This window comes from Macaca fascicularis, chromosome 10 (genome assembly GCF_037993035.2).
Source record: "Macaca fascicularis isolate 582-1 chromosome 10, T2T-MFA8v1.1".
Taxonomy (NCBI): domain Eukaryota; kingdom Metazoa; phylum Chordata; class Mammalia; order Primates; family Cercopithecidae; genus Macaca; species Macaca fascicularis.
The window spans coordinates 21,966,106-22,096,114 of record NC_088384.1 but is presented as its reverse complement, the minus strand read 5'-3'; the positions used below and the strand labels follow the sequence as shown (position 1 = coordinate 22,096,114).

The 130,009-nt window shown below is 47.0% G+C and overlaps 1 protein-coding gene and 1 pseudogene across 5 annotated transcripts; both read left to right on the top strand.

The window, feature by feature from the left end:
• The first annotated feature begins 20,320 nt into the window (after positions 1-20,320).
• On the top strand, positions 20,321-120,807 carry NF2 (NF2, moesin-ezrin-radixin like (MERLIN) tumor suppressor). 5 transcript variants are annotated; one of them, XM_005567653.4, is made up of 17 exons: positions 20,321-20,817; positions 59,779-59,904; positions 62,414-62,536; positions 65,204-65,287; positions 75,750-75,818; positions 76,686-76,768; positions 79,305-79,380; positions 82,511-82,645; positions 86,349-86,423; positions 88,765-88,878; positions 92,547-92,669; positions 93,977-94,194; positions 95,524-95,629; positions 98,949-99,076; positions 102,172-102,334; positions 104,068-104,112; positions 116,995-120,807. In XM_005567653.4, exons 1-16 carry the CDS (start codon positions 20,704-20,706, stop codon positions 104,101-104,103), a joined length of 1,773 nt encoding a protein of 590 aa, XP_005567710.1. In that variant the 5' UTR covers positions 20,321-20,703; the 3' UTR covers positions 104,104-104,112; positions 116,995-120,807. The 5 variants fall into 5 exon arrangements, with proteins under 5 accessions (XP_005567710.1, XP_045219781.1, XP_005567709.1 ...); XM_045363846.2 differs by having other exon boundaries at positions 104,068-104,127; XM_005567652.4 differs by lacking the exon at positions 104,068-104,112.
• On the top strand, positions 29,211-30,468 carry LOC141407855 (ribulose-phosphate 3-epimerase-like; annotated as a pseudogene).
• Positions 120,808-130,009: the final 9,202 nt, after the last annotated feature.

The window sequence follows — 130,009 nt, the reverse complement described above, 5'->3', positions numbered from 1 at the left end:
CAAATAAACAAACAAAAAGACTGTAAATTAGGCCTATGCCCAGAAATGAACAAGGACAGTTTGGGGGTTAAAAGCAAAATGGAGTCAGTCAGGTCAGATCACTTTCACTGTCATAATTTTCTCACTGTTAAAATTTCTGCAAAGGGGGTTGCATCAGTAAGCCCCCTGAAACTGTATACAACATTATGTGCTCCTGTGTGGTGCATTCTCTGGGGAAGGGCATTCACAGGCCAGGTTTATCATCATCAAAGAAACAAACTTCCTTATAAGTGAAGTCGGGGACAAGACTGTCAGCTGCAGACACTTTATCTCCACCATCTCCTTTCCCCTTTTCATCCCCCTTTGACTTCTCTGCCTGAAAATCCTGGGGCCTCTTTCTGCCCTGTCCAGCTCTTTTCCCCGCCCTCTGAACTAATCCCTTCTCAGTCCATAATCCCCCAGATCACAGACATTGGCAGGGGTGGAGAGCTTGCAGACCCCACAGGGGGCAGGGGTTTTATCCACTTCCAAAGGGGCAGAGACAGCTCCCCAAAAGAATGTCCACCCACTGACTACTGGTTGCCCTGGTGTGCTTGGCATGGGAGAATGGAGGGCAGGCCATGATTGTACCACTGCACTCTAGTCTGGGCAACAGAGCAAGACCCAGTCTCTATTAAAAAAATAATAATTATTATAATTATAAGATTAGGACCAGGTGTGGTGGCTCATGCCTGTAATCACAGCACATTGGGAGGCCAAGGCAGGAGGATCTACGAAAATTCAAAAAATTAACTGAGCATGGTAGCACATGCCTGTAGTCCCAGCTACTCAGGAGGATGAGGCAGGAAAATCACTTGAGGCAGGAGGTCCAGGCTGTAGTGAGTTATGGGTTTTTAAATAAATAAACCAGGCTGGGCGTGGTGGCTCACGCCAGTAAACCCAGCACTTTGGGAGGCCAAGGCGGGTGGATCACCTGAGGTCAGGAGTTAGAGACCAGCCTGGCCAACATGGTGAAACCCCGTCTCTACTAAAAATACAAAAATTAGGCCGGGCGCAATGGCTCATGCCTGTAATCCCAGCACTTTGGGAGGCCGAGGCGGGGGGATCACCTGAGGCCAGGGGTTCGAGACCAGCCTGATCAATATGATGAAACCCCATCTCTACTAAAAATACAAAAATTAGCCGGGTGTGGTGGCATGTGCCTGTAATCCCAGCTACTCGGGAGTCTGAGGCAGGAGAATCACTCGAACCCAGGAGGCAGAGGTTGTAGTGAGCCAAGATCGTGCCATTGCACTCCAGCCTGGGCAACAAAAGCAAAACTCCATCTCAAAAAAAAAACAAATAAATCAAATAAAAAATAAAAATACAAAAATTAGCTGGGCATGGTGGCGCACACCTGTAATCCCAGCTACTCCAGAGACCGAGGCAGGAACATGGCTTAAACCTGGGAGGCAGAGGTTGTAGTGAGCCGAGATTGCGCCACTGCATTCCAGCCTGGGTGACAGAGAGAGACTCTGTCTCAAAAAAACAAACAAACAAGAAAAATCAAAGTCAGTATGATCTTAGCAGAGTTCCCAGTCAAAGCCACCCAGGAGAAACCCAGGTGGGTTGATGGAGGCACAGCAAATGGTGTCATGTGGTGGGAACGGCTCTTCCCTTAGGAACCCAGTGTGGCAGAGTGACTGTGGAATGGTGGAAGCGACCACCTCTGCCAGCCTGACCTTGGACCTGAGCTTCAAAGGTTGAGTAGGAGTCCGCCAGGAGAGAGGGAAGGACCAGGGGAAACTCAGAGGAAGCAACATGTACACAGTATGTGAAGGGGCTGCCAGAGGCCGGGCGCGGTGGCTCACGCCTGTAATCCTAGCACTTTGGGAGGTTGAGGCAGGTGGATCACTTGAGGCCAAGAGTTTGAGACCAGTCTGGCTAACATGGCAAAACCCGATCTCTACTAAAAATACAAAAAATTAGCCAGGCGTGGTAGCACACACCTGTGGTCCCAGTTACTCTGGAGGCTGAAGTATGAGAATTGCTTGAACCTAGGAGGCAGAGGTTGCAGTGAGTGGAGATTGTACCACTGCACTCCAGCCTGGGCAACGGCAAGACTCTGTCTCAAAAAAAAAAAAAAAATGAGAGGGGTGTGGTGAGGGCTCTTCCAGGAAGAAAGCACAGTTGAATATAACAAACAGGTGGCGATTATGTGGTGGCAGCCTTTTATTCAGTACAAGGAATACTTTTCTTCTTTTTTTTTTTTTTTTTTTTTTGAGACAGGGTCTCACTCTGTTGCCCAGGCTGGAGTGCAGTGGCGTGATCTCAGCTCACTGCAACCTCCACTTTCTAGGCTCAAGCAATTCTCCTGCCTCAGCCTCCCGAGTAGCTGGGATTACAGGCTTGCATTACCACACCCACCTAATTTTTGTACTTTTAGTAGAGATGGGGTTTCACCATATTGGCCAGGCCAGTCTTAAACTCCTGACCTCAAATGATCCACCTGCCTCAGCTTCCCAAAGTGCTGGGATTAAAGGCATGAGCCACTGTGCCTAGCTGGAATAATTTTCTAACAATGGAATGGGCTGCCTTGGTGACATGTCATTGAATTGTGTCAACAGAGGCCGAGTAGAGCACGTTGGCTATGTAGTAGAGGGCATTTGGCAGTCAGGCCACAGCAAGCTGGACCCATGGACAGGGAGGAGCCAGCCTTGCTGGTTTAGGGGAAGAGGCTTTCACCAAAGCCTCGGCATTCCTGGCTGCCTCACACTCCCTCCCAGGTGAGGAGAATGAGGGAGGAGTGACCTGCAGCCTCCTCCTGTGGGTCTTAGCATTTCCAAAAAGGGTTTTCCATCTCTCTCCAGTCAAATAGGGCAGGAAAAAAGGTGGTGCTGAGAGCATGCCTCCACCCCTGCCTGGGAGAGATGGGATACGGGCCTCCCTCCCCATCCTGTATGAACCACAGTGTGGCCACTGACTACAAGGGCAACCTCAAGGCCCCCATCCCACCCCAGCTACAGCGACCACATATCCCAGTTTATCCTGGACTTTCTCAGTTTTAGCACTGAAAGTCCTCCATCCCAGAAAACCCCGCAGTTCTGGACAAGCCAGAACCTTTGGTCACCCCAATTATGGCCCTAGTTCTCTCCCCAGGACATATACCCACTCCATCCCAGAATCTTTTCCTTGCTTAACTAAATCTATTTACCCTTCTTGAAAGGGAGCAGGGGTCTCGGCGGGTAGCTCATTCCTGTAATCCCAGCACTTTGGGAGGGCGAGGTGGGTGGATCACCTGAGGTCAGGAGTTCAAGACCAGCCTGGCCAACATGGTGGAACCTCATCTCTACCAAAAATACAAAAATCAGCTGGGCGTGGTGGCGGGTACCTGTGGTCCCAGCTACTCGGGAGGCTGAGGCAGGAGAATCGCTTGAACCTGGGAAGTGGAGGTTGCAGTGAGCTGAGCTCATGCCACTGCACTCCAGCCTGGGCAACAGAGCGAGACTCCATGTCAAAAAAAGAAAAAAGGGGGGGGGGAAGGAAAAAGAAAGGGAAGGAAAAGGAAAAGGAAAAGGAAAGGAAAGAAAAGGAAGAAAGAGAGCAGGGATGGGGTCCAAGCTCGGTGGCTCACACATGTAATCACAGCACACTGGGAGGCCTAGGCAGGATTACTTGAGGCCAGGATTTCTTTTCTTTTCTTTTTTTTTTGAGATGGAGTCTTGCTCTGTCACCCAGGCTGGAGTGCAGAGGCACGATCTCTGCTCTCTGCAAGCTCTGCCTCTGGAGCTCACCCCATTCTCCTGCCTCAGCCTCTTGCATAGCTGGGACTACAGGTGCCTGCCACCATGCCTGGCTAATTTTTTGTATTTTTTTAGTAGAGACGGGGGTTTCACCATGTTAGCCAGGATGGTCTCGATCTCCTGACCTCGTGATCCGCCCGCCTCGACCTCCCAAAGTGCTGGGATTACAGGCGTGAGCCACTGCGCCCATAGGCCAGGATTTCAAGACCAACCTGGGCAACATAGCAAGACCTTTGTCTCTCTATTAAAAATTTTAAAATGAACTGGGCATGGTAGTGTGTGCCTCTAGTCCCAGCTATTCAGAGGCTGAGGTGGGAGGACTGCTTGAGCCCAGGAGTTGGAGGCTGCAGTGAGATATGGTCGTGCCACTGCACTCCAACCTGGACAACAGAACAAGACCTTCACTCTAAAAGAAAAGGGGTGGGCCAGGCACAGTGGCTCATGCCTGTAATTCTAGTACTTTGGGAGGCCAAGGCAGGCGGATCACCTGAGGTCGGGAGTTCGAGACCAGCCTGACCAACGTGGAGAAACCCCGTCTCTACTAAAAATACAAAATTAGCCAGGCGTGGTGGCATGTGCCTATAGTCCCAGCTACTCAAGAGGCTGAGGCAGAAGAATCGCTTGAACCCAGGAAGCGGAGGTTGTGGTGAGCCAAGATCGTGCCATTGCACTCTAGCCTGGGCAACAAGAGCAAAACTCCATCTCAAAAAAAAAAAGGAAAAAGAAAAAAGGGGGTGGAGGTGGAACTGGGCTCTCTTTGTGGCACTCAGTGACATACAATGCTGGTTAACTGAGCACCTGATGGGAACTGTCCTCACCCCACAGACCATTCATTCTGTGTAGCACACCAGTTGCTGCATTCTAGTCAGCAAACCAGTTAGGATAAAATTCCACCAATAGGCTGGGTGCGATAACTCATGCCTGTAATGCCACTTTGGGAGGCCGAGGTGGGCAGATAGCTTTGAGCTCAGGAGTTCGAGACCAACCTGGGCAATAGGACAAAACCCCATCTCTACAAAAAATACAAAAATTAATTGGGTGTGGTGGCGCACACCTGTAGTCCCAGCAATTCAGGAGGCTGAGGTGGGAGGATGGCTTGAACCCAGGAGGCGGGGAGGCGGAGGTTGCAGTAAGCCAATATCGCATCACTGCACTCCAGCCTGGGTGACAGAGCCAGACCCTGTCACAAAAATAAAATAAAATAAAATAAAATAAAAATCCACCAATAAAAAAGTGGCTGTACACAGTAACTCACACCTATAATCCCAGCACTTTGGGAAGCTGAGGCAGGAGGATCACTTAAGGCCAGAGTTCAAGACCAGCCTGGGTAACACAGGAAGACCCCATCTCTACAAAAATAATTTTAAAATATTAGCTGGGCATGGTGTTGTGTGCTTGTAGTCCCAGCTACTCGGGAGGCTGAGGCCAGAGTATCGCCTAAGCCCAAGAAGTCAAGGCTTCAGTGAGCCATGATCATGCCACTGTCCTCTGTCCTAGGACCTCTTTCTCTCTCTCTGAAGTTCCTTTCTGCCCACCACTACGTCTGTGACATCTTTTTCTCCTGAACATGTCTCCCACCCGCCCCTCCTCTCCCTGCAGAGAGCTGACCCCTCATCTCCTGCCCTCCTCCCTTCCCAAAGCTGCCCTCATGGAATCCACCTTCATAACTCTTTGCCAAGGTCTGTTATCCAATATGCGAAGTGAAATGAGAGGAGCCAGGGACAAAGACAGATGGGCAGAGCCAGGCAGAGAGGAATAGGCAGGTTCATAAGTGTAAAATATCGACAAACCTGCCATCATCCATTCCCTGGGACAAATAGATCATCACCAAATGGGCTGCAGACGAGCAAAGAGACAAATTACCCAGCTGTGGCAGTGTCACCTGCTCCTTATTGATGGGCTTTTATGCTCAGACCCAACTGTTCTCTGAGAACTGTATCCTTCAGCTCCTATGGGACCCCAAACAGGAGGGAAAGGGACAAGAAAGCTTTTATGTCTCACCTGGGGCAAGAGCCACAGACCTAAATCTCAGCCTTTCTGGACTATGCATCATATGCAGATATATGAATCATGTGCCTTTGACAGAGTGCCACATAAAAACATTAACATGCGCGGTGGCTCAAGCCTGTAATCCCAGCACTTTGGGAGGCCGAGGCGGGCGGATCATGAGGTCAGGAGATCGAGACCATCCTGGCTAACACGGTGAAACCCCGTCTCTACTAAAAAATACAAAAAAAAAAAACAACTAGCCGGGCGAGGTGGCGGGCACCTGTAGTCTCAGCTGCTCGGGAGGCTGAGGCAGGAGAATGGTGTGAACCTGGGAGGCAGAGCTTGCAGTGAGCTGAGATCCGGCCACTGCACTGCAGCCTGGGCGACAGAGCGAGACTCCGTCTCAAAAACAAACAAACAAACAAACAAACAAAAAAAACATTAACAGGCCAGGCAAGGTGGCTCACACCTGTAATCCCGGCACTTTGGGAGGCCAAGGCAGGAGGATCACTTGAGGTCAGGAGTTCAAGACCAGCCTGACTAACATGGTGAAACTCCATCTCTACTAAAAATACAAAAATTAGCTGGGTGTGGTGGTGCACTCCTGTAATCCCAGCTACTCAGGAGGCTGAGGGAGGAGAATCGCTTGAACCTGGAAGGCAGAGGTTGCAGTGAGCCGAGATTGCGCCACTGTACTCCAGCCTGGGCAACAAAGCGAGACTCCGGCTCAAAAAAAAATGAACAAAAAGTGCTACTCCGCGTATAGATTATAAATAATACAAATACTAGGGGGAAAAATTAACTTGTTAAATATAGAACAATTTCAAAGCTGGTGGAGTGGATTATAAACTGTTCATGCTATTGCCACAAGGTGGCGCCACTTTAGCAAGGAAGTAAATGCCCACATCCTGTCATTACTGAGCAAATTACACGGTTGTTGACTTGCTTGGGACACTAGCAATTGCTTTTTGTGCTATTATTTGGACAGGCACTGTTATTATAAACATCTTAAAAAGGCTATAACAAGACCGGGTGCAGTGGCTCATGCCTGTCATCCCAGCACTTTGGGAGGTCGAGAGAGGCAGATCATGAGATCAGGAGTTTGAGAACGGCCTGGCCAACATGGTGAAACCCTATCTCTACTAAAAATACAAAAATTAGCCGGGTGTGGTGGCATATGCCTGTAATCCTAGCTACTCAGGAGGCTGAGGCAGGATAATTGCTTGAACCCAGGAGACGGAGGTTGCAGTGAGCTGAGATTGTGCCACTGCACTCTAGCCTGGGTGACAGAACAAGACTCTATCTCAGAAAAAACAAAAACAAACAAACAAGAAAAAGGCTATAATAACATCATTCAAGCATTCCTGAAGGAGAGGGGCTAGTGCTGAAAAGCATGTCCTCAAATCAACACCTTTGGAGTGGATACTGGACATGATGAGATACTGTGAAGAAGACCAAACCACCTCCATGACAGGTGGTGCTGTTAATTTAGTAGACTGCCCAGAGGTACAGATAATGCTGCAAAGACACAAAGCAGGATCAAAAGCAAAAATGTGGTCAGATGGTTGTGCAGATTTATGAGTTATGTGAGTACATTTCATCTCCTACTCGTATTCTTGGAACACAAAGTTTTGAATCATGTTAAGTTTACAGCAGGCATCCTTCTTGTAAAATATGACATTTAAACTAGGGAGGTTGGCCAGGCGTGGTGGCTCACGCCTGTAATCCCAGCACTTTGGGAGGCCAGGGCGAGTTTGAAACCAGCCTGGACAACATGGTGAAACCCAGTCTCTACTAAAAATACAAATATTATCCAGGGTTGGTGGCCCATGCCTATAATCCCAGCTGCTCCGGAGGCTGAGGCAGGAGAAGCACTTGAACCCGGGAGGCAGAGGTTGCAGTGAGCCGAGATGGTGCCACTGCACTCCAGCCTGGGCGACAGAGCTAGACTCTGTCTCAAAAAATAATAAATAAACAAACAAACAAATAAATAAATAAATAAATAAATAAATAAATAAATAAATAAAGTATGACATTCCTGGTCCTCCCCAGCATAAATCTGGCCACTTGAGTCCACTCCTGGAAGCAGGGAGCTATGAGTCGAATTGTGTTTCCTCAAAAAAAGATGTTGAAGTCCAGGCCGGGCGCGGTGGCTCAAGCCTGTAATCCCAGCACTTTGGGAGGCCGAGACGGGCGGATCACGAGGTCAGGAGATCGAGACCATCCTGGCTAACATGGTGAAACCCCGTCTCTACTAAAAATACAAAAAACTAGCCGGGCGTGGTGGCGGGTGCCTGTAGTCTCAGCTACTTGGGAGGCTGAGGCGGGAGAATGGCGTGAACCCGGGAGGCGGAGCTTGCAGTGAGCCGAGATCACGCCACTGCACTCCAGCCTGGGAGACACAGCGAGACTCCGTCTCAAAAAAAAAAAAAAAAAAAAAAAAGATGTTGAAGTCCTAACCCCTAGTACCTCAGAATGTGACCTTATTTGGAAATAGGGTCTTGACAGAAGTAATAAAATTAAAATTAGGTCATTAGGGTGAGCTCTAATCCAGCATGACTAATGTCCTTGTGAACAGGGGACATTTAGGCTGGGCACAGTGGCTCTTACCTGTAATCTTAGCCCTGTAGGAGGCCGAGGTGGGCAGATCATTTGAACCCAAGAGTTCAAGACCAGCCTAGGCAACATGGCAAAACTCCATCTCTATAAAAATGCAAAAATTGCCGGGCGCGGTGGCTCATGCCTGTAATCCCAGCACTTCGGGAGGCCAAGGCGGGTGGATCACCTGAGGCTGGGAGTTCGAGACCAGCCTGACCGACGTGGAAAAACCCATCTCTACTAAAAATACAAAATTAGCCGGGCATGGTGGCGCATGCCTGTAATCCCAGCTACTTGGGAGGCTGAAGCGGGAGAATTGCTTGAACCCGGAAGGCGGGTTGCGGTGAGCCGAGATTGCGCCACTGCACTCCAGCCTGAGCAACAAGAGCGAAACTCCGTCTCAAAAAAAAAAAAAAAAAAGAGCATTCAGTAACAATTCAATAAATTTGTGCTTTTAGGATGGATTTGCTATTTGCAATTCCATTTCTTTTTTTCTTTCTTTCTTTTTTTTTTTTTTTTTTGAGATGGAGTCTTGCTCTGTTGCCCAGGCTGGAGTGCAACGGCACAGTCTCGGCTCACTGCAACCTCTGCCTCCCAGGTTCAAGCGATTCTCCTGCCTCAGCCTCCTGGGTAGCTGAGATTACAGGCATGTGCTACCACACCTGGCCTCCATTTCTTTTTTAAAATTATTTTTATTTCTTTGGCTGGGCAAGGTAGCTCATGCCTGTAATCCCAGCACTTTGGGAGCTGGAGGCAGGCAGATCACTTGAGGTCAGGAGTTTGAGACCAGCCTGGCCAACATGGTGAAACCCAGGGTCTATTAAAAATACGAAAATTAGCCAGGCGTGGTGGTGCACACTTGTAGTCCCAGCTACTTGGGAGGCTGAGGCAGGAGAATTACTTGAAACTAGGAGGCAGAGGTTGCAGCGAGCTGAGATCATGCCACTGCACTCCAGCCTGAGTGACAAAAGGAGACGCCATCTCAAAAAATAATAATAATAATAATTGTTTTTTTCGAAACTGGGTCTCACTCCCATTGCCCAGGCTGAAGCGTAGTGGTGTGATCTCAGCTCACTGCAGCCTGGACTTCTTGGGCTCAAGCGATCCTCCCACCTCAGCCTCCAGAGTAGCTGGGACTGCAGGCCCGCACCACCATGTCCAGCTAATTTTTTTGTTGTTGTTGAGACAGAGTTTTGCTCTTATTGCCCAGGCTGAAGTACAATAGTGCGATCTGAGCTCGCTGCAATCTCTGCCTCCCAGGTACAAGTGATTCTCCTGTCTCAGCCTCCTAAATAGCTCAGATTACAGGCATGCGCCACCATGCCTGGCTAATTTTTTTTGTATTTAGTAAAGATGAGGTTTCACCATGTTGGTCAGGCTGGTCTCAAACTCCTGACCTCAGGTAATCCACCTGGCTCAGCTTCCCAAAGTGCTGGGATTACAGGTGTGCGCCACTGCGTCTGGCCTAATTTTTTTATATTTTTAGTAGAAACGGAGTTTTGCCATATTGCCCAGGCTCGTCTCGAACTGCTGGCCTCAAGTAATTCTCCCTCCTTGGCCTCCCAAAGTGCAGGGATTACAGGGGAGCCACTGTGCCTCGCCCCCATTTCTTATTCTCTCCTTTTTTTTTTTTTTTTGAGACAGAGTCTCGCTCTGTTGCCCATGCTGGAGTGCAGTGGCCGGATCTCAGCTCACTGCAAGCTCCGCCTCCCGAGTTTACGCCATTCTCCTGCCTCAGCCTCCCGAGTAGCTGGGACTACAGGCGCCCGCCACCTAGCCCGGCTAGTTTTTTTTGGTATTTTTTAGTAAAGACGGGGTTTCACCGTGTTAGCCAGGATAGTCTCGATCTCCTGACCTCGTGATCCTCCCGTCTCAGCCTCCCAAAGTGGTGGGATTACAGGCTTGAGGCACCGCGCCTGGCCTATTCTCTCCTTTTTAAGTGATGATGAAATGAAGGCCAGGAAGTGGTAAAAATCTTTTTGAGGTAACACAGCACCTTGGACATAGGAGGTGCTCGATAAATTTTTTGTTGTTGTTGTTGTTTTTTAGACGGAGTTTCTCTCTTGTTGCCCAGGCTGGAGTGCAATGGTGCAATCTTGGCTCACCGCAACCTCCGCCTCCCAGGTTCAAGCAATTTTCCCGCCTCAGCCTCCCTAGTGGCATGTGCCACCACGCCCGGCTAATTTTGTACTTTTAGTAGAGACGGAGTTTCTCCATGTTGGTCAGGCTGGTCTCGAACGCCCGACCTCAGGTGATCCACCCGCCTCGGTCTCCCAAAGTGCTAGGATTAGAGGCGTGAGTCACCGCTCCTGGCTAATAAATATTAATTACTGTTTGTGAGGGGCTTTTAAACTTGTCATACCATTTATTATTACAGTATTCCCATTTTTACAAATGGGGTAACTGAAGCTTAGAGAAGTTAAATTGCCCAAGGTCACAGAGAAGTAGAAATTCTACCTCAGGCCTGTCTGCCTCCACCATCAAGTGACATGCTAGAGAAATTCAAATCTCTGCAGTCTGGCCTGAAGAGAACAGAGAACAGGAGGAGTACTACTTATTTCCAAAGGTGTTCTAGGTCCAGATAGGAGTTATTACCTGCAGCCTGCTTTCATTCAGGTTCAGTACTCCAGTGTGGTGCCTTGGCTGAGCCTCTGACCATGCAAGGTCACCTGGGCCAGGTGATGTTTAATGAGTAGGGTTACCTCCCTGAGCCTCAGGCTGCAAGATAGGCAAGAACCTCTTAGTTTGCTTATTGCTATCTCCGGTGGTGCAGCTTACAAAAATGCATCTAGAACATCAGTCCAAACCTAAGCAAATGTAAGACAAAGCGACATTAAGACAGACATTTGAGAACTATATTCTATCGATACTCTTTTTGTTTTTTGTGTTTTTTTTGAGACAGAGTCTCGCTCTGTCACCCAGGCTGGAGTGCAGTGGCACGATATTGGCTCACTGCAACCTCCTCCTTCCGGGTTCAAGAGATTCTCCTGCCTCAGGGTCCTGAGTAGCTGAAATTACAGGTGTCCACCACCACACCCGGCTAATTTTTTGTATTTTCAGTACAGACAGGGTTTCACCGTGTTGGCTAGACTGGTGTCGAACTCCTGACCTCAGGTGATCCACCCGCCTCAGCCTCCCAGAGTGCTGGGATTACAGGCGTGAGCCACCGCGCCCAGCCTATCGATACTCTTTAAAAAAAAGTGTCAAGGCTGGCCGGACGCATTGGCTCACGCCTGTAATCCCAGCATTTTGGGAGGCTGAGGTGGGTGGAATAATTGAGCCCAGGAGTTCAAGACCACATTGAGCAACCTTCTCTACTGAAAATACAAAATTAGTCCCAGCTACTAGGGAGGGCTGAGGCAGGAGGATCCTTGAACCTGGCGAGGTGGAGGTGGCAGTGAGTAGCTGAGACTACATCCATGCACCACCATGCCCAGCTAATTTTTTATATTTTTAGTAGAGATGAGGTTTTGTCATGTTGGCCAGGCTCTTTATGAACTCCTGAGTTCAGGCAATCCACCCATCTTGGCCTCCCAAAGTGTTAGAGTTACAAGCATGAACCACGCACCAGGCCTCAATGTTAATTTCTTGATTTTGATCATTTTATTACGATTAAGTAAAATGTTAACATTAGAGATGCTAAATGAGGGATATAAGGAAACTCTACTATTTTTGCAGGTTTTTAAGTCCAATATTAGGTCAAAATAAAAAGCTGATAGATTACACATATTAAAAAATACTTTGTTGGTGGGGTGCGGTGGCTCACGCCTGTAATCCCACACTTTGGGAGGCTGAGGCAGGTGGATCACTTGAGGTCAGGAGTTTGAGACTAGCCTGGCCAACATGGTGAAACCCTGTCTCTACCAAAAATACAAAAATTAGCCATGCGTGGTGGCGGGCACCTGTAATCCCAGCTACTCTGCAGGCTGAGACAGGAGAATTGCTTGAACCTGTGAGGTGGAGGTTGCAGTGAGCCGAGATTGCGCTACTGCACTCCAGCCTGGGCGACAGAGCAAGACTCCATCTCAAAAAACAAACAAACGAACAAACAAAACAACTGTGTTATATAAGGTCTTGTCCCAATAAGAATAAATAAACAAGAACAAAACCTTTAAATAAGAGATCTATAACTGTATAAAAATAAATAAAGCTAATGCAACAAATAAATAGTAAGTGGGTAGGAAAAAATTCACTGCAAAGTAAGCAAGAGCAGGAAGAATAAAAGAAAGCCAAAAATAAGGCAAGGTCAAGTACAATTGCCAGAGGCAGACATACGATTTGGCTCTGAGCTTCTGAAGAGCAAGAAGAAAACCTGATTACTTGAGTTACAATCTGTGTAAGAGAAAAAAAGTTAAAATTTACATCCATACATGGAGTCCTGTGCATTTCTTAGAAAATTGTATTATAAAATATTTAGTGATGGGTGAGAGAGTCATAATATATTAATGAAAGAAAAATTAACAAATTGGCCAGGTGTGGTGGTTCACACCTGTAATCCCAGCACTTTGGGAGGCGGAGGTGGGTGAATCAGGAGGTCAGGAGTTCAAGATCAACTAGGCCAAGATGGTGAAACCCCATCTCTACTAAAAATACAAAAAAATTAGCCAGGCGTGGTGGCGTGCGCCTGTAATCTCAGCTACTTAGGAGGCTGAGGCAGAGAACTGCTTGAACCCGGGAGGCAGAGGTTGCAGTGAACCAAGATTGCGCCACTGCACTCCAGGCCACAGAGCAAGACTCTGTATCAAATAGAATAAAATAAATCATAAAACAATAAGTAGTATGTGAAAGCAATGGGTCAGTGGATTATGCAAGTTAAAAATTGTTTTTCTTTCTTTTTTTATTTTTGAGACGGAGTCTCGCTCTGTCGCCCAGGCTGGATTGCAGTAGTGCCATCTCAGCTCACTGCAACTTCCGCTTCCTGGGTTCAAGCGATTCTCTTGCCTCAGCCTTCCCAGTAGCTAGAACTATAGGCACACACCACTGCGCTCAGCTAAATTTTGTATTTTTTTTAGGGATGGGGTTTCACCATGTTGGTCAGGCTGGTCTCGAACTCCTGATCTGGTGATCTGCCCGCCTCAGCCTCCCAAAGTACTGGAATTACAGGAGTAAGCCACTGCTTGGTCAGGCGAGGTGAGCTTGGTGACTCACACCTGTAATCCCAGCACTTTGGGATGCCGAGCTGGGAGGATTGCTTGAGGCCAGGAGTTTGAGACCAGCCTGGGCAATATAGCAAGATCCTTGTCTCTACAAAAAAAAAATTTTAAATTAGCATGGCATGGTGGCGCCTTTAGCCCCTGCTACTTGGGAGGCTGAGGTGCGAGGATCTCTTGATCCCAGGAGTTCAAAGCTGCAATTAGATATGATCGTGTCATGGCAGCACTCCAGCTTGGGTGACAGAGTGAGTTCCCATTTCTTTACCAAAAAGTGTTTTTCTTTCTAGCTGTTTCAGTTTTCTATTGCTGTGTAATAAATTGCTACACATTTAGTGGCTTAAAATAACATACAGGCCAAGCGCAGTGGCTCACATCTGTAATCCCAGCACTTTGGGAGGCTGAGGCAGGAGAATGGCTTGAGGCCAGGAGTTTAAGACCAGCCTGGGCGACATCCCAAAACTGTGTCTCTACAAAAAGATAAAAAATTAACATGGTGTGATGGTGCACGCCTGTAGTCCCAGCTACTCGGGAGGCTGAGGCGGAGGGATCACTTGATCCAGTGGAGGTTTAGGCTGAACCGTGCTCTTGCTACTGCACGGCAGCCTGGGCGACAAAGGGAGACCTTGTCTCAAAAACAAACAAAAATCACTGCTCTAGAGCAGAGTTTCTTTATCTTGGCATTATTTACACTTTGGCCTGGATAATTCTTTGTTGTGGGGAGTTGTCCTGTGCATTGTGGAATGTTAAACGTTGGCTTTTACTCTTAGAGGCCAGGAACATCCCCCAGTTGTGACAACCAAAAAAAGTCTCCAGGCATTGCCAAATGTCCCCTGTAAGGCAGGGACCACTACCTGAGAACCACTGATCTGTAAGAGCAAAGTGTAAATCAGGTGAGATATGGATGAAACCACTCCTAGATGAAAATTGCAGCTCTACCAGTCATGGCTGTGGGTAAATTACCTCGTTTCAGCCTTATTCAGTTTTCTCAGATATAAACTGAGGATATTATAGCGACCAAATGTGGTTTCGAAAAAGGTCGAAATAGTCTGGGCGCGGTGGCTCATGTCTGTAATCCCAGCACTTTGGAGGCTGAGGCGGGTGGATCACCTGAGGTCAGGAGTTCCAGACCAGCCTGGGCAACATGGTGAAACCTGTCTCTACTAAAATACAAAAAATTATCTGGGCATGGTGGCGTATCTGTAGTCCCATCTACTCGGGAGGCTGAGGCAGGAGAATTGCTTGGGCCCCAGAGGCAGAGATTGCAGTGAGCCGAGATCGTGCCACTGCGCTACAGCTTGGGCTACAGAGTGAGACTCTGTGTCAAAAAAAAAATAAAGATAAATAAAGCATGCAAAGCACTTTGCAGAGTGCTGTACATGGTAAGCATTTAAAATATGGTAGCTACTAATATTGTCCAGACCATAGTTGAGACCATAAGTATTTCCTTATGACCGTCACTCATTCATTCAACAGGTATTTATTAACTGGGGTCTGTGTGCCCGATCATAATGAGCTCTACCTGAAGTCCCCCTCAGACCCTTATTTGGTGCATATAATTATCATCTGTGTTTATTTATTTATTTATTATTTTTGTTTTGAGACAGATTTTCACTCGTTGCTCAGGCTGTAGTGCAATGACGCAACCTCGGCTCACTGCAACGTCTGCTTCCCAGGTTCAAGCGATTCTCCTGCCTCAGCCTCCCAAGTAGCTGGGATTACAGGCACCCAGCACCACGCCCAGCTAAATTTTTGTATTTTTAGTAGAGACAGGGTTTCACCATGTTGTCCAGGCTGGTCTTGAACTCCTGACCTCAGGTGATCCACCTGCCTCAGCCTCCCAAAGTACTGGGATTACAAGCCTGAGCCACCGCACCTGGCCGAATTCTTTGTGAATGACATTTTTTGGGAAGCTGGGGGTCTCGCTCTGTCACCCAGGCTGGTGTGCAATAGCACCATCATGGTTCACTGTAGACTCCAACTTCTGGTCTGAAATGATCATCCCGCCTCAGCCCTGGTGAGTAGCTGAGACTGCAGGCACACTCCACCACAATGGCTAAACTTTTTTTTTTTTTTTTTTTTTTGAGATGAAGTCTTGCTCTGCCACTTAGGCTGGAGTGCAATGGCACAATCTCAGCTCACTGCAACCCCTGCCTCCAGGGTTCAAGTGATTCTCCTGTCTCAGCCTCTGGAGTAGCTGGGATTACAGGTGTGCGCCACCACGCCTGGTTAATTTTTTTTTTTTTTTTTTTTTTGAGACGGAGTCTCCCTCTGTCTCCAGGCTGGAGTGCAGTGGCGCGATATCGGCTCACTGCAAGCTCCGCCTCCCGGGTTCACGCCATTCTCCTGCCTCAGCCTCCCGAGTAGCTGGGACTACAGGCGCCCACAACCGCGCCCGGCTAATTTTTTGTATTTTTAGTAGAGACGGGGTTTCACCGTGGTCTCGATCTCCTGACCTTGTGATCCGCCCGCCTCGGCCTCCCAAAGTGCTGGGATTACAGGCGTGAGCCACCGCGCCCGGCAATTTTTTTTTTTTTAAATTTTTGTAGAGACGGGGTTTCACCATGTTGGCCAGGCTGGTCTTGAACTCCTGACCTCAAGTGATCCACCCGCCTCCGCCTCCCAAAGTGCTGGAATTACAGGTGTGAGCCACCGCACCTGGTGCACACTGGCTACATTTTTAATTTTTTGTAGAGATGGGGTCTTACTGTGTTGCCCAGGATGGTCTCGAACTCCTGGCCTCATGTGATCCTCCAACCTTGGTCTTCCAAAGTGCTGTGATTACAGGTGTAAGCCACTGTGCCCAGCCTATGAATGTCACTTTTATTATCAGCATAATATTCTATCATATCTACTTTTTTTTTTTTTTTTTTTTTTGAGACGGAGTCTCGCTCTGTCGCCCAGGCTGGAGTGCAGTGGCGCAATCTCGGCTCACTACAAGCTCCGCCTCCCGGGTTCACGCCATTCTCCGGCCTCAGCCTCCCGAGTAGCTGGGACTACAGGCGCCCGCCACTGCGCCCGGCTAATTTTTTCTATTTTTAGTAGAGACGGGGTTTCACCATGGTCTCGATCTCCTGACCTTGTGATCCGCCCGCCTCGGCCTTCCAAAGTGCTGGGATTAGGCGTGAGCCACCGCGCCCGGCCTATCATATCTACTTTTATTCCTGGCCCTGACCTCCCTTCTGGGATTCAAATCCACATGTCTAGCTATATGTCCTCCTGGGAACATTAAATTTGGCAATTAGCTATATGTCCTTCCGGGAACATTAAATTTGGCAATTAGCCCAGTGCCTAGCACCTGGTAGGTAAGTCTTTCCATAAAAATGAGCTATTACCCATCATCGGTGTCACTTTTTAGTCCCTGCTGTCTGATCCACCTCCTTTTGCTACTCCTCACTGGGTTCCCAGTGTCATGTATTTTCTTTTCTTTCTTTCTTTCTTTTTTTTTTTTTTTGAGACGTTGTCTCACATTCTCGCCCAGGCTGGAGTGCAGTGGCGCCATCTCGGCTCACTGCAAGCTCCGCCTTCCGGGTTCACGCCATTCTGCTGCCTCAGCCTCCCGAGTAGCTGGGACTACAGGCGCCTGCCACCTCGCCCAGCTAATTTTGTGTATTTTTAGTAGAGACGGGGTTTCACCGTGTTAGCCAGGATGGTCTCGATCACCTGACCTTGTGATCCGCCCGCCTCCGCCTCCCAAAGTGCTGAGATTACAGGCGTCAGCCACCGCGCCCGGCCAATGTCACGTATTTTCTTTTTTTTCTTTTTTTTTTTTTTGATACGGAGTCTCGCTCTGTCTCCCAGGCTGGAGTGCAGTGGCCGGATCTCAGCTCACTGCAAGCTCCGCCTCCCGGGTTCCCGCCATTCTCCTGCCTCAGCCTCCCGAGTAGCTGGGACTACAGGCGCCCGCCACCTCGCCCGGCTAGTTTTTTGTATTTTTTTAGTAGAGACGGGGTTTCACCGTGTTAGCCAGGATGGTCTCGATCTCCCGACCTCGTGATCCGCCCGTCTCGGCCTCCCAAAGTGCTGGGATTACAGGCTTGAGCCACCGCGCCCGGCCCTGTCACGTATTTTCTATCAGCAGCCGATTTGTTGTCCCTGTGGGGAGCCCAGAAAACCCAGCCCAGTTCTCTACACCTGAAGCGATGATAATGAAGACACTCTCATGCTAAGCCCATAAGGCCCTAAACAATCAGTTTTGGTGGGGAGAATTTGCTAGCAGAAGGCAGGACATAAAGTTCTCACAGCAGCCTCACTGGTTGTGGCAGCAAACCATTCCTGAGGCCTGGCCGGTGCTTCCTGGCACAGCAGGGGTCCGTGCAGAAGAGCTAGATTTATTCCATTAATATACCGTTACAGCAACAATGTCTGCTGAGTACTCTGGAGCTGTAATTCACATTTCCTGAGGCTGTAGTAGGGATAATTTGGAAGCAGGGCAGCACAGTGCTAACCGGCAGGCTCTGGGTGGGACAGACCTGGGTTTGAGTCCTAGTTTTACCTTTCGCTGTCTGCATTATAGCCAGCGAGTGGCTCTATCATATCTCTCGGTATCTTCACCTGTGGAGTCGGGGTGATTTTAACGCTAGCTAACATTTATGGAGAGATTATTGTTCAGTTAAAACTCAGGGCTGGGCACGGTGGCTCACGCCTGTAATCCCAACACTTTAGGAGGCCGAGGCGGGCGGATCACGAGGTCAGGAGATCAAGAGCATCCTGGCTAAGACCATCCCGTCTCTACTAAAAATACAAAAAAAATTAGCCGGGCATGGTGGCGGGCGCCTGTAGTCCCAGCTACTCGGGAGGCTGAGGCAGGAGAATGGCATGAACCTGGGAGGCAGAGCTTGCAGTGAGCCAAGATTGTGCCACTGCACTCTAGCCTGGGCGACAGAGCAAGACTTCGTCTCAAAAAAACAAAAAAAAAAAAACAGAAAAAACAAAAAACAAAACAAAACTCAGAAGACGGGGCGAGGTGGCTCACGCCTGTAATTCCAGCACTTTGGGAGGCCAAGGTGGGCAGATCACCTGAGGTCGAAGTTCGAGACCAGCCTGGCCAACATGGTAAAACCCCGTTCCTACTAAAAATACAAAAATTAGCCGGGCGTGGTGGTGGTGGGGGGCGCCTGTAATCCCAGCTACTGGGGAGGTTGAGGCAGGATAATCGCTTGAACCTGGGAGGCGGAGGTTGCAGTGAGCCGAGACAGCCCCATTGCACTCCAGCCTGGGCAACAATAGCAAAACTGTCTCAAAACGAAAAACAAAAGAAAAAACACAGTAGGCCGGGCGCGGTGGCTCAAGCCTGTAATCCCAGCACTTTGGGAGGCCGAGGCGGGTGGATCACGAGGTCAGGAGATCGAGACTATCCTGGCTAACATGGTGAAACCCCGTCTCTACTAAAAATATAAAAAAAACTAGCCGGGCGTGGTGGCGGGCGCCTGTAGTCTCAGCTACTTGGGAGGCTGAGGCGGGAGAATGGCGTGAACCCGGGAGGCGGAGCTTGCAGTGAGCCGAGATCACGCCACTGCACTCCAGCCTGGGAGACACAGCGAGACTCAGTCTCAAAAAAAAAAAAAAAAAAAAAAAGAAAAAACACAGTAAATTGTCCCTATTTGACTACTAAGAGCTATTTTAAAATAGAATTTATCTAGGTACAGTAAGGTATAATTATCCCCCTACACCCGTTATAACCCTTGATGACACTAAATAAATAATACACGAATATGGTTCAAAAATGGGCATCGTAGAGTATAAAATGAAGAATGCTTTCATTTTCCACCCAAATTCAGCAATTTCATAGGATGCCAGGCTCCATTCTAAAGCCTTGTATGTATTCAGTGCGCTGAAATTCAACAACCTCACGAGGTAGGTATAACCATTAATATTAATTCTAGGCGGGGCGTGGTGGCTCACGCCTGTAATCCCAGCACTTCGGGAGGCCGAGGCGGGCGGATCACCTGAGGTGGGTAGTTCGAGACCAACCTGACGAACATGGAGAAACCCCGTCTCTACTAAAAATACAAAATTAGCCGGGCGTGGTGGCGCATGCCTGTTATCCCAGCTACTCGGGAGGCTGGCGCAGGAAAACCCGGGAGGCGGAGGTTGCAGTGAGCCGAGATCGCGCCATTGCACTCCAGCCTGGGCAACAACAACGAAACTCCGTCCCCCACCACTCCCCCCCAAAACATAATGATTCTAAAGGGAAGCAGAGGGATCTGGCGGAAAAGTGCCAGCAAATCTAACAGGCCTCCACAAGAGTCTTGAAAGTTTGAGAAGCTTAGGGGTCGCTATATGTGATTAACTGTCAAACAAGAATATTCGCCGGGTGTCCGAAACGCGATCCCCTGGGGCGCCACACTCGGAGCCTACTTGAACCCAAAGAGTCCCTCCCTGGGCCAACGAGGGACCCAATTCCCGCGCCCGGCATCCAGCCTCTACGTGGTTTCCTAGGAAAGGATAGCGGAGGTCCGCCGCCTCAACCAGTCTTGTTAGAGTGGCACAAAAGCGTTCGGAGTGACTGCCACTGTAGCCACTCAACGCCGAGCCCAGGCCTGCTTTTTTTGCGGTTAGAGTGAAACTTTCCATTGGTGGAGTCACCCCGAAGGAGGCGGGACGGAGGGGGAAAGTCCTGCCTACCTTGGTCTTCCCAGCCAATCGCAGCATCCAGGTCGCAGAACCCAGGCGGTAGCCTCCGGTTCGGTTGCGCTGTGCGTAGTGGTCTGGGAGACCTGAGGGCGGGGCCGGGAGCAGGCCCCGGACTGCGGGGAGGGTACGCTTCCCGCGGGCGCGCGGAGTGAGGACGGTGACAGCCACGCGCGCGCATACGCGCCCGACTGCAGCGCGGCCCCGCGACCCTAGTCGGCAGCTGAGAGGCGCGCAGAATCTGGGCCGCTGCCGTCTAGGGTTCCCGTCCCGAGGCGTCCCCGGCATCTCCGGCCTGAATCCCGGAGTGCCAGGTCGCGCCTGCACCGACGGTCCCGACTCCCGTGCCCTCCCAGGAGCCGTCAGGGCCCGCCCCTCAACTCCCCTTTCCGCCCGGGCAGGGTCCTCGCGGCCCATGCTGGCCGCTGGGGACCCGCGCAGCCCAGACCGTTCCCGGGCCGGCCAGCCGGCCACCATGGTGGCCCTGAGGCCTGTGCAGCAACTCCAGGGGGGCTAAAGGGCTCAGAGTGCAGGCCTTGGGGCGCGAGGGTCCCAGGCCTGAGCCCCGAGCCATGGCTGGGGCCATCGCTTCCCGCATGAGCTTCAGCTCTCTCAAGAGGAAGCAACCCAAGACGTTCACCGTGCGGATCGTCACCATGGACGCCGAGATGGAGTTCAATTGCGAGGTAACCGGCCGGCAGCCCCGACTGCTGCGGTGACAGTCGAGGTGGAAACTCGAGAGGTTCTCTTTATATCATCTTAATGGGTGTAGCTAGAGACGGGCAGAACCGGAAGGGGCCAACTAGGCCCAAAACCTCATGTTAAAGATGATTGCTGCTTTTTTTCATAGGGCTTTTGGGTTTTAGCATTTCCTGAAGGTTATTTTCATTCATTGTTATTGGAAGAAGCTGGATGCTCCTGTGATAGAAAATTCCGGATTTCAGTGTCAGGCTTAAGTTAGGCTTACGCTTAAACGCTTGAAAGTTCTTTCATTAGGTAATATTGTTATGTACCCAGGTATTAGAAGTTGCGTCTTGTTTATTGGAAAGCCAATACTTGTTTTCCTTTTCTAAAGCCTACATATTCTGGAAAAAAACCCTTTGAAGAACGATATAATATCTCATACTTACTTTCCACATAGTTTCCAACATGATGATTAACAGCTATCAATTGTTCAGTATTTTCAAAGTGCCAGACATTTGCACATTTAATCCTCAGAACAAACCCATTTATCTAGTAAATGGCAAGGTGGGGTTTTGAACTAAGCTCACAGCCAGTACAGTACTGCTTCTCAAGTAATTTAAGTTCTTGCTACTAAAGGTGTGGTTTGTGGACCAGCAGCATTGGCAGCAGTAACCAAGGGTTGGCAAGCTTTTTCTGTACAGGACCACATAGTAAATATTTTCAACTTTGTAGACTAGAGAATCTCTGTTGGAGCTATTCAGCTCTTCAGCTCTGTCATTGTAACACAAAAGCAGCCTTAGATAAGATCAGCTTCCAGCTTGACAGCTTAAGGAACCCATTCCTCTGTAAAACTGGTGAAAATTCTTTTTTGTTTTGTTTCATTTTGAGACAGAGTCTCACTCTGCCACCCAGGCTGGCATGCAGTAGTGTGATCATGGCTCACTGCAACCCCCACCGACCTCTGTGGCTCAATCAGTCCTCCTGCCTTGGCCTCCTGAGTAACTGGGACCACAGGTGTGTGCACCACACCTGGCTAATTTTTTTTTTTTTTTGAGACGTCTCGCTCTGTCACCCAGAGTGCACCGGGCTGGAGTGCAATGGCGCGATCTCGGCTCACTGCCAACTCCACCTCCCAGGTTCAAGCAGTTCTCTTGCTTCAGCCTTCCAGGTAGCTGGGATTACAGGCATGTGCCATCACGTCTGGCTAATTTTTCTATTTTTAGTAGAGACAGGGTTTCAACATATTGGGCAGGCTGATCTCGAACTCCTGACCTCATGACCAGCCCACCTGGGCCTCCCAAAGTGGTGGGAAAGTGGTGCTATTACAGGTGTGAGCCACCGCGCCCAGCCTCACCTAGCTAATTTTTGTAGAGACAAGGATTTTGCCATGTTGCCTAGGCTGATCTTGAACTCCTGACCTAAAGCAATCCGCTGGCCTTGGACTCCCAAAGTGATGGGATTACAGACGGAGCCACCATGTCTGGCCCAAAAATTCTTTTTTTAAAATCAACTATTTAAACCCTCCGGCAATGGTCCTGAGGGCAAACAACAAATGAAACACCTATTCAAGAAAATCTACAAATTCGGTAAGAAAGATGAGAGGATATGGTATTTGAACCAAGATCATTCCCTCCTTACCCACTCCTAGCTTAGTGAGGTAGAGCTTCTACTCCAGACTATTGCAAACTGAAACACGGGGCACCGCTCCCTCAGCTCCCAAATCAAATGCTTTCTTCCCAGGAAAAGCTGGACATCAGCATTTCTTATCATACCCAGAGCTACTTGTTGCTGAGGTTAAAACCTGTGTGAGTGCAATTGAAAGTTGGAGCTCCCTTTTTTTTTTCTTTTGAGACGGAGTTTTGCTCTTGTTGCCCAGGCTGGAGCGCAATGGTACGATCTCGCCTCACCGCAACCTCCGCCTCCCAGGTTCAAGCGATTCTCCCACCTTAGCCTCCCGAGTAGCTGGGATTGTAGGCTTGCCCCACCACGTCTGGCTGATTTTGTGTTTTTAGTAGAGATGGGTTTCTCCATGTTGGTCAGGCTGGTCTTGAACTCCTGACCTCAGGTGATCTGCCTGCCTCGGCCTCCCAAAGTGTTGGGATTACAGGCGTGAGCCACCGTGCTTGGCTAAAGTTGGAGCTCCCTTCTTCCACCTAGTCCCTACTTGTGGAACAGGATTGTACCTTGGGCATGGCATACTGAAACTACTGGCGCCCCAATTGCTCATCCACCAGTTCTAGCAGGCTGAGCCTCAGGTTGTTGCGGTCCCCTGCCTCCTTCCACCAAGTGCTCAGTTTCTAGAGTGCGGGTATCTCTCAGAAGCTTTCCATGCTCCTTCCCCCCAGCTCCAGAGCCTTTCTCCGGGATTTTGCCTGAGGAGAGAAGCAGGCCCTAAAACAGATAGCTCCTAATCTCTTTCCAATGGTAGTGACTTCATTTGCAACACTGTGTAGAAATTCATGCCTAAGGGCAATTTGGAGATGTGAAGGTTTTGGTGAGAGGCAATTGGGAGATCTGCGGATTTTTTTTTTTTTTTTAAGTTAAAAATTTATTGGCCGGGCGCAGTGGCTCAAGCCTGTAATCCCAGCACTTTGGGAGGACGAGACGGGCGGATCACGAGGTCAGGAGATTGAGACCATCCTGGCTGACACGGTGAAACCCCGTCTCTACTAAAAAATACAGAAAACTAGCCGGGCGAGGTGGCGGGCGCCTGTAGTCCCAGCTACTCGGGAGGCTGAGGCAGGAGAATGGCGTGAACCCGGGAGGGGGAGCTTGCAGTGAGCTGAGATCCGGCCACTGCACTCCAGCCTGGGCGGCAGAGCGAGACTCCGTCTCAAAAAAAAAAAAATTTATTGACATTCTGAAAATATAAGGATTGTGAAAAACTATTTAATATTGCTTTTAATTTATCATAGGAGTTACTTCCCAAAAATGTTAATCACAGCTGGATTGAAAGAGTCTTTGGGAAATGTGGCAATGTTGTTTATATAAGTATACCACATTATAAGTCTACTGGAGATCCAAAGGGATTTGCGTTTGTGGAATTTGAAACAAAAGAACAAGCAGCAAAGGCAATTGAGGTAGGTCCAGATCCTGAAGTCAGAACAGGCGAGAGGAAGAGAAGCAGCTCTGAAGATGCAGAGTCCCTTCCTGAATTAGTTCCCAAAGATTCCTGTCCTCCTCCAGAAGGGTAAAAAAAAGAGATCTGCGGATTTAATGGAGATGCAGCCTAGACTGTAGGTCTCCTGGTTTGCTGGAAAGAATTGGGGAATAAGACAGCTGGGAGAAGCCCTTCTAGGATCAGAATAAGGATCAAACATTGACCATAGCATGGTGGCTCACGCCTGTAATCCCAACACTTTGGGAGGCCAAGGCGGGCGGATCATGAGGTCAAGAGATCATGACCATCCTGACCAATATGGTGAAACCCCATCTCTACTAAAAATACAAAAATTAGCTGGACATGGTGGCATGCACCTGCAATCCCAGCTATTTGGGAGGCTGAAGCAAGAGAATCACGTAAACCGGGAGGTGGAAGTTGCAGTGAGCCAAGATCACGCCATTGCACTCCAGCGTGGGTGACAGAGTGAAACTCTGTCCTGTCACAAAACAAAACAAAACATGCGGCACAGACCTCTGAGGTGATGGATGTCCCTCCTGCCCTGGTTGTATCATTATACCTTGTATATTAATGAATCAGAATACTGCAGGTACCCCCAACATATGTACAACTATTATGAATCAATAAAAAACAATTTGAAAAGTAAAGTATGCCGGGCGCGGTGGCTCAAGCCTGTAATCCCAGCACTTTGGGAGGCCGAGACGGGTGGATCACGAGGTCAGGAGATCGAGACCATCCTGGCTAACACGGTGAAACCCCGTCTCTACTAAAAAATACAAAAAACTAGCCGGGCACGGTGGCGGGTGCCTGTAGTCCCAGCTACTCGGGAGGCTGAGGCAGGAGAATGGCGTGAACCCAGGAGGCGGAGCTTGCAGTGAGCTGAGATCCGGCCACTGCACTCCAGCCTGGGCGGCAGAGCGAGACTCCGTCTCAAAAAAAAAAAAAAAAAAAAAGAAAAGTAAAGTATGTGGCGGAGGTGGAAAAAAGTGCTTTCCTCCAAACAGGCACAATTTGATTATATCAGTTTGTAGAGCAAGAGCAAGTTATGCCTCAGTGCATTGTTGAAAATAATAGAACAATATACCCCAATTAGTGGAGCATCATAGCTGGGTGTGGTCAAGGAGAGAAAAGAAGAGAACCCTACCAAAACCACTGTCATCCCAGGGTGACTGTGGGCATACCCAAAGCTGCACCTCCCTGAATAACAATATCATAGGCCTTAACACTCTTTAGGGGAAATGGATTGCACTCAAATAATCCAGCCAGTTACTAAACAAATAACAATTAGCACTGGAGAGGGGGTACCAATCCCCAAAGTTGCTACAGTATATGATCTAAAATGTCGTTTCCAACAAAAAATTAGGAGACATACAAAGAAACAGGAAAATATGACACATACACTGAAAAAAAGCTGGCAACAGAAATTGCCTGTGAGACAAGGGGCCAGAGTTAATGAAAAAGGCTTCAAACTAGCCATTAGTTTCACAGTACTAAAGGAAAATATGATGACAAAGAAGTAAAGGACAGTATGACACTGTTTCATCAATTAAAGAATATCAATAAAGATATAGAAATTATAAAAAAATAAATGAAAATTCTGGAGTTGAAAGTACAATAACAACTGGGCAGGGTGGCTCACGCCTGTAATCCCAGCACTTTGGGAGGCTGAGGCCGGTGGATCACCTGAGGTCAGGAGTTCGAGACCAGCCTGACCAACATGGTGAAACCCCGTCTTTACTAAAAATACAAAAATTAGCTGTGCGTGGTGGCCGGCACCTGTAGTCCCAGCTACTCGGGAGGTTGAGGCAGGAGAATTGCATGAACCTGGGAGGTGGAGGTTGCAGTGAGCCGAGATTGCGCCACTGCACTCCAGCCTGGGTGACAAAGCGAGACTCCATCTCAGAAAAAGAAAAAAAAAAAGGAAGTACAATAACAAATTTTAAAATGCACTAGAGGGACTCAATAATAGATTTGAACTGGGTGAAGAAGAATTAGTGATTTTTTTTTTTTTTCCTTGAGACGGAGTCTCGCTCTATTGCCTAGGCTGGAGTGCAGTGGTGCAATCTCGGCTTACTGCAACCTCTGCCTCCCCGGTTCAAGCAATTCTCCTGCCTCAGCCACTGCACAGTGGCTTTGGGAGCACTTTGGGGGACTGAGGCGGGTGGATCACCTGAGGTCAGGAGTTCAAGACCAGCCTGGCCGACATGCTGAAACCTTGTCTCTACAAAAATACAAAAATTAGTGGGGCATGATGGCGGGTACGTGTAATCCTAGCTACTCCGGAGGTTGAAGCAGGAGAATTGCTTGAATCGGGGAGGCAGAGGTTGCGGTGAGCAGAGATTGTACCACTGTACTCTAGCCTGGGCGACAGAGTGAGACTCTATCTCAAAAAAAAAAAAAAAAAAAGAAAATAGATTGATAGAGATTACGCATGCTGAAGATTAGAAGAAAAGAATGAAGAAAAATGAGCAGAGCCTCAGAAATGTGGGAGATCACTAAACATGCCAACATATGCATAATGGGAATACCAGAAGAGGATAGAAAAGGAAGCAGAAAAAATCTTTGGGAAAAAAAAGGCTGAAACTTCCCAAATTTTTTGAAAAACATTAACCTATACATTTAGAAAGCTTAATGAACTCCAAGTAAGATAAATACAGAGATCCACAAAAAGACATATCATGCTAAAAATGCTGACAGTCAGACAAGAAGAAAATCTTGAAAACAAAAAGAGAAAAAGGATTCATCACTTTCAAGGGAGCCCCAATAATATTAACAGCAGATTTCTCAGTAGAAACCATAAGGGCCATAGGCAGTGGGATAACATCTTCAAAATACTCAAAGAAAAATCCCATCAACTAAGAATCCTGTATTTAGCAAAGCTGGATATAGATGAACTGGACATTTCAAAATGAAGATGATGGCTGGGCGCAGTGGCTCATACCTGTAATCCCAGCACATTGGGAGGTTGAGGTGGGTGGGTCACCTGAGGTCAGGAGTTCAAGACCAGCCTGAACAACATGATGAAACCCTGTCTCTACTAAAAATAGAAAGATTAGCCGGGCGTGGTGTTGCACACCTGTAATCCCAGCTAGTTGGGAGGCTGAGGCAGGAGAATTGCATGAACCCAGGAGTTAGAGGTTGCAGTGAGTCAAGATCGCACCATTGCACTCTAGCCTGGGCAATAGAGTGAGACTCCATCTCAAAAAGAAAAAAATAAATAAAAGTTGAAATTTCTCAGATAAACAAAAGCCAAAAGCTGAGAGGATTTATTGCTTGAAGACCTGCCCTAGAGGAAATACTGAAGTAAATTCTTCAGGCTGAAAGCAAGAGACACCAGACAGTAATTTAAATCCATACAAATAAACAAAGAACACTGGTAAAGGTAATTATGTAATTATAAAAGACAGTATAAATGCGTATTTTTTTCCTCTTAACTGATAAACAATCATATAAAACAGTATGTATATAATATTTTGTTGGGCTTACAAAAAATGTATGTGTAATACATTTGCCAATAACAGCACAAAGGAGCTGGGTGGGAGCAAAGCTCTATGGGCTAAGGAAATGGCTACAGATCTTAAAATAACAACTACAACAACATTTTGACCGTGCTAGGATTACACCTGTAATCCCAGCACTTTGGTGAGCCGAGGCAAGTGAATCACCTGAAGTCAGGAGATCGAGAACAGCCTGACCAACATGGAGAAACCCCGTCTCTACTAAAAATAACAAAATTAGCTAGGCGTGATGACTCATGCCTGTAATCCCAGCTACTCAGGAGGCTGAGGCAGGAGAATCGCTTGAACTGGGGAGGTAGACGTTGCAGTGGGCCAAGATGGTACCATTGCACTCCAGCCTGGGCAACAAGAGTGAAACTCCCATCTCAAAAAACAAAACAGAACAAAAATCTTTTATTGGGTATGTAAGTTTAATAGATGGATATGTAATAGATGTATGTATAACAATAAGGCCATGAAAAAGGGGGGAAAAGGAATGGAGTTATATAGGAATAACTCCTATGTAAATATGACTATATATCACTGGAATTAAGCTAGTATAAACCTGAAGCTGATTCTTTCTTTTTTTTGTGAGACGGAGTCTTGCTCTATTGGCCAGGCTGGAGTCCAGTGCCATGATCTTGGTTCACTGCAACCTCCGCCTTCTGGGTTCAAGTGATTCTCCTGCCTCAGCCTTCTGAATAGCTGGGGTTACAGGCGTGCGCCACCACACCCGGCTAATTTTTGTATTTTTTTAGTAGAGACAGGGTTTCACTATGTTGGCTAGGCTGATCTTGAACTCCTAAACTCAGGTGATCCGCCCGCCTTGGACTCCCAAAGTGCTGGGATTACGGGCATGAGCCACCATGCACAGCCAATCTGAAGCTCATTCTGATATGTTGAGATTACATAGTAAATCCCAGAGCAACCACTAAAAAACAAAAGCCTGAAAAACTAGTGAAATAATTGTTAGCCGGGCACGGTGGCTCAAGCCTGTAATCCCAGCACTTTGGGAGGCTGAGACGGGCGGATCACAAGGTCAGGAGATCGAGACCATCCTGGCTAACACGGTGAAACCCCGTCTCTACTAAAAAATACAAAAAACTAGCCGGGCGAGGTGGCGGGCGCCTGTGGTCCCAGCTACTCCGGAGGCTGAGGCAGGAGAATGGCGTAAACCCGGGAGGCGGAGCTTGCAGTGAGCTGAGATCCGGCCACTGCACTCCAGCCTGGGCGACAGAGCCAGACTCAGTCTCAAAAAAAAAAAAAAAAAAAAAAAAAAAAGAAATAATTGTTAAATAAATTTAAATGTTTCATTAGAAAATATGCATTTAAATTAATAGAAAGTAGTAAAGGAGGAACAGAGAAATAAAAATAATGTGAAATACGTCAGGTGCAGTGGCTCACACCTCTAATCCCAGCACTTTGGGAGGCTGAGGTGGGCAGGTCACCTGAGGTCAGGAGTTTGAGATTAGCCTGGCCAACATGGTGAAACCCTGTCTCTACTAAAAATACAAAAATTAGCCGTGCGTGGTGGCACATGCCTGTAATCCCAGCTACTTGGGAGGCTGAGGCAGGGGGTCACTTGAACCCAGGAGGCAGAGTTTGCAGTGAGCCGAGATCATGCCACTGCACTCCAACCTGGGTGACAGAGCAAGACTCCCTCCCCCCTACCTGAAAAAAAAAAAAAAGATGTGAAACACATACAAAAAAAAAAAAGTAAAATGGCAGTTGAATGCCAAGTAATTAGATAACTTCAATGAAATGAAATGGACAAACTCCTAGAAAGACATAAACCACCAAGATTGACCCAAGAAGAGACACCATCTGAATAAACCTATAACAAGTAAAGATATTAAATTAGTAATTAAGGGGACTTGTGGAGTAACTTGCTCTTGGGAACCAGTGTATGGCATCGGGCTGCAAGATTGGCCCATCCATCCTCAACACTACCTGGCCAATTTAGGGGCCCAGTACCTCTGGATGCTAGACTCTGGGGTCGATTATCTCCACCTGGATGTAATGGACGAACATGTACATGATGGTGTCCAAGCCAGAACAGTGGGTAAAGCCAGTGACTATAAGAGGAGCCAATCAGTACATCTTTCAGCTCGAGGCTACTGAGAACCCAGGGACTTTGATTAAAGACAATTGGGAGAATGGGATGAAGGTTGGCCTTGCCATCAAACCAGGAACCTCAATTCAGTATTTGGCACCGTGGAGTAATCAACTAGATATGGCCTTGGTTATGACAGTGGAACCAGGGTTTGGAGGGCATAAATTCATGGAAGATATGATGCCAAAGGTTCACTGGTTGAAGATCCAGTTCCCATCTTAGGTTATAGAGGTCGCTGGTGGAATAGATCCTGACGCTGTCCATAGGTGTGCAGAGGCAGGAGCTAACATGATTGTGTCTGGCAGTGCTATTGTGAGGAGGCAAGACCCCAGATCTGTGATCAACCTGTTAAGAAATGTTTGCTCAGAAGCTGCTCAGAAACATTCTCTTGATTGATGAAACCATAAGGAGCCCAGTGTTTCTGTTTACGAAATCTCCTTTTTACTGGAAAACAGAAATATCGACTACCAAATCATAATGCAATTGAAGCCATTCTGCTTTTTTGAGCAGTTATTCATTTCGGTGATTATGATTGATTGTACAGAGTATTATAAGAAGTTAGAAATTGGTGTGTATGACTACATTTTCAGTGAAGCACTTTATTAGTGAATGAGATACTGTTTTTATTGAGAGCCTTGATTTTTATAAAGAGTAAAAATATGGCTGCATTAAGGTTACAAACAGAAAAGTGTCTTAATGTCTAAGGAGGGCATATTAGCTACACTACAAAAACAATTTTTTTTCTGTATTTCTGAAAAGAATTTTGTTGTTTCTCAGCTGTTTTCCAAAAGCAAAGGAAGTTTTCATGTTTTTTTCTATTTTGTGTTATGTGTGATTTGTTTATATGCTTGGTAATATGAGTCGAATGGAATTTAAAAATATAAGTTTGGGTACGATAGTGTACCATTAAAAAATAAATAAATAGTTAGAGAGACCTGGGCACAGTGGCTGTTGCCTGTAATCTCAGCACTTTGGGAGGTCAAGGCAGGAGGATCCTTTGAGGCCAGGAGCTTGAGAACAACCTGGGCAACATAGTGAGACCCCAACTCTAAGATATACATAATATATATGAAATCAGCTAGGCATGGTGGTATGAGCCTGGAGTCCCAGCTACTCAGGAGGTTAAGTTGTGAGGATCACTTGATCCTAGGAGGTTGAGGAGATAGTGAGCTATGATTGTGCCACAGTACTTCAGCCAGGATGACAGAGTAAGACCCTGTCTCTTAAAAAAAAGAAAATAGGCTGGGCGCAGTGGCTCATGCCTGTAATCCCAGTACTTTGGGAAGCCGAGGCGGGCAGATCACGAGGTCAGGAATTCAAGACCGGCCTGTCCAATATGGTGAAACCCTGTCTCTACTAAAAATACTAAAATTAGCCAAGCATAGTGGTGTGCACCTGTAGTCCCAGCTATTCAGGAGGCTGAGGCAGGAGAATCACTTGAACCCAGGAGTTGGAGATTGTGGTGAGCTGAGATCGCACCACTGCGCTCCAGCCTGGGTGACAGAGCGAGATTCTATCTCAAAAAAAAAAAAAAAAGAAAAAAGAAAAGAAAAGCAAATCCTAGGCTCTACCTACTAGAGGTCCTGATAGCTTCACCACTGAATTCTACCAAACATTTCAAGAAAAATTACTACAGTTCTTCACATTCTTCACAAATTCTTCAAAAATGAAAAAGAGGAGAAAATACTTATAAACGAATTTTATGAGACTGGTATTACCCTGTTGCCAAAACCAGACAAAGACATTACAAGAAAATAAAACTATAGACAAATATATCTTACAAATGTGGAAGCAAAAATCCTCAACAAAAATACTAGCAAACTGAATCCAGTAACATATAAAAAGAATTATATACCATAAACAACCAGGATTTATTCTAGGAGTGCAAAGTTGGTTTAACATCCAAAAATGAATTAATGTAAATAATGTAATGCATAATATCAATAGAATAAAAAACAAAAATCACATTGTCATCTCAGTAGACACAGAAAAAGCATTTGACAAAATTCAGCCTATTTTTCATGATAAAAACACTAAATAAACTAAGAAGAGAAGAAGAGTTCCTCAACGTGATAAACAGCAGTTATGAAAAACCCACAGCTAACTTCATAATAGTGAAAGACTGAGGCCAGGCACGGTGGGTCACACCTGTAATCCTAGCACTTTGGGAGGCCAAGTTGGGCAGATCACTTGAGGTCAGGAGTTCAAGAACAGCCTGGCCAACATGGTGAAACCCTGTCTCCACTAAAAATACAAAAAAAAAAAAAAAAAAAAATTAGCCAGATGTGGTGGTGCATACCTGTAATCGTAGCTACTCTGGAGGCTTACGTGGGAGGATTGCTTGAACCTGGGAGGCAGAGGTTGCAGTGAGCTGAGATAGCACCACTGCACACTCCAGGCTGGGCAACTGAGCGAGACTCCGTCTCAAAACAAGCAAACAAACAAACAAACAAACACACAAACAAAATAGTGAAATACTGTATGCTTATCCTTAAGATTAGGAATAAGATACCTACTTTCATCACTTCTATTCAGCATTGTGTTAGAGGTTCTAGCCAGGGCAATTAGGCAAGAAAATGCAATAAAAGACATCTATATTGGAAGGGAACAAGTAAGATCATTTCTGTTTGCAGATGACGTGATCTTGCATATAGACCCTGAGGAATCCACTAAAAAAGTATTGGAGCTAATAAATTATTAGCTTAGTAATGTTGTAGGATACAAGGTCATTATGCAAAAGTCAGTTGTAAATGTATCCACTTGGAATGAACAACCTGAAAATGAAATTAAGAAAATTCCATTTGTTATAACCTAAAAAATAAAAATACTTATAACATGAAAAGTATCTTTTTTTTCCATCCTCTGACAGTTGTGTAAAAGAAAGTATAAAACTTATACTCTAAAAGCTGTAAAACATTTTTGGTTTTGTTTTTTAAATTAATTTTATTTTTTTTTGAAACAGTCTCACTCAGTCGTCCAGGCTGGAGTGTAGTGGTATGATCTCAGCTCACTGCAACCTCTGCCTCCCAGGTTAAAGCGATTCTCCTGCCTCAGCCTCCCACGTAGCTGGGACTACAGGTGTGTGCCACCACACTCAGCTAATTTTTTGTTTTTTTTTTTTAGTAGAGACAGGGTTTCACCGTGTTAGCCAGGATGGTCTCAATCTCCTGACTTTGTGATCCGCCTGCCTTGGCCTCCCAAAGTGCTGGGATTACAGGCGTGAGCCACCGCGCCTGCCTTAATTAATTAATTAATTAATTTTTTTGAGATGGAGTGTTGCTCTGTTGCCCAGGCTGGAGCATAGTGGTATGATCTTAGCTCATTGCAGCCTCTGAGTCCTAGGTTCAAGAGATTCTCCTGCCTCAGCCTCCTGAGTAGCTGGGACTACAGGTGTGCACCACCAAGCCTGGCTAATTTTTATATTTTTAGTATAGACGGGGTTTCCCCTTGTTGGCCAGGCCGGTCTCCAACTCCTGACCTCAGGTGATCCACCCACCTCAGCCTCCCAAAGTGCTGGGATTACAGGCATGAGCCAATGCGCCCAGCCTGGCCTTTTAAATGATTTAATTGATTTTTTTTTTCTCGGGCTTGCACTGAAGTGAGAACAAGTGCAGTGGTGCAATCATAGCTCAGTGCAGCCTAGACCTTCCAGGCTCAAGTGATCCTCCTACGTCAGCCTCCCAAGCAGCTTGGACCACAGGCATGCACGATCATCCCTAGCTATTTTTTTTTTTTTAATTTCTTGTAGAGACAGAGTCTCCCTGTGTTACCCACACTGGTCTTGAACCTGACCTCAAGCAATCCTTCCATGTTGGCCCTTCAAAGTGCTGGGATTACAAGTGTGAGCCACCATGCCTGGCCTATAAAACATTTTTAAAAGAAGGAAGATATAAATAAGTAGAAAATAGCTCTTGTTCATGGATAAGACGTAACATTGTCAAGTTGGCAGTACTTTGGAGATTGATCTACACGTTCGACATAATCCCTGTCAGAATCCCAGTTCATTTCATTGTAGAAATTGACAAGTCGCCAAGTGTGGTGGCTCATGCATGTAATCCCAGCACTTTGGGAGGCCGAGACAGGCGGATCACTTGAGACCAGCCTGGCCAACATGAAAAAACCCCGTCTCTACTAAAAGTACAAAATTAGCCAGGTGTGGTGGTGCATGCCTGTAATCCTAACTACTTGGGAGGCTGAGGCAGGAGAATCGCTTGAACCTGGGAGGCGGAGCTTGTGGTGAGCCGAGATTACGCGCCATTGCACTCCAGCTTGGGCAACAAGAGCGAAATTCCGTCTCAAAAAAAAAAAAAAGAAAAGAAAGAAATTGACAAGTCAATTCAGAAATTCATATGGAATCATAAGGGACCCACATTAGCTAAAACTTGAAAAAGAAGCAAGCAGAAAGACTCACACTTTGTGATTTCAAGACATACTATAAAACAACTATAATCAAGACAATGTCACCAGGCACAGTGGCTCATACCTATAATCCCAACACTTTGAGAGGCCAAGACGGGCAGATCACTTGAGGTCAGGAGTTCGAGACCAGCCTGGGCAATATGGCAACATGAGCTGAGATCGCAGCACTGCACTCCGTTCTGGGTAACAGAGCGAGACTCTGTCTCAAAAAAATAAAATAAAATAAAATAAATAATAATTAGCTGGGCGTGGTGGCAGGCACCTGTAATCGCAGCTACTCGGGAGGCTGAGGCAGGAGAGTCACTTGAACCCAGGAGGTTGTAGTGAGCTGAGAAATCTTGTCTCTACCAAAAATACAAAAATTAGCTGGGCATGGGGGTGCACCCTTGTAGTCCAAGCTACTTGGGAGGACTGAGGCACAAGAATCCCTTGAACCCAGGAGGTGGAGATCACAGAGAGTCGAGATCGTGCTACTGCACTCTAGCCTGGGGGACAGAGCGAGACTCCATTTCAAAAAAAAAAAGACAGTGTGGTACTGGTGTAAGGATAAATGTATAGATCAGCGGGATAGAATTGAGAGTCCAGAAATAAACCCAGTAGAATAGAGTTGAGAGTTCATGGTCACCTGATTCTTGACAAGGGTGCCAAGACCATTCAGCGAGGGAGAATTGTCTTGTCTTGTCTTGTCTTTTCTTGCTACATGCCACAGACTGTGAGAAGGAATAGTCCTTTCTTTCTTTCTTTCTTTTTTTGAGATGGAGTCTCACTCTGTCATCTAGGCTGGAGTGCAGTGGTGCAATCTTGGCTCACTGCAACCTCCACCTCCTGGGTTCAAGTGATTTTCCTCCTTCAGCCTCCTGAATACCTGGACTACAGGCATCTGCCACAACGCCCGACTAATTTTTGTATTTTTAGTACAGACAGGGTTTCACTATGTTGGCCAGGCTAGTCTTGAACTCCTGACCTCATGATCCGCCTGCATCAGCCTCCCAAAGTGCTGGGATTACAGGTGTGAGCCACTGCACGTGGCTGGAATAGTCCTTTGAACAAATGGATCTGAGACAACTGGATAGCCACATGCAAAAAAAAATTGAAATTAAACCCTTACTTCACACCATACACAAAAATTAACTCATGGCTGGGCGTGGTGGCTCACGCCTGTAATCCCAGCATTTTGGGAGGCTGAGGCGGGTGGATCATGAGGTCAGGAGTTCAAGACGAACCTGGTCAACATGGTGAAACCCCATCTCTACTAAAAATAAATTAGGCCGGACGTGGTGATTCACGCCTGTAATCCCAGCACTTTGGAAGGCCAAGGCGGGTGGATCACGAGGTCAGGAGATCAAGACCATCCTGGCTAAGACAGTGAAACCCCACCTTTACTAAAAATACAAAAACAAAAATAGCCGGGCATGGTGGCGGGCACCTGTAGTCCTAGCTACTTTGGAGGCTGAGGCGGGAGAATGACATGAATCCAGGAGGTGGAGCTTGCAGTGAGCTGAGATCACAGCACTGCACTCCGGTCTGGGTAACAGAGCGAGACTCCGTCTCAAAAAAATAAAATAAAATAAAATAAATAATAATTAGCTGGGCATGGTGGCAGGCACCTGTAATCACAGCTACTCGGGAGGCTGAGGCAGGAGAATCACTTGAACCCAGGAGGTTGTAGTGAGCTGAGATCATGCCATTGCACTCTAGCCTGGGTGACAGGGCAAGTCTCCGTCCCCCCCCAAAAAAAAAAAACTTAAAATGGATCAAAGGGCCAGGTGAGGTGGCTCACTCTAGTAATCTGAGCACTTTAGGATGCTGAGGTGGATGGATTACTTGAGGCCAGGAGTTCGAGACCAGTCCGGCCAACATGGTGAAACCCTGTCTATATTAGAAATACAAAAATTAGGCTGGGTGTGGTGGCTCATGCCTGTAATCCTAGCACTTTGGGAGGCTGAGGCAGGTGGATTGCTTGAGGCCAGGGGCTCAAGACTACCTTGGCCAATATAGCAAAACCCCATCTCTACTAAAAATACAAAAATTAGCTAGCCGTGGTGGCATGCACTTGTAGTCCCGGCTACTCTGTTGGCTGAGACATGAGAATCACTTGAACTCGGGAGGTGGAGGTTGCAGTGAGCTGAGATTGTGCTACTGCACTCCAGCCTGGGGTGGAGAAAAAAAAAAACAAATGAATATGGAGAAATTTGAACCCTTTTAAACTGCTGGTAAGAACATAAAATGGTGCAGCCAGTTTGAAAAGCAAACTAGTTAGCCAGGCATGGTGGGTCATACCTGTAATTTCTGCACTTTGGGAGACCAAGGTGGGAGGATCACTTGAAGCTGAATTTCGAGAGCAGCCTGGGCAACAAAGTAAGACCCTTTCTTTACAGAAAATTTAAAAATTAGCCAGGTGTGGTGGCTCGCACCTGTAGTCTCAGTTACTTGGGAGGTTGAGGTGGAAGGATCGCTTGAGCCCGGGAGAGGCTGTAGTGAGGCATGACTGCACCACTGCGCTGCCAGCCTGGTAATCAAAGCGAGGCCCTGTCTCAAAAAAAGAAAGGAAGAAAATTAGCTGGGTATGGTAGCGTTCTTCTATAGTCACAGCTACTTGAGAGGCCAAGGTGGTAGGATTCCTTGAGCCCACAATTTTGAGGTTGCGGTTAGCTGTGATTGTGGCACTATACTCCAGGCTGGGTGACAGAGTGAGACCCAGTCTCAAAAAAGATGAAAAGAAAAACATTGTGGGCCGGGCGCGGTGGCTCAAGCCTGTAATCCCAGCACTTTGGGAGGCCGAGACGGGTGGATCACGAGGTCAGGAGATCGAGATCATCCTGGCTAACACGGTGAAACCCTGTCTCTACTAAAAATACAAAAAACTAGCCGGGCGAGGTGGCGGGCGCCTGTAGTCCCAGCTACTCAGGAGGCTGAGGCAGGAGAATGGCGTAAACCTGGGAGGTGGAGCTTGCAGTGAGCTGAGATCCGGCCACTGCACTCCAACCTGGGCGACAGAGTGAGACTCCGTCTCAAAAAAAAAAAAAAAAGAAAAAGAAAAACATTGTGGCAGTTCCTCAAACAATTAAACAGAGTTAACCATATGACCCAGCAATTCAACTTACAGATGTCTTCTCAAGAGAAATGAAAGCATAAGTCTACAAGAAAAACTTATATGTGAATGTTTATAGTAGTAGTATTCATAATAGCCAGGAGGTAGAAACAGTTCAAATGTACATCAGCTGATGAATGGATGAACAAAATGTGGTCTATCCATACTATGGAATTATTTGGCAATAAAATAGAATGAAGTACCAGCACGTGCTGCAACATGGATGGACCTCGAAAACGCTATGCTAAGTGAAAGAAACCAGCCACAAAAGGACACATATGATTCCATTCATATGCAAGTCTAGAATAGGCATATCTACAGAGACAAAGTAAATCAGTAGTTGCTCAGGGCTGGCAAAAGTGGATGGGGTAGAGGGTGTGATAGCTGAAATATATAAGATTTTATTTATGAAGTGATGAAAATATTCTAAAACTGGTGGTGATTGTACACACTGTGAATATACTAAAAACTACTGAATTGTGCAATTTAAATGGGTGAATTTTAGGGTATATGAATTATATATCAAGCTGTTTAAAAAAAAAAACCTTAGGCAAAATGTAAACAATGGGCATGACTGTTGAAAGAAAACTTTATCGACACAGAAATTTGAATTTCACATAATTTTCACAAGAAAATTTAAAAACATTAAAAAATATAACAGGCTGGGCACGGTGGCTCATGCATGTAATCCCAGCACTTTGGGAGGCTGAACTGGATGGATCACAAGGTCAGGAGTTTCAGACCAGCTTGGCCAATATGTAAAACCCCGTCTCTACTGAAAATACAAAAATTAGCCCGGCATGGTGGCATGCACCTGTAATCCCAGCTACTCGGGAGGCTGAGGCAGGAGAATCACTTGAACCCGGAAGGCGGAGGTTGCAGTGAGCCAAGATAACGCCATTGCACTCCAGCCTGGGCAACAAGAGCGAAACTCCATCTCAAAAAAAAAAAAAAAAGTAAAAATCGTTCTTAGCTCTCAGGCCACACAAAAATAGGTGGTGGGTTGGATTTGTCCTGTGGGCCATAGTTTGCTGACCTCTGAGCTAAGTTGCTATTTGATAGATGTTAGATGTTGTGAGAGGTTAAGAGAGACTAGCCTGTAAGGGAAGGGATTTTAGTTTTTGGGGGGGTCTTTTTTGAGACAGAGTCTCGCTCTGTCACCCAGGTTGGAGTGTAATGGTGCGATCTCATCTCACTGCAATCTCCGCCACCCGGGCTCAAGTGATTCTTTTGCCTCAGCCTCCCAAGTGGCTGGGATTACAGGCGCATGCCACCGTGCCCGGCTAAATTTTGTATTTTTAGTAGAGACGGGTTTTCACCACGTTGGCCAGGCTGATCTTGAACTCCTGACTTCAGGTGATCTGCCCGCCTTGGTCTCCCAAAGTGCTGGGATTACAGGTGTGAACCACCATGTCCGTCCAGGAAAGGGATTTTGTATGACATTTTTTCAGCCATAATTTTGCCAGGAAAAGCTCTGCTTTTTCCTTCATTAAGTAGATTCCAGACCCAAAGATGTTGGACAGTATTATCAGCTAGAGCAAGGTTTTTCAACCCTGGCACGATTGACATTTTGGCTGGATAATTCTTTGTTGTGGGGTATGTCTTGTGTGTTCTAGGATGTTTAGCAGGATCTCTGGCCTCTACCTACTAGATGCCAGTAGCATTTCCCCACCCCATCCCAGTTGTTGTGATAACCAAAAATGTCTTCAGACGTTGTCAGGTGTCCCTGGGTTAGGGAGGACACCCTCCAATCTCCTCTTTCTCCCTACCCAACCTCCATGACCACATTGAGAACCACTGATCTATAGAAAAGGATAATAGTAGTGACATTCAGAGAGGCTGGATGGTATGGTACAAAGCTTGCCAAACTTTAATTTTACATAAATGACCTGGGGAATCTTTGACAAATGTAGGTTCTGATTCAGTAGTTCTGGGATGGAACTGAGAATTCTGTATTAATAACAAACTCAGGTGATGATGCCTGTGCCACCAGCCCAAGGACCACACTTTGAGTAGCAGGACACCCTCCAATCTCCTCTTTCTCCCTACCCAACCTCCATGACCACATTGAGAACCACTGATCTATAGAAAAGGATAATAGTAGTGACGTTCAGAGAGGCTGGATGGTATGGTACAAAGCTTGCCAAACTTTAATTTTACATAAATGACCTGGGGAATCTTTGACAAATGTAGGTTCTGATTCAGTAGTTCTGGAATGGAACTGAGAATTCTGTATTAATAACAAACTCAGGTGATGATGCCTGTGCCACCAGCCCAAGGACCACACTTTGAGTAGCAGGACACCCTCCAATCTCCTCTTTCTCCCTACCCAACCTCCATGACCACATTGAGAACCACTGATCTATAGAAAAGGATAATAGTAGTGACGTTCAGAGAGGCTGGATGGTATGGTACAAAGCTTGCCAAACTTTAATTTTACATAAATGACCTGGGGAATCTTTGACAAATGTAGGTTCTGATTCAGTAGTTCTGGAATGGAACTGAGAATTCTGTATTAATAACAAACTCAGGTGATGATGCCTGTGCCACCAGCCCAAGGACCACACTTTGAGTAGCAGAGCATTAGTAGAAAGTGCATGGGCTTCGAAAGAAGACAGACCTGGGCTTGAATTCTAGCTAAACTACTTCTACCTTGGACAAGATATGTAGCTCTCTGGACCTTATTTTCTCATCGGTAAAATGGGACTAATAATGCTGAACCTGCAGAGTTCTTACAAGGATTCATGGAATGCATAGTCACTGGCAGAAAGGAAGATAAGGAAGGGACTATAATTGGCCTAAAGTAGGAGGCTCTGGTTACCATGGGCACTGCCCTGTTGTGATTTATCAAGGCATTACACCTCTCCGAACCTCAGATTTCCAGTGGAAAAACCTGTTTGTAAACCATGTTCACATATTCTGTTGAAAGTAATCATAGTTTGATCTATGATGATAGGACTCAGATAAGTGATTAGTTTTACTCTCCTGCCTGCTTTTTATGTTGTCCATTAACTGAGCAAGGTGCTGATGCAAGGAGATGGCAGATGCATTTTGAAAAACAAGGAGAGAGAGAGAGTACTTGTAGAATTATTGACTTTATTGAAGTCAAATGTAGGTGGCTTTTCAAGAAGGACTCAAGTTCAGAACCGGTGGCAGTTAACATATGAGTCAAGTTACCTTATGCTAATAAGTTCAGACTTTTTTTCTTTTTACTGCAGAGATGGGGGAAAAATCTCCTGCACTACTTGCTGCATTGCACAATTGGCTGGATGCTTTGGAAGATTTTTCCACTTGAAAGATTTGTTATTTGTCATTTTGAGAAAGTGGGTGCTGAGTGTAATTTGCCAGGAGGCTAAACGGCTATGTTATTTCTTATCTAGGCTGGAATTTTACTCTAATAATTCAATCTCTCAGTAAGAAAAACCAAACAGGAAGTTGTGAGAGATCCTAATACTATCTCATATTGAAAACAAAGCCTCCTTCTCCTGTTGTTTGGCATTCTAAATGTTTTCACATACCTAAGTGGAATTATGATTGGATTAAATACCAACATTACAGATCATTCCAGCATACAAGTAGACATAAGTTGTCCATAATGGAAGGAACTTTCAAAGGGGGAAGACAGAACAATTCTGGCATTTTCAGTAAAATCTTAAATCCTAGACTCCCTAGGACCAGGCAAACCATCCCCTTCAAGGATGTAAACTCTGGAGGGCAGTGTAATTGTACAGGGTATTAGTTCTATACTCTATATTAGTGCACCAAGAAACTTTTTTGTGTTTCAGAAGTAAGACTGTTATCTACCTTTTTTTTTTTTTTTGAGACAGAGTTTCACTCTTGTTACCCAGACTGGAGTGCAATGGCACGATCTTGGCTCACCACAACCTCTGCCTCCTGGGTTCAAGTGATTCTCCAGCCTCAGCCTCCCGAGTAGCTGGGATTACAGGCATGCACCACCACGCCCTGCAAATTTTTGTATTTTTAGTAAAGACGGGGTTTCTCCATGTTGGTCAGGCTGGTCTTGAACTCCCCACCTCAGGTGATCCGCCCACCTTGGACTCCCAAAGTGCTGGGATTACAGGCATGAGCCACCATGCCTGGCCTGTTACCTACCTTTTTACTGCTGTGCTCTCCCATGGGTTTTTTTATTTTTTTTGAGATGGAGTCTCGCTCTGTCGCCCAGGCTGGAGTGCAGTGACGTGATCTCAGCTCACTTCAACCTCCGTCTCCCAGGTTCAAGCGATTCTCCTGCCTCAGCCTCCACAGTAGCTGGGATTACAGGCACCCGCCATCATGCCAGGCTAATTTTTGTATTTTTAGTAGAGACGGGGTTTTACCATGTTTGTCAGGCTGGTCTTGAACTCCTGACCTCGTGATCTGCCCGACTCGGCCTCCCAAAGTGCTGGGATTACAGGCATGAGCCATCATGCCCAGCCTCTCCCATGGGTTTTAAGCAGTGCCTGTGGATGGCATGGGTGCCACTACTGAGGTCTAGGACATGGACAGGCAGGGGTGAGTGATGAATGCATGAGTGCTGATGAAAGGGTGTGAAGAAGGAAGGAGGACAGATGCTGGCTAGTGCTGCCCTCCACTAGACCCCATTCTGTCTTTGTGTGGGACAAAGGGCTAGGGACTAGCTGTTACTTTGTGCTGGGTACCATGCTAAATGCTTTAAATACACACTACCTCATTTGATGTAACAGGGACTCATTTATTCATTCAAGAGATATTATAAAATAGGCTGGGCAAGGTGGCTCACACCTGTAATCCCGGTGGGAGGCTGAGGCGGCCAGATTACTTGAGGCCAGGAGTTCGAGACCAGTCTGGGCACATGGTGAAACCCTGTCTCTACTAAAAATATGAAAATTAGCTGGGCGTGGTGGCTTATGCCTGTAGTCCCAGCTACTCCGGAGGCTGAGGCAGGAGAACTGCTTGAACCTGGGAGACAAGGGTTGTAGTGAGCCGAGATTATGCCACTGCACTCCAGCCTGGGCAACAAGAGCGAGACTCTGTCTCAAAAAAAAACAAAAACAAAAACATAGTAATTAGGCGTGGTTGTGCACACCTGTAGTCGTAGCTAATTGGGAGGCTGAGACAGGAGGATCACTTGAGCCCAGGAGTTGGAGGCTGCAGTCAGCTATGTTCGTACCACTGCATGAAGCCTGTAGTGAGACTCTGTCTCTTTTATGTATTTGTTTTTAAAAATAGAGACAGGGTCGGCCAGACGTGGTGGCTCATTCCTGTAATCCCAGCACTTTGGAAGGCTGAGGCGGGTGGATACCTGAGGTCAGGAGTTCAAGACTAGCCTGGCCAACATGGGAAAAACCCATCTCTACTAAAAATAGAAAAATTAGCTGGGGGCAGTGGCATGTGCTTGTAATCCCAGCTACTTGGGAGGCTGAGGCAGGATAATTGCCTGAGGTGGAGGTTGCCCAAGATTGAGCCACTGCACTCCAGCCTGGATGACAGGGAGAGACTCCGTCTCCAAAAAAAAAAGGGTCTTCCTACATTGGTTGGTCTCAAACTCCTGGGCTCAAGGGATCCTCCTGCCTCAGCCTCCCAAAGTGCTAGGATTATAGGTGTGAGCCACCACACCCAGCTCTGTGATTTACTGGGTGCCCACATGGACCAGGAAGGGAACACCTCCTAGCAGTGATCAAGGGCTACTTTGGACCTAGGTTCTGTAATTGGCTTCATCTTTAAGTGGGGAAATGGGGGCTCAGACAGGATACATAGCATGCTTAAAGGCTCAGGGAAGCCACCATCTATACTGAAAGAGGCAGAATAGGACAGGGACAGGTAGGTAGTGAGAGACTAGGGAGAATAGATGGGCACACCCTTTCACTTAATATTGACCAGTAAAGCCTGCAGTTGCTTTTTTGAACCTCACATTGAGGCTCTCATGGAAGTTGAGCAAGTCTTAGCTCAAGCTTCAGTTTCCTTGTTGGGGCTGCTGAGGCAGCATAGCCTAGAGATTACAAGCATAGACTTCAGAGTTTGATTCCTGGCTCTGCCTCTAACCAGCTTTGCAACCTTAAAGCTCTGTAACCCCCTCACATGCCTCTGTTCCCTATCTGTAAAATGGTGATTGTAATTAATTCTTCCCTCATGGTGTTACAAGAATTAAATTTGGGCCGAGCGCGGTGGCTCAAGCCTGTAATCCCAGCACTTTGGGAGGCCGAGACGGGCGGATCACGAGGTCAGGAGATCGAGACCATCCTGGCTGACACAGTGAAACCCCGTCTCTACTAAAAAATACAAAAAAACTAGCCGGGTGAGGTGGCGGGCGCCTGTAGTCCCAGCTACTCGGGAGGCTGAGGCAGGAGAATGGCGTGAACCCGGGAGGCGGAGCTTGCAGTGAGCCAAGATCACGCCACTGCACTCCAGCCTGGGCGGCAGAGCGAGACTCTGTCTCAAAAAAAAAAAAAAAAAAAAAAAAAAGAATTAAATTTGAGTAATTTCTGGTAAAGTACTTAGAATAGTACCTAACACAAGGTAAGTACTATATATAATGGTTGTTACCTAAAAGAAATAATAGCCTGGGCAACACGGCAAAACCCTGTCTCTACAAAAAGTACAAAAATTAGCCGGTTGTGGTGGTGTGCACCTGTGGTCCTAGCGTCTCGGGAGGCTGAGGTGGGAGGATCACATGAACCTGGGAGGGCGAGGCTGCCATGAGCTTCCTGATTGCACCACTACACTCCAGCCTGGGTGACAGAATGAGACCTTGTCTCAAAAAATAAATAAATAAATAAATAAAATAAATTTAAAAAAATAAAAAGGAAATAAGTTCAGTGCCTGTCGTCAGCTTGCTCACCTTCTCAGCCTCTCCTCCACTTCCTCACGTACCCTCTTGCTCTGGGCCTGTTGTCCTGGTCCCTCCTTCACTCTGCCACACCTTTGCATAGGCTGTTCTCTTTGCCTGGAATGCCATTCTCACTTGTTGTCTGGCAGAACTACACTCATTCTCCTTCTAGGCTATGCTCAAGAGTTTCCTCCTCTTTGTGCCCAAGGTCACCACAAAGCTTCTAAGTGATGGGACTGAGATTTGAAGCTAGATCATCTGTCTTTCAGGCCAGCCCTCTTTCCACTATCCTATGCTACCCAAATAGGAAGTGTAAAAGAGGAGTAGGAGAGAAAAGGTTAGAAACCTGGAGAGAACTTAGGTATTTTGGTAAACAGGAAAAAGAAGAGATCCTTTGAAGGACTTCCTCAACTTAACAACTATTTGTCTATGGCATTATTTTATTGCATTTGGTGTATGATACTATCTCAAAAGCATTTTGTAAGCTTGCCAGTGGCTTACATTTTTGCCGGGTGAATGACATGACTAATGATCCCTACTACATTGCCTCAGTGTCTAGTTTGTCATTTTGAATCAAGTGGACATTTTCTGTAAGTGAGTCATTTTCAATTGCCCATGATATAATGAGAATTCCTTACCTTTGGCTTAAAATGAGGCTTATTTTATAAGAGTTAAGCATTGTCCAGTTGCATCTTTAACATAGTCAGAATGCTCCTGCCTGTATTCAGCCTGGTGTCTTCTCATAACATTTGGTATGCCCACCTAGATAGCAATTGGTAACATCTTTATTCTGAGACTCTTTCATGTACAGATTTTGAAAAGTTAGTTATCTGTTCAGACGACACTATTTCTTTAACTTTTAAAATCTGCTTCCCTCTCACTGACAGTTCAGTTTTGGAAGAGCCTGTATTTTTTTTCTTTTTTCTTTTTTTTTGAGATGGAGTCTCGCTCTGTCACCCAGGCTGGAGTGCAGTGGCGTGATCTCTGCTCACTGCAACGTCCACCTCCCGGGTTCAAGCAATTCTCTTGCCTCAGCCTCCCGTAGCTGGGATTATGGGCGTGTGCCACCACACTCGGCTAATTTTTGTATTTTTAGTAGAGACGAAGTTTCACCATGTTGGCCAGGATGGTCTCGATATCCTGACCTTGTGATCCGCCCGCCTCGGCCTCCCAAAGTGCTGGGATTACAGGCGTGAACCACCGTGCCTGGCCTTTTTTTTTTTTTTGAAATGGAGTCTCACCCAGACTGGAGTGCAGTGGTGCTATCACAGCTCACTATAGACTTGACCTGCTGGGCTCAAGTGATCCTCCTGCCTAAGCCTCCCAAGTAGCTGGGACTACAGGCAAGAGGCACCGTGCCCAGCTAGAGATGTGTGTGAATTGGTAGGTTCAAGCTAGATATTGGAGGCTCATGAAGCCCAGGTTAAAGAGGCTTGTATTCATCAGATGCGATGAAGAGCTTTGAAGTGTTTACTAGGAGTGTGATTTAAAATGGTTGGCATGCAAAATGATTTGGAATGTTTGGGGTTTGGGGTGGGGAGAGAGAGGTTGGAAATTGGAAACAATTAGAAGGCAAATGCTTTGGGCAAGGTATCACATTGAAACCTGAACAGCAGTGGGACTCACTAGGGGCTGGGACAAAACTAGGCAGATGTAAGCGTTGAGTGAATCCAGGGATCAGGCTGTTCTGTGACCAAGAATGAGCAGAAGACCTTCTAGGCTCAAGATTCAGGAGGTTCTGAGGTCTAAAGCCTGTCCTCAGTCTCCGAGGTCAGCCAGGCAGAAGGAAATTTGGGTCAAGCCTGGCCAGAGTTGAGCTCAGGAAGTCAGTGCACTTTCTCTTGTCTAGTTCCTGCATGCAATCAGGGTGTTACTTGTGTAAAACGATCAAGATCCCTAAACTGATGTCTGAACACCAGGCTTCTAGACAGAGCTCCACCATGTGACCGTGTGACATCACTTATTTCCCCCAGACCTCAGTTCTTCTGAAAGATGAGGGGAAGAACTCACTTTCAAAGGCCTTCAGCTTTAGCATCTTATTTTTAGGTGATCTGGGCAGAAGAGGCTCACGGTGCTCCTCTCCCTTTCATGTTTTCTTCTTTGGTAGGAAGTCGTCTCAAGACTTGAGTGTATAGGCATGAGAAAATCTGCTAGAGGACAGGAAGAATATTGCTTAAAGCATAAGAGCTAGAGCCCTGATGGAAGGGGTAAATTGGCCTGGGAAAAGCCCTGCTGCTGCTACCTGCTTCCCAAGTGACCTTGAACTTAACTCTTTAAACCTCAGTTGCTGCATCTATAAAATGAGAATAATAGTATCTTTTTTATAGGGTTTTTTGTTTTGTTTGTTTGTTTTGAGATGGATTCTCCCTCTGTCGCCCAGGCTGGAGTACAGTGGCACCATCTCGGCTCACTGCAACCTTTGCCTCCTGGGTTCAAGCAATTCTCATGCCTCAGTCTCCTGAATAGCTGGGGTTATAGGAGCGCACCACCACACCTAGCTGATTTTTGTATTTTTAGTAGAGATGGAGTTTCGCCATCTTAGGCTGGCCTTGAATTCCTAACCTCAAGTGATCCTCCTGCCTTGGCCTCCCTAAGTGCTGGGATTACAGGTGTGAGCAACCGTGCCCGGCCAGGGTTGTTTTGAGACATGAATGAGGTGGACCTTTACAGGCACTTGGTCCAGGGCCTGACCCGTAGTAAGCATTTGAGAAATATTACCTATTTATGTTGTCATGGGCTGGGAGTGTGGGAACAGGAAGTGTCTCATGCCAGAAGCACTGTGAATTTTCTCCTTTAATCATTGACTTCATTTTCTTTGAACCTTATTCAGATTATCCATGCCTTTATAATTGTAGACCCTCTATTAGTCCAAATAAAGTGAACTCACCTTATGCCATATTCTTGTTGAAGGATCTTCTTTTCTTTCTTTCTTTATTTTTTTGAGACAGAATCTCGCTCTGTTGCCAGAGCGAGTGGAGTGCAGTGGCGAGATCTCGGCTCACTGCAACCTCCGCTTCTCGGATTTGAGTGATTCTCCTGCCTCAGCCTTCCGAGTAGCTGGGACTACAGGCATGCGCCACCACGCCCAGCTAATTTTTGTATTTTTAGTAGAGACGGGGTTTCACCATGTTGGCCAGGATGGTCATGATCTCTTGACCTCATGATCCGCCCGCCTTGGCCTCCCAAAGTGTTGGGATTACAGGCGCGAGCCATTGCACCTGACTGCGTCTTCTTTTTTGTAACGTGCTATGTAATACATCTCTATTTAGCTTGATGTCCACGGTGATAGCAGGATTCTTTTCGGATTTCTGCCATAGTTAATTGTTCTGCATTCTTTTGTCCCTAGTGTGTCATTTTGAAATTTTTCTTTTTTCTTTGTTTTTGATGACTTCTCCAATTATTCATGCTAGTTTTGCATTCCTGTCCAAAGAACATTTTTGGTGCTTGTTTATTTTTAATTTCATAAACTAAAGTGCTGGGTTTTAAAAACCCAGAATTGAGTTTTCTCCGAGCTGCTAATCTTTCTAGCCAGCTGGTGATGAGGCTTCTCAATTCTTGTTACAGGATAATGTGTTCTGTCCTCCTGTCTGTGCTTTGTCTAATTTAGATTCTAAATCCACATGTTTTAGGACATTTTTAGCGCATCAAAATTTATTACCAAAGTAGTGCTGACTTAAGGGAAAGAAATTTTGATGAAATCTTTAGTCACTCGTGTTGACTCAAGGCGCTTGTCCTAGTGCAGGAATCTCTGTGGCACCACTAGGTGGTGCCAGACTGCATCATTTCTAAAGACACAGCCTTTTCTCTTCCAACTCTTTCGCTACTGTTCTCTCTTTTGCTTCTTTGCCAAATTTGAACCTAGCTTTGAAAAATTCATATAAACTTTCTCTTAGTGAGTTATGTTGCTTATAGCTTTTCCCTCCACCTTGCCTGTTTTAGCCTTGTTTCTATAGTTTCAATAGTTGGACATTCAGATAAACTTAAAACTGAAGCCCGGAGTAATTACTAAATGTATCTCGACTGATCTGTGGTTTTAAATTCACCAACAGTGCATCTCCCTACTATCTTAATCATATTGATTTTGAGAATAAATCAGTCTCATAAATATGTTAGTGTTCAGCCCACAGTAGTTCTTATCCATCTGCAGACTTTTTTTTTTTTTTTGAGACAGGGTCTTACTCTGTCACCAGGCTGGAGTACAGTGGCTCCCTCTCAGCTCATGGCAACCTCTGCCTCCTGGGTTCAAGTGATTCTCCTGCCTCCACCTCCCGAGTAGCTGGGACTACAGGCGCATGCCACCACGCCCAGCTAATTTTTGTATTTTTAGTAGAGACGGAGTTTCACCATGTTGGCCAGGGTGGTCTCAATCTCTTGACTTCGTGATCCGCCTGCCTCGGCCTCCCAAAGTGCTGGGATTACAGGTGTGAGCCACCACGCCTGGCCCCATCTGCAGATATTTTTACCAGTCCTACCCACTCATGCCTATATCTTCTAATGTTATTAAAGTCAGTTTTATTATCATTGGTGACCATGAAACTTAATCAAAAGGTCAAGCTAGAAACAGAATATTCAAAATTTATTTCCAGGCAAATGTCTGGGTTCTATAGAAGCTGGTTCACGTGAATAGATCATGCTGTAGCTCTGTTGTGCTGGGAGCTTTTTTGAAGGAATGCGTTGTTACATACTAACCACAATTTTTACATTGTCCAGGGCAGGAGTGATCAGTTGGTTGATACTTAGTCAGGAGTTGTGTTTCATAGTCTGGTAGTTGTTACCTGATGTTTAGGCATTTGAAATTTAACCTTGTGCCTTATTTGTGCTGAATTTACTATTGTTTCCTATTTGTAGTGCTCTGCAAAATTATTCTCAGTATATCACACATTTGTAATTATTGCCAATTACTGAATATCAATAACATGCTAGGTGATAAAAACTTCTATTTTTCAGCAGCATTATCATTCCCAATTTTACTACATCAGAGAGTTCATTATTATACAGTCAACTCATGATTATTAGGAGTAAGGAATATAATAGCAGACGCTGAATGAGGGAAAAGAATGTGAAACCACACATAAACTAAAGGTGAAGTCATTTACATCCCTGAAAATGATTTTAAGGTACAGAATGAGATGTTAAAGGATTAAAAGAAAATTATTGTAGCAATGAAAAAGTGCTGCATGGTTTATACAAAGTCATGCCAAGCTCATAGACTCAGAGAGTGGTATTAATCCTGAAAGATCACTTGATGATTATGGAAGCCAAGACCCAAAGAGGTTAAGTGACTTACCCAGCAAAGCCGGTTTGGGTGTTTTATAGCTGTTTGACAGAGCTATGATTGCTCTCATGTTGTGAGCTAAATTCCAAAGATGGAGATTGTTGTGTTTGCTTTTGTGGGGACTGTATTGCTTTTATAGCACCATGGTTGTATTGTTTCTTTTTGCTTTGTCATCTGTCAGTCAACTTTGAAGCGAATCTTCTTTGTTTACAGCATAGTAAAATATGGTGATTGCATGGCTCATAAGAGATTTACAAATGAAGAAACTGAGACCTGGTTGAGCTGCATGGTACACCCAAGTCATAGACTTGTGTGTGGTTGAGGCAGAGAATCTAGGATATAGACCTCCCTGTTGGGTTTCTGCCGCTCCCATAACTGCTCTGCGCTTCAGCGGGAAAGATGCCAGAAACTGCAAGCATAAGGCCTTTTTTCCCCCTAAAAAACTGTAATTCATTTGGTTTTGAAAGACTTATCAGAGTTTAAAAGCTCCATTTTGTGGCTTCCCAAGGTGCTGTGATTTGTATCTTACTAGTCTCCTTTGTTCTGTGGAAAATTTTCTTCTTTGGTTCTTTGAGATTTAGATTTCCTTGCCGAAGTATTTTTAGAGAGAGGAAATCAGTATGTGTCATCAAAGGGGTTAAATATATACCTTAAGGCCTAATTATGCAGTTACATTTTTAATAACGAATGTCATAAATTCTTGCTTCATTGCAGTCAATACTTAGAAGACTGTTCTGCTCAGAAGGCTCATCTAGTTATCATGATTATCATCAACATCATCAGCCAACCATAAGCATCAAGCATTTGTGGAGTATCCACAGATTATGCAGCACTTGCCAGGGTTCTGGGAGACTTAATCTGTGTGTGTGTGTGTGTCTGTGTGTGTGTGTGTGTATGTGTATACCCTTCCCTTCAAGGAGTTTGTGATCTGCAGAATTGGAGGAAAGACAGAAAACTTGGGGAAAGACAAGTACCTCATTTTTCAATACATGTAAAGCCCGTAGTGATTCATGTATGTGGTATTGGGGGGTGTGGACGGCAGGGAGACAAAGGGATGGATCTTAGAAAGGTCTGGTTACAAATAAGTGGAAGCACATAAGTTTGCTGACGTGGGAGGACATAGGCTGGGTTGTAATAAGGTAGAGTAATTGATTGAAGGAGGGAGGAAGCAATTGATGAAGAGTTGAAGGTAATAATTTAAATAGATTTGGCATAATAACAGAGATGATTGGAGAACTGGGAGAAGAAAATTACTTGCTGTAGTTGATTATGGCAGAAACTGACAGGGCAAGAGATTAGAGTTGGGATTTTTGCAAAGAGGAGGTTTCAAGTTTGTGATATCTTTTTTTTTTTTTTTTTTTGAGATAGTCTCGTCTGTCACCCCAGCTGGAGTGCAGTGGCGTGATCTCGGTTCACTGCAACCTTTGCCTCCCAGGTTCAAGCAACTTCTCCTGCCTCAGCTTCCCAAATAGCTGGGACTACAAGTGTGCGCCACCATGCCCAGCTAATTTTTATATTTTTAGTAGAGATGGGGTTTCACCATGTTGGCCAGGCTGGTCTCGAACTCCTGACCTCAGGTGATCCACCTTCCTTGGCCTCCCAAAGTGCTGGGATTACAGGTGTGAGCCATTGCGCCCAGCCTCCACGTATGTGAGATCTTGCCCAGATTTAAATGAAGGATGTAGGGTTCAAGATTGGTAGAGCAGAGGACAAAAGTCTCCCTCTCTTCCTCTCTCTCTCTTTTTGCTATGATCTATTTTTTTTCCCTGCACTTCTTTTCACAGGTGTTGACCTATGATCTGTTTCTATTTGGAGGATCTCTTTTTCCCTCATGTTGAGAATAATGGTTGAGGTGTGGTATATCCTTTAATTATGAAAGGAAATGGCATGGTGGTTTTGCGGTTTAATCATGAGACACAAGAACAGCTTTTGTTGTGTGGTGATACCATACCCTGAATTGAGAGTATCAGTGTTAGATGTACGTTACTGCAGTTTTGTATCTTCTTCGCTTAATCAGAATAGATTTTAATGGAATTTATTATTCACTTACTGCACAGCAAAATTACTTTTATAACTTTCCATTGTGTTTTTCTTGTAAATTGAGGTATTTGGCATCTATTTTTTTTTTTTTTTTTTTGAGATAGAGTCTTGCTGTGTCCCCCAGGCTGGAGTGCAGTGGTGCAATCTCAGCTCACTGCAAGGTCCGCCTCCCGGGTTCACGCCATTCTCCTGCCTCAGCCTCCCGACTAGCTGGGACTACAGGCACCCGCCACAACGCCTGGCTCATTTTTTGTATTTTTAGTAGAGATGGGGTTTCAACGTGGTCTCCATCTCCTGACCTTGTGATCCGCCCACTTTGGCCTTCCAAAGTGCTGGGATTACAGGTGTGAGCCACCGTGCCCGGCCTGGCATCTATTTTTCAAAACGGACAAAAGTTGTATTCAGGTTTGGATCTGGTACATTAGCATCTTAAATTCTCAAGTCTCCTATAAACCTGTTCTCTTAGGCCACCTATGACTACAGAAGTCAGTTATGGATAAACATTGAGAGGGGAAATCACATCATCCTTTGTTTTCTGTTTCTGAAATAATGGCAGACATGTGGCACATGTCCTGAGCCTGGGGAGGTGCCGTTCCTTTTGTTGCTCTATCTGTATGGGAGCTAACCTTTTGACAATTTTTATGGTAAATGCTAGGGCAGCTTGTGGGCTAATTAGAAGAAACTGTTAAGTGAATGCTGAGTTCGTCGGTTCTCTTTCATTTTCTGCAGAGGAGACAGCCAGTCAAACAGCATTCTTTGTGTGGCTGATAATTTAGCCCACCAGACCTCTATGAAATGGAATATTGCTTCTCTTTTAGCTTTTTCCATATTTTAGTCTTCTCTTTAAAGTCGACATTTCTCCATAGGTTCTAATACTTAGGCATTTCATATATAGTAGCCAAATTCAGTTCACTTTCTTCAAGAAAGTTGTCCTTTTCAAACTGTGGCCTTTTCCTGTCCCATGGGTCTGGTTTCTTACTCACCCCGCACTGTTGTATCAGCAGGTACCAGGATTCGATTGTTGATGGCTGTATGTCTCAAAGAAAGCAGAGGGAGAAATGCAGCTGTCAAAGCAAAAAACAAATGGCAGTTTTAGGGTTGAGTCTCAACCTGGCCAGTTGCAAGATGGCTGTTCAGTAGATGTTATTCCTAATGCTTCCCTGGTAAATAGACCTCAATCAGTCCTGCAGGTTATTGGTGCTGGTTGCTTCCTATAACAGAAGAGTACTGCATTCCAGTTGTGTTCCTGCTGTGGAACATAAGTGCTTAGTGCTATTTACTTAAAACATTCTAGGTTGATAAATTACGAGCACTTCACTCTGGGTAAAGCTCATAAATTCAGCTCCTACAAAAAAATAGCAAGCTGACAGCACTTAGTCCTGTTTATAAAGTTCATACACATCTATCTATGATACAGGCACAAGTATATTTCTATGAAATAGCACTGCAGCCTGTTAAAGTAATGGGTGAGCACAGCCACAAAGGTGAGAAGCATCGGACTTCCAGACTCCTCCCGTTAGCCTCTGCCTGAAGGGCACCTTGAGGAGGAGGTCTGTGGAAGGGAGCTTCCAGGCATTGGAGTCCACATTTGTACTTTCTGCCTTTCTTCTTACCGCAAGTCACCTTTCCACTTCTCTCTTTCCTTCTGCAAAATGAGCATCTGCCTTTTAGCCTCCCTCTTCTTCTAGGCTGAGATGAGGCAGGGAACTGTGGTGGATCCAGAGTAGTTTGAACACTTTGGCTGGGTGGAAAGCGATGGGGTTAAATAAACATTTAATCAGAACCAGGAGCTGTTCTTTTGGCAACCTGTTGAGGAAAAATGATAAACCCTAACAAAAAGGCCCTCAAGTGGCATGAGTGCAGGACCTGAAAGCCTTACGTGCCATCAGGTATCCAAAAAGGACATTTTTTAACCAGAAAATAAACATGAAACTCATCCGGCTAGTCCTAGGTTCTTGGAGCCCCGCAGGTATTGTTACAGGATGCATCACTGCTTCGAATCGGTGACTGAACAACCTGGTTCCTAATCAGCGTGGAGAGTCAGAGCTGTCACACGCACTGGGCTGAAGCTGCATATTCAGTACTGCATTGAACATTCAGTACTGCAGATAGGATGATTATGCTGTTTGTCTGATACTAGAAAAGTGCAAAGAACATTCCTTCACTTTGCAACAGCTTGGACCCAAGTGGCAGACCTGCTGTTCCCTCTGGCTGGCGTGACCTCCCTATTGGCAGCCCCTTCACCACAGCTCAGCTACCCCCTGGCTTTCAAGACACAGCTCAGACAGCATCTCCTCAGGAAAGACCTTACTCCCGGAGACCCATGCCTGAGTTGTGTTGCCACAGCACCGTGTTCTGTTAGCACTTACCAGGTTGCATTTTTTGTGATCCATTTACCTGTCTTCCCTGTCAGACATGAACAGGGACAGTGTCTTGTCCTCAATTCATCATTTATCTCCTGTTTTGAGCACAATGACCGGGACGTAGTGGATGCTCAATAAAGGTTTGTCAAATGAGTGATAGTATGGTTAGCTCAGTGAGAATTGATGGTGCCCTTTATGATCTGTCATCCATCATCCTAGGTGTGAAGCTGGGCTGGGAGGCTTTAAACAGTGCCACTTGAGAATCTTAGGAGAGGAGGCAGAGTTACAATGAACAATAACTACCCCTTACTGAGTATTTATTTGCTATGGGCCAAGCACTGTCTTAGGGTTTTTAAATGTATCAGTGCACTTAATCCTTTGATCAATCTGCTAAGATGGGTTCTGCTTATTATCCCCATTGCAAAGCACAAGGAAGTTCAGTCACTTGCCCAAGGTCACACAGTGACAGTGCAGAGATTCATACCAGTGGTAGATAACCATCACTTATCTATATTCCTTTTAGACTAGTTCCTGGAATGATTAAGCCCTCATGTCCTGAGGCATCCATCTTAGGTAACAATTTAACTTCTTTCTTATTTCTAGAATGGTACTAGTGTGTTCCATACTTGGGAGAATGGAGAAAATGGTCACCAGACATTCTCTATTTTTTGGTTCAGATGAGAGAGGTAGATTTAGCTGACAAAGAATTGATGTTATGTATTTTTATTTTATTTTATTATTATTTTTTGTTCTTGATTTTAGATGGTAGTTTTGGTCCTTTTGGAAACACAGCATTATCCTCCAGCCAGACTGAACTATCCTACTCTCATTTCCTGTAAGGACGACTGACCTCTTTTTTTGCCTCTAGACCTGTGCATATGCTATTTCCTCTGCCTGGAACATACTTACCTGCTTGCTCCTCCTTCCCCAAGCCTAGTCTTCACTTGGTTCCTCTTTTCTACCAGGAACCAGTTTAGATGTCATTTCCCTACCCGTCCAGGATAGGAGGTTCCCACAGCCCCTGAGTGTCCCTGTGGTGGCACTCACAAGTGTTGTAGTGCTGAAAGCCCACTCCTGGGGTTTTATGTGTGCAGCGAAGGGGGTGATTATCTGTTCCCAGCCAGTTCATATCCTAGTCCGTTGAGAGTAGAGACTTGTTTCTTATTCTCTATTTGTCCCCTGCACCTTGGGCAGTGCTTGGACACAATGTGTGTGTTCACTATTTGTGGAAGAAGTGGGTGAGCGGGAGTTAACTGGCTTTAAGTCTTTGAATTTTGAGTTTTTGAAGTAGTCAAGTCCATCCTGTGGACAGCCATTGTTTGCCATGTCTTGTATGTACACAGTTGCCTGGGCACTGTGGGGAGCAGAAAGAGGACTAATACTGCCCTTGTGCTGAGGCACCTACAGTCTCAGGAGATGTTCAGAGGACAGTGAGTCACTTCACAGCATCAGCATGGTGTAGTGAACGAGTGATGACACTGAACATGAGCTTGGTCATATTCTGGCAAGTTGGCCGACACCTGGACGCCCCGTCCACACCCCAAGACCTCTTTCCCCAGGGTGACCTGAGAACCACCCAGAGCAACTGTGACCAATGGTGCTTGTTTTTTATTTTTTTTTTTGAGACAGAGTCTCAGTCTGTCGCCCAGGCTGGAATGCAGTGGCATGATCTCGGCTCACTGCAAGCTCTGCCTTCTGGGTTCACACCATTCTCCTGCCTCAGCCTCCCGAGTAGCTGGGACTACAGGTGCCCGCCACCACACCAGGCTAGTTTTTTGTATTTTTAGTAGAGACGGGGTTTCACCGTGTTAGCCAAGATAGTCTCGATCTCCTGACCTCGTGATCCGCCTGCAATGGTGCTTGTTTTTTAAGGAAGTAGAAACCCAAATTAGGAAGACTGAGCAAACCTCATGCATTTGGGGAAGGGCTTGTTGAAAAGTGGAACCTGATGTAGGTAACAACATGTTGAAGTTAGATGTAACCAAACAGGAACACTTCTTAATTGCTTAAAGACAACATTTTATTTTATAAGTGGAATTAGGGCTTTAAATCAAATATGTTTGGCTGTCTTTACTTGGTTTCCTCAGGCACCTTCACTCATCTTGTCTAAAACTTAATTGCTTGTCTATCCCTGCCAGATTTGCTGCTTCTCCTTGATTCCATCTCTCCTTTAGTGGAAACACCTGGTACTCAAGCCAGACACACAGGTGTCCCTCTTAATTCTGTCTCCTCTGGTCCTGTTCAGGCACCTGTTCTGTGACTCTGCCTCTTTTCTATTTCTCAGGCAGCCTTCTCTCCCTTCTACTGCCTTCCTTATGTCAGGGATTGGCCTACTTTCTGGCCTTCTTGATCCAGGGCACCTTTCCTTCAACGCATACACCAACCTGTTGTCAGAGCCCATCCAGGATGCAGATTGGAGCCTATGACTCCTCTGCCCAAAGGCCTTCAGAGACTTCGTGGCTTTTGGCTGAAGTCGAGCCACCTGGTCCCACATGGAGCCCCATTCCCGCCATGTACCTCCTGTCTGTTTTAGTTCTACCAGATGACTAGCAGTTTCCTGTAGAAAGCATGACTTTTAAAAAAGACTTACTTCCTTCTCTCCTGCATCTAACTCTCATTTGCTCTTTAAAGCCTTCTCTGACCTAGGTCTTGCCTATTTCTCCTGGAAAACACTGCTTCCACCATTTTGTAGCATCAGTGTCTAACATTGGTTGGCATGTAGAGTGTGCTCTATAATCCTTGTTGAAAGACTAAGTGGGTGGTAACAGAGGCTTAATTCACATTGAGCTGTAAATGAGCAATATTTGACTCTTCTGAGAATGGATTTTGTTTCAAACACTAGTTACTTACTGGAAAAGGTGTCTGGGGAGTGCTGGACAGCAAGAACAAAGGGACCCCACAGAACAAGAAAAGAGGCACTCTAGGGTCTGTGGTTTGCCTATGTTAGATCACCATGAAAAAGGCCAGTGTGTGCTTTGTCAGCTGGCAAAGAATCCTGTGACTCAGTTTCCTTATTTGCACAAAAACGGGATGAGTCTGCCCTAGGTAATTGCTCATGCTCATTTCCAACTCTTGACAGTCTACGATCCTTTGTGTCAAAGTTAAAAATCTAAGTAGGGCATTCTGAATTGGTGTCAGAGTTGATGCACTTCTCCTCACTGTGTTGCAAGTGCCAAGGGGGACAAGTACATTGTCTTTTTGCATTCAACAAAGACAGTTTTGCATTTTAAAAACCAGGTAGAAGAGAATACAGGAAAACCGCATTAACACAATTTTATGCTGGAGAATTTAAGCTCCCAAGTCAGGAAATTCACTCATCATTCCCGTGGCAGCTTTTGTGTCTATGCACTGCACACCCCCCTTGCAGACAGCCCCATCTTGCCAAAGCCCGGCCCCGCCATGAACATGAGTTACGGCAGACTGGGAATCGTTACCTTGATCTTCTCAACCCTGGGGTGTTTAACTTTTCCAAGTTAATGCCTGTTCTTTAATGTTACATTATCTTGTAGTAAGGTAGTCATTTATAATTTATATACTAGAGCTGCCTTAAAATAGAGACAAGAGGATAATCAGCATCCTGAAGCTTCTAGTTTTCCAAAATAACATTGCTTCAGTGAAATCTGCCTATAGAAATTAAAACTTTTGGTGAATTAAAAAGCCCTTTGTCCTATTGTCAGACTGGGAAATGGATGTGCCCATTACTCAGCCTTAAAAAGGAGGGAGATCATCTGTTAAAAATATAACTCATCATTTTCTTTTATTCTTCTCAAAATAATCCCTAAAGATCTCAATTTTTATAGTGTTGCAGTGGCCCCACTATAGTCAGGGAGGAGACAGGGCAGAAGCTGAAGGGTAGGAGAAACGGCGCTGCTAAAAGATAAAAACCAGTATGCATCTCAACTACTTGTCTGCTGCGGTCCTGATATTCTTCCATCTAGGTTGCTGCTTTGCTTGACTTTGACTGCAAACACAGGAGAAGGAATGGGATTTCCTGTTGAGTACCTTGTAGAGAACCCACTGTTCATTCATATGTGTTAAAAATAAAAAGCCTACTTGAAAACTTCCCTGTAGAATCAGGTTTTAGCAAAAACCAATCAGGTATTAGAGGTCTAATTTATTTTTCCCTTCTTGGTTTTTTTTTTTCTTTTTTTTTTTTTTGAGATGGAGTCTTGCTCTGTCCCCCAGGCTGGAGTGCAGTGGCCGGATCTCAGCTCACTGCAAGCTCCTCCTCTCGGGTTCACGCCATTCTGCCTCAGCCTCCCGAGTAGCTGGGACTACAGGCACCCGCCACTTCGCCCGGCTAGTTTTTTGTATTTTTTAGTAGAGACGGGGTTTCACCGTGTTAGCCAGGATGGTCTCGATCTCCTGACCTCGTGATCCGCCCGTCTCGGCCTCCCAAAGTGCTGGGATTACAGGCTTGAGCCACCGCGCCCGGCCCTTTCTTGGTTTTATAGCAAGTCTCTATACCCTTTTTTTTTTTTTTTTTTTTTTTTTTTTTTTTTTTTTTTTTTGAGACAGAGTCTCGCTGTGTCTCCCAGGCTGGAGTGCAGTGGCGTGATCTCGGCTCACTGCAAGCTCCGCCTCCCGGGTTCACGCCATTCTCCCGCCTCAGCCTCCCAAGTAGCTGAGACTACAGGCGCCCGCCACCACGCCCGGCTAGTTTTTTGTATTTTTAGTAGAGACGGGGTTTCACCATGTTAGCCAGGATAGTCTCGATCTCCTGACCTCGTGATCCACCCGCCTCGGCCTCCCAAAGTGCTGGGATTACAGGCTTGAGCCACCGCGCCCGGCCAAGTCTCTATACCCTAATAATTTTTTTTTCTTTTGAGATGGAGTCTTGCTTTGTCGCCAGACTGGAGTGCAGTTGGCGCAGTCTCGGCTCACTGCCATCTCTGCCTCCCGGGTTCGAGCGATTCCGCTGCTTCAGCCTCCCAAGTAGCTGGGACTACAGGCGTGCGCTACCACGCCTACTAATTTTTTGTATTTTACTAGAGACAGGGTTTCACCATGTTGGCCAGGATTGTCTCGATCTCCTGACCTCATGATCCACCCACCTCAGCCTCCCAAAGTGCTGGGATTACAGGCGTGAACCACCGCCCGGCTGCCTAAGAATTTTTTTCATTCCTTTTCATTAGACATCTTCAGTGTACCAAGACTTTGAGTGGAGATTTCTAATGAGGGCAGGAAGGGATGGATGAGTCCGCAGTTGAGTGGTCTCCTTTTTCCCATGTCTGTTGAAAGATTACTCTTTCATGACCACCATTTCTGTGATGCATCTCATATGATCCTAACGCACTCGAGTTTGTATTTGAATGTCCATCTGATATTTAGTGGTGGTTGGGGCAAGGAGGGGGCAAGCAGCAACTAAGGGGTCGTGTGGGAACATCCTGGGTGGTTTAACTTGAAAACCACTAGGTGGCAACATTTACTAAGCTGCCGGCCATTCTCTTCCCTTAAGACATTGAACTTGCTTTTCCACATAGCAGATGGAATAGCTGAGAAGAGTTTAGTAGCCATTGCTTCAGGTTCTTTTGAAAGTGAGGCTATAGGATAAACACACTACAGTATATTGGTATCTGTTCACCACCTGGATTTAGATACCAGGAGTTTGAAATTGCTCTGGGTGACTGGGTGAGTAGCTTCCCCTTTGGCCTCAGTTAGGCATCCTTGATAGGAGAGACCTGTGATTGGACTATCTGGTCGCTCATGGTTCTTTTTCTCAATGATTTACGACTTTGATTGTAATTTCTTTATATTAAAAAAAAAAAAAACTTGTAGTAAAACCAGTCTTATTTAAAGGAATATTAGCCTTTTATCAAGGGCAAAATAATGATTTTAAAAAAAAATCAACAAAATTTCAAGGCAATGAATGTCCCTAGAAGCTAGCCATCTCTTCAAGTTAACTCAAGAGGCTAGACTCTCCTAAATGAGGATGCTTATTTACCAGCTTTCCTCAATTAGCAGCTTTGGGGATGTTAAAATCCGTAAGGAACTGTCCAAGGGATGTATTGTGTATGCTTTGCAGTGATTAAGCCATTAAGCTCTAATTGGTATTTTCCCACTCATGGGTTTGTGAAGGAAGCTTTAAAATTATTTAGGAATTCAGTCCTCATCAGCTGTCTTAGTATCATCCCCACGTTTTGGAATCTGAGAGTGGGAGAGTGCAGAGAAAAGGTTTTTGTGCAAGTGGATTATGATTTTTGCTCACAGTGTCCTTCCCCATTGGTTTGTTATTGCAGATGAAGTGGAAAGGGAAGGACCTCTTTGATTTGGTGTGCCGGACTCTGGGGCTCCGAGAAACCTGGTTCTTTGGACTGCAGTACACAATCAAGGACACAGTGGCCTGGCTCAAAATGGACAAGAAGGTTGGGCTAGATCACGATGAAACTGGTGGGGCTGACGTGTGCTTTCCAGTTTTTCCCTGAGCAGGCGCCTGGCTCATCACTGGGGCGCTGTAACTGTGTAATGGAGAAGGGGGCACATTCCTGAATTAAGTCATGCAGAAAGCAGGACCTGGAGATGCTACTGGTTTCCTACTCCTCGCAGGCTCTCCTGGGCAAGCAGAAGTTACCAGGATTAGACTGCTGCTGGCCCTGGCTTTTTTACCCATTGTTACCAGCCTGATAGCTTCTGGCTTTATGCCTTTCAGTTTATGAATAAAAACTTTATGAATAAAAATTACTGTTATCTTCTTATACTTAAAAATAACCAATTTGTGTCTTTTGGAGAGTATTGGGGCTTGTGTTCTTTAGGAAATTTTTAAAAGTCTTTTTGAGAAACACCATAGTCTGACATGAATTAATCATTAATATTATCTAAGGAATAGAGAGTGCCTGGTCCCCAGGGTGAAAGAATGTCCGTTTTGTCCTCAGGATTCTCTGGGGCTTCTGAAGCATGGCAAAGCAAGCTGGGCTCCTGGCAATTTTAATGTGGCTTGGAAATGAATATTGCCTAAGGGAACTGCCCTCCGCATGGGTTCATATATTCACACAGAGATACACTTGCTTACTGACCTGCCTACCTAGCCATGAAAAGCAGGTAGGGAGTAGCACTGTATGCTTTTGTCAGTAACTCCTAAAAGACACCTGAACTTCAAAGTAAGTCAATGTCTAATTCTTACTCCAAATGATGCCCCCTCAGTTGCCTACCTGAACATGATAAATAATGAAGGCTTTCTATTTTTTTTTTTTTTTTTTTTTTTACCAGTTTGACTCAAAGCTTAAGTGTTCAAATTGTGTTCACATATGTACACAGTAATCTAAATCATCACGTTAGAATCCCTGCTGGTTGTAAGTTCAATGGTAATTCCCAATAATCATGAGCATCTAAGTGCCACTGGGGGCCATTGTCAGTGAGGGTATCATAGACCAGATTTTGAATCTCCTTGGCATTGCCATCTAGAATTTGGGCAGGAGCATGGAGAGTTATGTGTCAAAGACAGCAAAACTTTTTGTATATTTTTCATGATTCTTAGCAAAGTGAATTTTAATCATAGCTGAGTGGGGGCACCAGGAGCCATGGAACTTGCTGCTCAAGGGAAATACATTATGACACATGTTTTTTTTTTTTTTTTTTTTTTTTGAGACGGAGTCTCGCTCTGTCACCCAGGCTGGAGTGCAGTGGCACTATCTCGGCTCACTGCAAACTCCGCCTCCCGGGTTTACGCCATTCTCCTGCCTCAGCCTCCCGAGTAGCTGGGATTACAGGCGCCCGCCACCTCGCCCGGCTAATTTTTTGTATTTTTAGTAGAGACGGGGTTTCATTGTGTTAGCCAGGATGGTCTCGATCTCCTGACCTCGTGATCCGCCCGTCTCGGCCTCCCAAAGTGCTGGGATTACAGGCTTGAGCCACCGCGCCCGGCCCATTACGACACATGTTAATGGAGCCTTGTAGCCTGTCACATGGCATGTTTGTGTCTTGAAATTCACTCTGGAGAGCAGACGGTTCAAGCTTTACAGGGGTGAATGGAATTGTTAGAAGATTAAAGGCAGCGGTTTACAGACTGTGCTTCAAGTATTTTGTGGGGCATCTCTGGAGGTTCCTTGAAACAAAGGGTTGCCATGATGGACACATTTTGCTTCTGTTGCTCAGTTAATGTTTAGATGATTTCATAATGATCTAGTTCATCATCTCTAAGCTGTATTCTTTTTTTTTTTTAAGACAGAGTTTTGCTCTTGTTGCCCAGGCTAGAGTGCAATGGCGCAATCTCGGCTCACTGCAACCTCCACCTTCCGGGTTCAAGAGATTCTCCTGCCTCAGCCTCCTGAGTAGCTGGAATTACAGGCTTCCACCACCACACCTGGCTAATTCTTTTGTATTTTTAGTAGAGGTGGGGTTTCACCGTATTGGCCAGGCTGGTCTTGAACTTCTGACCTTAAGTGATCCACCCGCTTCGGTCTCCCAGAGTGCTGGGATTATAGGTGTGAGCTACCGGCCCGGCCCTCTAAGCCGTATTCTAACCTGGACCTAAATATTGGCAGTAGGCAGCAAGAAAAAAGAATAAAGGAAGATTCCACTACTTCAGATAATTAAAAAACCTTCCACTTACTATAAGGACAGTGCCCAAGACTACTGAGTGATAAATTTCTAGTTTTTAACTATTCTGTGGCCCTGAGAACATTTATGCCTTAATCCTAGCTCTGCTCACTTCTTGGGGCTATTGATTAATTTGTTTCAGAAACACCATGGGAAGTGAATATTACCTCTTTATGACTTTGTGAATGCTTCAAACTGTAGAATCACAACTTTCAGGAAATGTGATAAATTTAGTGGGAAAAGAATTTAATGCACACCTTGCAAAAGCTTCTTTGAGGGTAGCACAGGAGGAAGAAGTGCCAATATAGTGTGTTTGTCTTTTGCTCTGCAATTCTGCAGGTACTGGATCATGATGTTTCAAAGGAAGAACCAGTCACCTTTCACTTCCTGGCCAAATTTTATCCTGAGAATGCTGAAGAGGAGCTGGTTCAGGAGATCACACAACATTTATTCTTCTTGCAGGTACATCAGTCCAGGCTACCCCCCAGTTCTGAGAGAACTTGCCCAGGAATGGTTGCAGAGTTGGCCTCAGAGTTGACCACAAACACCTTTGTATTGCAAAAATATTCTACCTCTGGAAAGTCAGCTCCTTTGGTTCTGTAATGGAAAAAAGTCTTCAGAACAGAACTATACTTGAGTGATGAAAATTGGTGTCAGATGAAATTGTGAAGGTGTGATGGTGAAGAATGGATACAAGTAGCTACCTAACTTAAAATCTCCTTGAAAATGGATCCTGTTTTCTTCTAGCTAACTTAAAAGTACTCAATCGTTTCAAAGGAAGGCTAAAGAGAGAGTCGTATAAAGCAGTAGTTCTTCCGAAAGTTTAAAATCCGCTCTCATTAAGAGAGAACTTCAGCCGGGCATGGTGGCTCATGCCTGTAATCCCAGCACTTTGGGAAGCTGAGGTGGGCGGATCACGAGGTCAGGAGTTCGAGACCAGCCTGACCAACATAGTGAAACCCCATCTCTACTAAAAATACAAAAATTAGCCAGGCGTGATGGCCCATGCCTGTAATCCCAGCTACTCAGGAGGCTGAGGCAGGAGAATCACTTGAACCCAGGAGGCATAGGTTGCAGTGAACCAAAATTGAGCCACTTCACTCCAGCCTGGGTGACAGAGTGAGACTCTGTCTAAAAAAAAAAAGAGAAAACTTCAGAGTTCTAGTGACACTCAGTTTGTCCCCCATATGTGGTACTTCAGACATCATGCTTCATGCTATGCTGTGTCCTTAATTGTCCTGTTTCTTCCTTACTTCCTCATTAGATTGTAAGCCCCTTAAAGGCAAGGCTCATTAAGTGCACAGTAGGCATTCCATAAGTAATTGTCCAACCGAATTGAAGAAATTAGGAAATTCATAATTACAAGTTGACCATTCAGAGGCACAGGGAGGGGAACTGGTCTGAGGATGAAAACCTTATCAGTTTCACTTATGTTCTTACTGCAGGTCAGAGTGGTCCCCCAGTTTCATGGCCAGTTTCAGTGATTGGCACGGGGGCTATTTGTGTGCTCAAAGGTTTCAGTAATGTAAAAGATGGCAGTAGGGGCGTTAATTACGTGATTTCCCAGAGATAGATGGGTAGTCTGTCACATAGCCCTCCTGTAATTAATTTCAGCCTCAGTATATTGTGTTTAGCAAATATTAAGTTAAATATAATAAGACCCCCTAAATTCTTTTTTAAAAAGGTCTGGGGTGTGTGTGTGTGTGTGCGTGCGCACGCAAAAGAGGTGACAAATTTATTTCAGATGTTTTCAAATCAAAGGGACATTCTTAGGCTGGGCGTGGTGGCTCACGCCTGTAATCCCAACACTTTGGGAAGCCAAGGCGGGCAGATATCTGAGGTCAGGAGTTTGAGACCACCCTGACCAACTTGGAGAAACCCCGTCCTTACTAAAAATACAAAATTAGCCGGGCACGGTGGCACACGCCTGTAATCCCAGCTACTCGGGAGATTGAGGCAGGAGAATTGCTTGAACTCAGGAGGTGGAGGTTGCAGTGAGCTGAGATCGCACCATTGCACTCCAGCCTGGGCAACAAGGGCGAAACTCCTTCTCAAAAAAAAAAAAGGGACACTCTTTCAGTTTTTCTATAGTGTTGCTTTTTTCCCCCTCTCTTTGGAAATGAAACCAAGGGATTAGAAAGTTTCACTGCTTCAGAAACATCTCAGGTTTCATTTTCTCTCTTAAGAATGTAAAATCGCTTTTAAAACCTGAGAAGAATTTTTGTGTTTGAACGAAAGCACATAACCATCTCCTAGGTCCCAGAATGTCCTAATGTTGTAGAAATGGCTTTCTTGTAAGCACTTGGAAGCACTGCCTGTCTCTTGTGTGACTTTGGCTTGATTTTCCCTATACTGAAATGTTAAGGCATTTTTATGACTGAGCAAGGCAAAATTTACTGCTTTTATGAATCCGGTGACTGTTGATATCTGTGAGAGGAGAGCTGGCTTTCCTGTTGTGTTTATTTCAATGTCCCCCCTACCACGTCATGCCGTTGTCTTGCTTCTGTGTCTGGAACATGCCAAGTTGCACCATTCTAAGAAAATCAAGTGCAATGAAATATGTTAATTCAACATTATGGCTTAAGAATTATATTTCCTGGACCTCACGTGTACTTAAAAGTTGAATCGATCAAATTTTATTGCTTCCTTTTCCCTTAGAGCAGCATGTTGAGAGTGATGGTTTTTTTCTGCAGTCATAACTCAGTGGCCTTGGTGACTTTTGTCTTGTGTTAATACTTAAAAGTAGATCCATTTCCTCTGGGACCGTGTGTATTCAAAGGGACTGAGGCTGCAGTCACCCCCAGAGCTGCTCTTGACACTTCTTGGGTTCATGGTGCTCTGTCACACAGCCTCTATTGTAACTACAGAGACCATTTTTACTCTTCAGCATTGATCATGAAGAGAAGAGGTAAGGGGGTTTTTATGCGTAGCCGTCATACCAGTAACTTCTGTGACTGAACTCTCCACCTGTCTGCATCAGTAAAAAAATATTGTATCCTTTGTCAGAAAATTATTAACAGGCTCCTCTGGCAGCCCTCATTAGAATGCCGTGCAGCCATCTGTTGTGATCAGCCTATACACCTCACTTCCACGCACACAGTATCATGTCCCCCTTGTTGCTCCTTTCAGGTAAAGAAGCAGATTTTAGATGAAAAGATCTACTGCCCTCCCGAGGCTTCTGTGCTCCTGGCTTCTTACGCCGTCCAGGCCAAGGTAGGCTCAAAGAAGGAAAATGTATTCTTCCTGGGGGTTAATTTGGGTTATGGGATCACTCCTATCTTGTCTTTCTTTGGGTTTTCTGTACTTCAGAGAGACTTGCCCCAGAAAGTGAGATGTTATGGGACTTGTGGACTTGGGAGAACCACTGTCGCTGTTCCAGTGTTTGTATGATCGTGTGTGTGTGTGATGTGCACAAATTATAAGTATCATTCTAATGAATTAGAATTCATTCTAAGTGAATTCATTCAGCAAGATGAATTTTCTGTGTAATCTCATTATGTACATGTGGTTTATGACATTTACTGGACAAACCTTTTTTCTTTTTACCATAAACTCAACCATGTGGTACAACCTTTCTATTAGCCAGGAAAAATGAATTTGTGGTCTCCAGTTTTAGCCAAACATGGCCTTTAAGTCAGAAAGGCCCAGGTCCTCACTCCGAACTCATTTGTGAACCGGCTGCCCTGTGTGACACTACACTACACCCTCAAGAGAATGCCCTGCTTCATCTGCCCCTGATTGACATGCTAGCTGTTCATGTGGCTGAGCACTGCAGGTGCTGTGGCCCACCAGGCCCAATTGAGCTGTCTGGTTAGCTGAAAATCGTTGACTTCCATTAAACCACTGTAGACCTTTTTTTTCCCCCTCCCCCCCCCAGACGGAGTCTCACTCTGTCACCCTGGCTGGAGTGCAGTGGCGCAATCTCAGCTCACTGCAAGCTCCGCCTCCTGGGTTCCCACCATTCCCCTGCCTCAGCCTCCCAAGAAGCTGGGACTACAGGTGCCCACCACCACACCCAGCTCATTTTTTGTATTTTTCATAGAGACGGGGTTTCACCGTGTTAGCCAGGATGGTCTCGATCTCCTGACCTCATGATCTGCCCACCTCGGCCTCCCAAAGTGCTGGGATTACAGGCGTGAGCCACCGCGCCCGGCCTAGACATTTTTTTTTTTTTTTTTTTTAACAAGACCAATGAGAGAGTCAGCCAGGGTGTTTCATGTCCCTCAGATTTTTCACTTCAGTCATATATCACCTTCTCTTGGTTTCCCTGCTCCCTGCCTTTCACCAGAGCACAAGATGTTGTCCCCAGAATTGGGACTCCTTGATTATTTGTGTGATTTTATTTTATTTATGTTTTATTTTTATTTTTATAGAGATGAGGTCTCACTATGTTGCCCAGGCTGGTCTCAAACTCCTGAGCTCAAGTGATCCTTCTACCTTGGCCTCCCAAAGTGCTGGGATTACAGGTGTGAGTCACCACGCCTAGCCTTACTTGTGTGATTTTAAAACATAATCTTTTCACTTATTTTTCTTTTTAATTATAGGTGTTCATGAAGTCATTTCCCTATACGGTTAGAAAAATTAATAAAATACTCTTAGCTCACTTTTTGGGGTAGATTAATGCAATTTCAGATGAAAGCCAGGAAGTAACTGTCATTTGTAGGGGGGAAAAGGCTATATGTGCTGGTCAGACCAACAGAAGCACTAAAGTCAATTTAATCATTTGGTGGCTCATGTAATGTTTGCTGAGTATTCACCAGGCCCGGGGTGGGGAGGGAGCATGGGAGTAGTTGACCGTCTCATAGGCAGGCACTAAAGCAAGTATCTGCCGTCAGTGATTTGCCCAAGGTCATTCAGACAATCTTGGGCAAAGCTAAGGGCAGAAGGGCGGAATTCATGGCTTTGGGATTGCATTTTGTGCCTCCCATATTCTACTTCCCTGAAAAATGAGTAATTGAGAAAACAGAAAATGGGCCCTCATTCAACTAAAACATATGCTTCCTTTTATGCTTTGATCAAGAATATTAGCAAGAGGAAAAATGTGTCCTTTCAATCAGTATCACCCCGACAGTGATGAAGCAGTTATTGGCACTTTGATTAAATCCGAGCACTTCCTAGCCTGGAGTTGAGTTCCTTTTCACACACTTTCTCCCCAGTGAGAGTAGACCCGGGCTCTCAAGGACACCACCTCTCTTTGAAGGGCTTCCATCTCAAAGGCTATATTTTCTTTCCATGGATTTTTGGGCCACAAATTCAAAGGCCACCTGTAGAAAAAAATCACTTTTCAGGGAACCAGCAGATGTTTGCTTAAACAGATTTCACTGTAGGAAAGCCCTGCTAATTTGGATCCTACTAATTTGGAGATGAAAGTGATTCACAGACAACATATGTGGCTCACATGGAGGAGGATGTTCTAGCTATTTTTTCCGGTGTAAATTTTAAGGATCTTACAAATAAAGGTAATCTATGGCTTAAAGTCTTCATTTGGGAAACTAAGGCTTACTATGACATGCTTCCAGTTTCTAGGACTGCTGATTAATAGTTAAAGGATATCTGATTATAATATTAATAAGATCTCACTTGCCCATAGTGTTTTCTAGTTTTACCAAAGCAATACAAATGAATATTTTGTGTGGCACTCAGTGTAGTCTTTCCGGAAGCCAAGGCTTGAGAGTATTATGCCTGTTTTGCAGATGAGGAATATAAGGCTCAGAAAGGAATTTGTGATTTGTCCAAACTCACAATACTTTTATGTTAAGCCTATTTTGATGAAATTTATAGCCCACTTCTCGATGGAGAGGATTTCAGGCCAAATGGAATGAGTGGAGCTGGGATGGGAACCCTGGTGTCCAGGCTGCCTAAGTTAGCACATTGCACTTGCCTCTCACTGTCTAGCGTGAGGGAGGTCTTTGGGTAGCAAGCCCTGCCTTTCACTAAAGGCTAGTTTCATTTATATGATCACATTTGTCTGAGTTTTTCAGTAAGTCATACTGGTTCCTTCCATTATATTCAGCTTGTTTTCTTCCACAACCTTCTGAAACAGAAAGGAACTTTAGAAGTGTGGAAGGGAAAGCGAATTGACCTCATTAACACATGGAATGTAATTATGCACAAACGTATTCATTACAGTATTTCAGCTGTTGGAATGATATAGACACAGTTAATTCCAAAGCATAAAGAAACAATTACCCTCAAAGTATAAATACAAATACTAATCACATGGTTCAGTTAACAAGAACCATATTTGAGTTATACTTGAATAAAAAATGTAGGCAGGGACCGGCATAGTGGCTCACACCTATAATCCCAGCACTTTGGGAGGCCAAGGCGGATGGATCACGCGAGGTCAGGAGTTCCAGATCAGCCTGACCAATATGGTGAAAACTCATCTCTACTAAAAATACAAAAATTAGTGAGGTGTGGTGGTGTGTACTTGTAGTTCCAGCTACTTGGGAGGCTGAGACAGGAGAATTGCTTAAACCTGGGAGGCGGAGACTACAGTGAGCTGAGATTGCGCCATTGACCTCCAGCCTAGGCAACAGAGTGAGACTCCATCTCAAAAAAAAAAAAAAAATGTAGGCAGGGTTTTTTTGGTGCAATCACATGACACACTAAACCATCTTGCAGTGTTTAAGTCACCTGTTGGATTGTATATTGACCATTTGGTGTTGGAAATGTGTTCTTATTAAAAATGACTTTGGGAGAGAATGGCATATAATGTGTGAATCTTGTGTTGCTGCATGCAGACTCCTAGTGATCAGAAGAGAGAAAAGAATTGTGGGAGGGGAAGCTTAGTTTCTTCGTACTCTTTAATGCAAATCAGGGACAGAGTACCAAAGTGCAATTGAGTTAGAAAATTGAGTATGTGTAAAGTATAGGTAGAGAGTGGCAAGAGTTGAGTCTGGAGAGGTATGCAGGAAATCAGATCATAAAAGGTCTTAACTTTATCCTGTGGGTGATGCAGTGAAGGGTTTATATTTTAGATAGAGCCTGTAGTGGCTGTGTGATGGACAGATTGGAGTGAGACAACTTTGGAAACAGGGAGACCCATTAGAAGGCTGTGATAGTTGCCCTGGTGAGAGAATATTAGGTTCACACTTCAGGTGGTTGGTTGGATGGGGGCTGACTGATATAAAAATGTCCAGGAGATAAAAAGTTGATTAGATGGTGCTATACTCTGCATATCCCTTTTTTCCATATCCTTTTACAGAATGATATTTTTTCTCCCACTTAGCATCTACTTTGAGATGTATCCATGTTGTGTATATAGATGTAGCTCATTGATTTTAACTGCCGTATGGTAACCACTGATAAATATACTTAGTTTATCTGTTCCCCTTCTGAGGGAGTTTCTTTCTACTTTTTCCCTATTATATAAACAGTGCTGAAATGAAGATCCTTTTACATGATTCCTTATGTACATGTGCAAATGCTTTTTCCCCTTAAGGTAGGTGCCTACAAAAATAAATGCATACATATATACATACATATAAAAGATAGCTGGGTGCAGTGGTGGGCACCTGTAGTCCCAGCTACTTGGGAGACTGAGGCAGAAGAATTGCTTGAATCCAGGAAGCAGAGGTTGCAGAGAACCAAGATCACACCACTGCACTCCAGCCTGGGCAATGAAGTGAGACTGCACCTCAAAAATAAATAAATAAATAAATAAAGTTAAAAAATGTAAAAAGGTAGGTGTCTAGAAGAAGAATTACATAAGAGGTTGACAAAAGAAGTGAACCCAAATATAAAAAAAATCTTAAATTGATAAGAAAAAGACAAATGCTATGAACAAGGCATGAACAGGCACTTTATAGAAGAGAAAACAAGAATGGTCATAAATACAAAAAGATGTTTCATCTCACATGTAATGTAAAAAAAAGAATAAGATAATTTAAAATGTAAGTAATGTGAAACAAAAAAAAAAGCCAGACACAAAAGGCCACATACTTTATGCTTCCACTTACCTGTATATGAAATGTCCAGAACAGGCAAATCCATAGAGACAGAAAGTAGATTTAGTGGTTGCCAGGGGAGGGGAGAAGGAGGAAATTAGGAGTGACTGGTATTGGCCAGGCACGGTGGCTCATGCCTGTAATCCCAAAGTTTGGGAGGCTGAAGCGGGTGGATCACTTGAGGCCAGGAGCTTGAGACCAGCTTGGCCAACATGGCGAAACTCCATCTCTACTAAAAAATATACAAAAATTAGCCAGCTGTGGTGGCATATGCCTGTAATCCAGCTACTAGGGAGGCTGAGGCACGAGAATCAGTTGAACCCGGGAAGCAGAGGTTGCAGTGAGCTGAGATTGCACCCCTGCGCTCCAGCCTAGGGTGACAGAGTGAGACTCTGTCTGAAAAATGAAAATAAAAAAGGAGCCACTGGTCCAAAAAAAAAAAAGAAAAAATGAGTAAGACCTACTATTTGATAGCACAACAGGGTGGCTATAATCAATAATAATTGTACACTTAAAAATAACTCCAAGAATGTAATTGGATTGTTTGTAACACAAAGGATAAATGCTTGAGGGGATGGACACCCATTCTCCATGATGTGATTATTTCACATTGCTCGCCTGTATCAAAACATCTCATATATCCTGCAAATATATATATACCTACTATGTACCCACAAAAATTAAAAATTAAAAATTAAATTACAACTTACAAAGGTTAAAAAACGAAATTAGGAGTGATGGCCAGTGGGTACAGGATTTCTTTTTGGGGCAATGGAAATGTTCTGGAATTAGGTAGTGGTGATGGTTGCACAACATTCTGAATATACTAAAAAACACTGAATTGTATACTTAATGTGGTAAATTTATGTATATAAATTTTGTCTCAATAAAAAATTTAAATAGATACAGCCAGATCACCCTCCAAAAGTGATGTCATGATTTAACTTTCAATAACAGTGTGTGAGAATACCTGTTTTTCCACATCCTTTCCAACAGGAGATACTATCAGTCTTTAAAATTTTTGCTAATTGATAGAAAAATATTTTTTTAAATTTGCACTTCCTTGATTGCTATTGGGACTGAACATCTTTTCATAAACTTATTGGCCATTTGTATTTCTTTGTTCTGTGAATCAACCGTTTGTGACTTGCCTACTATTGTATTGTTTGTTTCTTTTCTTCTTTCCTTCTTTCCTTCTTTCTTTCTTTCTCTTTCTTTTTTTCTTTCTCTCGCCTGCCTGCCTGCCTGCCTTCCTTCCTTCTTTCCTTCCTTCCTTCCTTCCTTCTTTCCTCCTTCCTTCCTTCCTTCCTTCCTTCCTTCCTTCCTTCCTTCCTTCCTTCCTTCCTTCCTTCCCTCCCTCCCTCCCTCCCTCCCTTCTTCCTTCCCTCCTTCCCTCCTTTCCCTCCCTTTCTTTCCTTTTCTTTTCTTTCTTCCTTTCTTCCTTTCCCAGGTTCAAGTGATCCTTCTGCCTCAGCTGGGACTATAGGCATGTACAACCACGCCCAGCTAATTTTTTTATTTTTAGTACAGATGGGGTTTCACCATGTTGGCCAGACTGGTCTGAAGTTGCTGATCTTAGGTGATCCACCCGCCTTGGCCTCCGAAAGTGCTGGGATTACAGGCATGAGCCACTGCACTCAACCTGTTTATCTTTTTCTGATTGATTTGTAGACGTTCCATGTATTACGGGTTACCAACCTTTTGTCTATTTTACATATCAGACTGGTCAATCTTTTTCTTTGTATGTTTTGAGTGACCTTTAAAATGCCTTTACCAACCATTATTATATCCATACTCTGTTATGTTTTCTGGTATTTTTATGGATTTTTGTTTGTAGGTTTAAGAATTTATTGAGTGGTGTGTGGGTATAGTAGGTAGGGGGTCTGTCTTTTTTCTATACATGTAGTAATCTAACCTTCATGCTTTTGAAATCCTACTCAGAGCATTTTATTTCATTTCTCATAGTTATAGACAGAGGAAATTATTTCATATCCAGATAGAGGCTCCATTTAACCTAAGTATTGGCTCCACAAGTCTTTTAAATGGTAAACTCCTTGAATTTAAATTCAATTAGTTTATGTCAGGAGTAGGTCCAGGTTTTCTGGGTCTGAATTTTAATAATTTAGGGGAGTGTCTTCAATGCAAGAGTACCAAATTAGGTGCAGGCCTATGAAAGTGCAGAGACCTGAAGTCCAAGCTTCCCTAGCTTCCCAGTAAATTCACCCCAGTTACATTATCAGAATGCATCTGTTACATAAAAGGATGAGGAGCAGCCATCTCCATCCCTGGAGTGGTATGACTTTCTTTTATATTCACCAGCTACCCTACCACAACTTCAGGATTTTTTTCTTCCCTTGTTGTTTAAAGGGACATTTAAGAGCAGACACATACATCAAGGTGGCTTTAATGTTGGAAGCGGAGTTAGTCCAGTGGAGAAGTTCTTTCAGCAGGGTCTTTGCCACCTCTGCATTGCTCGAATGTGATGTATTTGATCAGTGGACTAGCTGAGAGCTTGGTAGAGTAATGGGGATTGTTAATCTTGCATGCCTTTGGAACCTGAATTTACAACTTTAGCTTTGCATATCTGCTTGCTTTTGCATTAGAGCTTGGTCAGCACTATTGAGAGATTTGCAGATGCAACTAACAGGGCTTTCTTTAGCATCCTACCCTTTCAGAAATCCAGGAGGCAAACAATGATCAGTGTTGTCATAAGTAATGCAGAGGATGGCAATAATAATAATACCTGACTTTCACCACGAGCCATGTGCTGTGCTAAATGCTTACCTGTGTGTATTGTTTTACTTCATCCTCATCATCCCCTGTAAGGCAGATGCTCTTATGACCCTCACTCTACAGATGAGGAAGTTGAGGCTTAGAGAGAGGATGCCTTACTCAAGCCCTCAGAAGGGGTACTCCAGCACCCCCCCACTTCCCCTCAAGATCCTCTAAGGCCAGTACTCTCATCTGACAAATAAGAAGACAGATTTGGAGAGACCTGAGATCTTTTGGACATCAGGTTGTATGTATCAAGCATAGTTTTATTTATTTTATTTTATTATTTTTATTATTATTATTTTTTGAGATGGAGTTTCGCTCTTGTTGCCTAGGCTGGAGTGCAATGGCATGATCTTGGCTCACTGCAACCTCCGCCTCCCAGGTTCAAGTGATTCTTCTGCCTCAGCCTCCCAAGTAGCTGGGATTACAGGCATGTACCACCACGCCTGGCTAATTTTGTATTTTTAGTAGAGACAGGGTTTCTCCATTTGGTCAGGTTGGTCTCGAACTCTCAACTTCAGGTGATCTACCTGCTTAGGTCTCCCAAAAGTGCTGGGATTACAGGCGTGAGCCACCGCGCCCGGCCAAGCATAGTTTTAAAAACTTTGCTGGTCTTATTTAATTCAATCCCTGTAAGAGTCCTGCAAGATAAATACTATTATTCCTGTTTTACAGATGAGAAAGCTGAGACACAAAAATTTCCAGGGTCACATAGCTACTATGTGAAAGATGTAGGATAAAACCTTAGGCAGCCTGCCTGCAGAGCCAGGCTCCTACCCTCACTCTACAGCTGCCTTGCAGGGAGTACTGTTAAAGCTTAGTACAGTTACGACTTACTACATCACGTCTCTGAGCCTCCCAGAAGCAGAGAGATACCAAGGCCTTTCATTTATAATTTCTAAGTTATTATTATTATTATTATTATTTTTGAGGTGGTGTCTCGCTCTATCGCCCAGGCTGGAGTGCAGTGGCCAGATCTCAGCTCACTGCAAGCTCCGCCTCCGGGTTTACGCCATTCTCCTGCCTCAGCCTCCCAAGTAGCTGGGACTACAGGCGCCCGCCACCTCGCCTGGCTAGTTTTTTGTATTTTTTAGTAGAGACGGGGTTTCACCGTGTTAGCCAGGATGATCTCGATCTCCTGACCTCGTGATCCACCTGTCTCAGCCTCCCAAAGTGCTGGGATTACAGGCTTGAGCCACCGCGCCCGGCCATTTTTGTTTTTATAGACAGGGTCTTCCACTGTCACTCAGGCTGGAGTGTAGTGGCACAATCACAGCTCACTGCAGCCTTAACCCCTGGGCTCAAGTGATTCTCCCATTTTGGCCTCCCAAAGTCCTAGGATTACAGGCATGAGCCATGGTGCCCAGCCTAGTTTTTTAAATGAAGAAATGCCTAAACTGTGTTACAAAAACTGTGGCATATTTAAAATGTTTAAATTTGACAAATTAGGTCAGATGCGGTGGCTCACGCCTGTAATCTCAGCACTTTGGGAGGCCAAGGTGGGTAGATCCCAAGGTCAGAAGCTCGAGACCAGCCTGGCCAACATGGTGAAACCCCATCTCTACTAAAAGTACAGAAATTAACCCGGCGTGGTGGCATGTGCCTGTAATCCCAGCTACTCAGAAGACTGAAGCAGGAGAATCGCTTTAACCTGGGAGGTGGAGGTTGTGGTGAGCTGAGATCGTGCCATTGCACTCCAGCCTGGGTGACAGAGTGAGACTGTCTCAAAAAAAAAAGAAAAAAATTGACAAATTAATTCCCTTAAGATTCAAAAAAATAATGCAATACAATTCTGCTACTTGAAAGATAATTATGAGATTCAAAAGAAATATTAATTCACGGGACTTTTACAGTTAAGGTGATATGGGAATGAGGCATGATTTAAAGTTAATGATGAATATCTTCTTTCACTCCTGTGTCTATAGTTTTAGGCCACTTCATTTGGAGAACACACCAGAAATCTTAACTTGAGGCTTTTTGAGAATGAAAGGACAGAATGAAATAATTAGAAATTTGGTGGTATATAGAACCAGCAGCCTTGTGCCTGATCCTTTGTTTTTTCACTGTTGGTGGCTAAGAGAATAAATGTTTATAGAAGATTTTACTGAAGTACTGAGCTTTGTTGTTTTTGGTAAAACGAAGAGCCACTGTATGCTGATTTATAAGAGATAGGCTTTGATTTTATATTCTACTGTATGTTTCAGTTAGTTTCTTTTTAAACATTCTTTAACATTTATTTCCTGATCAGACTTGAGTTTTCTAGGAAAGAAAGGAGTTTTTTTTTTTTTTTTAAATCAGAGAATAAATGTCCAAGTCATTGTCCCCAGAGGAATAAATTAAAACGCAGGGCCTATTTCCAACCCCATTAGTGACTTCTCTGTAGCTTTAGGAAGATCAATTAACCTTTTACTCACTTCTTTGTCTGTACAATAGGAATGGCAATGTTGTCATCAGGTTTTTCCAAAGTATTTTTCAGAGATTTGAGTGAAAGGTATTAAAAATACTGCCTGCATTATTCCTGGATCCCCCTAGTAATGGGCTCCAATTACCAGTCACTTAGAAGAATGTATAGGTAGGACTCTTATCATATGTTGCTAATCACAACTTTCACAGTTATGATTTGGTGTTTTAATTGAAAAGCTACTGTTTTGGAAGTGACTGCTTTCTTTGAGGGTTAGAAAACATGCCCACATTTCCATACAAATGTCACATTCTTATTAGCACATCACCCATCCATCCCTTACAGGATTATGCAACTCTGTTCATAGATATAATCAGCTTTGTATTTTCATTCAAGGATAACAAACTAGCAAGGTTGAAATCTTGACTTGTCATCGGAATTGAATTGCTCCCTGGAGCTGGGAGGGAATGAGATTGGTCCAGCTCTTTTCAGAAATGGCAATTGTCTTTAGAATCTCAATCGCCTGCTCTCCCTTTCTTCTTTCCAGTATGGCGACTATGACCCCAGTGTTCACAAGCGGGGATTTTTGGCCCAAGAGGAATTGCTTCCAAAAAGGGTAAGAGATTACCTTCCCTTTTCGGGAAGACATAGCAGATGTGTGGTCTAAAAGAAAGCTAACCAAAGGACTTGAAGGAATATTGGAAGTACATAGCAATTTAATTTTAATAAATATTTTATAATCTCCAGTGAAGAGTGTGGGATCTCTGTTAAGAATATTAAAAAGCAAAAGTTTGTGGAGTTAGTTTGGGGTCACTAGGAGTAGCATGGCCTGTAAATGTTTTTTCTAGCATGGTTGTTTTTTAAATGCAGTTGAGCATCATTGATTCCCAAAGAGTAGGCTGGAGCAGAGTGTGTTCAGCTCGGGGAATTGAGCTGTTTGCAGTGGCGAGAGGTGGATAGAGGAGATGAGGTAGGGGTGGGCATTGTGGTTTTTAATCCTCAGCGTTGTTCATCTTATTCATTAGCCACAGACGCAGGTCCGCCCTCACTTTTGCTCCTGCCGATTTTATAGCCCCACTCATCTGTCACTGGGTAATAAAGGCCTGTTCCTCACCTCTTGCTGCCTCTACCTGTCCCTCGATGGCTTCTGAGCATGTGAAGGTCTGAGAAGAGTAAGCATTGCTTCTGACTGAGCTCCGCTGTCAGAGGTGGTCTCTGGGATATACCACCCAGGCAGGGAACAGGGGCACTGCCAGATTAGGGATGCACCTAGGTCTGAGTTATCATGCAACTTTCTTGAGTTGCTCCTCCAATAATATGGTGCCTTATTTACACGCCCTCTTTGTGTGTGACTGTCTCCCTGGGTGTAGCTTTTTAAAAATAGCTTTACTGTTTTATAAAAATGATGCATAATTATAAAAGTGGCAAAAATACCAAATTTACTTCATGTGTAGGTTTTTTATTTTGCTCTGTTTTTTGGTAGGTAATAAATCTGTATCAGATGACTCCGGAAATGTGGGAGGAGAGAATTACTGCCTGGTACGCAGAGCACCGAGGCCGAGCCAGGTGAGGCCCATTCATTGTTGGTTTACATTCCTTTATGGGCTTTTTTATTTTCATTTTTTGCCTTAAAGAACTGCAAAACTAGGGCATGCTTGTTGAACAAAATGCAGTACTGAAGTCTATAAAAGAAAAAGGGAGAGCTGGGAGTAACCTTGGTCTTCAGTTTTGTGTGTGTCCTTTTCTAGTACGTGTGACATAAAGTAGGTATGTGTACTGCCTATCAAGATATATAGACCTGTACTCATTGGTAATTAAGTTTACTTTTTTTTTTTTTTTTTTGAGACGGAGTTTTACTCTTGTTGCCCAGGCTGGAATACAATGATGTAATATCGGCTCACCGCAACCTCTGCCTCCCGGATTCAAGCGATTCTCCTGCCTCAGCCTCCCAAGTAGCTGAGATTACAGGCATGAGCCACCATGCCTGGCTAATTTTGTATTTTTAGTAGAGACAGGGTTTCTCCATGTTGTTCAGGCTGGTCTCGAACTCCCGACCTCAGGTGATCCGCCCACCTCCACCTCCCAAAGTGCTGGGATTACAGGCATGAGCCACCGTGCCTGGCCCGGTAATTAAGTTTAATTTTAATATTTTTTATTTTTATTTTTTGAGACAGAGTCTTGCTCTGCTGTCCAGGCTGAAATGCCGTGGCGCCATCTCAGCTCACTGCAGCCTTAACCTCCTGGGTTCAAGCAAACCTGCCTCAGCGCCCCCAGTAACTGGCGCTACAGGCACACGCCACCATGCCCAGCTAACTTTTCTGTTTTTAGTAGAGATGGGGTTTCACCATGTTGCCCAAGCTGGTCTTGAACTCCTGGGCTCAAAGCAATTCGCCCACCTCGGCCTCCCAAAGTGCTGGGATTAGAGGCGTGAGCTGAGCCACTGTGCCCACCCTTAATTTTAAGAATTCTATTGTATGGCTATCCCATTGCTTTTGCATCCATCCCTTTATTGATGGCATTTGAGTATCTGTAGGTTTTTCACTTTTACAGAAATTTCTGCAGTGCACAATCTTCTATTTTTATACAATTGTATGAGTAGTTCTGAGGATATATTCTTTAAAACAAGGGTTGTTAGGTCAAAGGATGTAAGCATTTTGCATTTTGACAGGTACCACCAAATTGTTCTCCAAAAAGGCTATACCTGTTTATACATGCCTGTCGAGAAGTGTTATGAGAGTGTCCCACCTCCCACCCCAGTCTATCCTCAACACTTGTTTTTATCAATCTAATTTTTGTCATCTAAAAAGTGAAAACTTTTATCTCATGTTAGAATTGTCATTCCCTTGATTAGGAATTGATCATGTTTTCATTAGCCTTCAACGTTTTTTTTTCTCTTCTTCAAATCAGTTTCCTAACACTTTTTTTTTTTTTTTAAACTTAAGTGCAACATGCATATGGAAAAGTAGACAAATTATAAGTGTACAACTTGATCAATTATCGTAAGGTGAAAACACCATGTAACACCGGAGGAAGAAATAACCTTTGTCTTCCCACCCCCAATTCCCCTTTCTTCCTCCCCAAAGGTAACCAGTCTCCTGATTTTTAATTCCAGATTGGTGTTGCCCATTTTAAACTTTGTATTCTGTTTTTTGTGTCTCCTTTTACTCAACATCATATTGTCAGATATGTGTTTGTGGCATGTGGCAATAGTTTTTTCATTTTCATTGCTGTGTAGACTTCCACTGTATTAGTATACTACAGATTATTTATTCATTCTACTAATGATGGACATTTAGGTTGTTGGGTTGTCTCCTGGTTTTTGCTATTACAATAGTGTCAATTTCCCAAAGTAATTGTACCAATTTACATCAACGTGTGTGATTTCTGATTTCTCCACCTGTTCACCAACACTTGGCGTTCTCTCAGGATGGATTTTTAATATTCACTTGAGAGCATTTGGAGATTGGAGAGAGAAGGAAGAGGACAAGGTCATAGGAAGACTTGAGTTAAAATATTTCAGTATGATACCTGTTTGAGAGTTTTCTGCAAGTTATTGCTACTTCAATAGCTTACTTTAAATTATAACTTAGATGAAGGTGATCTGACTTGGGTTTTACAACCCAGATAACTCTTGCCCTAACCTCCAACAATGCTCAGGAAGCTTGCAGAGAGAGAGAGCTGTTTCACTTCCAAAACCTTCCAGGTAAAGAAAGTACACAAAGGAAAAGCAAGAACTTAAATAAAATTCAAACACCCAAATCTGTTTGAGGGTAAAAGGTAACATACCGCATACTCTTCTTGAATTACTTGAGATGAGTTTACTGTTTACCAAGGGCAAGGTGGGAAACTAAGGCCAAGAAACACCGTGATGAGTCTGTTCTCTGACTCTCTTTTGATGGGGATGGGAAATTCTGCTCGACCTCAGTGTGTTTAATAGACTCAGGGCCAGGCAGAGCTTTGCTGGTATCTGCTGTGGCTTTTGTCTTCTGGCAGCGACGTGGCTCTAGAGGAATGGCAGGGCCAGAATGCCTGGTTTGGTGCCCACCCACTCTCCACCCATCTCACTTAGCTCCGATGACAGTGTCTTCCATTCTTCCCACAGGGATGAAGCTGAAATGGAATATCTGAAGATAGCTCAGGACCTGGAGATGTATGGTGTGAACTACTTTGCAATCCGGGTGTGTTGAAACCTCTCTGAGCTCCTTGTGTAGTAGAATGAGGGCCAGACTGCTAAAATGGTTACTTCTTCATTCCAAGGTGATAGACTCTTTCATGGTTCTATGGTAAAGAAGAGAAGAGGAAGGAAAGATAGGTCTTAGTGCCTAACTTTCTATTTTTGGACTTCAGTTAGATCATAGGTAATTAAGTGTCACTTGAGCCTTGGGGGACTTAGACCTGATTCTGCTCTCAGCAGAAACCTGTTTGAATGCTCTGAGTGTAAGATTTGATTATTTCTGGCTCTGTGAGATCTCAGTCCACAGGGAACACCGGTAAGTACTTTCCCCCTCCCCCATACAACAACCCCCTGCACCCCCACCCCAGCCCCAGGCACTAGGAGAGTAGATCTGCCTTTATAGATTACTGATTTGTTTGGGATTCTCACTATGAGGCTAATTGGTTTTCTATTCAAACCATTAATAGTCTGCTGTCTGCTGGGAACCCACTGCTTCTGCGGGGAGAGGCATTTGTGTGCGGCCCAGATATGGGCCTTTGGAATGTCTTTCTCCTGTGGGTCAGTATCTGGATGCAGTGTATAAGCAGCTTCTTCCAAAGGGATGCATGCGATTTGCCAAAGCATTTCACTATGGACTCCAAACTGCAGATGAGTAGATGTTAAAACAATCAGGCGGGTCCACCTTTATTTTCATCGTCATGCTTTGCTTTCCCTTATTGGGTTCCTACAGTTGTTGTATTAAATTCAGGTAAATTGAAATACATTTTAAATATTCTAGGATAGCTTTCTACTTAATTTGTATTTTGTAAATATGGATTTGTATGGATTACTCTGCATAAGAAAATAAGGCACACTTAAAGTGCCTAAAAGGTGCTCCATCATAGTACAGGAAGTTCTCTTCTAAAGTTCTATCAGTTTGTATTTGCTAATTGCTTTAAGGTTTCTTTAAGGTCAAACTAATGTAACACATTTCTGTGGTTTTGTCAACTCAACTCCTCTTGCTCCATGTGCTGGCCACCTAGATTCTAGAAAACTAAAGTTTTATAATCCTCAGAAAACAGTTTTTTGGTTTTTAAAAATCTTTTTTGTTTTTTAGAGGTGGAGTTTTGCTATATCACCCAGGCCTGCTAGGCTCAAGTGATCCTTCCACCCCAGCCTGCCAAGTAGCTGGGGTGTGTACCACTGTGCCTGGCCGAAAAAGTTTCTCATTAGGGAATATTTCTACATCAGTCAGACTAATGGATACTGTTTTTTGTGTATGTTTCCTATATCGAGCAATAGACAAAGCTACTAGCTATTTCAGTGTCTTTTATGTTTTTTTTTTTTTTTTTTTTTTTTTGAGACGGAGTCTCACTCTGTAGCCCAGGCTGGAGTGCAGTGGCCGGATCTCAGCTCACTGCAAGCTCCGCCTCCCGGGTTCACGTCATTCTCTGGCTTCAGCCTCCCGAGTAGCTGGGACTACAGGCGCCCGCCACCTCGCCCGGCTAGTTTTTTGTATTTCTTAGTAGAGACGGGGTTTCACCGTGTTAGCCAGGATGGTCTCGATCTCCTGACCTCGTGATCCACCCGTCTCGGCCTCCCAAAGTGCTGGGATTACAGGCTTGAGCCACCGCGCCCGGCCGTCTTTTATGTTAAATTAGTTTTAAAAGGGGCTGCTTGAGTCTGCGCCTCTCTCTGTTTAATCTCTAGAAGTGTTGGAGTCATAATGGTAGGAGGTAGAAGCCTGAATCTTTTTTAAAAAATTTAAACTAGATAGTCAGAACACAATGAAATATCTCATTTTCCAAAATGTACTGCAGATTTAAAAGTACAAAGCCTCACTTCTATTAATGCAGTAGCTTTCTTAGCTTTGCGGACAAGCAGAAGAATCTTTCGTGGTTTGATGATAGCGTCTGACTTTGGGATGTTAGGAGTAAAAAGATTTACGCTGGAGTACTCACTCCTCCATCTGATGTCTGCTGTTAGATTGGTACTTCTCTTCACAGTCCCAGTACCTTCTCAGTTTACAGATCTGTTTTTCTGCCCTTGAGTCTTGGTTCAATTTCCATTATCAGCAAGGAGTCAGGAGCTGTAGTATCCTTGTGCAGCAAGTTTCCTTCCACTCTGTCCTTATCAGGGTCAGTGCTGTGGGAGCCCAGGGCACCCACCGTGGGCTACTTTGACTGCTGGCCAGGACCGCTGTCAGGGGCAGAGCATAGGTACGGCTTTTAGACAGCTTTGTTGATGAATAGAATTCCTTTTGATAATGTATTTCCCAACATGCAATCATTAAAAATTTCAAACTTACAGGAAAATTGAAAGAATTTTTCAGTGAACACCCATATATATGCACAACCTAGATTCTACAGTTAACATTTTACCAGACTTGCTTTATCACATGAAGACTACATTATATCATAAAATGAGACCATCCAGTCCCAGGCACTGAAAATTTTCTTTCTAGTAATCCAACAATGGTTTCTTTAAATACAAGAAATCATTAAACCTATAGGTTTTTTTAATTTGTTTGTTTTAAGTCTCTCTCTGTCGCCCAGGCTGGAGTGCAGGGGCGCCATCTCGGCTCACTGCAACCTCCACCTCCCGGGTTCATCCAGTTCTCCTACTCAGCCTCCTACTAGCTGGGATTACAGGTGTGTGTCACCATGCCCGGCTAATTTTTTTTTTTTTTTTAAATTTTTAGTAGAGATGGTGTTTCACCATGCTGGCCAGGCTGGTCTCAAACTCCTGACCTCGTGATCCACCCACCTCGGCCTCACAAAGTGCTGAGATTACAGGCATGAGTCACTGCTCCCGGCCTAAACCTATGGGCTTTAATTCTAAACCTATGATAGCCTGGTTATTTAACTAGAGGGAACAACACTTACGTTACTCCTCCTTTAGCCATTGAGCCAGTGACAGAAGCCCTGAGTGATTGTTCTGGGGGACCCAGAAGTCACAAGAATGGAACAGTTTTGCTTCTGCCTGCCCCAATTCAGAAAGCTGAAATCTTCTTGGTTTATAAGATAGCTGTGACTTCTGTTGGAACCTGCTGAAACTTGTCACATGTGACAGTGTGTGCCAGATTCTTTGGAAGGTTGAATAAAATTTTGAGCCTCAGCTGGAGCTTACAGTGGCTGTTCTTATTGGATCCACAGAATAAAAAGGGCACAGAGCTGCTGCTTGGAGTGGATGCCCTGGGGCTTCACATCTATGACCCTGAGAACAGACTGACCCCCAAGATCTCCTTCCCGTGGAATGAAATCCGAAACATCTCGTACAGTGACAAGGAGGTAGGACATGTCTCTACTGCAGATGCCACTAGTGGCCCAGGAGTCCAGCAAAAGATCTTTCCCCATCTGCCCCGCTCGCTGGAGCCTCCCCAGCCAGGGCATCTCCTTGTTATTCATAGAATCCTTTAATTCCCAGGCTTTGAGGATGTGCTTGTTGATTTTCGAAGTATTTACAGAACAGTATTGGCATCAATAACCCCACTATGACTAATAGGAAGCTGGGAAGCTCAACTTGCCAAGGAGAAACCCCAAAGAATAGTAAACGAAAACAGTAACATTTTTCTCATTACTTGGCTTTGTATTTCTGTCAATAAATTCTCTTTGTATTTTTTTTTTCTTTTTTAGAGACAGGATTTCATTATGTATGCCCAGACTGGATTTGAATCCTGGGCTCAAGCAATCCTTCTACCTCATCCTCCTGAGTAGCTGCTATAGGTGTGCGCCACAGCACCTGGCTTAAATTCTCTTTGTATTTTAAGTGTGGTCTTTATTGAGCTTTCTTTCTGTGTCTGGTGCTTGATACATGTGGCAGAGAAATATATATATACACATATACACATATGGACATATATGTGTTTTGTGTGTGTCTCAGTAATGATATAAATATGTATATTAGGTTAATATGCTTACAAGAATTCCAAAATAATTAAGGTTGAATAACTTAGACAAATGCTCTTAGAATTCAAATATTTCCATATAGGGTGGTGACTTTTACCAAAAAGGTCCCATAATGTATAATCTTATGTTTATTCATCCATTCATTCATTCATTCACTCATCCATTCATTCATTCTTCATTCATTTTATTTTATTATTATTATTTTTTGAGACAGGCTCTCATTCTGTCACTGAGGCTGGAATGCAGTGGCACATGATCAAAGCTCACTGCAGCCTGGACCTCCCTGGGCTCAGGTGATCCTCTCACCTTAGCCTCCCAGGTAGCTGAGACTACAGGCATGTGCCACCACACCTGGCTAATTTTTTGTAGAGATGGGGTTTTGCCACATTGCCCAGGCTGGTCTTGAACTTCTGGGCTCGAGCAATCCTCCCACCTCCGCCTCCCAAAGTGCTAGAATTATAGGTGTGAGCCACCGTGCTCACCTATTCTGCATTAATTTTAAAGGAATCATTGAACATCTGCTTTGTGTTAGATTTCATGGGGGAAACAAAGATGTAGAAGATCCAGTCTTAGCCTTCAAGGAAGTCAAGTAACTACTCACCTGCTATCATAAATAAGTGCTGTGGAAGAGACATGATGTTGTCTTCCATATACAAGCACTTTCACCCTGACCCTCTGAATTTAATCTGTCTAAGAACACTGCTGTAAAGGCAGGGGCTGTGTTGTCATTATCTCTGTGTCACATCAGGAAGCAGAGACACAGAAGGATCCAGTGACCTGTGTCTGAGTGAAGTAGCAGAGGGTAGGAGCTGGAGTTGCTGATGCCACAGCCCCTGCCTTTCAGGGAGGCCCAGAGGCTGAGCCCTGAGAGCACAGGGGCACCAGGGAGAGGGAGGCTCCACTCAGTGACCTCCTGGTACCTGCACAGCCAGGACACAGAGTAGAGAGTGAAGAATAGGAACAGCTTTTGTTGCTGCCTGCAGAGCCCCAAACCTGAGCGTATTTCCTATTTTCTCTTTCTTCATGACAACTCAAGGAAGGGAACACAGGCCCCTGGTTTCCAGTATGTGGTTTTGATCTACTCAACCATGCTTGATAAGACAGACTGAGCCCCTTAATTCAGAACATTCTGACTTTGAAGTTTTTGTAAGTATTTAGCCCAGGAGATAAGCAGATAGGTATTTCTTTTTTAAAATACTTAAACTGAAAGTTCCACATGACATAAAGCTGTATGTGTGCCACCCTATGGTAGTTTTCCATCTCCCAATTTCATAAAGTCTGTGTATTGCCCATCCACACATTTGTGCGCTAAAGACTCCCCAAACACCCGTTCTTCAAAGAAGCCAAGGATTGAAGTCTCCCGTAGTATGGCCTGACACAGTAAACTCTAATATGCCCTCTCTGGGGGCCAGGCGCCATCATGTTCCATCATGTCAGTAACTCATGCAGTAAGCAGAACCCAAGCTGATTTGACATAAAAGAAGTAGTCTTGGTAGTTAGGCATGACAGCCGTGCTGTCAAAACAGAAATGTTAGTTTATTTTAAGTGATCCGTTGATTCTTTGTGTACGCCCTGGCGTGGTGCAGAGCCTGCAGTTTCCCCACTACTTGTGGTTTCCCACTGACAGCTCCAGGGTTTGACAGCAAAGCCAAAAATAAGCTCACAAAATTCATGAATAGCAGCCTACACAAGAGCAACACTGCTTCGAAGTTAACTTGGCCGAAAGCTAAACAAAGGATCATTTTCTGTCCTCAGTGTACTAACCCCTTCTTGGGCAATAGAACATGTGAAAGAAATATTATCTTCCCAAACATATTTATCTGCTTAGCAAGTGTTTCTTGGGAATGGATATCCATTTTGTAAGTGCATCTTGGAAATCTAGAATCTATTTGGTCTTATCTGGAGCGGTTGAGAACAGCAGCCATTTGTTACTTGCAGGCTTTCCCGCTAGTGGTCTAACCCTAGGTTCTCCTACCAAGTCACCACCCTGTCCTTATCATTCATCTTTCTCTCCATTTTGATTTCAGAATCAAGGACTGTTTTCCCTTTTTTATAGTCCTTTTTTCCCCATTTGATTCTATTAACAGCTTTTATCAAAGTATTCCCATGTTCAGAAACCTGTGGTGAGCACAGGTATCCTGTCACATCAAACCTAAACCCTCTTTTTTTTTTTTTGAAATAGGGGTCTACTCTACTGTCCAGTCTGGAGTGCAGTTGTGCAGTTACAACTCACTGCAGCCTTGAACTCCTGACCTCAAGCGATCCTCCCACCTCGGCCTTCCAAAGTGTTAGGATTACAGGTGTGAGCCACCATATCTGGCCACCTCTGACTTTTGTTCTCACTGCCAGCCCCTACGCCTCTTCCTCCCTCCCAGGCTAAGCCTATTATACCACCTCTTCCTCCCTCCCAGGCTAAGCCTATTATATCATCTTAGTCACCAAAAAGCTAATACCACACACACACACACACACACACACACACACACACACACACACACACAGCTCATTTCCCCATCTCTACCTTATTTCTGGTTTTGCTCTGTGCAGAATGCCCCTTCAGCCTGCCTTTTAGCTACCCTGTTGGATTCTTCTTCTAAGATCAGCTTCACTCTCTCTTGCTTCTGGTGGATCTACTCTGAACCTCCACACATTTGTGATTTGCACCACCCAATGAAGCACCAATATATGATGTGATTTCTTGAATAATTGGCTGTTGTTAGCCTAGTTCCAACTAGATGGTGAGCTTCACAAAGGCAGGCCCATGCCCTAGACTATAGTAGCCCTCCAGTGTTGGCCTCAGGGGTGGGCCCGTTAAGGATGCTTATTTTAGGTTGTCAAGAATCCCTTCCCACACTCATGCCTAAGACGGCCTAGAGAGCACACCTTTAGGGTCCTGAGCTTCCACAGCCCGAGACTTGGTGCTCCTAATTCCCCGAGGTTTAGTGCCTGGACACTGGGAAGCCAGGACAAGGCATAGCTTCATGCTGGTCTGTGGCCAGTGTGGTTGCTGCATTTGTGGAATTTCCAATTGGTGGTAACATTCCAGGCTGTCGGACTGAAACTATGTTCTGCTTCATTCTTCCAGTTTACTATTAAACCACTGGATAAGAAAATTGATGTCTTCAAGTTTAACTCCTCAAAGCTTCGTGTTAATAAGCTGGTAAGTTGAGATCCTGGTTTTCATTACTGATAATGGTAGCTTTTCTGAGAATTGAATACTTCTTTTTAAAGAATATCAGAGTGACATCTTGTGAAGTGTAGAATGGTATCTCACTTGGCACATACTTTCTCTTTAGCTTAGAGTTAAAACTAAATTATATCATGAGGAAGGTTTTTTTTTTTTTTGAGACAGAGTCTCGCTCTGTCGCCCAGGCTGGAGTGCAGTGGCAGTGCCATCTCGGCTCACTGCAACCTCCGCCTCCCAGGTTCAAGAGATTCTCCTGCCTCAGCCTCCCGAGAGGATTACAGACATGAGACACCATGCCCAGCTAATTTTTGTATTTTCAGTAGAGACAGGGTTTCACCATATTGGTAAGGCTGGTGTTGAACTCCTGACCTCAGGTGACCCATCCAACCTTGGCCTCCCAAAGTGCTGGGATTACAGGTGTGAGCCATTGTGCCCAGTCATTTCTATACTGTTTTAACAGGCTGTTTTGAAAACTTTTGTATCTGCCTCCTGGTGTACATAGGCAATAGTTCCTTTGGAGTCTTGAGTATACTGGGCTAGGTGGGGTGGCTCATGCCTGTAATCTCAGCACCTGGGGAGGTCAAGGCGGGATAATTGTTTGAGGCCAGGAGTTTGAGACCAGCCTGGGCAGCATAGCAAGACCCTGTCCCCCCAAAAATGAAAATGAATAAAATTAAAAAAAAATAAAAAATAGGGCCAGGCACAGTGGCTCAATGCCTGTAATCCCAGCACTTTGGGAGGCTGAGGCAGGTGGATCACCTGAGGTCAGGAGTTCGAGACCAACCTGATCAACATGGAGAAACCCTATCTCTACTAAAAATATAAAATTAGTTAGGCGTGGTGGCACATGCCTATAAATCCCAGCTACTTAGGAGGCTGAGGCAGGAGAATCGCTCGAACCCAGGAGGTGGAGGTTGTGGTGAGCCGAGATCATGCCATTGCACTCCAGCTTGGGCAACAAGAGCAAAACTTCGTCTCAAAAAACATAAATACATAAAAATAAATAAAAAATAGAATTTAGGAGTAGGGGTACAGGGCTCAGTATATGTTCAAATTTCAAAATTGTGACACATTGTTTTCTAAAGAAGGTGAATTGATTTTTACAGAGCCAACAGTAGTGGGTGAAATTTCTTTTTTGCTATCCTTAATACTTGTATTATCAGCCTTTAAAAATTTTTGCCAATCTTGTGCATCTAAAATGGTATCTCATTATCATATTAACTTTTTTTGTTTGAGATTTTGAAATAGGGTCTCACTCTGTTGCCCAGGCTGAAATGTAATGACACGATCATGGCTCACTGCAGCATGGACCTCCCCAGGCTCAGGTGATCCTTCCACCTCAGCCTCCCCAGTAGCTGGGACTACAGGCACACACCACCATGCCCAGCTAATTTTTTGTATTTTTCATAGAGACGAGGTTTTGCCATGTTGTCCAGGCTTATCTTAAACTCTAGGCTCAAGCAATCTGCTGGCCTCCACTTCCCAAAGTACTAGGATTACACTTCCCAAAGTGCTGGGCCACCATGTCTGGCCAAAGTTTTTGATGTTTTTGTAGAGATGGCATCTCACTATGTCACCCAGGCTGGTCTTGAACTCCTGGGCTCAAGGATCCTCCCACCTTGGCCTCCGAAAGTGCTGGGATTACAGGTGTGAGCTACTGCACCCAAGCTGTTTTCTTTATTGGCTATATCTTCCAGTTGGTGGCTCTGTTTTTCTTTTTTTATGTCTTGACAATAAAAATGTTTAATTTTAATGTAGACAAATATATAAATTTTTTTCTTAATCACTTTTTGCGTCTTACTTGGCATCTTCTCTTATCCTGTGATCATTAAGATATTCTTCTATATTGTCTTCTGAAAGTTTCAAGGGCTTAATCTTTGCATTTAAGTCTTCAATCCTTCTGGAGTTGATTTTTGTGTAAGGTGTGAGGGAGGGATCCAACTTATTTTTTTCCACATGCACCCTGTTGCCTTAGCCCAGCTTACTGAATGAGCTTTCCTATCCTCCCTGGTCTGCAGAACCACATCTTGATGTAGGAGAGTAAGGTGCACCCAGAAGACATGGTGAAGTGTCCTCCAGTGCTCTCTTCATTTGTGATTTTTACCTCCTGGCATATCTGAGGCACCTTCATTTTGCATGTTTCCACAGCTGAGAGCACTAGAGGCCGCTAGCAGGGCTAGTGTTTCACTCCATGCGTTCATCTTCACGTTTACTGCTACCTGCAAGAGCTCAAACTGCTATAGCACTAGTGAGCCGGCAGGCAGTGAAGTAAATTTGTGGATATTAACCTTTTTGTCTGCTTCTGTGGCCACAGATTCTCCAGCTATGTATCGGGAACCATGATCTATTTATGAGGAGGAGGAAAGCCGATTCTTTGGAAGTTCAGCAGATGAAAGCCCAGGCCAGGGAGGAGAAGGCTAGAAAGCAGGTGAGCATGACTTTGTTTTAACTGATGATGTCACTGTGTGATCAGTCCTGGCCTGGGAGGTGAGGAGTGGTTGTGGGCTCGCAGGAGTCTTTTGGCCATGGACATACCTGCTCTTGTTTTATCCCTGTTGGATCTTCATTTGCTGATGCCTACCTGGTGGGATGTCAGCTCTGGAAATGAGGAATAAACCCTAATAGCATATCTAAAAGAAATATCTCAGTAATTTCTACACTTGGAGAAATTAAGTGTGATTAACACCGGTTTGGGACAAAATAGCCAAGAGTGCATGCATCTATCTGTCCAGCTAGCTAGCTTGCTTGCTTTTTTTGCCTGTCTGCCTCCTTGTGCAGCCTTCTCCTTTTCTAATTAGATGGTGATAGAATGCAGGGTGGCATTTCAGTGCTTGCTGCTGGAATGCTAATTGGACTCTGGCCGCAATTCCCCACTGCAGGTGAGACCTCATGGCATGTCACCTGCCCCAGGAGGTGGCAGGAGCACCTATCAGCAGACTGGATGATCTGCATCATTGTTTTCTACTCATAAACCTTCTCTACTCATGGAAATCCACACAACTAATTTGGGCCTTACTGCTGAGAATATCAGTTGTGTTTTTGGATGAACTACTAGATAGAGTAGCAGCGGCTGCAGTTGGCTGCCCTCAGGACTTGGAAGCTCAGAGGTGTAATAATTAGTCTGTGTGCACCTTTCTGATTTTGATACAATGGAGAGGCTGGCTCCCAGCCCTAGGATTTAGAGTGAAATGCCCAGTGTGCTTCCAGCTCTTCATCTCTTTGCTTTCTGAGGTGGCAGGCCACAGATGTGTTGTTTGGGATGCTTTGGGGGTGATGGGATGGATTTGTTGGACAAATAAATCCTACTGAGCCAGCATGGGGTCATAGTGGCAGTTTCATGAAGAGCTCTTGGCAGTGGCTCATCCCTATAACTCCAGCACTTTGGGAGGCCAACGCAGGAGGATCACTTGCCTAGGAATTTGAGGCTGCAGTGAGCTATGATTGCACCACTACATTCCAGCCTGGGTGACCAAGCAAGACCCTGTTTCAAAACAGAAGCAAAACAAAATACCAAAATAAATAAATAAGAAGAAGGAGGAGAGCTCTCTTTGACCTTTTTCTTAGCAGAGCAAAGCTTAGAAGTAAGAAATCTGAAAGTGTCAAGGAATATGTAGCCTGTGGGCCCCGGCAGAGAATAGCAGGAACACTGCGATCGGCACTGCCTACAGCACAGCAGAACCACAAACCTGGCATCTGGGCAACCACAGATCAAGGTCAGACACTGACCTTGGAGCCAGATCTGAAATTTAGAATGTGACTAACTCAATGACTTACCTTCCAGACCTCAGTTTTCTCATCCATCAGGTGAAACTAATGATGTACCTTCTCCATCTCAGATGAAGGGATGTATATTACACCTTACAGTCTTTGTAAGCAGCAAACTGATTTTGTGAATAGGAGGTCCTTTATATTGGGGTAGAGGTCTCCGGGAAAGTACAGTGCCAAGAACTGAAGGAGATTACCTGACCTTTTTTTTTTTTTTTTTTTTAAATAAGAGACTGGGTCTTGTTCTGTCACGAAGACTGGAGTGCAGTAGTGCCATCATAGCTCACTGTAACCTCGAGCTCCTGGGCTTGAGCAATCCTTCTGCCTCAGCCCCTCAAGTAGCTGGGACTACAAGTGCATGCTACCACACCTAGTTAATTTTAATTGTTTTGTAGAGATCAGCTCTTTCTATGTTACCCAGGCTGATCTCAAACTCCTGGGCTCAAGCATTCCTCCCGCTTTGGCCCCCCAAAGTGCTAGGAAGACAGGCATGAGCTGCTGTGCCTGCCTGGCCTAACTGGGCTCTCTTGTCTTGTCTTGTCTTGTCTTGTCTTGTCTTGTCTTGTCTTGTCTTGTCTTGTCTTGTCTTCTCTTCTCTTCTCTTCTCTTCTCTTCTCTTCTCTTCTCTTCTCTTCTCTTCTCTCTTTCTTTAAGAATTATAGGGGGAAGTGGGGAGGGATAGCATTAGGAGATATACCTAATGTAAATGACGAGTTAATGGGTGCAGCACACCAACATGACACATGTATACATATGTAACAAACCTGCACATTGTGCACATGTACCCTAGAACTTAAAGCATAAAAAAAAAAAAGAATTATAGATATGTAGTAAGCCACCTTATGGAAATTGTAATATGATGGAAATTAGAGAACAAATTGGCCAAGCTTTTCACTGACTTGCAAGAAAATTGGAGAACAACTTTCACCGTTTTATTGCTTGTCTTTGCATTATCTTTTCAAGCTCCAATGTATGTAGATGTGTGTATAATATGTGTGTGTGTATATATATATATATATATATTTTTTTTTTTTTTTTTTTACTTAGGATTTAGAAAAAGCAGCAGTCTTAGAAACCTTGTATGACCAGAGTGTGGGATAAGATTGAAGCAAGAAGTAATTAAAATGTGCTTTAAATTATTTAAGGCAGAAAATAATGCAGTGGCCACTTCTGGATTCTGCTTTCTGAACTCAGTTAGTACCCCAGGATCACAGAGGAATGGCACTGTCTTGTACTTGTTCCCCTTATTAAGCTCAGCATGTGGTCCAATTAATGCAGTGATCCAGAAGGCAAGGGAGGTAGTGGTGGCTTTGTACTGTTGCCTTAAGGACAGGGGGCTGTGTTCCCTGCCTGGCTCCCTCCTGTCATAGGCCTGGCTCAGGAGTTGTCTCTGCATGAGGCTGTGCAAGTCTGTGCTGTGGCTGTTGCAGCTCCCCCCTGTGAAATACAATGTGTGAACTATTGATGCATCACGTAGAATGATTCCATCTTCTCTGTGGGTCAGAGGCAAGAGTGGAGCTATTGTTGATGAAATCAGAGATGTGAGAGGGGTCCATGTGGATTAGAAATGGTGAGATGACTTGCCTGCCCAGATGAGAAAGCTGCTTATTTCTGGGGCTCTATCTGAGGGAGGAGGTCCTGCATTGTGTCCCATCAGCCACGGGGCAGAGCCACCTGAGGTTTCCCAACAAAAAGCAGCATTGGCAAGGTAGCCATTTCAGTGCACCATGTATAAGAATGCCTCCGTCTGCTGGGCACGGTGGCTCATGCCTGTAAATCCAGCACTTTGGGAGGCCAAGGCGGGTGGATCACAAGGTCAGGAGTTCAAGACCAGCCTGGCCAATATGGTGAAACCTTGTCTCTACTAAAAAATACAAAAATTAGCCGGGCATGGTTGCAGGCGCCTACAGTCCCAGCTACTGGAGAGGCTGAGGCAGGAGAATTGATTGAACCTGGGAGGCAGAGGTTGCAGTGAGCCGAGGTCATGCCACTGCACTCCAACCTGGGCGACAGAGGAAGACTCTGTCTCAAAAAAAAAAAAAAAAAAAAAAAAAAAAGAATGCCTCTTTCTATCCAGGTCGAGACTCGCTTTGGTTTTTTGTTGGTTGTTCATTTGTTCATTCACTACTAGAATTTTTTTCAAGTGACTCAGCTTTCAACTCTGCAACTGGTTTAGAAGAATGGGGTGGGGAGCAATAAGAATGACCCTGGTTACCTAAAGGAAAGGGAAGGAAAAAGGTCCCAAAAGGGGAGACTCTGGAGATGGGGCATCTTTGGGCACCCTAGGTCTCGAGCCCTGTGATTCAGTGACTTTTTCTTCACCCCCCGCAGATGGAGCGGCAGCGCCTCGCTCGAGAGAAGCAGATGAGGGAGGAGGCTGAACGCACGAGGGATGAGTTGGAGAGGAGGCTGCTGCAGATGAAAGAAGAAGCAACTATGGCCAACGAAGCACTGGTGATTTCTGAGGGGCCGGGGTTCCAGGAGGCTACCTGGGGGCTTCCTTGGCTTTTCTGGAGCTCGGCCTCCTGAAGACCATGAGTTAGCAGCGTTTGCTTTGAAAGACTTAATTTCAGCTTTAAAAAAGATCAGTGCCTTTTCTTTCCACCTGTGTTGGCAGAAGCAGATTTAGTTTGAGCTTATGTGCAGCCAAATTCCACTTTCACCACGAGGTTGCCTTTACAGCAGGGCTTCTCAGCCTGTGCACTACTGACATTTGGGGCTGACCATCCTTTGCTGTAGGCACTAGATCCCAGTAGCAGCACCTCACCCTCCATTTGTAACAATCCAAAACATCTTCAGACATTGCCGTATGTCTCTTTTTTTTTTGAGAGACGGAGTCTTGCTCTGTTGCACAGGCTGGAGTGCACAGTGGCACGATCTTGGCTTACTGCAATCTTCGCCTCCCAGGTTCAAGCGATTCTCCTGCCTCAGTCTCCCGAGCAGCTGGGATTACAGTCACATGCCACCATGCCCAGCTAATTTTTGTATTTTTAGTAGAGACAAAGTTTCACCATGTTGGTCAGGCTGGTTTTGAATTCCTGACCTCGTGATCTGCCTGCCTCAACCTCCCAAAGTGCTATGATTATAGGTGTGAGCCACCGCGCCCAGCCATACTTTTTTTTTCTTCTGAGATGGAGTTTCGCTCTTGTTGCCCAAACTGGAGTGCAATGGCATGATCTCGGCTCACTGCAACCTCCACCTCCCGGGTTCAAGTGATTCTCCTGCCTCAGCCTCCTGAGTAGCTGGGATTACAGGCGCCTGCCACCACACCCGGCTCATTTTTTGTATTTTTAGTAGAAATGGGTTTTCACCATGTTAGCCAGACTGGTCTTGAACTCCTGACCTCAGGTGATCCGTCCGCTTTGGCCTCCCAAAGTGCTGGGATTATAGGCGTGAGCCACCGTGCCCGGCCTGCCACATGTCTCTTGCAGGGGGCAAAAAGCTACTCTGGTTTGAACCACTGATTTAAAGGGAAAGAGCAGAGTTTAAGTTGTTTTTCTCCACATGCAGCAGAAGCCTGGGCTGAAGTGGGTACTCAGAGAAGGTGCTCTTGTTACTCCCCATGGGTGCAGCCCAAAGGACCCTTCTGAAAAGCTGGGGAAAGGGGCTTGTCATCTCTTGTCAGAGAGTCATGGAGGGCACTCAGCAGCAGGACCCCAGGAGTCCGAGACTCTGGTTTGTCGCATCTCAGTGTTCAAGGCAGATCTGGGCGGGAGAATAACACATGATCCGGCTTCAGCTAAGAGCACCGTGCCCTCCAGATGCGGTCTGAGGAGACAGCCGACCTTTTGGCTGAAAAGGCCCAGATCACTGAGGAGGAGGCAAAACTTCTGGCCCAGAAGGCCGCAGAGGCTGAGCAGGAAATGCAACGCATCAAGGCCACAGCCATTCGCACGGAGGAGGAGAAGCGCCTGATGGAGCAGAAGGTGCTGGAAGCCGAGGTGCTGGCACTGAAGATGGCTGAGGAGTCAGAGAGGAGGTGAGGGGGCACTGGGCACCAGACTGGTGAGGAGGCTGGCGAAGGGCCGCAGACCAGCCTTCCCTGAGGCTGAGCTCTACAGCAGCTGTCCTCAAGCTGCTTCCCCATCTTCTGGGCGGGGGGAGGCTCCTCCTTGGCTGATGGTGACTGGTGCTTCATCCATTTTGGGGTTGGCGCTACTGGTTGGGCACAGGAACTCAGTTCTCCTGCTAGGTGGGCCCCTCTGTTGTGTCTCTTTGATAAGCCCCTGTCTCTCTGATGGCCGTGTGTGCAGGAAAACCCCTGAGCATATCCACAGACCGCTTTCAGCTAAAGAGATGTGAGGAGGCTCTTTGTGCATAAAAAAAGCAAAAACAAAACGTGGTTCTTTTCTGCTTTCATTCGGTGGGTCTGCAGGAGAACAGCAGCTGCTTACCTTTAAAGGGGAACTAGTGCCTGCATTCCCCAGCCTTCCTTGGCACATGGGGAAGGGGGGCTAGGATGGTCTCTGTGACTGGGACGTCCCACTCATGGCCAGGTTGAAGGATGGAACTGTTGTCTGTACTTTTGAAAGACTATTATAGGCCTGTAGCCTTCAGATAAACACTGACACATTCCCCACAGCTTTTGGCTCTGTTGATTTAGAGCACTTGAATTTGGCTTTTAGCTACCAAGGTGCAGTCACTACAGTTTTCCTCACCACTCTTTGCATGTTGTTCTGGGAATATGGTTCCCTTTTGCCTGCCCTGCTTCAGGCCCCTTGCTGTATGCGGGTCACACTCGCTGTGCATGATGCAGGTCGGGCCAGGCCTCACATGCCGTGTCCACCCTGAGCCCCATAGGGTGACGATCTGCACCAGGGTGCGGGTGCCCTCAGTGACGGGGCTCATCTTCCTGCTGGAGAAAGTGGGCACAAGGCCCACCAGTGTTTTATCCAGAGGCTGTGAAGATGCAGTTCTTGTATATTCTGCCCTTTGTGATCCAATATAAGAACTTTGATCCTCTGGGCTCTTCCTTTGCCCAGCTCACTCTCACCCAAAAACAAAGCAGAGAAAGCTGCTGGTGCCCCCTCCAGCTCCTCCGTCTCCTGGCTGTAGAAGGTCTGGTTTCTCTCAGTTTTCCTGCTCTTCCAGTTTAGATTTACCAACTCAAATGAAAAATCTCAGGAATGTTGTCCTTGCTTTGGAAGTTCTGATTTCATGTAAATGTCCCTGTCTCACTGTCCTTTTTCACTTCTTCAGGTGCCATCCTCAGGGTTAGGCCAGGTCCCTCCTCTGCAGGGGTGGTGTGGGGTCTTTTCCTACCACCTGCCCTCTTCTGTGAAGCTGACATCTCATTCTTTCCTTGCAGGGCCAAAGAGGCAGATCAGCTGAAGCAGGACCTGCAGGAAGCACGCGAGGCAGAGCGAAGAGCCAAGCAGAAGCTCCTGGAGATTGCCACCAAGCCCACGTACCCGGTGAGCCTGGGGGGCCACCAGCTGGGGCCGCCTTAGTCCTGGTGGGTGATGTTCTCTTTCCTCCCGGCCCTTCAGTTCATCTGGCGGTGCCTTCAGGGTGACCATTCAAGCAAACACATGGCAGGATGAGAGATGCAGAGAGCCTGCAGTTAGGGACCGGGTAGAACATCCTGGTCTGCCATTTGGCTTTGGACTAGTTAGTTGTCTCTTTGGTTGCCTGGATAACAGGCAACAGGGCCTTTTCCAGCTCTGGAATGTTTTTCTTGTTCTACGTAATATAGTCCCAAATTATCCTCAAGCGAATTTGCTCTCTTGCCTCTTAATGCTGAGCTGAATGTAATCTTCAACTATCAGTATGTACCATATATCATAATTATAGTTCTGGGAAGGGATTGGCTGTACACCTCAGAGTGAATTACTGCCATGCAAGAACGAGCAGCCACTCTCAGTTTGGGGACACAGAGGCAGACTTCCATTAAATGGGGTCACAAAATGAATAGAAACCTCTTTCCCTCCTTTCTTCTGTGCATTCAGTTTGGCATTTTATTTTTTATTTTTATTTTTTGCGTATTTGTTCAGTGTCCACATAGTGCCACACAGTTGGAAGTCTCTGTCCTGACAGGTGTTCTCAGGGTGCACAGGTGCCTAGAGGAGGAGGACACAGCCCAGCCTGGAGGGGCAGGACAGGCTCAATATGGTGTCTACACTGATGCTTGAAGGGGGAGCAGGAAGTAGCCAGGTAGAGAAGAGAACATAGGGTATTTAGGGTGAGGGCACAGATGCACACACATGGCCCAGACTCACACACAGCACAGTCATCTACATGGCACATCCATACACACAGCACAGACACACACATGTACCCATACATATATTCATGCACATGGCACATCCACACACACAGCACGGACACACACACGTACCCATACTTACATTCAAGCACATGGTACAGGCACATACATGACCCAGATGCACACAGGGCACCAGAGCCACAAGCTGCCCAGGGTTTGAGGTGGGGAAAACGTAAGCAGTTTGCTGTTGCCATATATCCTGGTTCTCTGTTACTATGTAACAACCCACCCAAGCCAACTGTGTGGCCGAAACAACCCTTTATTATACCTCTGGTGGCTTGTTGGGTTGACTGGGCCAGACAGAGATCCTTGCTGGGGATCTCTCTGGTGGTCACAGTCAGATGGTAGCTGGGACTGGAGTCGTCTGAGCACTCAGCTGGGCTGAACACCTGAGATGTGTGTTTTGTTTTTATTTTTTATTTTGTTTATTATTATTATTATTATTTTTTGAGAGAGAGAGAGTTTTATTTACTCTGTCACCCAGGCTGGAATGCAGTGGCAAAATCTCGGCTCACTGCAACCTCCGCTTGGTAGGCTCAAGCGATCCTCCCGCCCCAGTCTCCTGAGTAGCTGGGACCACAGGCATGTGCCACCATGCCCAGCTAATTTTTTTTTTTTTTTTTGGTAGGGACAGGGTTTTGCCATATTGCCCCAGCTGGTCTCAAACTTCAGAGCTTAAGTGATCTGCCTGCCTCAGCTTCCCAAACTGCTGGGATTATAGGCATGAGCCACTGTGCCCAGCCTCTATGTGTTGTTTTTAAAATATACACTGGAGCAAAGCTTATACACTGCTGTAACTGCTCTCTCCTCTTAGCAGTCAATCCTGGAGGAGATCATCCATATCAGCTTTTTAATCATGTTTTGTTGTGCGGATGGATTGCAGTTCATTTAACCAGTCCCTCACGGATGAGTATTTAGTCTGTTTTCTTTTGCAATTTTGAACAAAATGGCACTGAACATCCCTGAACACAAATCTTGACACACACAAGTGAATATATTGGTAGAATAAATTCTAATAATAGAACCATGGGGTCAAATTTTCAATTTTGATACTCTTCAAAGAAGTTGTACCAGTTCATGCTCTCACTGATGGTGCAGCAACTAGTACTGGTTTTTGCTGGAAATTTTTATGAAGTATAACATACATGTAGAGAAGTGCCCAGATTACAACTGTACAGCTTGAAGAATTTTCACAAACTGAACATACCTATGTACCCAGCACCCAGATCAGAAAACAGGACATCCCTGGCACCCCAGGAGCTGTCTCTCAGCACCCCTGCAGACAGTCTGCCTCAGGCCTTGAGAATGTCTCAAATGAATGTTCCAAGCCTCTGCTCTTTCCCAGACAGTGTCCTAGACTCAGTACGGGATCCAAGGATGAAAAAGAGGCAGATTGTTTACAGGAAACTTGCAAATAGTAGAAAGAAGATACAGCCAAAAAGAAATCTTTTACAGGGTGGAATTGCAGAAGAACCATTAGAGAACTGTAAACACAGCATTAAGGGACAGTAAAGAAAAGGGTTGCCGGCTGGCTGGGAGGGGCTAGAAAGGCTTTGGTGAGAGATCATGGTGTTTGAGAAGGGCCTTGAAAGAGCGATGGAGCATAGGGAGGAGAAATGGGATAGGCAGGGGTACAGAGATGGGAAGGCAGTAGTCCAGGGGATAATAAACAATACTGACTGTGACTTAGTAGGGCAAATAGTAGGAGAAGCCAGGGAGCTAGATTGGGGCCCTCTTTAGATGACCCTTTGTTCTGGGATGAAAGTCAGAAACAAAAACCAAAAAAAACTACACCACCCCTGCTTCAAGACCTACTCCGGTTCCATTGTCCAATCCCAAGCCCCTGGGTGGGCAGGTGGAGCCCTTTGTGGTGGTGCCCATCTCCCACCCCACCTCTCCACACTGTATGGCAGACTCCTGGCACCCTCGCTGGGCAGTGCCCCACCCATTGCCATACCTCCCACCTGGCAAACCTTCTCGTGGCACTGTCTTGGATCCCAGCAAAAGCAGCATCTCTTCTAGCCTCTGTTCGCTCCCTGGCTACAGTGTTTACCTTTTTTAACAGTGATGATCTGTGAACACATCTATTTCCTGAACACAACTTTCAGCTGCTCAAAGCCAAGGATGCTGTCTTGTTTTCTGCATCTCCAGCCCCTCTCACAGGGCCCGGGAGTTTCCTAAATGAAAAAGCGAGTGGGAGTTTGTGTTTGATTCAGCTGAGCGTGAAGAACGGTTAGAGATTTGAGGGGTGAGGGATGACTTTCCTGGATTTGTAGTCTTTGGTATTGTTCACCTGGCAGTGGCAAATGTGGAGGGACTGAAGTGGAGGGGCTCATAGTGGCATTGGGAGATAGGACCTGAGTTGTGCCTATCGCCGCTGTGGCTGCTGGAGGATCAGTTGTCAACACAGTAGTGCCCCTCTGTTCTTGTATGACCCAAGCTCCTAATCCGAAATTTCTCATTAATAGCCCATGAACCCAATTCCAGCACCGTTGCCTCCTGACATACCAAGCTTCAACCTCATTGGTGACAGCCTGTCTTTCGACTTCAAGGATACTGACATGAAGCGACTTTCCATGGAGATAGAGAAAGAAAAGTATGTAGCCCCCTGTGCCCTGCTGTGGGCAGCCATGAACCAGAGTGAGTGATTGGGGCCTTGGGAAGCTGGGGCAGAGGTGAGGGGTTGCTGAAACAGCCTGTCATTAGCTCCTACAAAGGTTTGCTCTGCTCTTACCTGCTGGAGGAAGAATTTCCTTAATTGGAAATTAAGGGACAACAGATCAGCATTCATTCTGAATGAATAAAAATAACACTTGACTAGTGACCTGGAGTTTATGATGGCTCTAAACCTCACTTAAAGTGTAGGACTGGGTTGTTAGCATCTCTGAGTCAGTTCAACTGCTGTTATACTACTGGACTGTAGTCGCCTCCTAGTTGAGTTTTCCAGTGACTGGGATCTACGGTGGTTCCCTTGTCTAGAACAAAGAAAGATTAGAGAAGAGACTCAGGCTCAAGGCTAAGGAAAGCTGACAGCTGGTGGGGCCACTTTGCTGCAGTGGATGGCACTGGGCAGGGCCCCAGCATGGCCTGATCATGGCAGCTTTTGCTGAACTGCCCTCCATCTTCCCTTTATGGTGGGTAGAAGTGGATCAGAGATGGAAAGGAAAGGATCCCCACTGCAGAGGAAGTCTAAGCAAGGGCCCCTAGTTCCCAGAGCTAGTGGTAAGTTGGTTAACTGCCACTGCTTGCCGGAGGACAACCACAGCAGCTACCATGCATTGAGTGCCTGTGTGTCAGGGTTTTTGGCTTTTGTCTCATTTAATTCCTACTAACTGACAAACATCAAACTGACATCAAAGGTAGGTTTTCATGTTCCCATTTTATAAGGGAGAATTCAGATTTAGAGAGTTTAGTGAACTCCCCCAGCATCACACAGCTGATGCAGAGGAGCCCCTGGGTTGAAACCCCTCACCCATCTGACTCTGCAGCCCATGTGCTTTTACCAAGGGTAGTATCCTCAGGAAAAACCTTTGGGGAAAGTGTCTCCATGGAGTCCTGTATGGGCAACCACAATCCAGGCTGTTTTTCTTTGGGCTTTCACATTGAGGGTATAGCTAAGTAGCCAGTGAACCAGAGCCTCTAGCTGTCATATCTGCTGTCCATGTTCCTTTCACCATTATCCAGACATATATATTTATGTGGTTGGGATCGGGGATCAGGGTGAAGCTATTCTGCTATTTTATAGTTTGTATTTTGTTACTATCTTAGTTTGTTTTGGCTACTGTAACAAAATACCAGTGGCTAGGTAGCTTATAAACAACAGAAATTTATTTCTTGGCCAGGCACAGTGGCTCATGCCTATAATTCCAGCACTTTGGGAGTCCAAGGCAGGCAGATCGCTTGAGCCAGGAGTTCACACCAGCCTGGGCAACATGGCGAAGCCCCATTTCTACTAAAAATACAAAAATTAGCTGGGTGTGGTGGCGCATGCCTGTGGTCCCAGCTACTCGGGAGGCTGAGGCAGGAGGATTGCTTGAGCCTGGAAGGCAGAGGTTGCAGTGAGCCCAGATCATACCACTGCACTCCAGCCCAGGCAACAGAGAGACACCCTGTCTCAAAAAAAAAAAAGAAAAGGAAAGAAAGAAATTGATTTCTCACAGTTTGGGAGGCTGGAAAGGCCAAGATCAAGGCACGGGCAGAGGTGGAGTCTGGTGAGGGCATTCTTCCTGGTTCATAGTCAGCCCTTGTCGCTGTGTGCCCACCCAGTGGAAGGGATGAAGGGTCTCTCTGGAGTCTCTTTTATAAGGGCACTAATCCCATTCATGAGGCTCTACCCTCGTGACTTCCCAAAGGCCCCATCTCCTGACGCCTGTGGTTTTTTTTTTTTTTTTGAGACGGAGTCTCGCTCTGTTGCCCAAGCTGGAGTGCAGTGGTGCGATCTCAGCACACTGTAACCTCTGCCTCCTGGGTTCAAGCAATTCTCCTGCCTCAGCCTCCTGAGTAGCTGGGATTACCGGCCCATGCTACCACGCCCAGCTAACTTTTGTATTTTTAGTAGAGACAGGGTTTCACCATATTGGTCAGGCTGGTCTCAAACTTCTGACCTCATGGTCCGCCCACCTTGGCCTCCCAAAGTGCTGGGATTACAGGCATGAGCCACCACGCCCAGCTGGCAATTAGGTTTCCACATATGAATTTTGAAGACACGAACATTCAGACCATAGCACTTCTTACCCTTGCACATATTGGCAGTCTCTATACTAACCATGGCAATCCCTATGGAATGTTTTTGGTATTTGTATTGCACGGTTTTTCTGGCCATGCCTTGTAGTTGGACGCTTTGTGGGTGGTTTCCAGACTTTCACCATCATAGATGCTGTCACTCAGTGTGTCTGTTCTCAGGTGAGGGTAGGGATCTTTTCTTCCTTGCGTTGGGTGAGCTTCTGAGTGAGCTTCTGTCATCTTTAGATGAAGTCTCAGAACAAGTGGGACTGTGGATGTGGCCTATCAAAAGAGATCACGTGAAGCTGGGCGCTGTGGCTTGTGCCTGTAATCCCAGCACTTTGAGGCCAGGGGTTCAAAGCCAGCCTGGGGAGCATAGCAAGATCCTATCAAAAAAAATGAGTTTACTTGAATTACTGCTCCAAGAAGGGTTGAGACAAGGAGATTGTTCTGGGTTCCCAGGAAGCTTGTTTCATGTATTTTTTTTTTTTTTGGTGCAGAACGAAAAGCTGTCTGTGACAGCTAGTATTTGTAGAGCCCCCTATGAGAATTTACCAAGGACTTTTCTACTCTTTCTTTTTCTTTTTCTTCTTCTTTTTTTTTAATAGAGGCAGGATCTCTTTATGTTTCCCAAGCTGGTCTCCAACTCCTGGGCTCAAGCAATCCTCCTGCCTCAGCCACCCAAAGTACTGGGATTACAGGTGGAGCCACCATGCCTAGCCTCCACTTTTTAAAAATTTAATCCTGACCACGGCCCTGTGATCATTATCCCAATTTTAATGATGAGGAAACATTCATAGCACTTAAGTGACCAGCCTAAGCTCCACGGCCTGTGAGTGGCCAAGTAAAGATGTGAACCTCAGGCCTCAAACCCTAGATCCTGCACCAAGCAGCTTGTGGGCCACAGAGCACCTGAGCCGTATCTCACTGTCGCCCAAGCCCTGATGCATGATACCCTCTTGCCGGCAGAGTGGAATACATGGAAAAGAGCAAGCATCTGCAGGAGCAGCTCAATGAACTCAAGACAGAAATCGAGGCCTTGAAACTGAAAGAGAGGGAGACGGCTCTGGATATTCTGCACAATGAGAACTCCGACAGGGGTGGCAGCAGCAAGCACAATACCATTAAAAAGGTACCCAGGGTCTCTTTCTTGTATTTTGCTGATCAGGACCATCATTAATGAAATATGAGGTTGGCATCTGGTTTTCTCAGTAGCCAAGTCACTAGACTGTTAGCATCTTTTGTATGTACTTAGTTGAGGAAATTTTTAAACTTATGCCAGAAAGGGAATGTAATCTGCCAGTGACTAGGAACCCATTGGCTGGATGGCAGTTGAGCTTGTGTTAAAAGCTCTGACATAATGAACCCCTGTTACACAGGGGTTTTGATTCATCATTTAGCAGTAAAGCATAAAGCCCTTTTAAGCCAAGGGGTGTTATGCCCAGGGAGCTGCCTTACTTTATGAGAAAGCAGAATGAAATGGAGGCTATTGAGAATGCACTTTCCCTCTAGTCTTGTTGTGTCTTTAAGTGGCAAGGACTATAAAACCAAACTGAATTTTTAACTTTTTTCATACTTAAAAGGAAGTGTCTAGGAGAGAACCTCTTTGTTTTGAAAGAGAAGACTTTATTATGTTGCAAATGGTTTCATATCTTTCTCTATTGGTATTTTGAGCTTTCAGCATTGTTGAGTTTCAGAAGCTAAATTTCATACTAATTATCAGCCCAAGAGTATACCTTTTTCATTTGGGCCAAGCAGAAGGGTCCTCTCTTGCCAAATAATGCTCTGCTCTTAACTGATAGCCCAGGATCAGGTTAACACCTATAAAATAGGTGTTATTAAGATAAAACTGGGCTGGGCGTGGTGGCTCACGCCTGTAATCCCAGCACTTTGGGAGGCCGAGGCGGGTGGATCACGAGGTCAGGAGATCGAGACCATCCTGGCTAACACAGTGGAACTCCACTTCTACTAAAAATACAAAAAAATTAGCCAGGCGTGGTGGCGGGTGCCTGTAGTCCCAGCTACTCGGGAGGCTGAGGCAGGAGAATGGCGTGAACCTGGGAGGTGGAGCTGGCAGTGAGCCGAGATTGTGTGACTGCACTCCAGTCTGGGAGACACAGCGAGACTGTCTCAAAAACAAACAAACAAACAAAAAGATAAAACTGTCCATTGACTTTAGGTGATACTGATGCAGTTAATTTTTTACTCTTTACCTCAGTCTTTAAAATGGGCTTCCAGTTTTACGGACTGTCTCTGTTTTTAGTGGTTAAGCTGTATCTGAAAACTCCAGGGGATCTGTTTCTACCTGCCATCGTTACTGGATACAGCAGGCAGCCCTGACTTTTACCTCTCGACTCCAGTCAGAACTGGCACTGGGTAGAGAATTCCTTTTAATAGTGCAACCTAGAAGGAAAGGCATTTCCACATTCCACATTCTTCTTTTCTCTGGCTTCTGTAATTTACCAGGCTTCCCTTCCAAAACAAAATTATTAAATAGTAAAGAGAAGTTCAAGGGAGGCCTCAGCCATTAAGGAAAGAGGTAAAACAATGACTGAGCCAGTGAGCCAGTCAGCCCTTAAATGAACTGCCTTAGACACCCCATCTCACCCCTTACCCCCAGCCTTGTCATCTGGGTCCCCGGAACAGTCTCACCATTTCCACTGCGGCTGCAATGAGCAGGGGGGCCTTCAGCCACAGAAACCTGCAGTGTGAAAGCTGGAGAGACCCCGTTCCAAGCCATTAAAACAAACAAGATCACTCGTCACGATTTCAGGCCTATCCAAGCATTTTGCAGATAGCACTTATGGCATTGTTGATATCACAGGGTATGTTTTTGTTTTTCTTCATTTTATTTTGCTGGTTTAGCCTCAAGCCCAAGGCAGAAGACCTATCTGCATTTGAGCCCTCAAAGTAGGTTGTTCCCAGGTATTCTCTCTGTGGTGATGGCACTGCCCTCTGTGATACTAACCCGTGCATGAGCTTGCCTGTCTCTGTCCTCAGGCCACACTGAGCCCTTACGAGGGCAGGTGGTGCCTGGGTACTGGCCGCAGCATGCTTTGAGTCTAAAAGCAGGCACCCGCCCTGTGGAGCCAGACCAGCCTCCAGGGCCCCAGAAGACTGCCTCGTTCCGAAGAGCATGTCATGGGGCTGTAGGACCGGCCGTTCTTCCCATCTCGTGTCATTGTTGGGCTGGGGAAGGTTATGGCTTCTTGTCCAGTCAGGTGTGTCTATAAGTCCTTTGTCTTGGTGGCATACTCCTAGCATGGAAATGGGGTCAATCTGGGCACTTTTGAGACTGATGTCTGTAACTCGAGATCAAGACCTTTTACGCGGTGACAGCCTCTCAAGACCCGTGGTCACTCCTGGCAGCTTCTGGTCGTGGGGCGAAGGGGTTGCCTGTGCTGGCTCATTTTCCTTTAGAGCTTTCCCTTTCTGTACACAGCCCTTTTCCTTTCAAATAAAGCAAACCCAGAGCACAGGGGTCTGATTTGTGAGTCCACGGGGAGTGGACTGCCTGTTCGTCCGTGCTCAGCCGCCTCTGCTTCAGCTTCCACTCCACAGGCTGAGCAGAGATGTGGTCAGAGTGAACTCACATTGGAACAGTACAGTCATGGCACCCCGGAGAGGAGCGGTCACTGGTTGCTGAATGAATTAACTGAATGTTTGCTGCTTTTCTCCTGCAACAGTTCGTTATTATTCCAGCATGCCTAGGCAGTAGAGAGAATGTATTTTGCCCAACAATAAAATGACATCCTGCCTCTACTTCTCACCTAATCCCCAGTAGTACCCATGCCAACAAGCTCCACACCACCCGACAGCAGCGTAGGATGTGTCCATTGGAGTCTTCCCCGCAGTTTCTGCTCATAGAGTAGAATAAGCTAATTGGAACCTTCCTACCAAAAAGAGGTCTGGCATAAGATAGATCCTACTTGTGGTCGTTATCCCATCAAGAGAGGTCAGCTGTTAAAGTCCCTGATAGATCTTATTAAAAGGTACACTTGAGCCATCAGTGGTTCCAAGAATCCATGACATGAACCCTGTTTTGTATGTGACACTTTCATTTAGCGGGCTCCTGTTTCTTCAGCTTTCATACCCATGTTGGCATTGATACCCTGATACAGAACAGTCCGTGCTCTGAGCAGGGCAGTTATGGCCAGCGTTGTCATGGGCAGGCCAGCTCACAGCACCCAGAGCAGCCAGGTGGACCCACCTTGGTTTACTGAACTTTTTGTAACCACGAGGACAAGCAGAAAACCCCGCTGCATTTCACCCAGTGCTGCCAGGTGTTCCCTCCATGGGAAGGTGCTGCTCAGCCCGAATGTGATTTCTTCTTTCTTCCTTCTATAATGATGCAGAGTGCTGAAATTCTTCAGGGTCCTGATTCTGACTGTCATTTCACACTGAGCTTTTACTGCAGACAAAAGAAGTTTCATTTTTAGTTAAATTTGCACTGCTCCTAGGACATACATGGATGCATTTATTTATTCATTCATTTTAATGTCTTGATGTGAACTTGTTTTTAAAGCAGGCTGCCAGGCAGTTAATCAAACACTCGGGTTAATCAAGGGTTAATAAAAGCATGGACTTGATGTTTAATATGACAGGCGTTCTCTCAGCATCACTAGATTAAATAGTGCTGCACTACTAAATTTTGCTGCACATGAAGTTCAGTGCACGTTCCATTTTCTAGACTTTGGCAGTCCCTGTGGTCAGTGACCGGGACTGATGAGCAGCCACATGCCTGCACTAGGGTGGCTCTGGGGTGGTGCATGCTGCAGTCTGGCTGGCACAAGCCTAGCTGAAGAGAAGTGCTGCTTTAGGCTTGGATGTGGGAATACCTAGATGTCAAGGGCAGAACTCCATCTAGAATGCCTGGGGATGAGATGCAAAAGCTGGTAGTGAATGGAACAGTTTCCAGTGTCCAAAAGCTCACTAATCTGGGATCAAACCAGCCTGCATTGATATTAGTTTTATTTTGTTTTGAGACACGATCTCCCTCTGTCACCCAGGCTGGTACGTTCTTGGCTCACTGCAACCTCCACCTCCCAGGCTCAAGTGATCCTCCTGCCTCAGCCTCCCAAGTAGCTGAGACTACTAATTTTTGTATTTTTTGTAGAGATGGGGTTTCACCATGTTGCCCAGGCCGGTCTTGAACTCCTGAGCTCAACTGATCTGCCCAACTCTGCCTCCCAGAGTGCTGGGATTATAAAAGTGAGCCACCGTGCCTGGCCTCTTTTGTTTTTTTTTTTTGTTTTTTTTTTTGTTTTTTTTTTTTTTGAGACGGAGTCTCGCTCTGTCCCCAGGCTGGAGTGCAGTGGCCGGATCTCAGCTCACTGCAAGCTCTGCCTCCCGGGTTTACGCCATTCTCCTGCCTCAGCCTCCCGAGTAGCTGGGACTACAGGCGCCCGCCACGTCGCCCGGCTAGCTTTTTGTATTTTTTAGTAGAGACGGGGTTTCACCCTGTTAGCCAGGATGGTCTCGATCTCCTGACCTAGTGATCCGCCCGTCTCGTCCTCCCAAAGTGCTGGGATTACAGGCTTGAGCCACCGCGCCCGGCCCTCTTTTGTTTTTAATGAGGTTTTTTGTTTGTTTTGTTTTGTTGAGACAGGATCTCACTCTGTCACCCACATTGGTGACAGCCTCAACCTCCTGGGCTCAAGCGATCCTCTCACCTCAGCCTCCCAAGTAGCTGGGACTACAGGCATTTGCCACTACGCTTGACTGATTTTTTAATTTTTATTTTTGTAAAGATGGGTTTCGCCATGTTGTCCAGGCTGGTCTCGAACTCCTAAGCTCAAGTGGATCTTCCCGCCACAGCCTCCCAAAATGCTGGGATTACACACATGAGCCATCTCGCCCGGCCATTGTGTTTGTCCTCGGTTTCAGTACTCTTCTGCCTCACTGAGAGGTCTCAGAGTCTGCTGTGTGATTTCAGCAGTACCCATGGGGGCTGTGTAACATTGAAGCTAATTCAAGGAGTTTGCCCTTAGGTTATGAAGGGTTACCACATTTCCTCAGGAATGCTGAGCGGCTATCCAGTCGGATTAACCGAGGTTCCTACTTCTCTGCCACTTCCTTTTTCTATAATTCTTTTTTTTTTTTTTTTTTTTTTTTTGAGACGGAGTCTCGCTCTGTCGCCTAGGCTGGAGTGCAGTGGCACAATCTCGGCTCACTGCAAGCTCCGCCTCCCGGGTTCATGCCATTCTCCTGCCTCAGCCTCCCGAGTAGCTGGGACTACAGGCGCCCGCCCCTGCGCCCGGCTAATTTTTTCTATTTTTAGTAGAGACGGAGTTTCACAAGATCTCCTGACCTTGTGATCTGCCTGCCTCGGCCTCCCAAAGTGCTGGGATTACAGGTGTGAGCCACCGCGCCCGGCCTTCTATAATTCTTATGCTCGCTCGCGCGCTCTCTCTCTCTTTTTTTTTTTTTTTTTTTTTTTTTTTTGAGACGGAGTCTCGCTCTGTCGCCCAGCCCAGGCTGGAGTGCAGTGGCGCGATCTCGGCTCACTGCAAGCTCCGCCTCCCGGGTTCACGCCATTCTCCTGCCTCAGCCTCCCGAGTAGCTGGGACTACAGGCGCCCACAACCGCGCCCGGCTAATTTTTTTTGTATTTTTTAGTAGAGACGAGGTTTCACTGTGGTCTCGATCTCCTGACCTTGTGATCCGCCCGCCTCGGCCTCCCAAAGTGCTGGGATTACAGGCGTGAGCCACCGCGCCCGGCCCCTCTCTCTTTTTTTTTAATTCTACTTTAAGTTCTAGGGTACATGTGCACAACGTGCAGGCTTGTTACATATGTATACATGCAGCCATAAAAAAGGATGAATTCTTACTCTCTCAAGGCACAGTGTCCTCACCTTCAAAAGGTGAATAAAAATAGTCTTTGCCCCCAGGACTGTTGTGAGGGATAAATGAGAGAATGTGCATGAAACACTCAGTGCACAGTCAGAGCTCAGTAAGGGGTTAAAACTCTGAAAAGGGAAAATCTGCTTGTGATCCTGCAGCAAAGGGCGAAGGACAGCATGTGGGCCACACCGCCAAATCTAGGTACACAGCTTGTGCTGGGCATCTTCATTCATTGTATTAATTGCTACGTGGCTGGAAGTAAAAACTTTTAAAAAGCCATAATTGGCCAGGCACAGTGGCTTACACCTATAATCCCAGCACTTTGGGAGGCCGAGGCAGGTGAATCACCTGAGGTTGGGAGTTCGAGACCATCCTGACCAACATGGAGAAACCCCATCTCTACCCAAAATACAAAATTTGCCGGGTGTGGTGGCGCATGCCTGTAAACCCAGCTACTTGGGAGGCGGAGGCAGGAGAATCGCTTGAACCTGGGAGGTGGAGGTTGCGGTGAGCCAAGATCATGCCATTGCACTCCAGCCTGGGCAACAAGAGCAAGACTCTGTCTCAAAAATAAATAAATAAATAAATAGCCATAATTAACTTCACTGGTTCCTTGTAATATTTGACTTGGGTTTGCAAGGATATATTTTTCTCCTCTTGCTAATCTTAACTTCCTATATTTCCATTTTTCCCAATTGATGATCAGTACAACTAGTTTGGCATTTGCATCTGAGTCAGAGCAGTGCTAGCGATCAGAAGCCACCCTAGGGAACCTGGAGTTGTTTCATTCTCAGTGGGAGCGACACGTGTCCTGGCATCTGAGCCTTCCAAGTGAGGGGGATGAGTCTGGCAGTCAGGCTGGGGTTGGGGGACACAGGGTGCCTTGAGCCTGACTTTTGTGCCTTCAGAGCCACAGTGCTGATGATGGGAGTGGTGGCTTGGTGTGGCATAACTGTACCACCACACCTTGAAGGTAAAATGCAGTCTTGGAATATATACATTCAGGGTCTTTCTTTCATCCTTTCTCAAAAGAGGGGTTTCAGTCTCCCAATCCTGAGCTGGTCTGAGTGTCAGCAAACAAAGTCATCACTTTTGTGCCTGTGGTCTCCCAGGGAGCACAGGATTTCCAAGGAAATTGATGGATGAGAAATCATGGGGGTGGTGGAGCTTAGAAAGCTTATTTCATTAGTAAATGGTTTGAACCGTCAAGGTCCAGCTGTGGTTTCCACTGATGGAGGAACAGGAAGAAGAGGAGCCTTGACATTTATCTCAAGCGCCAGCAGCTTCTCTTGGATCAGGAAGACATAAAAGTCCAATGTCATCTTCAATTTGTGCGGGCTCCCCTTGGAGTTGCAGAGCCGGTGAAGTGAAGTAGAACAGTTAAAAAAACACCCGGGGAAGTGATAAATCACAGAGAGAGATTGCATATGCGGGAAAGGCGTCTCCCACAATTAAAACAAGTGGCTAGAGCCTCCCTGGCGACCTCTGGTCTGCACTGCCAGCCCTGAAGATGGCTGCTAAATTACTTAAGTTTAATAGGTAGTTAATATAGCCAACCCTCCTTATGACCCCATTGGGCCGAATGGCTCTGCTTGCTCTAGGAACTGGGTGTTGTATGGGTAGAGCATCCTTGGCCTTGACATAAAAGGTAGCATACTGGCTCGCCAGCCCCGAACCTTTCCTTTCTTGTTGCTGGAGCAAGGCAGGGGTGAGAGGGGGAAGGAAAGAAAAAGGAGTGGGGAGTGGGGTGGGTAGCAAGCATTAACAGGGAGCAGTAGCAGCACCAGATGTGGGCGTAGCACACTGCGAAGAAATTGCAGAGGCCATCCGAATTCTTCCTCTCCACTTCCTGGCTCTGTGGAAGCCCAGGGAAGGCTTTAGGAACTGTGGGCTGTTCTTAGTGCTCCTCCCGGCTGGGACACCTTGAGCTCATCCCTGAAGGCCACTCCTACCACTCTCACACACTGAGTTCCTGGTTTCTCGTAACTGTTGAGAGCTTAGTTTTCTTGCTTGTTTCTCTAGATAGAAGAACTATCAGCCTCTTTTCCAAAAGTCTACAAGCCAATCCTCTTTTTGGTTAAGAGACTTTACCTGGTCAAGCAGTTATTCTTTGGGAGGTGTTGAAGAGCCTACAAACCTGCTTTGCCTGCCTAGGTATTTTACGACCATTTGGAAGTGCCTGAGGATATTACCAGGCCTTATTTGATGCAGTAAAACATCCCGTTTGGCCCCTGGGCACTGAAGATATGTTTCAGTGCAGCTCTCCTCCGCACCGGATTTGTTGCTGCAACAGTGGGAGGGAAGAGCCGGATGCAAACTCATTCTTCGAGCCCGAGGTTCTGTTCTCATGATCCTTGCCGTGATTTCTCTTTTGATGTTGGCAATTTAAAAATGACATCAGTCTATCTGGACCTTTTTCCTAAGGCTCTTGCTCAGATCACTCAGTAGATAGCCGCCACCTGCCCAGTAAGGTGAATCAGGCCCATTAGGCCATTTGTCAGGGGAAGGAACGGAGGAGCAGCGGAGGGCCCCCCCGGCGCCACAGGGCAGCCTGCAAAGCAGGCAGACAGGTTTCCAGGCAGCTTCTGCTGCTTTGGGTCCCTCAGGGATTAATACACAAAAAAGGCCCCTTGGGTATTCAGTGGCAGATTTCTCTTGAGAGCAGATAAAGTCGCTAATACCACATTGGATTTGTTCATTGGGGTGGACTTGGCCTTTCATTCCAGCTCTGTGTAGGTTAAGTGTATGGATAGTGCTCCCACTGTGCACATCACTAGATGGCATTTGGGTGCAAACTGTCCCTAGCAAGACTGCAGAAAGGCTTGATCTGGGATGTGGTGGCTCATGCCTGTAATCCCAGCACTTTGGGAGGCCGAGGCGGGCGGATCACGAGGTCAAGAGATCAAGACCATCCTGGCCAACATGGTGAAACCCCGTTTCTACTAAAAATACAAAAATTAGCTGGGCGTGGTGGCACGCGCCTGTAGTCCCAGCTACTCAGGAGGCTGAGACAGGAGAATTGCTTGAACCTGGGAGGCAGAGGTTGCAGTGAGCCGAGATCGCACCACTGCAGTACAGCCTGGCAACAGAGTGAGACTCCGTCTCAAAAAAAAGAAAAAGAAAAAGAAAATCTTGATCTGACCACTTAGTACAGCCATCCCCCTTCACTGGCCCTTCCTCTTGGCTCATTTGGAAGGGGGAAGGTTTCCCACACCCCAAACCAAAGATTCTTTTGGAATTTGCTGCTACTGGATTCAGCTGTCACCTTTCTGCTCTGACTCTGCTTTCTCCCCATGGATCCGCGTGCCAGAGGATCTGCACGTCCTTTTGTGTCTACACCCTCCCCCGCTCCTTCGTTTTCAATATGTAGTAGTGGAGAGGAAGTATAACATGATTTTAGGGCTCACATTTCAATTGCACTGCATTTTTATGGGACAAGCAGAGACCCAGCACCTGGAGTTATTAGGTTAGTATCTAAAATGGGTTCAGCGCTGTGAGTCTTATTGTTTAAAATGAATGAGATGGTCCCCTCCTGCCTTCTTTTCTCCTCCCTTGGGATGAGTGGATTGAGGCAAGGCCCCCAGAGACGAGCTGAAGGAATCCTGGTGCTCTGATTAGTTTTGTTCCCCAGCTTAATTGTACAGCTTCCTTTCTCTCACCACTGATAGCCGAAGTGGCTCTGTGTCTCCCCCCACCTTCCCTTGCTTTAGGAACAAGATGATCACAATGCAGCCTTGTGAATCAATTTTCTCTCTGTGCTGATGAAAGTGTAATTCATTCTTAATCAAGCAGGCTTGCTGCTGCAGGCTCCGTGCCGGAATACATTTAGTTACCCTCCCATCACTTTGGGAAACGATCCCCCAAAAGGACTTTTAGAGGAGAGCTGGAAGGAGAGTTGGCTGTGCGCCTCGTACTGTGGTTTTCCAGCAGGGGGCACTCTCAGGAACGATGCTGGCGGAGGCTTTGTAGCTGGAAGCCTTCTGCTGCTGGCAGGGCAGCAGGGGAATGTTTGTCCCAGGTGCCTTCCAGGCTTGCTTTCTCCAGACCCTGGGGCCATTTCTCAGGAGTACCTTAATGGGCCACCCAAAATCCTCAGGTAGCAGTGAGGAGGAACAGTTGAAGATGCAGATTGCATGCCTGGGTTAGAGAGTGCCAGCCGGGTACCAGGTTCTTTTAGCCAGCCTCCTCTGTCGTTTTAAGTAGACAGATGTGTCTCCTGAATCTGAACTTGTTTAGAGCGGGTGAATGTGCCTGTTTTTGTCACACCACACACAATTTGGGGAGTGTAAGGAGGCCCAGCTCTGCCAGAATGGAACTCTCCTAAGTTCTCCCCTGCCCTCTCACAGCCTGCTGGCTGTCACAAACAGCTGGCAGTTTTATGGACAAGTGGGCAGGGGGAAAGGGACTCTGCTGGGGCTGAGGGGCTGAGTCTCGATGTTGGGCAGGAAGGAAAAGCCAGGCGCCAACAAGTGGATCAGAGTGGGGATGTGAAGATGAACAGTCAGATAGCAATAAAGCCTCAGAGATCCGCCCCAGAGAAAGAAAAGGAAGTTCGTCTCCTCAGAATGGAATTGGATTAGTGACAGACTTGAGCAGCCGGTTCAGTCTAGAGAGAACTTAATTCCTCCTGTGTTATTCACACGGCTAATTCTAATCAGATGTGAAGAGACAGCTGGAGGAGAGCAGCGGGTCAGCCCATGCCTGGTGCGGAGGCTTCATGTTCTTGTAGGCATCTTCAGGGAACTGGCAGGAGTGCTTTGGGTTGGAGATTCTGAGCAGGGCCCTTGGGTTTATAGCCTGCCCAGGGAGCAGGGCCCTGCTGCGGGACTCCCATGGTTGGACCTCGTTTAGATTCAGTGAGAGTTCTGAAGGACAGTGCATGGCAGATGTCACTGGTCACATTCACCAGAGCTTGGCCCACTTGTCTTCAGAAGGATTCAAAGGCAGTTGACCAGACTTGGCAGGTCCCAGACTGGTGCAGCCACTGTCTTGGAGACCCTGGTTGTACACCCTGAGGTGCTTCTGCTTTGTTACTTGCTGAAATTTGGAGACCTCTTCTCTCTGGATAACCTTCAAGATACTCATTGTGCATGCGAGGAATTCCCCGCCCTCGTGGGGGACTCCACTCTCCAGGCAGGCAAGGATGGGCGAGGGGTGGGCTGTTGCTGGACTGCCAAAGGGAGCATGGGCATTTTTGTTTGGAATTCAGGGTGGGGATGGGACTCATCAGAGTGGCTTCAGTGCTCAACTCACAGTGCATCATAGGGCAAGGTGAAGGCCTTCGTGGGAGGCCTCTTCTGGCTCTAGCAAGCAGGTGTTGCTGGGCAGTGTAGAGGGACCCAGGCCGGTTGCTGAGCAGGAAGATGTACCTAACACTGGTGGGCCCGCACACCTTAGGGTATGAGAGCATCGCAGGGGAACCAGGAAACTTGTTCGCTGGTTTTCATGTGTTTAAAAAGAAGACTCGGAGGCAGAGTTTATTTTACGAAGGGCTAGCTTTTTGCCATTTCTTCTGAGCTTTTGCCTTTTCCTTTATGAATACTTCCTGCCTGTGGGTGTACTGTAAATGTGACAGCCAGTGAGCTTTCTAGAAGCAGCATATGGTGAAAGATCCACAGGTGAAGAGCCTGCCCACTGGAGGGGCGAGACAGTGCCCAGGCAGGGCGTGCAGGTGTTAGAGCTGTTTGTGTGCCCGGCAGGGAGGCTTCCCAAGCTCTCAGTAGAAAAACTCCTGCCTGAGGGCAAATGGCTCCCCTGAGCCTCTACCTGCAGGAAAGAAAGCCAAGGGCTCTCCTCGTCTCACTGCCTGCCTTCCTTACCTGCTTGGAGGAGGGCATCCTGGTGTCTGAGATAAAGGATACTGCCGAGGTGGAAGCAGAGCCATGGGGGTGGCTGGGAGGGCCACTCCAGCAGGAGGGAGGAGCACTGTGCAGTAAATTCTGACTCCGGGGTTCCTGTGGGGACTGAAACCCATAGTAACTGCACAGTGAGGGTAAAGGGTGGGGTGGCAGCAGCCAGGTCTGTCTGAGGAGCAAGCAGCAGTGGCCAAAGGCTCCCAGGGCCCTCGGGCAGCAGCCCTTGCTGACCAGTGCAGCCAGGTCATGGCTGCCTCCAGCTGGTGGGTCTGCCTTTCCCTCTGACCACTTCAGTGCCTTCTGGAAGACTGCAGCTCTCTGTCCTGCCCAGTGGCTGTGGTGCCTTCCTACTTCTGTGTGCGCAGACTGATATCCCTCTCTACCTTTACTTGTGGCTGAGGCGAGGCTCCTGCTCTTGCAAAATAAGAGGTGGGGCTGAGGTGCTGCAGTGCAGCTGGGGTGGGGCTCAGGAAGCAGCCCACCCACCCGAGAGCACGCTGCATCCTAATAAGCACATGCTTGAGTCACTGGAATCTGGTGCTGCTGGCACTGCCAGAACCCTCCCCTGGCACCTCGAGGGGACAGCCAGCATGCTTCTCTGGTGGAGGATCCAGGAATTCTTGGAGCCAACATTGCACAAATGAGCAGGAGCCTCTCAAGTCCCCCACAACCTGGGCTCCCTGCCTGGGGAAGTGGCCAGGCTTCATGGGGCATCACTTGGCCCGCCTGGTAGGCGTGGAGGCCAGTGCCATACATGACCTTGCTGTTGCCTGCACCCCTTCTTAACGAGCATCCTGCTCCCCGCTGGAAGGAGAGGAGCCAGGGCTGGGGAGGGGAGAAGCGTGATGCTGCTATTAGCAATAACAGCTGTCGAATTCCCACCATGCGCCAGGCGCAGTGCTGAGCACATCACACACGGTCCCCAATTCCTCTGCCTGTCACCCCATGAGGAAGGGGCTGCCATCACGCCCGATTCACAGTGAGGAACTGAGGCCAGAGGGGAGCAAATGACCTGCCCAGGGCCACACAGTTGGTCAGTGGCCCAGGCGGCTGACTGTGCCTGTGTCTGACTCAAAGTGGCTGTTCTTTTCAGAAACCTGAGCGGAGACACTGGGCTCACATGCTTTCATTTAAACCCTCTCCCATTTTTGCCCCAGTAGTTATCTGGCAGCTAAAGCTCTTCCTCCTTTTTTCCCCAGTGACCATTCTGATTCCCATTATCACAGGGCACATAACTCCTGGCCCTTCTCCTCCCGATTACATTTAGGGAGAAGCCCATCCTGACACAGCTCCCTTCTAGAGGGAGTTCCATTTAGGCAAAAAAGGGCTCTCCATTCCCATCAGAACCAGGCTTTACAAAGGACTCTGAAATTGGTTCCGCTGAAGAAAGCAGCTGAGCTGCCTCCCCACATTCCGCTTGTTAGTCGGGAACTTCAAGGCCAAAAGATTTGGCAGGATTTAAAGAGTCGCTCTCAAGCTGTCTCATTCTGAGCACACTAGTGCTGTCTTCTGATGGTGAAGTGGTCGGTTTGGAATTTCCCTCCCTTGCCCTTTATGGAGCCGCCGATAGTACTGAGGACTCTTCACATGCAGACTCGAGGGGTCGAGAGAATGGGCCAGACCATCTTGCCTGCCCCATGGCAACCTCCAGAGAAAGGAGGCTCAGAGAGGTCAAGGGTGTCCACAGTGAGCTGGTGATGGCAGAGAGTGAGCTCTCAGACCTTCTCAGCCCCGTGTGGAGCTCTTGCCTCTCCTGCGCACCTCAGTTTAGTTTTCGTCATAGCCCATGTCCTGGTCTCTCTCTTTTTTTTTTTTTTTTTTGAGACGGAGTCTCGCTTTGTCACCCAGGCTGGAGTGCAGTGGCCCGATCTCGGCTCACTGCAAGCTCCGCCTCCCGGGTTTACGCCATTCTCCTGCCTCAGCCTCCGAGTAGCTGGGACTACAGGCGCCTGCCACCACGCCCGGCTAGTTTTTTGTATTTTTTTTTTTAGTAGAGACGGGGTTTCACCATGTTAGCCAGGATGGTCTCGATCTCCTGACTTCGTGATCCACCCGCCTCGGCCTCCCAAAGTACTGGGATTACAGGCTTGAGCCACCGCGCCCGGCCTATGTCCTGGTCTCTTAACAAACATTGTTTGAACTCCTGATCGGCACACAGCACTAAGCCAGATATTTGGGGGATATGAAGATGAATGGTACGGACTCCCTGCCCTCCACCCCTGCACTCTTGTGGGAAGTCCCGGAGCTGGAAATGGAACACAGTCACATCCAAGGCATTGATTTCAGGAGTCAGCAGAGAGCAGGGAATAGGGAGAGTGCTGGCTCCAGATGCTTCTGTCCAGGGAGATGCTGGGAAGTGGCCCAGAGTCAGGGGCTTAGGAGATTGCAAACTTCACCATGCCAAGAGCTCAGTCCCTGATCCACCCCATCCCCTTCCACATCTCCCTGACTGTCCTTTACATTTGCTGGGCAGAATGCCGCCCACATGCACCATCCCTCCCTGCCTACACCAGCCACAGTGAGAAAGGCGTTGCCTCCAGCTCGTGGAGAGAAACCCCTTCTCAGCTGCCAGGTCATGCGTAAGTTTGCTTCGGGACCACCTGGGAAACCAGGAGTAGAATGGGTAAACTCTTCCTCATCTGCCACAGGCCTGCCTTGCCCGAGGCCACGTCACCTTACCGCAATCATGTTGCCAGGGCACGAGGACTAAGATGCTCACCCTGCCAAGCCCCGCAGACAGCACACCACAGAGGTGGCTCAGGGACCTTGGTAGATGGGAATGTGAGAATCTATTAAAATAGCCAGGGATCTCTGGTCCTCTGTCAAGAGGCAATGCTGACGGCTTTTTCCTGATGGTGTGCCTCTGCCCACCAGCCTTCCCTTTGCACGTCCTTATTTGTCACCTCCTAATTTGAATTATTGGGCAAATCTGGCCACTTATTTGGGACTGACCACCAACTTCTTGAGCATCTATTTGAACAGGCCTCCCTTTCGCTCCCAACCACCTTTGAGGTGAGTCCAAGTGGCAGGACAGGACCCTGTGTGACAGAGCAGAGGTCTCGTGCCCTCTCAAATTCTTCTCTGCTTTCTTACAGCTCACCTTGCAGAGCACCAAGTCTCGAGTGGCCTTCTTTGAAGAGCTCTAGCAGGTGACCCAGCCACCCCAGGACCTGCCACTTCTCCTGCTCCTGGGACCGCGGGATGGACCAGATACCAAGAGAGCCATCCATAGGGAGCTGGCTGGGGGTTTCCGTGGGAGCTCCAGAACTTTCCCCAGCTGAGTGAAGACCCCAGCCCCTCTTATGTGCAATTGCCTTGAACTACGACCCTGTAGAGATTTCTCTCATGGGATTCTAGTTCTCTGACCTGAGTCTTTGTTTTAAGAAGTATTTGTCTTCCTTTGTCTAATGTGGGATTCCTGACTCCCTTCGTCCAAGGCACCCTGGTGTGTGTGTGTCTTGCACTCCAGAGCTGACCTCCACTGCCCAGCCTGGGAAGTCATTGTGGGGAGTGAGATACTGAAGCCCTGAGAGGCCAGTGCCAGCATCCCCACCCTGCCCAGGGTTCCGGAACATTCATTCCCCCACGGGTGAGGAACTGTCATGCAGCGAAGCAGCCCAGCCCAGCGGATCCCAGGCCCAGCATGCCTGCCGGCTTCTCATCTTTAGGGAGCCCGCCCAGAGCTCGTGATGAGCAAGGGCTGGGTCCCCGCCAGGCACCCCAAGGCGGCGCTCTGGCTGGCAGCTGGTGGGGAATAGGCAGGGCAGCTGTGGCTAGGCAGAGACTTTAGGCAGAAGCTGTGATGCAGGCTGACTGCCAGCCGAGGGGCTGGGTAGTGCCGTGCAGGAACTGATGGTACAGGGCACTCTCTGTCCCCCTCCGGCCACACTAGACCAGGGTCCGAGAGGCAGGCAGGAGCCACTCACATCTTCCCCATTGCCCAAAGCCCATAGACACCCCTGCCTGTGTGGGGCTGGGGCACTCCCTGGTCATACTGTAGTCAGCACCCGTAACCCGCCTATGACCAGGGATCCATAAGCCCTGTGGCTCTGCAGGTGCTGCTTCTCGCTGACCCAGACTCCGAGCTCCACCGGCCCAGTCTGCACGGCCCCTCTGCTTTACCTTCCCTCCTGGCCACGTGCCAGTGGCCACAGGCCACTTCCCAACCCACTGTTGTACCCAGGCCTCACTTTGTTGTTGCCCTTGTCCCTCTTCGGACCCTGAATTTTCTATTCCCTGGGGGCCAGCAAGGGCCATTTGTGCCCCTCCCAGCACAGGCCTGATGCAGGTGTCCACCCACAGGTGGCACTCACCTAGGCTGTCACAGGACCCACCTCCATGCCAGGCAGCAGAGGGCCACAGAACCACCCCACGGCTCACTCCCTGGGCTGGGGCCACCTTCTTGCCCTTTCTTTCTTTCTTTTTTTCTGAGATGGAGTCTCGCTCTATCACCCAGGTTGGAGTGTGGTGGCGTAATCTCGGCTCACTGCAACCTCCACCTCCTGAGTTCAAGCAATTCTCCTGCCTCAGCCTCCCAAGTAGCTGGGACTACAGGCATGCACCACCACACTTGGCTAATGTTTTGTATTGTTAGTAGAGACGGGGTTTTGCCATGTTAGCTAGGCTGGTCTCAAAACTCAAACCTGGGCTTACAGGTGTGAGCCACCACATCCTGCCCCTTCTTGCCCTTTCATTTCTCCATGACTGATGTTGCTGTGGCCATCCAGGGCCCTTGAGATCCTTCCAGTTTGGCTGTTATGCAAAGCAGGTGATTTGTCTTAATCAGATAAAAGATGCTTAGTAACTGGAGGCTATGGGGGCCTTGAGATTTTTGGAGAGCAGAGGTGGTCTCTGGCAATTCCGTCTGGTTTTGAGAAACTGAGCGGCTCACAGAGATCCTGTCTTCTTCCCACTATCAGGCTGACCTAACGGGGTCGGGCTGCTCAGCACCTGCTTGGGCCACCTTGCCCCAAGGAAACCAGCCCTGGGTGCCGCACAGCCGCTTAGGGTCTGCAGGGTGGGACTGCAGACCTAGAGCGCAAGTGTGGATGCTGTGGCCCTGTGGCTTCTCCTAGTCTGGCCCAGCTAGGAACAGAAGCTTCAGGCGTTTGTAAAGTGAGGTCTGGCTCTGTCTCAGTTTTTTGTTTTTTTTTTTTCCGTTTCTGTTTGTTTTTTGAGATGGAGTCTTTCTCTGTCGCCCAGGCTGGAGTGCAGTGGCGCAGTCTCAGCTCACTGCAACCTCCGTCTCCCAGGTACAAGAGATTCTCCTGCCTCAGCCTCACGAGTAGCTGGCATTACAGGCATGTGCCACCACACCTGTCTAATTTTTGTATTTTTAGTAGAGACGGGTTTTCGCCATGTTAGCCAGACTGGTCTGGAATTCCTGACCTCAGGTGATCCGCCCGCCCCGGCTTCCCAAAGTTCTGAGATTATAGGCGTGAGCCACCATGCCTGGCCTCTTCTCAGTCTTCAAGCCCATCCCTGGATTTCCACCGGGAGTTACTGTCCTCCTGACCTGTAAATTTGTTCTTTAACAATGGCTACAGGCGGGAGCATATGGTGGTTTATAAAAACACTGTTGGGCTTTGTTTCCTTCTTTAACTGCCGTGTGTACTTCTGAAGTCTGAGAAGTGCCAAGCCATGCGGCCTCAAGGGAGCTGGCTGGTGTTTGAGCTGTGGCAGAAGCACCTGGGGCTCCAGGGAGCAGGCTGGGGACTGTAGGACCTTGCTCAGCCAGGAGCACTTCCCCCTCCTTGAGGCAGGAATCCGAGGTGCCTCCCCGGAGGATGGGCCTCAGGAGCGTCCCAAGCCCCAGCAGCAGGAGAAAGAATGAAAGAGATGCCTTGTTTTCAGAGACTGGTTCCTGTGGCTGGGATGACTGCATCTTTTTTTTTTTTTGAGACAGAGTTTTTGCTCTTGTTGCCCTGGCTGGAGTGCAATGGCACGATCTTAGCTCACCACAACCTCCACCTCCCAGATTCAAGTGATTCTCCTGCCTCAGCCTCTCGAGTAGCTGGGATTACAGGTACGCACCTCCACGTCTGGCTAATTTTGTATTTTTCGTAGAGATGGGATTTCTCCATGTTGGTCAGGCTGGTCTCAAACTCCCAACCTCAGGTGATCCGCCCGCCTCGGCCTCCCAAAGTGCTAGGATTACAGGCCTGAGCCACCGCACTCGGCCAGACTGCGTCCTTTTTAAGCAAATGTTTTAGGGCCTGGGAGCTTGTCAAGTAAGGAAGTCTCAAGCCCACAGAGCAGCGTCCTGGCCACGGTGATTTCATTATGAGTGCTTCTGCCTAGGCAGAAGCCCCACGGCACCGGGATCATTCATGAGGTCACTGCCCAGCTCATGATGTCCATGAAGCTGCCCTGTTGGCTGGTAGCCGTGTACAGCTGTGCGGCACAGACGGCTTCGTTCATCCTGATCGAGGCCCCACCTCAGCCACAGCAGTCCCCCCGACCTGTGTTGTCCACCCTGTTATTCATGTACCTGCCAGGCCCTGCTAGACAGCACCCTGTGGCATTACATAACACTTCATGAGTGGCTGTGTCTTGTAATTTTAGGGACAGGTTTCTCTCTTTCCCTCTCTTTTTTTTTTCAAGAGCCCAGAGACTGACAACCAGCTGCAGTGTCTAAGTGTTCCTCACTGACAGGGTGGGGCCTCGCCGCCCCTGGAGGGAGCAGCCTTGGCAGGGAGACAGCCTGGCCCAGTGACCCTGGGCCCAAGCCAGCCCCTCCAGGGCTTTCAGGGAAGCGCCATCCATTTTCAAAGATGTCAGACGTCACTTCTTCCTGTAGGGCCCGAGTCCTGCCTCCTGTCAGGGCCAGACCATGGAAGGCTATTTTCTATTCTGGGGAACTATTGTAATTTAAATGATTGTTTTAATAAAAATTCTAAGCTGGAAAATACTTGCCTTGGGCTTCCTCAGTTTGCCTGTTGCTCAGGCCATTGAGGCGTCAAGAATGTGGCTGGGTGGTGGGGCCGTCTTGTGGTTTTGTGGAGAAACGAGCCCGCTGCTGTCCCTGACTGCTCGGGCCTTCACCTCTGGCCCCTTGTCTTTGGTGGCAAAATAATCACCTCCTTCCACAACACCCCTATTGACACCTTTGCTGGAGAACTCCCTCACTCTTCCTGGGGGCACTTGGGGTGGCGGCAAGGGCCCTGCATGGCGTCCCAGCACCTCCATTTCCTCTCTGTGGTCCCTGCTCATCTGTGATTTCAGACCAGAAAACTAGGGAGCTGGACTGGGTGATCCTTGCAGACATTTCTGCTTTCGGCATTCCGGGCTCTGGGGGTGCATGCAGAGCCCCTGGGGCCCAGGCGCTGTCTGCAGAGTAAATGAGGCACAGCCACTGTCAGGGCTATGCGACATTTGCACTTCAAGTTGGAAAGCACCACTGCAGAGCTTATGGTTTTGGTTTTGCTTCTGTTTTCTTAAGCAACAAAAGTCCTTTATTAAGACCAAAACTTCTATAGGATAACTGTCCCAAAGCACTGCAGCCCCAGTCGGAGATTCAGACAGCACAGTGTGGCTGCCAGGACTTCTAAGGGACCCACTCGACACACTTGTCAGGACATACTTCAGGTTTTCATTGCACAAGCCAGTGAGGAAAACAGCCTATCGGAATACACGAGATCTTCCCAAAATGTTGCAGTTATGCATAACTGTGTTTTTTTTAGAAGGATGTTTGAAGTGAATAAACTAAAGAATATGAAAAAGTTTTTTGTTTGTTTTGTTTTTTTTTTTGAGACGGAGTCTCACTGCGTCACCCAGGCTGGAGTGTAGTGGCCTGATCTCAGGTCACTACAACCTCTGCCTCCCCAGTTCAAGTGATTCTCCTGCCTCAGCCTCCCAAGTAGCTGAGATTACAGGCGCCTGCCACCACGCCCAGCTAATTTTTTTGTATTTTTAGTAGAGACGGAGTTTTACCATGTTGGCCAGGCTAGTCTCAAACTCCTGACCTCAAGCAATCTGGCCGCCTCGGCCTCCCAAAGTGCTGGGATTACAGGCGTGAGCCACCATGCCCAGCAAGAATATGAAAAGTTTTAACAATTTGTTGTTAGCTTTGAATATATAGAATTGGTCAACCTGGGCCACATAGAGAGACCCCATGTCTACAAAAAATTTAAAAATTAGCCAGGTGTGGTAGCTGCACCTATAGGCCCAGCTTTTTGGGAGGCTGAGGTAGGAGGATCACTTGAACCTGGGAGCGTGAGGCTGTAGTGAGCCAAGATCATGCCACTGCACTCCAGCCTGGGTAACGTAGCGAGACTGTCTCAAAAAAAAAAAAAAAAAGGGTAACTAATTAGACTTTTTTTTTTTTTTCTTGAGACGGCATCTCACTCTGTTGCCCAGGCTGGAGTGCAGTGGTGCGATCTCTGCTCACTGCAAGCTCCGCTTCCCGGCTTCACGCCATTCTCCTGCTTCAGCCTCCCGAGTAGCTGGGACTACAGGCACCCACCACCATGCCCGGCTAATTTTTTTGTATTTTTAGTAGAAACGAGGTTTCACTGTATTAGCCAGGATGGTCTCGATCTCCTGACCCTATGATCCACCCACCTCAGCCTCCCAAAGTGCTGGGATTACAGGCATGAGACACCACGCCCAGCCTAGACTTTTTATTAGATGAATAATATAAACTCATTTCTCAAATGTAGATTGTTATTTTTAGTAATTGGAAGCAGTTTGATTTCCTATGTAGTCTAAGCCAAAGAAAGCACTTTGAAAATATTGGTCATTTAAAGCCGTTCAGGCAATATTTTCACCTAACCTTTACATTAAAGACAACCCGACTCACCCCCCACCAAAATAGTAAATGTGACCTCACTGAGATCAGAGGTCCCCATTAAGTAGTTAGAATTAGTAACACCAGAGTTCCAATGACTGATTCTAATGGTATTTTGGTATCGAGATCAGTTGAATTCTTTGCTGTTTTTTCTAGTCTGTGGTGACCCTGCTGTAAATGCAAAGCGGGGGGCCAGACCTCAGTGCTTCACTGTGGCATTTGCTGCCAGTCCCATTGGAGCCCCAAGTGGCTCATTCTGGCCTCCCTGCTAGCACTTCATTCTTTGCCTTTGGTCTTCGTCTGAGTGGGGAGTACCTGGCAGCTGTTCCCCAGGGCTGCCTACCCCAGAAGCCTTCATGTGGCAGAGAGGATAAGGAGCCACCCACATATAATGAAGAGTTGGCAGCAAAACTCTGGGGGGAAAGGTATTGGCGAGAAGACTGCTGTGACTGTATCTAATCCAATTTCTTAGCCGTCTGGGGAAGAGAAAGTCGGGCACCCGCATGTTCTCCGTCTCCCTTTCAGACAGCCCAGGCAGCCTCATCTCCGGCAGAGAGAGGCCAAGGGCTCCTCTCCCCCTCCCCGGCCAGGCCGTGCGGGGCTCCCTGGCAGCCTGTCGTTACTGCATTACGGCAGGATCCTGCAGCCGCAGCCCAGCTCCGGTAGGGAGACCACAGCTTGCTCTTCCAGAGAGATGGCTCTGGACCTCTGCGCCGTGGCAGGAGCACCTGGGGAAAATTACAGGGGCCATTAATCTGCCCAGCAAGGACTTGAGCTGGGGCCATGTCCTCTCCTGGTTTCCACTTGATGGTCATTTCTCACCAAGGTGGTGGCCCCAGAATAGCACCTGGCATTTTGCCTCTGAGCTGAAATCAAGACTTCTCCTGAAGGGCTCCGCAGTCAGAGCAGCCAGAGGCACCTCGCATCTCCCATAAGCCACACTCGCCCAGGGCAGAGGTGGAGGGCACCTGGCTCTTCCTTCCCCACAAGGGCCAGACCTTCCACCCCCTGTGAAGACAGCTGACAGGCCTCTGGGTACCCGGGGAATGTTGTCAGGATAAGGTGAAGAACAGGAACAAAAAGTGCTCAGGTTTCTAAGAAAAGGGGTGTGGATCTGTCGCAGTGTTACCGTTACTTACAAGTAATAGACACAGCCGGCCTGAGGAAAGGTGAAATATCTACCACTAGCGGCAGGGGGAGCTGGACACAGCTGAGAGGCTAAGAGCCCCTCCCTGCCTCCGAACAGACAAACCTGGGTTCCTGCTCCGCCACTGACCAGCCATGTGAGCCTAGGTAAATTGCCCAGCCTATTGGGCACTGCAGTTTCTTCATCTGTAAAATGGGAATTTTATAGGGTTTTGTGGAGATTATGAATGCCCAGAAAGCTCTAAGCACCTTGCCTAGATGGGCATCACCACTCCATACTCTGTACACAGTGGCTTTTTTTCTGAATACTTCTTTTGGGGGCACAGGGCAGGAGGAAGCAGAGAAAAGAACCATAGTGCCTCAGGGGATGTCACAGCTCAGAGGGATCAGGCCCACTCATGGCTCCCCTGTGGCCTCCATCCCCTCCACCTGCACCCGAGCTTAATGAGCCTGCAGCTGCCCTGTTTGTCCGAGCCCATGTTTGCCCAGTGCCAGCTGCAAAGCCCGGGAAATGATAGATAACTCCGGGCTGGAGCTGCCTGCGAGGGATGCTCTTATTTTGTCCCATTAATACTCCTGCTCAGGTCAATAATTGACTGGAGGCTCAGGGTGGGAGAGAACCAGGTGGGTCACAGTGTGCACACGAGCTCTTCCCTGGGCCTGTGAGTACCTGGGCTGTGAAAAGCCGACTGCAGATGCCAGGGAGGCACGGTAGTGACCTGATTTTCTTTTATCAGGCATAGGGAAGAAGTCCCGTGGAGCCTTGCCCATTTCTAATATAAATAATGCCATTCCCCGTCTGCCTGCTCAGGGAGAAAGGGGCAGCCTTTGATCGAAGGAATTAAGTCGGTAAACAAAGCAAAGAAGGCTGCTGAGGTGCCCCAGGTAGGCACCTGCTGTGCCGTTCACCCTGAGAGAGAGAGAGAGGAGTTAAATTTGGACGAGTGGAGTGGACCGACAGGGACAGCCCAGCCTCAGGCTGGCCCTCCCCGGATCTCCCTGAAGTCTCCCTTTATCCCCAGCTGAGCCAGGCAGCGCCTCCCCAGGACCCCTGGCACACCCCTGCTGTGGCGAGCTGCGCATGGTGTCTCCACCCTCCCCAGCAGGGGCCCTGCTCGGGCCCTGGGGATTTTCAGCAGAGGATAATTCCCAGGGAATATATCTGAGAAAGTCAAGTGCTCTGGGATGAACAGCTTAGCCTGGAGCCCGGAGCTGGAGAGGAGCTCCACTCTGGGAGGATGGGGCCCTGTCTGTCCCAGCAGAGGGCAGCTTAAGGGTCCAGTCTGCGCTTCAGGCCAGCTGGCTGTGGGCTCTGATCCCCTGCAGCTCTCCGCCTGTGGCTGTGTGGCCTTGAGTAAGTCCCTTCCACTGTCTGGGCTTCCATGCCTTAGCTATAGAAGGTCAGGTTTGGACCAGCAGAACTTGAGGCCCCCTTAGGTTCCAACTCCACAGACTGGTCCCCCGAGGTCCCCCAAGGCCCTGTCAAGCCAGCTTCACCTTCCAAGGAGCCAAAACAGGAGTGACTGGCCCAGGATCCCGCAGGAGTGGCTACGGCTACGGCCACGGCCGGGAGCCGGAGTGGAACCAGGTGCCTGGGAGGGACCCCAGCCTTGGGCCTGTGTTAGAGCTCCCACCACACCCCTCCTTTCTCTTGGCCCCACGATCCTCTGGCACAAATTCGGGAGGGGCCACCGTGCTGCCAGCCTCCCAGCTCAAGTGAAAGGCAGCAGGCGCCAGCACGGGGGTTGGCATGGCCACTCTGGGCTTTCCTCCTGAGCAACCAGGCCCAGCGCCTGTCAGCCCCGGGGGGTGGAGGGAGGCAGCAGGAGCCGCAGCGTCAGCCGGGCCTGCTGTGACAGTTGCTCTGCCCCAAAACCCATGGGACTTCCCTTCTTTGCCCATGCCTGCATCCTTCCCCCTCCTCACCCCCCAGCCTTCCGCTCCCAGCCCGCGTTCCTGAGTTCCTGAGGCTGAATCTATTAAGTCCTTCATATTAACCAGCAAAGGGGGAAACAGCCCTCTTTCATCTTAACTGGAGTGAATTTGCATTAACACCTGGGGAGTTCTGTTTGCCTTGAGAAGGCGCATTGCTATTCTGAGCCGCACATGCTGTGGGGTTAGTGCAGTATCCTATTCTTTTATTAATACGGCTTTCCTCTCCTCCCTCCTCTTTTCCCATGGAAGGGAGAGAGCGGCTGGGGATGCCAGGGCTCCCCCCATCACGTAGGAAGGGCCCCTGGAAATGCCAAGATGGGAGAGCAACTCCCAGCTGAGGCAGATTCTTCCCCTCAGAAGAATCTGGGCAGCTGGGCAGCTCCCAGCCCCAGTCCAGAGTCCCCACCCTGCTGTGTCCAGTGCATGCTGTGTGTAGGGTGGAGAACCCCACGAGGCAGGGCTCAGGGATACACCCCACCCTCAGGAGCTCCTCAGGGCAGGGAAGGTGTGGGGAGGGGCACACCAGGGGGCCAGGAGCTGTGGATACTCAACGATGACCCCCACTGGGCTCAGGGGCCCGGCGAGGTCTCTCCCCCAGCGTTACAGAGGGGCCTGACTTGGTGGCTCCTTCATGTCTGCCCCAAGCGTGCTGCTCCTGACCCTCCGGTGACAGGACTGGTATTAGCCACCCTCGGTCCTGTCCAGGCTGGATGCAATTTAGGATGCTCCAGAGTGCCTGGGAAATGCTGAGTCTAGGATGGGGTGGGTTGGGCAAACCTTGGTTTTCAGGGCTCAGACCTAGAGATCAAAGTTCTAGAAGGAGAAAAGTTTAAGGCAGGGGAGGGAACAGTGAAGACTGAATGCCTCCCCAGGACCTCTCCCCTAGTGATGGGGCTGCCCCCGCCTCAAGTCTTTCAGGAGGCCCAGCTCCTACCCTGAGGCCAGACCTGGTGTGAATAAGAGCCCGGTCTCCCTTCCTGCAACTCCCCAGGAGGGACAGAGGAAAAGCAGCAGCTCCTGGAGCACCCTCCCCTCCCCTCCCACCTCCTGACCACCCCACCACCCTCCCCTCCTCTCCTGAGTACACCACCACCCTCCCCTCCCCTCCAGACCACCCTGCCACCCTCCCCTCCCCTCCTGACCACCCCACCTCCCTCCCCTCCCCTCCTGACCACCCCACCTCCCTCCCCTCCCCTCCTGACCACCCCACCACCCTCCCTTCACCTCCCACCTCCTGACCACCCCACCACCCTCCCTTCACCTCCCACCTCCTGACCACCCCACCTGCCTCCCCTCCCCTCCTGACCACACCACCACCCTCCCCTCCCCTCCTGACCACCCCACCACCCTCCCTTCACCTCCCACCTCCTGACCACACCGCCACCCTCCCCTTCCCTCACCCCCCCCACCATCCCATGAGATGGCGAAGGGGAGAAAGGTGCAGGGCAGATGGGGGTGGGGAGCTGGAGCAGAGAAGGGGTCCCATGAGGGCCGTGGATGAACTCGGGATGGGGGTGTCCGGGCCCCCCAGTGCTGCTCAGAGTTGAGGACTTGGCCTCTCAGCCTCACGTTCCCCTCCTGAACAATGGAGTGCATTCAGAATCCACAACAGGGTTGCCGTGGGGTTGAATGAGATCACAGGGACCAGTTCTGAGCCAGTACTGGCTGCAGTGAGAGTTTATTAAACCAGGCCTGCCACTGTGTGGTTATGGCTGCTTACTCTTAGCTTGTCCTGAGCCAGTTATCAAAGGAGACAGCTCAGGGTTGGTAGGGCGGTGGGCCAGGAGGGGTCCTCACACGGCTGCGCCTTGACTCCTGGGCCCTGGGCTGCTGGGCCCATCTCTAGACCACCCTAAACTGCCCCCACAAAAAGAAAGGGGCAACCCTCCCAGCAACTGGCGTCAGTCCATTGTATGTTGATAGCAGGAGAGGGGCTGGTGGTTGCAGATATCCCCGGGGGGGTGACAGCTTCAGCCGACTGGGTACAGCCCCTTTTCAGGGATTGGCGGGAGCGTCTGGAGGCGCTGGAGACCCTGGACTGGTATCAGCATTTCATGGGCATCCCCGGCCCCTCTGGCAACCTGCCAGCTCCCACTCACTACTGGACCCATGCCAGGTGCCACGGCTGCACTCTCCAGTGACATTTACCAGCTGGGACGTGGCCACAGAGACGTGAAATCAATGTGGCCTGCAGCTAGTCCACTTCATTAGAGCGACTCAGCTCCACTGGGTAGCGCAGCCCCCTCTCCAAGTCTCCCAGCTCCTCCGGGACCCACCTGCTTGGCTGACGGGCCCTGTCCCAACCCTAGAACTGATCCGGTGTGTGTGGGGTTGGGGCCACAATGTCTTCTGAATGCCTGCTGTGGCCAGGCCCTAGGGAAGATGAAAAGAACAGCAGCAGTGACCTGAGTGAGCCTCGGCACACTTGGTCTCTCCCTAATCCTCACAGCAGTCCCCAGAGGGGGCCACGACCATTAGGCACAGCAGGGCCCAGTGAATGCCAGCGGCTCCCACTTAGGCCTCACCAGGGACCCCCATGAGAGCCCCATGCAGTTACCATTATCCCCATGTGAGACAGAGGAGGAAACTGAGGCTCAGGGAGGCCAACTGACTTCTCAGAGCTGGGACTTGAATCCTATCCTCCTCATGTGCCTGGGTCATTCAGCAACTCACCCTCAGAGAAGAATCCCCCCAGCCCCGCCCCACTCAGAGTGGGTGGGACAGGAGACCCTCCCCTCACATTGCCTGGGTGCAGCCCACGACCTTCTGAGGAGGCTCAGCAGTGGGAGGCCCAGGGGGGCTCGGTATGGGCTAAGGAGGGGTGGTCCCGGTCTTGGCCTTCCCCTCCTCACGGCAGGGGAGGAACCCGGGATGGGGGACTGGGCTCAGTGCTCCCTGGTGGGGAGGAAAGAACCCAAGTCTGGGGTGCAGATGCTGCTCTGCCTCCTCTAGCTGGGGGCCCCAAGCAAGACACTTCACCCCTTTGTGCTCCAGTTTGCTCAGCTAGAAAACAGGGTCACCGATGTCTGCCTTGGACAAGTAAGTACAATGATGCACTTACAGTGCTTGCAAGCGCCTGGCACAGAGTGAGGACCCAGAACGCCAGGGCGCTCGAGCCACCAGAAGGGATAATGTCCCGTAACATCTGCGTTTATCTGGCAGGCCTATGCGGATGCAAAACTCAGACTGAGCCACCTGTAACCTCCAGAGTGCCCGGGGTGAGCAGGTGGCCCAAGTCTGTTTGTCTGGCCCCCATCCCCAGCACCACACCCAGCACAGCACCTGGCACATAGTAGGTGCTCAGGACATATCTACTCAGTGAATGAATGAGTCTCTGTTTACCCATCTTGAGCACCTCAGTGCCTGGAGAAACTCAGCCCACTCGCAGGCTGCTGTGCAATTCAGGTGAAATGATGGCTTGGAAAGGGCTTGTTTTCATAATTAAAATGAAAAGGAGGAAGAGGGAGGCGGTGACTTCCCAGCAATGGGCGTGGGGGCTGGGAAGAGAGTCCAGTGCCTGATGTCCCCCTGGCCAGCTGGTCAGGCCAGCTGAGCTGTAATCACCGCGGGCCCGGTCATCACTCAGCCACCCGCTCCCCACGCCTCTCTGGCCAGGAGGAGCATCCGTCAAAGTCTCCTTCCCCATGACGGCCCAGACAATTAGGCAGTCCCGCCTGAATCTACCGCTTGAAGCCTCTGCCTCCTCCTCCTGCCAGCCCAAGAGGCAGGGGCCAGACGGGGTCACACCCCCAAGCCAGGCCAGCCTGTCCTGAGCCCTGTCTGCGTGCCAGGCACAATGCCTACCTCGGCACATCCTCCTCTCCCTGGGCGGGGGTCACTGCTGCATCCCCAGTCCTTACAGATGAGGACGTGGTCTCCCAGAGACTCACCCGGGTCACACACGTGAGTCCCACAAGAGCTATCACTCTGAGCCCCCACTTTTAACCTCTGCAGCCCTTCTCCAGGCCTCAGTTTCCCTTGTGCACCAGAGAGCAGCAGTTTTCTAAAGGTTCCACCCTGAGGAGCCGGCTGGCCCCCGGCCAGCATCCCAGGGACAGCATGATGGATGAGGATCCCGCAGGGGGCAGGTGTGACACGCACACACACCCGCCAACCGACGGCTGGGTGATGGATCTTTTCCTCTTCTCCCCCTCCCCAGGAGCTCGGCTCCATCTGGTCAGGCACAGCGCCAGACTGATGGATGGGCCACCCACTGGGCCACCCTCGCCGCGGCCACCTCC

What these genes read in the sequence shown, in the direction of transcription:
- NF2 (XM_065522300.2), top strand. Translation starts at nt 20,704, where the DNA reads ATGGCTGGGGCCATCGCTTCCCGCATGAGCTTCAGCTCTCTCAAGAGG. An exon ending in CTATGGCCAACGAAGCACTG is followed by an intron (nt 92,670 to 93,976) that starts GTGATTTCTGAG and finishes CGTGCCCTCCAG; the next exon opens with ATGCGGTCTGAGGAGACAGC. An exon ending in AGCACAATACCATTAAAAAG is followed by an intron (nt 102,335 to 104,069) that starts GTACCCAGGGTC and finishes GCTGGTTTAGCC; the next exon opens with TCAAGCCCAAGGCAGAAGAC.